The 144179-nt window shown below is 35.9% G+C and overlaps 1 protein-coding gene across 22 annotated transcripts; it reads left to right on the forward strand.

The window, feature by feature from the left end:
* Positions 1–1570: 1570 nt before the first annotated feature.
* Positions 1571–119125, forward strand: STK31 (serine/threonine kinase 31). Of its 22 annotated transcripts, none has more exons than XM_070264137.1 (26): positions 1692–1718; positions 2449–2580; positions 3397–3443; positions 3532–3584; positions 4090–4171; positions 7711–7809; positions 21887–21961; positions 23326–23484; positions 29001–29359; positions 30346–30520; positions 36028–36143; positions 45854–46013; positions 48725–48847; positions 53837–54016; positions 54609–54725; positions 55728–55847; positions 56927–57058; positions 58607–58708; positions 60087–60167; positions 61787–61912; positions 62534–62659; positions 62842–62928; positions 63635–63784; positions 66403–66525; positions 94199–94267; positions 118739–119125. In XM_070264137.1, the coding sequence occupies exons 6-26, from the start codon at positions 7735–7737 to the stop codon at positions 118964–118966; spliced, it is 2883 nt and encodes a 960-aa protein (XP_070120238.1). In that variant the 5' UTR covers positions 1692–1718; positions 2449–2580; positions 3397–3443; positions 3532–3584; positions 4090–4171; positions 7711–7734; the 3' UTR covers positions 118967–119125. The 22 variants fall into 22 exon arrangements, with proteins under 22 accessions (XP_023494484.1, XP_070120231.1, XP_070120234.1 ...); XM_070264135.1 differs by lacking the exon at positions 1692–1718 and adding an exon at positions 1719–1839 and having other exon boundaries at positions 3380–3443; XM_070264134.1 differs by lacking the exon at positions 1692–1718 and adding an exon at positions 1719–1839.
* The last annotated feature ends 25054 nt before the right edge of the window (positions 119126–144179 follow it).

The raw sequence follows: 144179 nt of genomic DNA on the forward strand, positions 1-144179 counted from the left end.
ATTTCATCCTTTTTTATGGCTGAGTAGTATCCCATTGTGTATATATACTATATCTTCTTTATCCATTTGTCCCTTGATGGGCACCTAGGTTGCTTCCAAGTCTTAGCTATCAGGAATAACGATGCAATGAACATAGGGGTGCACATATCTTCAGAGATTTCTTAAGTACAACACACGAGCATGATCCATAAGAGACAAAACTGGTAGAGCAGCCTTCATCAAAATTAAGAACTTCTGTTCGTTAAAATACCTTTTTTAGAGAATGAAAAAAACCAAAATATTTGCAAATCTGAAGGGGTTGTATCCACAGTATACAAAGAACTACAAAACCCTATAAGAAAAACAATTCAGTTGAAAAATGGGAAAAAGTTTGAACAGACACTTCACCTAAGAAGCTATATGGATGGAAAATAAACATGAAAAGATGCTCAACATTTTTAGTCAACAGAGAAATACAAATTAAAACCACAAGGAGATACCACTATACATAAATGTCTAAATTTAAAAACACTGACCATATAAAATGATAGTGGGGATATGGAGCAACTGGAACTCTTAACCACTGCTGGTGGGAAAATAAAGTAGTAAAACTGCTTTGTACAACAGTTTGGTAGGTTCTTAAAAGTTAAACACACACAACTATATGACCAAGCCATTCTACTCCTAGGTATTAACCCAAGAGAAATGAAAGTATATGTATACAAAGAATTTCACCTGACTGTTCACAGACTTTTATTTGAACAGTCCCAAACTGGAAACTCCAAATGTCTATCAAAAGTTAGATAAATTGTGTTATATTCATGCAACAGAATAGTACTCATCAATAAAGAGCAACAAGCTATTGATACAATGATAAAATGGACAAATCTCAAAATAATTGGTGAAAGAAACAAGACAAAATGTACATACTAATTTCATTAACATCAAATTCTAGAAAATGCAAACTAATAGAAAGCAGAATATGTCACTTGAGGTAGGTGGGGGGGCCAAGTATCATAAAGGGGCATGAAGAAACTTTTAGGGGGTGAGGAAATGAATGTTGATTGTGCAAATAATTTCAAGAGTGTATACATATGTTCACTCATCAAACTTGGCATTTTTTAAATACCTGTAGTTTATTGTGTTAATTATACTTCAATCAAGTTGTCAAAAACTAATGGAGATAATTTTCAACTGCTGTGCAAGGTTGCCACAAAGTGTGATATCAGCATATAACCTGACAGCTAAGGTATATTAATTTTTCCCCCCTAAGGTTGTCAAAAAGCTGCAACACAAGAGATCTGATACCAAAGTTGGCCTGAGAAATGCTTGTAAAGCTACCAATGTGAAAAACCACATTTTCATTTACCAAAGTCATTTTTCTCCTTTCCATCTTGTAAAAAAAGTTGAGATTCTTCTAATTTGGCTGTTTCAAAGTTTAAATGAGAGTGAAAAAATTAGGAAAGACCACGCAACCCACGCCGCTATCTCACGTCATTATTTGAAGCCATGCAAAAGGAGCCGGTTATTGGCCATTCCTCGCAAACGCAGGGGAACCCCGCCCTTCACGTCTCTGAACGCTGCTCTCCGTGTGCGTGGCCCCGCCCAGCGCGCCCCACCTCACGCCCCAGGCTCTGGCAGCCACGCGAGTGACGCGGCAGCTCCAGTCAAGACCAGATGCTGGCGCAGCGACGTGCGCGCAAGCGCAGTGTGGAGCCCGAGCGGCCGAGGCATGCGCGGTAAGTCTGCACGTGCGCGACGGCGGGCTAACGGTGAGCCGCGGTGGCGGTTAGAGGGCCGAGGGCCCAGCATGTGGGGCCAGGGACACTTTTCTAGAGCTTCTGAGGCGGAAAGTGTGAGGTCAGTAGTAGTCGTTTTGGTAGGTTCGATGGTGGCCGCTTGAAATACCGTATTTCCAACACTAGGTTTCCAAGGATGGAGTGAGGCCATTTCTCGGCCTTCCTTGGCCTTCGAGCCGGGCGTCTACTCCCGAGGGGGACGGGCCCCCAGGCTCTGAGTGAGGCCCCGGGGGGCGAAACCGGCCTGCGGAGAGCTCGGGCCTCAGTGTTCTCCGTGAAGACGGGGACAACACGCGGGCCTGTGGTGGCTGGAATTCTCTCTTCTCTCAAATTCTGTGCCACTTAAACGCCAAAGCCCCTTAGGAAGTAGGTGTCAAGCAGCCACCTAGACTCACTTAGTCCAAATTCTTGCGGTGAATCGGAGACTTGGAAGCGCCATTTGGTAATGCGGTTTTGCAGAAAGTCAGTGTAGCGTCAGTTCCTTCGTGGTCCTTCCGGGAAAAGTCTTTTGGGCTCCTTTTAGTATGAGATTTTAAAGCTATTCTAGAAATAACTTCTTAGAATGTGTTTTGGGATTCCTAAAGTAAACATTTTTATTTTTACTGAATTTAAGTCAATGTCTTCCAGAGAAATATAGTCTCCCTAAACAGATACCAACTTGGTTTTACAGTTTTTTGCTCAATTTAAAAGTTACTTTTGGACCAGTATTGGAGGAAGAAGTCTTGTTTTGAAGATGTTTTGATGCTTCTTAGTATGTGTGAAAAAAATTTCTTTAAGCAGTAACAAAAATCAGAAGAATAAAGTTAAGTATATTTTTAATGATCTTTTTTTCCTCCTGTGAGGCAGAGTTAACTATTCTCTTTTCATAATTGAGAGAGCATTTGAAACTTTAGTATAGTGATGTTTTTAGATAACTTTTAAAGCTCTTAAGAAAATTCTACATTTTCAGTTTCCTTCAATGAACTAATATTTATGTATGTGACGTGCAATATTCTAGAGTATTAAGTATAAAATTATGAACTAGACATTTATTTTGAAATATTTTGCATCTGGGAAAGTATATGTAATGAAAATTATTTTGCACTAATGGGCAAAATTTGATTTATTTCGCAGTCTTTAATTGCAGGTTATCTTCAAAAGCAGTAACCACTGTGCCTTTTAAATAGAATTGATTACCAGTCTGAAGTGTTTGTTCTATATATTATATCTGTAGTGTTTCTTTTTGTTTTAAATTATGGAAACCCTACTCTTGTTTTGAGAGGACATCAGTAACGTTAAAAGAATATGCACATTGTTCAGAAGTATTGATTTGTGTAGCTGATGAAAATGTACATGAATTATCCACTTCAGTGTCAGTTTGCAAAAGTTTGGCTAAAGAGATAATTTCAAAGGTAGAGATTGTATATGATGAAATTGCAAAGTGTAGTATACTCAAATAAGGAAATTAGTTATTGAAGAAGATATCTTTGAGGTTGTTTTTAATGTAGAGTTTGAATTTTGATAACTTTATTTAGGACAAGACATACTTGTAGGAATTTGGACATTCTGTGGTTTAATCTTTATTCACTGTTAATGAACAGATTGTTAGAACCTAATTCAAGGTATTGAATTGTTTTAGTTTTCCAGGAATTGTGCAAATGGATGAAGATACACATTACAATAAAGGTACTGACACTAAAAATTATTTTTGGATGTAAGAGCTAGATGATCTTGATTAATTTCTAATTTTCTTTGCATTGTGATTTGGTTTTAGTCGAAGATGTGGTTGGAAGTCATGTGGAAGATGCAGTAACATTTTGGGCCCAGGTAAATAGCAGCCTAGTTGATTTCCTCTGCTACTTCTTCCTTCACTAACCCAGGTCCTCTAACAAGAACAAAAATAAAAACCCTGGAATATGTGTATCATTGTCATTCTCAATGCTAATTTTTATTGAACGATATTTAACACAATGCATTATTGGAAGACAAATGGCTATAGCTGGGACTTTACGTGAGTAGTATGCTCATAATACACTGAGTTAAAGTAGAGGAAAAAGAGAACAGTATGATTGTAATCGTGGTTTCAGAATTACTCTCAGTTTAACACGAGTGGTCTAAGCTGCTTAAATTACTGAAGATTCTGAGAAACTGTTGTATTTGTGAGGTTATGGCTCCCTCTAGGGGTCTTTTATAAGATTGTTTCTTGAAAGATACTAAATTTTTGCATCTCAGTCATTTTTTCTAATGGCTTAATTTTAAATTTGAGATACAATATCTTTCTTATCATAAAATTGAAAGCACTAATGGAACATTTCTAATTTTCTGTTGGCAGGCTTCAAGTCAGATAAGTTTACTCAGTTTAAAATAAATACAAAGCAAAGCTCCAAAGTGCTTATGTTCCAGGATTTAAGAAGGTGAATCCCTCTAATGCACACAATTACAAATGTTTAATTTTGTGAACTACTTGTGATATGTGAGGGAAGAGAATGACATTTCTCTATAGTTCCTACAGTATGAGAACTTCTTTTTGTGGGAATGAATTGGCAATGTGGAAAATAGAATTTATGAGAAGAAAAGCTGTAGAAGAGTATGATTAGCCCAGGGTTCTTAATTCAATATAGAAAACATTGTAGAAAGGTGATATTCATACAAAACTTGTGACGAATTTGTGTCTCTGCTTATGCACATATCTTTAAAGGGTGCCCACATACTCTGGTTCTATGCCCATTATCTCTTATTAATTGCACCTGTGTCACTCTCAACAGTGTCCCAGGTTGGATGATATGTTTAAGCTCATTATATAGGAACAACATTTATTAGCTTAAATAAGATTTCTAGACCAGTGCTGTCCAGTAGAAATGTAATGTGAGTTACATAATCTAAAATTTAGCAGACACATAAAAAAGTAAAAAGAAACAGGTGAAATAAATTTTAATGAATGTATTTTATTCAGCTCAATATATCCAAAATATCATTTCAAAATGTAATCAGCACAAATATATTAGCAAGATATTTTATTTTTCTTTTTTCATATTAAGTTTTTGAAATTTGGTGTGTATTTTAGACTTAGAGCACATTTTAAATCCTACTAGCCACATTCAAGTGGATATTGGATATTGTATTGGTCAGTGCAGCTCTAAATTATGATTTTGATTGACCCTTCTGTGAAGTTGTTTGTTGAATGTGGAGCTGTGATTTTAAACTAGGAGTCAGCAAACTTTTTCTGTAAAAGATTAGATAGTAAATATTCTAAGGTTTGTGGGCCATATAGTTTTTTTCACGACCGTTGAACTCTATCAATTCTGCCATTGTAGTGCAAAGGCAGACGTAGACAGTACATAAACAAATAGATGTAACTGTGATCCTTTAAAACTTTATTTACCAAAACAGGTGGCAGAGCCATAATTTGCCAACCTCTGATTTGAACCATGAAGTTGAGGCTCCTGTAGAAATTGGAACACTTTTGAAACAGTTAGGAAACAAGTCTTGAATGAATGAAAAGATTGAGAGTTAAAACTACTAATGGCATCCATATGAATTGAATGATTATTTCACGAAGCAAATTGTAAAATTTGATTGGGTTTGGCATGGGATGTAGATGAAGAGTAAATAAAAATTTTGAAATGTGTGCAGGCAGGTCAAGATGTAGATCTACTCACGTATATTCTCTCTTTCTCCGCCACTATGGGTTTCTGCTATATAAGCCGCTTACATGAATACCGTTCAGAATTATTGGTAGGCCCAGTTGGATGAGTGGCAGCTGAAGGAATCTTAAGTATTTGACCTCTACCTTTATTTGAGAGAAAGAACTTTCATCTGTTTTAGTCCATATAGCAACAAAGCTAATTATGTAGAATATTTTGGTATATTCTGAAGTTAGTCTTAATTCCAGGGGTTTATTCACAAAGGCTGCTTCTAATATGTCTTGGGGTCAGTTTAAATTCAGCTCCCCTTTTTACTGCATAGTGATACTGATATTCATCATGGTGTTCTTGGAACTGCTCTTTCAGAGTTTCTTTTCAATCGTTAGAGATAATCATGTTCTTTCTAGCCTTACTGAATATTTTGTTGATGTATTTTTAAAGAACATATATATTTAACTGTTTGTTTTGAAATAACTTTAGACTTAAAGTTGTAAAATGAGTACAGAGACTTTCTTTATACCCTTCACCCAGCTTCCCTTAATGCTAACGTTTTACATAACTATAGTGCAGTTATCAAAGCCAGGAAATTAACAATGGTACAGTACTATTAACTGCAATCCTTATTGAAATTTCACCAGTTTTCTCATTGTCTTCTGTCTGTTCCAGGATCCAATTCAGGATCCCACATTGTATTTAGTTGTCATATAGACTTAGTCTCCTCCAGCCGTTGATAGTTGGTTTATTTATCCTTGTCTTTCATGACTTTGACATTTTAATGAGTACTGGTCAGTTATTTTTTAGAGTATCTGTCAGTTTGGATTTGTTTGGCGATTTCTCATAAATAGATTGACAGTAATACCACAGAAGTGATGTTGTGTCCTTTTCAGCACACCGTATTGGAGATTCATGATGTTGACATATCTCATTATTGATGATGTTAACCTTGATCCACTTGATTAAGGTGGTAACAGGTTTCTTCACTGTAAAGTTAGTTTTTCCTTTTGTAATTAATATATGTTTTAGAGGGAGATACATTGAGACTATGTAATCTTGTTTCTCTTCAACTCTTCACTCCAAAATTTTATTATTTATTACTGTGATGATGATTTTCTAGTCCCCTCATTCCTTACACATTTATTAATTGGATTCTTCTGTAAGGAAGAGCTGTCTCTTCTCCCACATTTATTTATTCAATTATTTGTATTAATATTGACTCATGGATGTTTATTCCATGGGTTATATCCAATACTATCATTATTTATTTTGTTTAAATTGTTCCAGCTTTGGACATTAGGAGATTGTTCACATTGGCTACTGTGTCCTTTATACATGTCCCCATTCTTTTTTTGAGCATTTCTTTATTTTCTGGCACCACCACATGTTCCAGGGTCATCTGTTATTTCCCTTTCCTAGCTCTGGAATCAATCACATCCCAAGGAACCCAAGTTCCTTTTATTGGAGAATGGTGTTTAGAAGTCAAGATCTGGGCACTAGGTGTGCTTATTGCTACTGGAGTGTTACTGCTTCTAGATCCTCTCAGCAGACAGAGCTAGAAAAAAAAAATATATATGTATAAAAAACCACACATCTGTATTTCTCTCTCTGTGTGTCTTTCATTTGCATATATACACACAAACTTGTGCATTTACACACTCAGGTGCAAGCACATACATGTACATACTATGGGTTCATACTGATAGCTTCCAATTCTAATCTAATACTGCAGGTGTATTCTAGCCTGCCTGCCTTATTTGTAATTTCTCTCTCACTGCTCTCATTAGCTACAATATATTTACTTATTTGTTCAATCCTAGTATATACCTAAAGGAGTTTTAAAGTGGTTAACCCATGCCCCGTGAGAAATGAATTTACTAACTAGATTACAGTATGTGTATGGAGGAACATATGCATTTTGAAATTGTTTTTACATCTGTTTCCTTTACACAGCAACAAATACATGAGAAGACCCATGTTGTTTGACTAAAATATGCTATCCATTTGAGCGATCAGAATTTGATCTAAAGTAAAATCCAGAGACAGTTGTTTAAAGTTACCTCTTCCAATGATTTAATAATATTTGGTATCTTAGTTTGAATTCCAAGTAATTTGAACTCATTAGAAAGTAAACATTTTCTATATCCTAGTTCCATTTCTTATAAAGAACTTAAATTATGAAAAAATAGTCACATAAGAATTGGATTTAATTTCTTATGCTTTAAAGTTTTTTTTAAGTGTTATGTTTTGTAGAACCCTCAATTGTGTAACTCTGTCAAATAGTATTTTACTGAATCTTATATGTGTTCTTCTAGAGTATCAGTAGAAATCAGGATATTATGAAGATTGGTTGCTCACTGTCTGAAGTTTGTCCCCATGCCAATTCAGTTTTTGGGAATCTTGATCCAAAGAAGGTGAGCCATATTCTTGGACATAATCATTCCATCTCTCCTCTTAGCTTTCTTATGTCTTAGATTTTATAGTTTTTGGACTATTTGCTGTATTTGAAAGGAAGAAGCAAATTTTTAGAATTTGTATAAACTAGTCATAATAAATGTATTCTTCCAAAAATACTTATGGACCATCTGGTATGTGCTAGGCACTGTGTTAAGCATTGAGTATTCAATGGTGAACAAAATAGAATCCTTGCCTTTGATACTGATTCAGAAAAAATCTTTATGTAGAACAGTTTGATCTTTTTTTTTCTTTTTTTTATTGAGGTATAACTTAAATACAGTAAAGTGTGTATCTCCTAAGTGTACAGCTTGATGAATTTTTACATATGTATGCGTCTATGTAATCACCACCCAAATCAAGATACAGTTCTGTCATCCCAGGAAATTCCCTCAGGCCCCTTCTCAGTTAACTCTTGGTTAGTAGTTCCTCTAATAGAGGTAATCATTATTCTGACTTCTATCACCATAGATTCATTTGCCTGTTCTTATATCATACAGTATGTACTCATTTATAATATCTGGCTGCTTTTGTTTAGTGTAATTTCTGAGATTCATCCATATTATTGTGTGTATTTCTGTATTTGTAGTTTGTTCTGTTTCAAGCTATGTGATATTTTATTGTATAAATATACCACAATTTCTCTGTTCCTCTTTGATGGGCATTTAGATTGTTTGTGGGTTTTGGCTGCTGTGAATGAAACTACTGTGAAATCTTTAAACAAGCCTTCTGCTGGATGTATTATTTCTTTTGAATATATACCTAGGAGTAGAATTGCTAAGTCACAGAGTAGGCACATTTCACTTTAGTAGATAGTGGCCAGTTTGGCAAAAGTGTTGAACCGGTTTGCGTCCTTACCAAGAATGTATGAAAGTTCAGTTCTTCCATGTCCGTAACCAACTCTTTGCGTTGTCAGTCTTTTTAATTTTAGCTGTTTTGGTGGGGGTGTAGTGTTATTTTGTGATTTTAATTTCATGTTCCTGATGAGTACTGAGCTTGAGCATGTTTTCATAGTTTTATTTGCCATTTGGATATCCTCTTTTATGAATTGCTTGTTCACATCTTTTCCTCATTTTCAAGGTTGTCTTGATTGATTTTTAGGAAGTTCTGTATTCTTTGTGTATTCTGGATATGAATCTTTGTCTTATATGTGTGTTGCTAATGTCGTCTTCTAGTCTATGGCTTCCCTACTTAAGGGAATGGATATCATTTGAAGTCTAATATATTAATTTTTTTTTCTTTTTTGGTATGTGCTTTCTGTTTCCTATTTAAGACCTTTTTACTCACCCCATCATCATGAATATATTCTCCTATGTTTCCCCCCCTAGAAGCTTTTGCCTTTTGCATTGAGGGCTACGGTTTGCCTTCAGTAAATTTTTCATTATGATGTGAAGTAGAGGTCAAATTTAATTTTTTTCCATGTAGGTATCCAATTATGCCAGCACCATTTATTGAAAGGATCATTCTTTCTTTATTGCATTGTATTGGAATCTTTGTTTTAAATCAGGTGACTGTATTTGAGTGTTAACCATCTTTTTCAAAATGATAAATGCCTATAATCTTGGATGCATCAATTTCTCAGGCCAGGAATTTACCCTTTGGACATTTTTATAAGTACACAAAGATGTTTGTAAAAAAATGTTCATTGCAGCATTTTCAGTCATGCGTTGCTCAATGATGAGAATATGTTCTGAGAAATGCGTTGTTAGGCAATTTCGTCGTCGTGCATACATCATAGAGTGTACTTACACAAACCTAGATAGTATAGCCTACTGCGCACCTAGGCTATATGGCACTAATTTTATGGGACCACCGTCATATATGCAGTCTGTCATTGACTGAAATGTTGTTAGGTGGTGCACGACTATTTGTAATAGGCACAAGTACGGGTTAACTAAATATCCTTCAATATATTACAGTAGTAATAGTAGTAGTAGTAATAATAATAATAATGATAGCTAGTGTTTATTGATTCTTAGCCTCTGTGAGGCAGTATTCTAAGCACTTTGCCTGTACTGACTCATTTAATCCTCATAGCAACCCTATGAGGCAGATGTTATTTCATACTTTTTTTTTTGAAATCAAGGCACATCTAGGATAACTATGAAAGTCAACAGCTAGTTAATGGTGGATCAAGTATTTGGAGTCATAGAGCCCAGCTCCTTAACTGTTACCTTCTACCCTATATTGGAATAATTACTGAATTGTGGAAGATTCTTATTTTAGAATACTAACTAATCATTTTCAGGGCTGATACTAGGGTAAGAGTAAGGTAAGTGCAAAATTTAAGGAGGCATTAATGCAAGTGCAGTGTTGGTGCCTCAGAGTGAGTGCCTCTCCAAATTTTGCGTCGTCAGTACCTTACTTGCCTCACCCAGCTCCAAGCCCTGATTAAGTGAGAGAGGTAGATCTCTGTATTTTGATATGAAATTAGGTACAAAATAGTGTATGTAAAATGAGCCCATTTGTGTAAATAAACCATAAGCATATATTCTAGTGTATATGTAAAATTAGTGTAAATGTAAAATTAAGGAGGTGCATGTTGAAGAGTGTTGGGAAGGAAGTCTGACTCGCAACCTTTTTTGATATACTTTGATTTTCTTTTAATAATGTGCCTCTATTAGTTTTATTTTAAAATAATTAAAACCCCAATGGCAAATAGAAAAATGTAAAAAGAAATTTAGAAACAAGGAAGGAATGTAGCTTGGAGCTAAGCATCAGAATGGATAAGGAATGCAATTTATAAAGTTTTTAGGGTTTTTTTTTTAAGCATCCTTGTAGTCTATGACTGTGTTTAATAGTGTTATAAATTAAGACATACCTGCTTTTCCTGTTTTAAATGCAAAATAAATTACTTGCTTTGCAAAAAATTCAAACTAGTTTCAATAATAGACTTCTCATTATAAATAATTACTCAGCCACCTCTGATTGTCCATGAATGGATATTTTGTAAATTTTCTTTAGTGATTGAGTGGTTCTCTCCCTCTAACAATGTAGGCAGGTCATGGGCTATGAATAGTGGAGTTGTGAGAGGAGAAGATTGGACCAGGCAGAGTGGGAGTGAATCCATAGTTCTGACTATGTTCCAAAGACAAATATATCTATTTGGGATAGACTTGTGTTTATGATGGTTGTTGTGATTATTCACACTAACAGAGTCAAGAACTTCAGATTCCTCAAGTTGGTTTGGTCCCAGCTCTATTCTTGGGTACAAGTATCACTACCCACTCCCTAGGCAGAGTTGCAGTCACGTGCCACTTCTGTCTCTTGCCTTATATTGAATTGTTAATGATATTGGTATAGTATTACAAAGTCTTAACTAAAGATAATGTGACCTTTTCCAGAGTTTGAAATTGGATAGGACTGTTGATTATCAGCTATTTTTGCTACTAAAGTGGTTTGCTTGCTGAAAAATTAAGTAAGATGGTTGGGAGAGGGTACCATGCCATTATGCTCTCTCTTGCCCTGCAGTTGTTGAATGCTAGCTAAGGGAACCAGAGTTAAGTGCTAATTGAACACAACTATCCTTTGTAGCATTTGCTTTGTCAGACATCCATCTGTGTATCTGAATTGATTTGTACTTTGAGGATTTTTACATTTCATGCTGTATATTCCTTTTTTTTAAAAGATTGGCACCTGAGCTAACAACTGTTGCCAATCTTCCTTTTTTTCCCCCTGCTTTTTCTTCCCAAGTCCTCCCAGTATATAGTTGTATATTTTAGTTGTGGGTCCTTCTAGTTGTGGTATGTGGGACGCCACCTGAGCATGGCCTGATGAGCGGTGCCATGTCTGCACCCAGGATCCGAACCAGTGAAACCCTGGGCTGCCACAGCGGAGCACGCGAACTTAACCACTCGGCCATGGGGGTGGCCCCAAGTATATTCCTTTTGCTTTAAAAAATCTGTGAATTTGTCCTAATTCATAGTAATACACTTAAAATTAATTTTATACTCTATCACTTGAAGCAGTGTTCCTCAACCTTTTTTTCATTATGCCCTTCGAAGGCATTTTTTTGTCTAATGGGTCTCCTCCTCCCAAAACATTTTAACACCACAGATATACTGTATATCTGTTTATGTTATCAAGTAGGGTTGAACTGTGGAGGGCTATGAACCATTATAATATCTAAGATTCCCCCCCACCCCTCAAGAACTAGTATTCACTCCCTCAGGGATAATATTTCCCCCATTGAGAATGTATGATTTTTTTGTTCCAATTTTAACTTACTTTCTCTATGTATGTGATAACAGATTTTTCATGTGAAACTGTCTAGAATTCCCCCGCCCTGAGTCCTAATGATCATACACAATTCAGGGAATTCCAGGGGTTTGCCAGCTGTAAGCCAGGAATCACTTTGACCAAAGGATATTCAAATGATGATTCATTTCATTGGATGTACTCTTGACAAAGTTCTTGGTGTCCTCCCTCAACTTCTTTATATATGGGTTCTTCATCAACTCTTCTTTGCTCTTTGATTCTGAGGGCTCCTCCAACTTGTAAACCTTTGGCCAAATTCATGGAGGCCAATGTTAATGAAGTCTTCCACATCACTGGCAACTGTGTAGTAATCTTCCTCCTCAAAGGCAAAAAAACAGCTCCATGTTCCCCAATCAAGAGGACCAGTTGTTTTTCAGGTGCCCGGCAAGGGAAATTAGGCACAGTACCAAGAACCTCCATCTTCTCAGGGTCTGGCAAGTACAAACTGCCAGAACTCCAGCATCTCCTTCTGGTCTGCATAAACGGTCTTTGCTAAATCACATATCTTTTTTTTGGTTTATTCATTTACTAGTTTCTTTGTTCTTTAACTGTATCATAAATGAATCAGTGATAACAACGTGATTGAGTAACAAGTATTAAAAGAAATATAATCTGTCCTATTTGGTTATTTTTAGAATACCTTAACTTTTTTGTGTGTATCATTACAGACCCATGACTTCTCAGCTTTACTCTGTGTCAGCCAGCTTCAGCCAGTATTCTCCTTGGATGTTCAAATTGTCTCAATTTTGGCTAGAAGGGGCCCCTTTTAGATTACTTCCCAAGTCTCATTGGCTCCATTAATCTTCAAACATCTCTTGCTTTCTAGCACAAAGAAGTGTTCTAGGCTCGTTTTGTACTGTTCTGTCCAAGATGTGGGATTGGCCTTTTCTCCAGAAAACCTTGGTTCCTTTTATTGGAAAAATGGTATTGTAGACCAGAATCTTGGCACTAGGGTGCATTATGGGGACCCTCTGTCCCTTTCAGTGGACAAAGCTAGAAAAGATGCATTTTTAAAATAATTTTTCATTTAAAGATACAAGTTCATGTTGCTATTTCCAGTCCAGTTCTAACAGGACAGTGTTCCTTCTGAAATCCTAGATTCTCTGCTTGTATCTCCTTTTCTCTTATAGTAAACATCTTGATTCCTAAACACGTAAATACAATTACTTACTTGCTTTGTCTGGCAATATGAGAAAACAAATTCAAAATAAAAATTCAATGTTAATATAAACCATTACAATTACTTAATCCAATTAAAAATGTTTCTAGTAGGATCTGTGGTCTGTTTGCTTTGTCCCACACTTTACTCTTCATGTCTCACTCTGGTGTCCATTGAAATGTCTCCAATAGACAGTTTGGATCAAGTATTGAGCTTGTGTTCGCTTTGGGGATTTTTGGCATCCCAACAGCTGACAGTTCTAAGGTCATAGGACAGGATGGCTTTTGGCTACTAGAAGACAGAGGGCCCTACTCCACCTTGAGATGATGGAAAGAACTTCAGTAACTCAGTGTCCAGCATTCTGTAAGTGGATTTGTTTAGCTGCCATCCAAGTTATGCATCTGCAGTAACATAATGGAGAGCAGTACAAGATTCATAGAAATAATTGCTAGCTGAATAGCTGCCTCCTAGTTTTAAATTTCTAGTAATGGCAGACCTCAAGTATTTCACATATTCAGAAAAATTTTAAATATCCTAATTCTTTTTAAAATTGTTTTTACTGAGTTCATAGTAGTTTACATCATTGTGAAATTTCATTTGTACATTATTTCTTGTCTGTCACCACATAAGTGCTCCACTTCACCCCCTGTGCTCACGCCCTTCCCCCCCTTCCCCTGGTAACCACTGAACTGTTTTCTTTATCCATGTGTTTGTGTATATTCCACATATGAGTGAAATCATGTGGTGTTTGTCTTTCTCAGTCTGGCTTATTTCGTTTAGCGTAATACCCTCCAGGTCCATCCATGTTGTTGCAAATGGGATGATTTTGTCTTTTTTTATGACTGAGTAGGATTCCGTTGTATATATATATACCACATCATCTTTATCCAATTATTGGTCAGAGGGCACTTAGGTTGCTTCCATGTCTTGGCTGTTGTGAACAATGCTGCAATGAACATAGGGGTACATGTATCACTTTGGATTGTTTATGTCAAGTTGTTTGGCTAGATACCCAGTAGTGGGATAGTTGGGTCATATGGTATTTCTACTTTTAGTTTTTTGAGGAATCTCCATACTGTTTTGCATAGTGGCTGCACCAGTTTGCATTCCCACTCGCAGTATATGAGGGTTCCCTTTTCTCCACACCCTCTCCAACATTTGTCAGTTTTAGTCTTAGTGATTATAGCCATTTTAATGGGTGTAAGGTGGTATCTTAGTGTAGTTTTGATTTGCATTTCCCTGATGATTAGTGATGTTGAACATCTTTTCATGTGCTTATTGGCCATCTGCATATCTTCTTTGGAAAAATGTCTGTTCATCTCCTCTACCCATTTTTTGATTGGGCTGTTTGTTTTTTGTTGTTCAGTTATGTCAGTTCCTTATATGTTATGGAGATTAACCTCTTGTTGGATATATGATTTGCAAATATTTTCTCCCAATTGGTGGGTTGTCTCTTTGTTTTGATCCTAGCTTCTTTAGCCTTGCAGAAACTTTTTAGTCTGATGAAGTCCTACTTGTTTATTTTTTCTTTTGTTTCCCATGTCTGAGAAGACATGGTATTTGAAAAGATCCTTTTAAGTTTGATGTCAAAGAGTGTACTACCTATATCATCTTCCAGGAGTTTTATGGTTTCAGGACATATCTTCAAGTCTTTGATCCATTTTGAGTTTATTTTTGTGTATGGCATGAGAGAATGGTGTACTTTCATTCTTTTGCAAGTGATTGTCCAGATTTCCCAACGCTGTTTATTGATGAGACTGTCTTTTCTCCACTGTATGTTCTTGGCACGTTTGTCAAAGATTAGCTGTCTGTAGATGTGTGGTTTTATTTCTGGGCTTTCAGTTCTGTTCCATGGATCTGTGTGCCTGTTTTTATACCAGTACCATGCTGTTTTGATTACTATGGCTTTGTAGTACATTTTGAAGTCAGGGATTGTGATGCCTCCAGATTTGTTCTTTTTTCTCAGGATTGCTTTAGCAATTTGGGGTCTTTGCTTGCCCCATATGAATTTTAGAATTCTTTCTTCTGTTTCCGTGAAGAATGTCATTGGAATTCTGATTGGGATTGCATTGAATTTGTAGATTGCTTTGAGTAGTATGGACATTTTAACTATCTTTATTCTTCCAATCAATGTGCATGGAATTTCTTTCCATCTCTTTATGTCATTATCTATTTCTTTCAATAATGTCTTATAGTTTTCCTTGTATAAGTCCTTCACCTCCTTGGTTAAATTTATTCCTAGATATTTTATTCTTTCTGTTGCAATTGTAAATGGAGTTGTATTCTTGAGTTCTCTTTCTGTAAGTTCCTTATTAGAGTATAGAAATGCAACTGATTTTTGTAAGTTGATTTTGTACCCTGCAATTTTACTGTAGTTAATTATTTCTAATAGTTTTCTGATGGATTCTTTAGTGTTTTCTGTATATAAGATCATGTTGGCTGTAAACAGTGAGAGTTTCACTTCTTCACTCCCTATTTGAATTCCTTTTATTCTTTCTCTTGCCTAACTGCTCTGGCCAAAATCTCCAATACTGTGTTGAATAAGAGTGGTGATAGTGGGCATCCTTGTATTATTCCTGTTCTCAGAGGGATGGCATTCAGTTTTTCCCCGTTGAATATGATGTTGGCTGTGGGTTTGTCGTATATGGCCTTTATTATGTTAAGGGACTTTCTTTCTATACCCATTTTGTTAAGAGTTTTCATCATAAATGACTGTTGGATCTTGTCAAATGCTTTCTCTTTATCTGTTGAGGTGATCATGTGGTTTTTATTGCTCATTTTGTTAATGTGGTGTATCACATTGATTGACTTGTGGATGTTGAGCCATCCCTGTGTCCCTGGTATGAATCCCACTTGATGATGATATATGATCTTTTTGCTGTATTGTTGTATTCGGGTTGCCAGTATTTTTTTGAAGATTTTTGCATTGGTGTTCATCAGTGATATTGGCCTGTAGTTTTCCTTTTTTGTGTTGTCCTTGTCAGTCTTTGGTATCAGAGTGATGTTGGCCTTGTAGAATGTGTTAAGAAGTGTTCCATCTTCATTAATCTTTTGGAATAGCTTGAAAAGGATAGGTATTAAATCCTCTCTGAAAGTTTGGTGGAATTCTTCAGGGAAGCGCTCTGGTCCTGGGCTTTATTGTTTTGGGGTGCTTTTGATTATTGTTTCAATACTTGTGATTGGTCTATTCAGATTATCTATTTCTTCTTGATTCAGCTTTGGGAGGTTGTAAGCATCTACGAATTTATCCATTTCTTCTAGATTGTCCATTTTGTTGGCATATAGCTTTTTGTAGTATTCTCTTACAATCCTTTGTATTTCTGTAGTATCCATTGTTATTTCTCCTCTTTCATTTCTAATTTTGTTTATCTGAGCTTTCTCTCGTTTTCTTTGTAAGTCTGGCTAGGAGTTTGTCAATTTTGTTTATCTTCTCAAAGAACCAGCTCTTTGTTTCGTTGATCCTTTCTACTGCCTTTTGTGTTTCAGTTGCATTTATTTCTGCTCTGGGGTTTATTATTTCTCTCCTTTTCCTGACTTTGGGCTTTGTTTTTCTAATTCAGTTAGGTGTAGTTTGAGATTGCTTATTTGGGATTTTTCTTGTTTGTTAAGGTATGCTTGCATTACAATGAATTTCCCTTTTAGTACCTCTTTTGCTGCATCTCATATGAGTTGATATGATAACGTTTTCATTTTCATTTGTCTCCAGATATTTTTTGATTTCTCCTTTAATTTCTTCAGTGATCCATTGGTTGTTCAATAGCATGTTGTTTAGTCTCCACATATTTGTCCCTTTCTCAGCTTTTTTCTTGTAATTAATTTCTAGCTTCATACCATTGGAATCAGAAAAGATACTTGTTATCATTTCAATCTTCTTAAATTTATTGAGGATTGCCTTGTTTACCAACATATGTTCCCCAACAACATATGGTCTATCCTTAAGAATGTTCTCTGTGTGCTTGAGAAGAATGTGTATTCTGCTGTTTTTGTATGGAGTGTTCTATATATGTCTATCAAGTCCAACTGGTCTAGCTTTTCATTTAATTCTGCTGTTTCCTTGTTGATTTTCTGTCTGGATGATCTATCCATTGATGTGTGTGGAATGTTGAGGTCCCCTGCTATTACTGTGTTGTTATTAATATCTCCTTTTAGGTTTGTTAATAGTTGCTTTATGTACTTTGGTGCTCCTTTGTGGGATGCGTAGGTATGTGTGTTATGTCTTCTTGGTGGAGTGTCCATGTGATCATTATATACTGCCCCTCTTTGCCTCTTTTTACGTGTCTTATCTTGAAGTCTACTTTGTCTGATATAAGTATTGCGAGACCTGCTTTCTTTTGTTTGCCATTAGCTTGGAGTATTGTCTTCCATCCCTTCATTCTGAGCCTGTGTTTATAATTGGAGCTGAGATGCATTTCCTGGAGGCAGCATATTGTTGGGTCTTGTTCTTTAACCCATCTCGCCACTCTGTGTCCTTTTATTGGAGAATTCAATCCATTTACTTTTAGAGTGGTTATCGATATGTGAGGCCTTCCTGCTGCCATTTTATCACTTGTTTACTGGTTCTCCTGTATTTCCTGTTTCTCATCCCGTGTATTTCGGTCCACCAATTGAGTTATGTAGTTTTTTTATTTTGGGCTTCTTTGTTTTCTCCTTATTTATTATTTGTGTGTCTGTTCTGCTTTATTGTTTAGTGGTTACCATGGGGTTTGTATGCCAAATCTTGTAGATAAGATAATCCATTTTCTGATGGCCTCTTATTTCCTTAGACGAAACTCATTCATTCTCCTTCCTTTCCCCTCCTAAGTTGTTTTTGTCACATCTTATTTCATCTTGTGAATTTGTGGTTAAAATGACAAGATTAGGGGCTGACCCAGTGGCACAGCAGTTAAGTTTGCATGTTCCACTTCTCGGTGGCCCAGGATTCACCAGTTTGGATCCCGGGTGTGGACATGGCACCGCTTGGCACGCCATGCTGTGATAGGCATCCCACATATGAAGTAGAGGAAGATGGGCACGGATGTTAGCTCAAGGCCAGGCTTCCTCAGCAAAAGGAGGAGGACTGGCAGTAGTTAGCTCAGGGCTAATCTTCCTAAAAAAAAAATGACAAGATTATTTTTGTTTTTGGTGTTTTCGTTCCCTTTATCTTTACTGTTTTACTTGACTATTTGCTAACTTGTTCTGATGTATAGCTACAATTTTCTGATTTGTCTACCTGTTTGTCTCCTTACTCTGTGTTTCATAATCCCTTTCTCTCATTGTTTTTTTTAGGTATGAGGGCCTTCTTGAGGATTTCTCATTGGGGGGCTAGGTCTTATGGCTACAAACTCCCTTAGCTTTTGTTTATCTGGCAAAGTTTTTATTTCTCCATCATATCTGAAGGATATTTTTGAGGGATGGAGTATTCTTGGCTGAAAGTTTTTGTCCTTCAAAGATTTGAATGTGTCATTCCTGTCTCTCCTAGCCTGTAAAGTTTCTGCAGAGAAATCTGCTGAACGCCTGATAGGGATTCCTTTGTAGGTTATTTTCTTCTGCCTTGCTGCCCTTAGCAGTTTTTTCTTTGTCATTCACTTTTGCAAGTTTCATTACTATATGCCTTGCAGTAAGTCTTTTTACATTGGCATATTTAGGAGATCTGGTAGTCTCTTTCACATGGATTTCCATCTCCTTCCCCAGGTTGGGGAAGTTCTGTGCTATTATTTCCTTGAACAAGCTTTCTGCTCCATTCTCCTTCCTTTCTGCCTCTTGAATACCTATAATTCTTATGTTGCATTTCCTAGTTGAGTCAGATATTTCTCAGAGACTTTCTTCATTTCTTTTTAGTCTTAGTTCTCTCTCCTCCTTTATCTGGAGCATTTCAATATGTCTATCCTCAGTTATGCTGATTTTCTCCTCTATGATGTCTGCTTGAGTATTCAGAGAATCCATATGTTTTGTCTCATCGATTGTGTCTTTCATCTCCATATTTCTGATTGGTTCTTCTTTATAGTTTCAGTCTCTTTTGTGAAGTAGCTCTTGAACTCATTGAATTGTTTTTCTAAATTCCCTTTTAACTCGTTGAGTTTTTTGATGATAGCTATTTTGAATTCTCTGTCATTTAGATTACATATTTCTGTGTCTTCAGGACTGATTTCTGGTACTTGTCATCTCCTCTCTGGTCTGGAGATTTAATACAGTTTTTGATACTGCTAGAGGTCATGACACTGTTTTTTTGCATCCTGGTATTATTATTTTTATTTTTTTTGAGGAAGATTAGCCCTGAGCTAACATCTGCTGCCAATCCTCCTCTTTTTGCTGAAGAAGGCTGGCCCTGAGCTAACATCTGTGCCCATCTTCCTCCACTTTATATGTGAGACGCCTGCCGCAGCATGGCTTGCCAAGTGGTGCCATGCCCACACCCGGGATCCGAACCAGCGAACCCTGGGCCACTGAAGCATAATGTGCCAACTTAACTGCTCTGCTACCAGACCTGCCCCAATCCTGGTATTGCTGATCGCCATTACTACCTATTACCACTGGGTGGAGGTCAAGAGCTGTGTATTCTGAGGCCGCTTGTTGTGCTGGGATCCCAGGCGCTGGAGCTGGCGCTGGGCAGTTGCGGGGAGGGGTACTTTCCTCTGTGCGCTCTCATGGGCTTACTCGCTCTCCCCTTGCTGTCTGCTCTCCTAAGGTGTTGCCTTGATGAAGTCACCCCTGTGATACCTTTCACCTCAGTAGGGGTCTTTCCCCTAGCTTGTGAGGGACCTCGGGGATGTTTGATGTTCCCACTCACAGGCCCTCCCACCCACTTCCTTCCCTCTCAGAGGCCACGTGCAGTTCCACATTGCAGTCCTTTGGGGAAGGAGTGAAGTTTTCTCTTACCTGGTTCCACCTCCTCCAAGGGGGACTCCAGCCTCTCCTCCCTCCGATGTATGGCTGCGTGGTTCTCTCAGATGTCTTTTGTGTTGTGTGGATGTCCTCTGTTGGACTATGAATGTCTTTTTCATTGTATCATGTAGGGGAGAGATCACTGGTAGAGCTCTCTCGCCATGATGCTCCTAAATCACATATCTTTAAACAGACATTTCCAGTAAATGCCAGGCATATCTTGGAGTCCTTTTTCACATACTCAGACAACGTTTCCAGGGATGCAGCTGCTTTCAGTAGCTCTTCAGTCATGGTGTTTTGCTCGTCAAACTCCGGCCCAGGCTCTGTCTTTGAGGGGTGACAGTGGCCTGGGCTTAATCTCTGAGGGATGACCCTGGAGTATCAGTTTATTATAAAGGGATATAATTCAGGAACAGCCAGATTGAAGAGATGCATAGGGAAAGGTATATGGGAAAGGATTCAGAGCTTTCATGCCCTCTCCAGGTGCACCACTGTCCCCATATCTCCATGTGTTTACCAACCCGGAAGCTCTGAGAATGTATGATTTAAAGTGGTTAAATTAGGGGCCAGCCCAGTGGCGCAGCAGTTAAGTGCACACGATCAGCTTTGGCAGCCCAGGATTCACCGGTTCGGACCCTGGGTGTGGACATCGCACCACTTAGCAAGCCATGCTGTGGCAGGCACCCCACATATAAAGTAGAGGAAGATGGGCACGCATGTTAGCTCAGGGCCAGTCTTCCTCAGCAAAAAGAAGAGGATTGGCAGCAGATGTTAGCTCAGGGCTAATCTTCCTCTAAATAAATAAATAAAGTGGTTAAATTAAAGTGGTATGATTAAAGTGGGATGATATTGTACCCTCCACTCCCACTCCCAGGAGACATTTGGCAATGTCTGAAGACATTTTTGGTTTCACAACTGGAGGGGTTACTACTGGCATCTTGTAGATAGAGACCAGGGAGAATGCTGCTGAACATCCTGCAAGGCACAGGACAGAGGACAGCTCCCTCCTCCAAGAGTAAATGTCAGTAGTGCTGATGTTGAGAAGTTGACTTAAAGTATGTAAATTTTCCTCTTTGTTCTTTGATTAAACATAATTAAATTGAAATGTAAATTTAAAATAAATGAAAGTTCAGTATTAAGGATGTTATCTAATATAACTTTATTCACTAATGCACTAAAGTCCTTATATATAAAATAAAATATACAAAAGTCTTTTTTGTGTGGTAGGACATATGGATTCCCCCCCAGAGTTGAAAACTAGACTTAAATGGCATGTACTTGGCATGTTTATGTTTTAAGAACAATTGTGACTTCAATAAAATAAATTAAAAGAAAAACAAATAAAAAATAAAAGGCAAAAAAGAGAACATTTAATTGTGCCAGATATGTTTTCAGACATTAAAATAGCATGATTTCTCAAGTCTTTGATGCTTGTACCTTTTTTTTGAATTTTCTTTTGTCTCTGTCTTTCCTCTTCCCTTTATTTTTTTTGGAGAGGCAGAATAGCATAATGGACTCCAGAGTCAGATTGCCTGAGTTTGAATCCTGGTTCTGCTGCTTACTAGCTTATGAGTTTGGGTATACAATGGTGAAAACAAAGTACCTGTCTCGTAGGGTTGTTGTGAGAATAAAATAAATTATTAAATATATGTACTTATTAACTTACAGTAAGTGCTTAATAAATACTAAGCATTATTCTGCTTTGTATGCTTTGATTTATTAAAATGCCAAACAGTTTTACTTTCTTTTTCTCTTTGTAGATTTATGGTGGATTATTTTCTGAAGATAAATGCTGGTACAGATGCAAAGTACTGAAAATCATCAGTGATGAAAAGGTAGGAACAAGTGTTCAGTTTTTTTGCCTTGATGAATATTCTGGTTTCAAAATTGGATGCTTATTTAGTCCTTCATTGCTTATTCAAAGTAATAAAATCTAGTTCAATGAATTGATTAATTGGTTTAAATGTGTTTTTTTCCCAGGTGAACAAAAAAGAAATGAATTCTTTAGGAAATCTAGATCAAATTCAGGGGAATATTGTTCTGAATTTAAGTTGTCATATAGTCTCCCTAGGTTCTTCAGATTACATAATTTGTGGATTATTTTTGGTGACGAGTTGCTTCTTTGTACCTCAGTTCTTAATAATTACGTTTGGCTCTTGCTGAGTAACTTTTAAAAGTTCCTTCTATTAAGATTGAGTAGGAAAAGAATATTTGATTGATCATGAAGTTCTGTATCTTTTACTTAGTTGATGTGCATATTGTTAATAATGAAGTTTGGCCTGCCACTTTCTCATGCCTAATTGTGATGAATTTTCTTTGTAAATATCTAAAGATATTTTATTTTTTTGCATTGTGAACTTATGGGAGATTTTTAAGGGGATATGGAGAGATGAGATTCTGAATAGCTGTTTGGTGGCACTTGCACTTTTCAGGCTGTGTGAAAGCATCTCTGTAGGCTTTCTTTTATTGTTTTCTTCTATATCTGCTTCTGTGAACTTAAAATATTTTATAATCTATATATTTTGTAAACACTTTCCCTGGTATAATGAGGAGATGATAAGATGAAATAATTTGAGTAATGGGTCCAAATAACTCTTTTTTTTTTTTTTAATCTCATGATTTATTACTGTCATAGGTAATGGTTTATCTTGGTGAAATAGATCTTTCTAATAGACCTTTTCCCCACAATTTGACAACTGGTGATGATATTTTGCATTTGCTTTTGGTTTGGCTTTAACTTTTTAAATTAAGGAACAAGATGGCTTTTGACCTTGTGATAAACTATTTCTCTTTCTTACTTTTAAGCAGATATAGAGCTGGAGGTAAGGGTGAATTTGAATCATTTCCAAGGTCTAATAGCTGGAGTGGGTTTCATTTTATCAAAGGAAGATTGATAAGCGTAATTGATTTATGTTTATTTAAATACCAATAGTTTAAAAAAAATCCAAAATGAGAAACGGTACTGTTGGAAATAGTACTGTTTGGTATTAAACTAGTACTAAATATGGAAATCACTGGGATCTCAGTGATTTTCTTTATTTTGAGGATATTGCTGGAGCTCTTGTTTCTGAATGCATATTGTCCATTTGAGGTAAAATGCTATCTTGATTTATAGGTAATTAAGAGAAAGCAAATTGGTGGTGTCTTTGGAGATGTTTAATCTAAGTTCAGTATTAGTATTTGTTTCATTTTTTCCTAGTGTCTAGTGAGATACATTGACTATGGAAATACTGAAATTCTAAATCGATCTGATATAGTTGAGATTCCTTTGGATCTGCAATTTTCTAGTGTTGCCAAAAAGTATAGACTTTGGGGACTACAGATTCCTTCTGGCCAAGAAGTTACCCAGTTTGATCAGGCAAGTCACAGATTTTAAGTATTTTTGTTAATGGAAGTAAAATTATATGCTTGAAACAAAACATAAATGTAGTTAAATCCCACTAATTTTCTTTAATATAAAAGCCTGTGTAAATTAAAAGTATGAATTATAGAATAATTCAAAAGCAATTATATAATAATATATTTGTGCTCATCTTTGCTAAACATTCTTGATCAGATAGGAGTAATACATATATATGTGTGTATATATTTATATAACAAATGTAAATAGTTTCTTCTTAGGTGAAAGTTCAAGAAGATAGTCTCTTGTGTGATGAGACAATGGTGAATATAAGTATTCTGTTCTCTTTTGCTCTTGAGAAAGTATTTATTAAATAAAAGTGATCTTTAACCTAGCCCTGGCCATTAAATATCACAGATTTGAAATTAGCGGAGTTATAAGTTAATTAGATTTTATTGTTTTGGCAGAGGCTCTTACTGTTTGATATAATAATTGGTGGTCATGTTCTACTAATGTAGATTCTAGTTTGAATTCATTTCCATTAAATTTTGGGTTGGTAACCTAATTCTGGAAGACATCTGGTAATTTCAGGGGTAGTCTTACAGGAATTGTGCCTTTTAAATCTGCTGTGCAGTAATGGTGTTCTTTTGGTGAGTGTTAGTGTTGAGGGGATATTACATTGCACAGTAATCAGAATTGTTTTATTTAGCAGTTCAAATGATGTATGTGAAAAAATGATTTAATTAGTACTATAAGGAGCAGTAAAATTTGGAACACTTCTGTTTCCCTCTTTTGTTTCCTGAATCTTGTAGGTTGTTGGGTGTAGTTTTGTTTGCACTATAGTTATTTATAAGAAACATTTCTGTACTTAGGACTCAGACTTTTATAAATATAGGGTAAAGCATAGGTATTATTGTAAAATTACATCTTGAAGTTTTGGTTTAAGGTCTAAAATTTATTACTTTCTTCTTTAATATAAATGTTTTGACCAAGGTAGAGGCTCATTTTGAATTTCTTGCATGCCTAGAGCCCTACAATCTTAAATTTACAGACCTTAGAATTCATCTGCTCTCACCTTATTATTTTGCAAATAAATTGGGTCTAGAACAATTACATGACTTATTTAAAGTCATAAAGCTAATTGGGGCTGAGCTAGGGCTAGAACCCCAATCCATTGCTGTTCTTATAGTAAGGTGATATAAAATTAGATTGAAACAAACATGAATCAAGAAAATAATGTAATTTTTAAAAGTTAGTTTTGGAACTGAAGAAGTATATTTCAGTTATTGAGAATGTTTTGTATGCTTCATAGATTCTTAATAAGTGATACTATTTGTATTTGCATGCTTAAGTTCAGTAAGACGACTACTGATTGGAGTTAAACTAATTAGCAAACAATGTTTTCTGGAAAAATAGTTCTTTTTGAATGTATCTGCTTAGAAAGCCCATGTTTAGCCATTAATACTCAGCACAGGACTCAAATGTAATTTGATTCCCTTGCTGCTGTTTTAGTCACTCAGTGTATAAGGCATGTAAAGTTGTAATTCTTTCCTCCTTCACAAGATAGTGAGCTTAGTAGAGACAAGACCGTCTTGGTAGAGACAAGTATTTTATTCCTTTTTTCTATGCCTAATCTCCCTGCTTCTGCCTGTTAAGTGTGAGGTGAGCATCCAATTTATCTAGCATTTGAAAGAGTGAATGAATAGTAGGGATTCAGTTTTAAAAAAATGAGGTGCTTCCAGAGGGTGTCCTGGGCACTGAAATACCTTCAGTACATTTTTAAACCAACACTCTCACACCTATGCTATAGCACAGTTGAAATTAATACTCAAGAATGGTGGTTACAAATTGCTTAAGATGAAATGAAGATTAAATTATGTCCTAAATGCTTTTTTCACTTCAAAAAATTTATGTGGAATAAGGGAATGAGCTAGAGATTGGAATTTGGGTTTGACAGTTTAAAGGCCTTTTACCCTGTTTTCTAATGTATCCAGACAAGGTTAGGTAGACTACATAGTGACCTGGGTAGGGGGCAGGGGATGGCTGGCAGGCATGGCAGCTGCCTCTCTCTGCCCTGAGCACAGCCTGATCCCTCTGGCCCCTGTAAATATTGGATCGATGAATGAATAAAACTCTCCTAAAAAATGAAAAAAAAAATTGCGTAGACTAAAGTATAGAAAGCAAGTGATGCTTACTTGTTTCTGAATTAAGCTTACCAGTTTGGAAAACACAATGAATATCTTTAGAAAAATGACATCTTTTTTTAGTGATTGAAAGCTGTGTATTCTAAACCAATGACCAGATTTATTTAAAAGGTAAATTTTATACTTTTTTGATACCTAACTGTGTCTAAAAAATCCATATATGTATGTCTCTCGAGTATATAAGATTTACTTGGAAATATGTTTCTCACTGTAAAAATTAAACATTTGACATTTTGAAAAGAATATGTAGAATATGTATTTATTATAAAGTAATAAAGTATAATATTAAAGTACCCAGATATCATCTACTCTGTCATTCTTTTTTTTTTTTTAAAGATTGGCACCTGGGCTAACAGCGGTTGCCAATCTTTTTTTTTTCTGCTTTATCTCCCCAAACGCCCCCGTACACAGTTGTATATCTTAGTTGCAGGTCCTTCTAGTTGTGGGATGTGGGATGCCGCCTCAATGTGGCCTGATGAGTGGTGCCATGTCCGCGCCCAGGATCCGAATCCTGGGCCGCCACAGTGGAGCGCGTGAACTTAACCACTCGGCCACAGAGCCAGCCCTACTCTGTCATTCTTTTTGATAGTTAGAACTGAGGAGAATTCAGGTTTTATTCCAAGTTCAGGGTTCTGTCTTTGTGGTTATATATGACTCAGGGAGAATCTGGTTGAACAGTGTTGTATTGGTTGTGATTGGTGACCATAAGTAAAAGGAATTTGATTTCAGAGAAAAGTCTAAACATCAAATTTCTACATAAAAACTTCTAAGTGAGGAGTAGTATAACTTTAGAACGTTCAGCTTTAAGTCATTGGAATTTTTGTATAAAATAGATTATTTCTATTTAAATTTATATGTTGCCCAAAGACAGAGTTTCTTGAACTATTATGAATTCCACATATTGCAGCAATAATTTTCAGACACTCGCTTAGGGATGGAAGTTGTACTTGAATTTTAGATGGACATTCAACATAAAGGGTTGAAACCAAGGATTTTCGTATGAAAGAGGTTAATCAAAAACTACATTCTGATTAATTGAAATCTTAATCTGATATATTTCAGTGAGACTTACATTTTGAATTTGTTAGCTTTGCCTGCTTGATTTAATTTGTTGGTGATGCCTTCTGGACCATCTTTGCTATCTTTATTGGTATTCTTGGTGAATTCGAGCCTCTCAATATGTGTGTATTTTTAAATTTTATGATTTGAAAAATTTATAAGACCTGTATTTTGTTAGCTTAAAATACCATGTCATTTTGGTTTGTGAATTAAAAAAGTTATGTTTTTCATTTTTTAGTGCGGGATGGGTGGTTAGTGGTAGTTGATAATCCTTGAGCATATGTAGTTTGAATCTCCTTCTCTGACTCTTCTAGGCCCAAGGGTTCTTAACTTGGGGTTAAAATGTATCACAGTGGAATAATTTACTATGTAATTCTAAGTATTTTATGCATTTAAAAATATTTTTCTGAGAAGGATTCCAAAGAATTCATCAGACTGATAAAGGAGCCCTTGACACATAAAAGGTTGAGAACTCCTATGTAGATCTCACTTCTACTCTCTATAAAAGTGAAAATAGTTACTCCATACTAATATTACTTAGTTTCTTGGGCTCCAAAAAACTTTTTCTTTCTTCCTTTTCCTTCTCTTCTCTCTCCCTTTTTTAAAATTGTAACCAGCTTATATTTTCTCGTTTTCAGTTTGATCTTTACACTCGTTACCTGGATTATTGTTGGTATGATTTCCTATTTGGTTTGCTTTATTTGCATAAACTGTCTTGTTTTTCACATTTATCTAGTGGCAATATACCTAAAAATAAAGTTCCTCCCTGTAAGAGAGAGATGGTTCATCAGGTTAATCACATCAGGTCCCTATTCCAAGGAACATATGAACCAGTAAATTTGACCAGTGCCTATATATTTTTTGCTGAGGAAGATTCACCCTGAGCTAACATCCATGCCAGTCTGCCTCTATTTTAATATACGGGCCACCAGCACGACATGGCCACTGAAAGAACCGTGTAGGTCTGTGCCTGGGAACCAAACCTGAGCCTTGAAAGCGGAGTGTGCTGTACTTAACCACTAGGCCACTGGGGCTGACCTGAGCTGTATCTGTTTTGTTTCAAATTTATGCCTTATGTATTCTGAGAAATGATTCATTTCCTCTATAGTACATGGTAAAAATTAGGTAAGGAATTTAGAGAAATTTGGGAAGAGAAGAATAATTGTCAAATATGATCATATCAAAGTAATTTTAGGAATTTCAGTTTTCTGGAGATGTAAGCAAGTTGTTATTAAAATTAAATCTCAGGATATCTTCTAATCCCAAATATGTTTTATGTTTATCTGTGCTTAGTACTCTGGATGGATAATCAGTAATTAAAGTTAGTAAATACCTAATTACTCATATGACTTCTCATATGCCAGTTGTGCAAGTGTTACTCCTTTAAACAAAATTCTGTTTAAGGGAGTTTTGAATTTAGGAATTTCTAGCATCTGATATTTGATAATTTTTGTTGGTTTTTAAAAAAATTATTGATGTCTTGTGCTTTGAGTTTCTGTTTTGGGTTCCTGCTTGTCTTAATTTAAAACCACAGTACCCGATTCTGCCTTTAGAGCTATTGTTAGGGGCCAACCCTGTGGCTGAGTGGTTAAGTTCATGCACTCTTCTTCAGCGGCCCATGGTTCACCAGTTCAGATTCTGGCCGTGGACCTACACACCACTCATCAAGTCCTGCTGTGGCGGCATCCCACATAGAAGAACTAGAATGACCTACAAGTAGGATATACAACTATGTGCTGGGGTTTTGGGGAGGAAAAAAAAAGAGGAAGATTGGCAACAGGTTCACCAAATCTTCCTCACCAAAAAAAAATAAATAAAAAAAAACCTAAACAAAACAACTATTGTTAAAATTTTGTTGAATTTGAACACTTTTTCTAGATACCAAAATTCATTTTTATGTGCTGTATCTCCTCAGGACAGCATTATATTTAGTTGGGGCCAGAATACTCAACACAATCTTCTTGGTTTAAAAAACTATTCTTAAAAAAGTATTTAATTGGTACACATTTTAAAATATATAAACATGGCTGCCTATACAGGTATTAGCTCTACTTCTGAAATGGAAGATTTTAGCAAGTGTGTAATTGGAATATATTCATACACATGCGCAAGTGTATTTGCATATAGCCAGCAACAAGGTAAGACCGCTTTTATAGAGATTTCAGAGTGAAGAAATAAGATCATTGGAAAAACTGGCCGGAAACAAAATAAGTGAAGAAAAACAGGTTGGTGTAGCTGTTTTATGTCTTCTTTTTTTCCTATCTTTCTCAGGGCAGAACCTTTTTGGGGAGCTTGATTTTTGAAAAGGAAATAAAAATGAGAATTAAAGCAACCTATCAAGATGGAACAGTTATTGCTCAGGCTGAGTATGGCAGTGTGGATATAGGGGAAGAGGTGGCTAAGAAAGGATTTGCAGAAAAATGCAAACTCACTTCCAGCACTAACATCTCTGAGGAAAAAAAATCAGATCCGGGTCAGCTTGTCCTCAGGAACCTCAAAAGCCCTATTCCCTTGTGGGGGCATAGATCAAGCCAGTCAGCCTTCAGCAGGCCAAAGGGGCGCTTGAGTGGGAGGCCGATTCTTGACTTGAAGAATGAAAATGATGCTGGAAATCATGTGACATTTCCAAAGTAAGACTGTGGTGGGGTTTTTAGTCTTACTAAATTTCTAATTCATGGTAGAAGCCCTTCTCTCTCATAGTAGAATAGATGTCAAGGCTTATGCTTTTGGAGTCTTTAACTATGTCAGTGATTTTGAGGGATGATACTGATTATTTCTGTTTTTCTCTAACATGTATTCATCTCTGCTTTAGCAGAAATATTTTCATTAAAAGCCATTTTGAAAGAAAAATTCCTAAATTGTTTAAACTTCACATACCAACTCTTCATGCCAGCTCTTTGGAATACATTTATCAAAAATAAAAATGTACACCTAAATCTGAATTGTTCAGGCAGAGCTAGAATTTCAAATAAGCTTAGAAGTTTTTCCTATGGGTTTAAGAATATTTTAATGAGTTTCTGAGAATTGCCTTTCCTTTTTAACAAAAGAAAGTCTTTGTTCTTCCTGTAAAAACTTACTGTGATGGATTTGATTACAAAAAGAGTTCACTTTTTAGATAATGTTAAAATACAAACTTGAAGCAGAAAGCCAGATTTGATGTTTATAAGTACCAAACCATTCATATATTTCTGTATAATGATGCAAGCCATGATGCCATGTCTTGGGTAATGTAGCTGTTTTTTTGGATCTTACCAGTGTTTTAGGAACTAAACTGTCAAATGGTGTGGGGGTGATGGGGAGAGAAGGGACTGGAAGAAACTGACATAGAAATGCTTTTCACTGTATTTGCTGGAGTTAATAGTGCTATGAGGAAGTTGGAATATGTTTTCTTTGAGATGGAGGCATTGTTTCTGGAGTATGACTTCAGTTATAAAATCTAGTTTGCATTAAAATATTTTTTTAATGTTGAACTAGGTAAAGGTTTTAGATAAGTTTCCAAAATTAACTTTAAGATATATTTTGGTATAAAAAGCCCAAGATAAGTTAGTTTAGATTTCTGATTTCTGTCAGCCTTATAGAATTTGGTTTTTAAAATGAGTGAATTTGTTTTTAATAGGGAAAGTTTGGCTGTTGGTGACTTTAATTTAGGGTCTAATGTCAGCCTGGCAAAAATTAAGCAGGACCAGAAACTGATTGAAGAAAATGAAAAGCTTAAAACAGAGAAAGAGGTTCTCCTTGAAAGTTATAAGGCATTAGAATCAAAAGTAGAACAGACTGCCCAGGAGCTGCAGGTATGGTATGTTCAATGGCTTAAGGTAAAGAATGGCCAACTGGGAAATCTGTATGCTCATCTGCTCTTAATTTGTTTGCTTTTCTGTCACTTTACCTTTCCTTCCTTTTTCCTCCACCCACTCCCCTGCATTCTTTCCTCCTTTATATTTGTTTATAGATGAAATTTTTTCTTATACTCCGAACTACTTCTTTGGATTTCATTGGATGTTTGAAAGATTAATAATTTCTTATTTACATTTCCTTTTATGTTATTTAAAAAACTTTTAACTATGGAAATTTTCAAATATTCCAAAAGGAGAGAGAATTGAATAATTAATCCTATGTACCCATCACCCAGTTTTTATAATTATTAAACACTTGGGCAATCTTTTGTAAATCTGTACCTCATGAGTTATTTTAAAACAAATCCCATTCACAATATTTTACTGTATATGCTTTTGTATGTATCTCTAATAGAAAACAACTTCAGAAAAGACAACCATAATCTTATTCATACTTAGAAGTTAACAACAATTCTTTAATATAATTTAATATTCAGTCAGTGTTCAGATTTCCCATATTGTTCGATGAATGTCCTTTTGTGGTGGTTTTCTTCTAGTCAGGATCCCAGTTAAGCCCATACATTTCATTTTGGTTGATATATCCCTTAAATTGCTTAATGTGCATCCTTGTGTTGTTTAACAGACTTCTTTATCTCCATGTATTTCTTTTTATGGTAGTTAGATCTCAAGGTTTCCTCAGATTCAGGGCAGTCCCCCGCTCCCCCCCCAAGAATACTGTGTCGTTTTCAAGTGTGTAGTGTTTTTAGATCTCAAGGTTTCCTCAGATTCAGGGCAGTCCCCCGCTCCCCCCCCAAGAATACTATGTCGTTTTCAAGTGTGTAGTGTTTTTTCTGACACCAAATATGTTATTCCAGCATTGGTTCTCCAGTTCTCTAACACCAGCTGGGTGTCCTGCAATTCATTTTTGACACTAAATACCAGGAATTAGCTCAGACCACACACACAGTTAAGGACTGAGTTCCACAAGACTTCCCCCACTTCAGACATTAGCCACAAATGAGGTCCCCTGGCTACCCACACTTCTGCCTGGTTGACTATAAATTCGAGAGTTCCCGTGATCCCACCTGCCCCTAGGTTCAGTAATTCACTAAAACAACTTATAGAACTCAGGAAAGGGCTTATGCTTAAAACTGCATAAAACTTATGATTATAGTTTTATTATAAAGGATATAATTCAGGAACAGCCAAATAAAAGGAAGAAATGCATGGGGCAAGTTATGGTGAGGGCTGGAGGTGGGGTAGTGGAGTCTCTTGGTCTGTCAGTCTCCCAGCACATGGATTTGTTCATCAGTCTGGAACCTCATTACTCTGAGGGTTTTTTTAAATCGAGGTTTCATTACATAAGCCTGATTGGTTAAATCGCTGACCATTGGTAATTGAACTCAATCTTCAGCCCTTAAATCCATATGTGACATTCTCCAGGGAGCTCTGCCTCATAAATCCATAAATCTTGGATTCTGTCCGCTATAATGAGTCCCTTCACCAGGATGTCTTGCTCGGGCATTTCAGAGATAAGGTCTTTTCCTCTTAGAAAATAGTCTGTTTTCATTATCGGTCTAGTTAACAAGAAGATTAGACTTAGTCACCTGCCTTTTATTCTTTGCTCTGGGCGTGTTCCCAGTCCGACTTCTATAAAGAGAGTAAATGGATTGCAGGCCATCTGCTTTCCCTACTATAGATGTAAAACATTTCCTTCAAGCCCAGAAAGTTCCTTGGTGCCTCTTTCATCCCAGCCAGGGCAGACACTATTCTGATTTCTATCACCATAGTTTAATTTTCCTGGTCATGTACTTCATATAAATTTCACCCTCTGATATATGTTCTGTTGGGTCTGGCTTCATTCACTTAACATAATGTCTCTGAGATTTATCTGTGTTGTGTATGTCAGTAGTTTGTTCATTTTTATTCCCGATTAGTATTCCATTGTATCACTATATCACAGTTTGTTTACCCATTCTCTTGTTGATGGGCATTTAGGTTGTTTCCAGTTTTGGTCAATTATGAATAAAGCCATTGTGAATATTCTTGTGTAAGTCTTTTTTTAGATGTACAAACTCATATATCTTGGATTATAGAGATTCTTTCCTCACCATGTGCAGTCTACTAAGCCCATCAAAAGCATTGTTTTATTTCTGCCGTAGTGTTTTTGATCTCTAGCATTTCTTTTTGTTTCTTTCTAAGAATAACCATCTTTCTGCTTACATTGCCTATCTGTTCTTGCATGCTGTCTACTTTATCTATTAGAGTCCTTTGCATATTAATCATATCATGTTTTAAATTCCTAGTTTGATAATTCCAGCATCCCTGCCATATCTGAGTCTGATTCTGATACTTACTTTGTCTCTTCCAACTGTACTTTTTGTCTTTTAGTATGTCTCGTAATTTTTTCTTGATAGCAAGGCATGATGTACTGGATAAAAGGAACTACTTTAAATATGCCTTTAGTAATATGGTGATAAGGTATAGGGTGAGGAGAAACATTTTATAGTCCTAAAACACTGAGTCTTTTAGTGAGCATGTGCCTTTAGACTATGAACTTCACACATGCTTCTCAGTGCCCCCCACAGCCCCTCTTAAGTAGGACAGGATGGCTAGAGTGGGCTGGAGTTGGGTATTATCCTCCCCCTGGGCTAGTTAGGCTCTGGTAAAACCCCAGCAGGTTAGGCTTTATGTACGTTGTTTCTCCTGAGGGCAGATCTTGTTAAGAAGAATAGAATGCTATGGCATATTTCAAAATGGTTCCTTTTCCCCTCCTGCTGCTGAAAGCTTGAGGAGATTTTTCTTTGATATTTACTTTGAGAACCTGGTAGAGATCCAGGAGGTAAAATTCACAGTAAGGTGGGCCATTCTGTTGACTGGGTCCCTGGAGTTTTAACTCTCAGAGTTGTTCCTAGTGAGCCTCCAGCAATTCATCAATTACAGTTGAGGTTTCCCTACTCTAGACTGGTTCCCTCAGAGATTACTGCTCCAGTAAGTTGTATTTACCTTTCTGTCTCTCCCAGTTGTCCTGTGACCTCACCTGTCTTAGTGATCTAAGAAAAGTTGTTGATTTTTCAGTTAGTTCAGCTTTTTGCTTGTTGTTAGGATGGAGTGGCACCTTCTGAACTTCTTACTTGCTGGCCCAGAAACTGGAAGTCCTTAATGTTTTCGAAGAACTAATTTTTGCCTTTGTTGATTTTTTCTTTATTGTATCTTTTCTACTTGATTTCCTTACTTTATGATTTTCTTCCTTCTACTTTGTTTAATTTGCTCTTCTAGCTTTTTTAGATGGAAATTGATATCGTTGTTTTTAATCCCTTGTTCTTTTATAGCATTTAAGCATTGGTTTATTTATAACCCACCAATTTTGATATGTTGTGTTTTTATTATTTAATTAAACATATTTTAAAAATTCCCCTGTGATTTTTTTTTGAATCATGAGCTATTTAGAAGTGTCTTGCTTTATTTCCACATATTTGGAGATTTTCACCCAGTATATTTTTGTTCTGGATTTTTTATTTTCTTGCTGTCAGAGAGCATACTCTGTGGTTTCAGTCCTTTTAAATTTATTGAGATTTCTTTTATTACCCAGCTTATGGTGTGTCTTTGGAAATGTTCCATGTGCTTTTAAAAATTGTATATTCTGTAGATGTTGGGTGGAATGTTTTATAAATGTTAGGTAGAATTGGTTGATTGTGTTGTTCAAGTCTTTTTTATCTGACTGATTTTTTGTTTACTTGCTCTGTCAGTTACTGAGAGAGGAGTGTTGAAATCTCCAGATATTGTTGTGGTTTTGTCTGTTTCTTCTTGGTTTTGGTGAGGAAGATTGGCCCTAAGCTAACATCTCTGCCAACCCTCCTCTATTCTGTATATGGGACGCCGCCACAGCATGGCTTGATGAGTGGTCTGTAGGTCCACACCTGGCATCTGAACCCATGAACCCCAGGCTGCCAAAGCAGAGTGTATAAACTCAACCATTACACTACCAGGCTAACCCCTTGTTTCTTCGTTTTATTCTGTCAGATTTTACTTTGTGGTTCTGAAGCTTTCTTACTAGGTGTAGACACATTTAGAATTGTTATGTCTTCTTGATGAATTGACTCATTTATCTTTATGAAATATATATATATGAAATATATAAATATCCCTATATATCACTGGGAGTGCTCCCTATACTGGAGTCCACATTGCCTGATATTAATATGGCCATGTTTACATTGTATATCTTTTCCATTCTTCAATTTTTAATCTCTCTATATCTACCAAGTGTTTCCTATAACCAGCATATAGTAGAGTCTAAGCTTTTTCATCCAGATTGATAATCTTATATCTTTTAATTGCACTGTTTAGCTAATTTTCATTTAATGTAATTATTGATGTGGTTTGGGTTTAAATTTGCTGTCTTTTCTGTTTGTCTTATTCTTTGTCTTAAAAACCATGCTCATTATTTGTCGTCTGATTTCCTTTTTTTTAACAAGTGAATTAATAAGTTCAAGACATTTGAGAAACTATCTAAGTTGGTGTTTCTTTCAGATTTAAATGATTCTTTTCCTCATCCACATGGAATTCATTAGCAATTTGTATGAAAGATTTGCTTTAATGGAGTCTTTGAAAAAGCATTAAACACATTTTCAAAGATTCAACAACTTTTTGTTTTCTCCTATTTCTTAGATTTATGTAATTTTTGGAGTAATTATCATCACTATTATAGTTGATATAAACTAACTTAAGAACAAAGAAAACTGATTTTTCGTGGTCATCCTGCTCAACAAATGGGAGCAGAAGGGCATGAGCATACTTGAGTGTAGCCTAGTATTAATAAGCATCCAGTATACACTGGTTCTCTCTCTTTACTTAACTGAGGGATTGGAGAGAATATGAGGACTGGAGAACATGTTGTTTAAATATTGACTAAAAGTTCCAAGTTTAACTCTGTAGTATCTGGGTTTTAGTATAATTGGAATAAAATTGTCAGATATTTATCCATCTTACTGCTGCATGCATTATTTTGGGTAATCATAGTAGACATATTTGAGATATCACTTAAAATCAGGGAGTTTAATCTGCCTTGGGTCAACAAAATGATGTTTTGGGTTCTTGTGTAATGCAGAATGACATAAGAAGTCATCAGAAAACAAATCATCATTGATAATCATTTGGTTTCCCTGGGGATCTTTTATTTATCCTTTAAAAATCTAAGTGTTAAGACACATGTGAAATTTTGTTTCTACTTGGCTTCTTATTAGGATGAAATATAAGAGTTTGTAACCTGTGTAAAGGCAGAAGAGTGGAATAGATTATCTTTTCGACATCTCAACCCCTAGGGAAACCAGTGGTTGTTATCCTGTGGCCTAACAGTTTTTAACCTTTAAAGTTTTAATTGTGACTAAAAATCACTTAAATAACAGTAGGAATAGACTTTCCTATTTGAGTCTTGACTAGGATGTGATTGTTCTTTGTTTCAGCAAGAGAAAGCAACTACCATGGATTTGACTAAACATTTAGAAAGCACTCTGAAGACTTGTGTAGGTACCAGAATGAAAAATCTGGCAGCTAAGGTTGAAATATTGAAAGAAATTAGGTAAGTAAAAGTATTTTTTTGAGATGGATAATTTAAAATAATTGCTAATTAGTTTGTGCTTTGTTTAAATTATATGCCCACCGTTTTTGGTTTGAAACTTAATCTTTGTATTTTTATGACTTTAAAGAGAGAAGCTTAAAGTGCTCGTGAGATGAATTTTGCAGTGTTTTTGTCAGTGTTCTGTTGTCACTATATGGAATTACAGTGTTGTAAAGTCATCTATGAGAATGAAATTAAAAAATCAACACAACTTCTAAATAGTAGTTTGATGGGAAACTACTATGTCCCGTTGTTTTCTTGGGGTTATTTTCAGGCCTATACCAAAGCTAAAGATTTTAGTTAATTTAAATTACTTACTTATACTCTATCTAAAGGAAGCAAAAAGTGGTCCTCATAGAGTCAGAAGAAAAGTGGTCTTCATGGAGTCAGAACAAAGGAGAAGAAATTGGTTAGCAACTCTTGTGCAAAGTTTATTCAGTGTTTCTCAGGCTCGGTATATGAATTATGTAGATATTTTAATAGAGTGTTACTTTATTGTTGGTTAGGGATAATTTGTCATCTTTTTCTGAAATGTGGAAAAAATAGTTCTCAAAACAATCTGGTTCCTTTTTCATGCAACACATAGAACTTAAACCAGTAATTCATTTTTTCATGTACTTTGAAATGCTAAGATATTATTGACCTGAATTAATACTGCATGTTGATCTTTTGTCCAGTGGCAATTTGTATTCTTCAGTATAAATCCATCAATTGGCTTCTGGTTTATAAATCTAAATAGTGTGAATAATTTGGTCCCTCTAGAGCCTAATCAACTTTTGTTTTTCTTGTTTTTTTTGGTTTGTGAGGATGAATTCTTTATTCTCTTTAGATGGGCTGAAAGTTTACATGTGAAGACAAAAAACTTTAACCAAAGTAGCATAAATATGAGACACTTTTACCTTTCAATATCTTCTTCATATGACTTCATATAACTTCTTAGTACTTATTTGAACCCACCTGGGCTATAAGAAGTACGTTTTTTTCTTTTCAGTTATTTTTATGCCTGGCTAATAGCCGTGTAAAACCCATTTGAAAATGTGAATAAATAATGCCTCTTTTCATTCGTTGTCATTGAATCGTATTATCAACTGAGATGTGAAATGAACGACTGAATGTGTTTGGCTGTAAACCCTATGGATGTAAATATGTTCCTGACAAAGCATTGCACGAAATTTGCAGTCTCTGCGTTCTATCAACCTAGGTGCAATATAGTCTTAACAATATAATGTGCAAAGTGTCTGAAAAATTTTTTTGAAGTATTGAAAGGGTGAGAATATATGGGAATTTTCTGCTCTTTTAGAAAAAATCTGTAAACCTAAAATTTTTTTTTTATTGTGGTAACATTGGTTTATAAGATTATATAAATTTTGGATATATATCATGTTTCGATTTCTGTGTAGATTACATCATGTTCACCACCCAAAGACTAATTATAATCCATCACCATACACATATGCCTATTCACCCCTTTCACTCTACTCCCTCCCTGCTTCCTTTCGGATAACCACCAGTCCAATCTCTGTCTCTCTGTGTTTGTTTGTTGTTTTTATCTTCTGTTTATGAGTGAGATGGTATGGTATTTGACTTTCTCCCTCTGACTTCTTTTGCTTACCATGATACCCTCAAGGTCCATCCGTGTTGTCACAAATGTCCAAATTTCATCCTTTTTTATGGCTGAGGAGTATCTCATTGTGTATATATACCACATCATGTTGATCCATCCATCCCTTGATGGGCACCTAGGTTGCTTTGGGGTCTGGTGTATTGTGAATAATGCAATGAACATAGGGGTGCATACATCTTTATGCATTCATATTTTTGTGTTCTTTGGATAAATACTCAGCAGTATAATAGCTAGATCTCATGGTAGTTCTATTCTTAATTTTTTGAGGACTCTCCATACTGTTTTCCATAGTGGCTGCACCAGTTTGCACTCCCACCAGCAGTGAATGACAGTTCCCTTCTCCACATCCTCTCTAGCACTTGTTATTTCCTGTCTTGTTAATAATAGCCATTTGGACAGGCATGAGGTTATATCTCATTATAGTTTTGATTTGCATTTCCCTGATAATTAGTGATGTTGAACATCTTTTCATGTGCCTGTTGGCCATCTGTATATCTTCTTTGGATAAATGTCTGTTCAGATCTTTTGTCCATTTTTTAATTGGTTTGTTAGTTTTTTTGTTGCTAAGGTGTATGAGTTCTTTATATATTTTGGATATTAACCCCTTATCAGATATATGGTTTGCAAATATATTCTCCCAATTGTTAGGTTGTCTTTTCATTTTGTTGATGGTTTCCTTTGCTGTGTAGAAGCTTTTTAGTTTGATGTAGTCCCATTATTTATGTTTTCTCTTGTTTCCCTTGCCCAGTCAGACATAGTCCTTGAAAATATGCTGCTAAGACTGATGTCCAAGAGCATACTGCCTATGTTTTCTTCTAGAAGTTTCATGGTTTCAGGTCTTAGATTCAAGTCTTTAATCCACTTGAGTTAGTTTTTGTATATGGTGTAAGATGATGGTCTACTTTCATTCTTTTGCATGTGGCTGTCCAGTTTTCCCAACACCATTTGTTGAAGAGACTTTACTTTCTCCATTGTATGTTCTTGGCTCCCTTGTCGAAAATTAGCTGTCTGTAGATGTGTGCATTTGTTTCTGAGCTCTTGATTCCACTTCTGTTGATCTGTGTGTCTGTTTTGGTGCCACTACCATGCTATTTTAGTTACTATTACTTTGTAGTATGTTTTGAAGTCAAAGATTGTGATACTTCGAACTTTGTTCTTTTTTTCTCAGGGTTCCTTTGGTTCTTTGGGGGTCTTTTGTTGTTCCATATAAATTTTAGAATTCTTTGTTCTATTTCTGTGAAAAGTATTGTTGAAACTTTGATAAGGATTGCCTTGAATCTATAGATTGCTTTAGGAAGTATGGGGGTTTTAACTATGTTGATTCTTCCATTCCAAGACCATGGAATGTCTTTCCATTTCTTGTGTCGTCTTCAGTTACATTCAACAGTGTTTTATAGTTTTCAGTGTACAGGTCTTTCACCTCTTTGGTTAAGTTTATTCCTAGGTATTTTATTCTTTTTGTTGCAGTTTTAAATGGGATTGTATTCTTAATTTCTCTGTCTGCTACTTCGTTGTTAGTGTATAGAAACACAACTGATTTTTGTCTGTTGATTTTGTATCCAGCAACTTTACTGTTGCATTTATTATTTCTAGAAATTTTTTAGTGGATTCTTTAGGGTTTTCAAATATAAAATCATGTCCTCTGTAAATAGTGACAGTTTCACTTCTTTCTCAACAATTTGGATCCCTTTTCTTTCTTTTTCTTGCCTGATTGCTCTGGCTAAGATTTCCAATACTGTGTTAAATAAGAGTGGTGAAAGTGGGCATCCAAGTCTGATTCCTTTTCTTGGAGGGATAGCTTTCAGTTTTTCTCCATTGAGAATGATATTAGCTGTAGGTTTGTCTTATATGGCTTTTATTATGTTGACATACTTTCCTTCTATACTCATTTATTTGGAGTTTATCATAAATGGATGTTGAATCTTGTCAAATGCTTTCTCTACATCCATTGAGATGATGATGAGATTTTTATTCTTTGTTTTGTTTACATGGTGTATCACGTTGATTGATTTGTGGATGTTGAACCATCCCTGCATCCCTGGAATAAATCTCCCTGGATCATGGTGTATGATCTTTTTAATGTATTGTTGTATTTGATTTGCTAGTATTTTGTTGAGTATTTTTGCATCAATGTTCATCAATGATATTGGCCTGTAATTTTCTTTTTCTTGTGCCGTCCTTGTTTGGTTTTGGTATCAGAGTGATGTTGGGTTTATAGAATGAGTTAGGAAGGTTCCTCTCCTCTTCAATTTTTTAAAGAGTTTGAGAAGGGTAGGTGTTAAGTCTTCTTTGAAAGTTGGTAGAATTCATCAGGGAAGCCGTCTGTTCCTGGACTTTTATTTTTGGGGAAGTTTTTGATTACTGTTTTAATCTCCTTACCAGTGGTTGGTCTATTCAAATACTCTTATTTTTTCTTGGTTCAGTTTTGGAAGGTTGTATGATTCTAAGAATTTACCATTTCTTCTACATTATCCAATTTGTTGCTGTATAGCTTTTTGTAGTAGTCTCTTATAACCTTTAGTATTTCTAAGGTGTCTGTTGTAACTTCTCCTTTTGATTTCCGATTTTTATTTGAGCCTTCTCTCTTTTTTCTTTGTGAGTCTAGCTAAGGGTTTGTCAATTTTGTTTATCTTTTCAAAGAACCAGCTTTTAGTGTCATTGATTTTTTTCGATTGTTTTTCTAGTCTCTATTTCACTTATTTCTGCTCTGATTTTTATCATTTCCTTCCTTCTACTGATTTTGGGGTTTGTTCTTCTTTTTCCACTTCCTTTAAGTGCACTGTTAGATTTTTTATTTTGAAATTTTTGTTTGTTGAGGTAGGCCTGTATTGCTAGAAAGTTATGTCTCAGAATGCTTTTGCTGTATCCCATAAATTTTGGCATGTCACATTTTCATTTATCTCCCCGTATTTTTTGATTTCTTCTTTGATTTCTTCATTGACCCCCAGTTGTTGTTCAGTAACGTTTTGTTTAATCTCCACATATTTGTGGCTTTTCCAATGTTCTTCCTGCAGTTGATTTCTAGTTTTATACTGTTGTGGTCAGGAAAGATGCTTGCCATTATTTTAATTTTCTTAAATTTATTTAGACTTGTTTTGTGGCCTAATATGTGATCTCTCCTGGAGAATGTTCCATGTGCATTTGAAAAGACTGTGTATTCTGTGGTTTTTGGATGGAATGTTCTGTATATATCTACTGAGTCCCTCTGGTCTAATGTGTCATTAAGGCCAGTGTTTCCTTATTGATCTTCTGTTTGGATGATGTGTCCATTGGTGTAAGTCGAGTGTTAAAATCCCCTACTGTTATTGTGTTGGTATTTCTCCCTTTATGTCTGTTAAAAATTGCTTTATATATTTAGATACTCCTATGTTGACTGTATAGATATTTACAATTGTTATATCCTCTTGTTGGGTTGTTCCTTTATCATTATGTAGTGCCCTTCTTTGTCTCTTGTTACAGTTTTTGTTTGAAAGTCTTTTTTGTCTGTTATAGGTATTGCTACCCCAGCTTTCTTTTCATTGCCATTTGTAAGGAGTATCTTTTTCCATCCCTTCACTTTCAGTTTCTGAGTATCTTTAGGTGTGAAGTGTGTTTCTTGTATGCAGCATATATATATATATGGGTCTTGTTTTTTAATCCAATTGGCCACCTATGACTTTTGATTGCAGCATTTAGTCCATTGATATTTAAAGTGGCTATTGATAAGAATGTACTTATTGCCATTTTGTTACTTTTTTTCTGGGTGTTTTAGTAGTTCTTCTCTGTTCCTTTCTTCTCTTGCTCTATCCTCTTGTGGTTTGATGGCCTTTTTAGTATTATGTTTGGGTTTCTCTCTCTTAATTTTTTGTGTATTTGTTATAGGTTTCTGGTTTGTGATTACCATGAGGTTCATATATAATAACCTACATATATAGCAATCTGTATTAAGTTGATGGTCTCTTTAGTTTGACCTCTTGCTAAAAGCTCTACTCTTTTACTCCCTTCCTCCCACATTTTATGTTTTTGATATCATATCTAACTTTTTTTGGTATGTGTATCCATTATCATGGAAATACATAATATTAGTACTTTTGTCTTTTGACCTTCATAGGTGGTTGATCTGCTACTTCTACTGTATATTTGCCTTTATCAATGATTTTACTGGTTTTTTTTTCGGATAATTTTCTTATTCCTATTTGTGGTCTTCTCTTTTCCACTTAAGTAAGTCCCTTTAGCATTTCTTGGAAGGCTGATTTCTTGGTGATAAACTCCTTTAGTTTTTGCTTATCTGGCAAGATCTTTCTCTCTCCTTCCATTTTGAATGATAACATTACCATGTAGCAAATTCTTGGCTGTAGGTTTTTTCCTTTCAGCACTTCAAACATATTGTGCTACTCCTTTCTAAGCTGTAAGGTTCTGCTGAGAAGTCAGCTAATAGGCTTATGGGGTTTCTTTTGTGTGTAACTTGTTGCCTTTCTCTTGCAGCTTTTAGGATTCTGTCTTTATCTTTAATTCTTGACGTTTTAATTATAATGTGTCCTGATGTGGGGCTCTTTGGGTTCATCGTACTTAGTACTCTCTGTGTTTCCTGTACCTGGATGTCTGTCTTCTTCCTATGTTAGGAAAGTTTTATGCTATTATTTTTTCAAATAGGCTGTCTGCCCCTTTGTCTCCCTCTTCTTCTTCTGAGACACCTATGATACGGATGTGAGTGTGCTTGATATTGTCCTAGAGGTCCCTTAGACTCTTCTTGTTCTTTTAAATTCTTTTTTGTTTTATCTGTTCAGCTTGGGTGATTTCCTCTAGTCTTTTGTCCAGCTCACTTATCTGTTCTTCTGTATCGTGTACTTTGCCATTGAGTCCTTCTAGTGAACTTTTCATTTCCAGTATTGTATTGTTCATTTCTGATTGATTCTTTTTTATATTTTCCAGTTCTTTGTTGAGTTCTCACTGAGTTCATGCATTCTTCTCCAAAGATAAGTAAGCATCCTTATGATTCCTAGTTTGTACTCTTTGTCAGGTAGATTGTTTATCTCTATTTCATTTAGTTTTTTTTCTGGGATTTTGTCCTGTTCCCTTACTTAGAACGCTTTCCTTTGTCTCCTCATTTTGTGTCTTTCTCTGTGCTTATATCTATGTATTAGGTGGGTCAGTTATGTCTCCCAGCCTTGGAGAGGTGGCCTTATGTAAGAGATCCCTTATGAGGCCCAACAGTGTGCTTCTCTCTTGTCACCAGTTCCAACTGTTCCAAGAGTGTCCCTTGTGTGGGCTGTGTCTGTCCTTCTGTTGGGGCATGGTTGCTCTTGCTACAGGTGACCAGGGAAGCTAGGCTATCCCCTTGGCCAGCTGATTATAATGCTCAGCTGTGTGTGGCTGCTGTGGTCCCTTCAGTCAGTTTACTGAGCATGGGCAGCCCCAGCACAGTTGGCTGCAAGGTCTAATAGCACATTCCTGTTGCAGTTTTTCTGTTAAATTAGTAGGCTTAGGACCTTACAATTGCTGTAGCCCTCCGGCCTGTGATGCTGTTGTCAACTCTCTCAGGAGTGTAGCTGAGTGGGGCTGGCCCCAGGCATGGGAGCACTCAGTCGTTTTAGGCTTTGGGAGGTAGGGCCGATCCCCTACTTGGCTGTTTGAGAAGCACAAGTCTGCTGCAGATGACAAGCCGCACCCTGCAGGGCCACACACCCTGTCAACACAGTCCTGTTCTGGGTACATGCCCAGACCCACTGAAGTGGACCTAGTTGCCCTGCTCCATACACTGGATCCATGCAGCCCCATCCCTTGCACATGTCCCGCCCTGCAGAGGCAGACCCACTTGCCACCCTGCAGAGTTCCTAGGCACCCCCCCTGTGCGGGCCCACAAGTGGCTTGAGGGCTTGCTGTTGGGTGGGGCCAATCCCTAGGGTGGGCTTCCTGCCCTGACTGAGCTGGATTAAATCTGTGCTCTAGTAGGTGGGGCAGACCCCTACACTAACAGTCCAGGGAAAGAACTTCAATGGCGTCTGCCAGCGTCTGTGTCAACACGCCTGTACTAGGTCACATAATGGCTGCTGCCAATGTTTCAGTCCCTGGGGAGGTGCTCCCAGCCTGGGAAGGTCTCACCTCTCACGCAGATGCACCCAGAACCTATCAGGGTGAGTCTCTTTTCACCAAAGGACTGTGCATCTTTCTTTCTGGTGATTTTAGGTTGCTTTCCAAAATGGGTGAATTTGTGTGTGGGCCCTTTAAGAGCAGGCTTTTTTCTCCTTATGTCTGATAGCTTCTCTGGGGGTATTCCCTGTTGTAGTTAATAGCCAGCAAAGCCAGACATTATGACACTTGTCTCAGTTGTTCTGAGTCTAAAAGCCACTTAGTGTGGTAATGCTCCCTCGCTCAGATCCCCCCTCTCCTCCAGGGAAGGCTTTGTACCTTAAGATTACCCCTGGTTGGCTGTGAAGCCCTGCGCATGGAAGGTGGCTTTTTTCTCTCTGTGGAGGTTCTGGAGGAATTTCTGTCTCTTCCACCTCAGTCAGCACTGTCCCTTGTTGTGGGGGTTCTTTTTATCAAGTTTTCAGTTCTCTCCGAGGGCCCATTGTTCCAAGAGTAATTGTAAATTTGTTGTGTCCATGGGAGGAGGTGAGTTCTGAGTCCGCCTACACCACCGACTTGGCAGCATCCTTGAGTCTAATCAGCTTTTGATGCACTGCTGAAAATCAAGTGCCTACACTGACAAAGCTGTGAGACAGACTTTGGACCAAACAATCCAATATATTTTAATCCACATTTGAGGCAATAATGTGCTTTTAGAATGTGGCAGTCTAGTTGGAAGCTGGAAAAATGAATATGGATGGACCTTGTTGATTTTGCTAGTTGGCCTGCTTCTCTCTTTGCATTTATAATTTTTGGATTTATTTTTTAAACTCTGCAAATGCTAGTCTACTGTTAGGGTGCAAGGACTATGTACCTATAGTCTTTTTTATTTTTATTTTTTTAAAGATTTTATTTTTTCTTTTTCTCCGCAAAGCCCCCCAGTACATAGTTGTGTATTTTTAGTTGTGAGTCCTTCTAGTTGTGGCATGTGGGATGCTGCCTCAGCATGGCTTGATGAGTGGTGCCATGTCCGTGCCCAGGATCCAAACTGGTGAAACCCTGGTCCACTGAAGCAGAGGCACACGAATTTAACCACTCGGCCATGGGGCCGGTCCTCTATTTTTTATTTTTTTATTTTGTTTTTTTGAGGAAGATTAGCCCTGAGCTAACATCTGCTGCCAGTCCTCTTTTTTGCTGAGGAAGACTGGCCCTGAGATAACATCTGTGCCCACCTTCCTCTACTTTATATATGGGACACCTGCCACAGCATGGCTTGAGAAGCGTTACATAGGTCCACACCCATGATCCGAACCGGTGAACCCTAGGCTGCCAAAGTAGAACCTGTAAACTTAACTGCTGCACCACAGTGCTGGCCCCTGTGTGCCTATAATCTTGGTAAACAAGATTGGCTAAGTCTAAAATTTTAAAAGGAGTGTTTGCAAATCTAATTGTTGACTAGAATTGAAGTTCCGTTTGACATCATTTTAAATTCTGCAGACTTTTTTTGTGTCTTTTCTTTTTATGAAGATTAGCCCTGGGCTAATACCTGCTGCCAGTCCTCCTCTTTTTGCTAAGGAAGACTGGCCTTGAGCTAATACTCATGCCCATCTTCCTCTGCTTTACATGTGGGACACCTACCACAGCGTGACTTGCCAAGTGGTGCCATGTCTGCAGCCAGAATCTGAACCAGTGAACCCCGGGCTGCCAAAGCGAAATGTGTGCAGTTAATCTTTGTGCCACCAGGCTGGCCCTTCTGCAGACTTTTATGTTGTCCTTTTATATAAAGTTTTAAAAAAAATACTTAATTTTTTCTCAGATACATTTTTTAATTAAAGTTTGTATCAGTTATTTATGATTTTATGTAAAGTTTTAAAAAGAACCTCTTCGTAGCACATGTTGTAAATAGTAACTTTAGCCCATTACTATTTAAGTGTAACTTATTCGCACACCAACTTACGTATTTCTTGGTCTTTTCCTTTTTGCTATTGTTTTTAAATAGACGTGTCAACATCAATGTTCGTTTTGGAAATGACCTTTCAGATGCTATACAGATGTTGGATGAAGAGTGCTTTACTACTCCAACTTCTTTGAATGAATTAGAGATAATTTGGGCAGAATACAAGCTGGCTCAGGAGAAGATTCAAACTTGTCAAAATGTGGTGGGTCAAGGATTTTTATCTGTTATGGTTTTTATCTATTGAACAAAAGGAGATACTATCTTTCAAGAAAGCAGAGGGACTCCAGATATTGTAAGAATACTTTGCATGAAATCTTTAACTTTTACAGTATCTTCATATTGATAATTTGGTTTCTTTTATTGTGTTGTAAGAAAGGTAGGATAGGTAAATACTGATTGTGGATAAATCTTATCCCATTTTATATGAGAATTTGTCAAAATGACATTTCAGCCATGTTATTAGGCAACATTGTTTAGGTAAATAAAACATTAATTGGTAAATTGTATCTGGACTGGGAGGAACTATAAACTACAAATACTTAGTGGGGACTCTTGTAAACCCGGGTGGCTCGCACACCTGTTCGTGTGGATCTTGTCTTCTAGTCTGAGTGGTGTGTTTTATGCTGCACTATTGAACTCTGTCTTACTATTAAATGCTATCTATCTAAGCCACTCATTGTTGAGAGGTAGTTATTTGTGAGTAGGGGAGGTGTATGAAGAATGGAATATTTCATATGAATTATTTATTAGCATAGGTACAAGCATATTTATTTCCTCTTGCAGTTTTCTTTAGTTTATTATATTGAACTTAACAGAAGTCCTTGTTTTCATATATAGATTTCACAACACTCATAGCTTTCCATAGTACCTGTGAGCTCTATATTTGTGTTTGGAGTTATTTCATCTTATGTATTGGTGGTTTCTGCCTCTGGGGATTGTCTGAAAGTCTTATTGCCTATTCATACCTAGGTTGGCCAGTTGACGGCTAAACTGGCTCTGAATGAGAAAAATGAACAGGATAACTTGGCCTTTGGAAATGCCAGGAATGTTTAATTTGGGGAGGGTTTAGATTTGTGTTATTTTACATATTAGACCCTAACTGATCACTTCTGATTATAGAAGAAAGAAAGTAACAGGAGTAATAATTTTTGAATCTCTTTGAAACACAGGCAATGTTATAGGTACTTAAACTTTTTTACACTAATTTTGAAAATGGGCATTTTTGCTTCCATTTTATAAATGAGGAAACAGGCCCACAGAGTTTAAGGAAAATGCTCAAGATTACATAGGTCAAAATGTTAATATGGAATTTGAACCCAGGTCTGACTGCAAAGTGTATTCTATTTCCACTTAAACTGTACTGCCAGCATTAAAATACATCGTAATATATTTTTCATGTAATAAGATAAAAAAGAACTGCTTTTTGATTTTTGTTTTGTTTTTGTGGTTTGAGCATAGGAAAGTGATTCAGGACAGAGAGGGAGAGGACTTAATGTAGCTCTAGGACTTGGTATTCTAGTAGAACAAGTGTGATTTTTTTTAAAGCAAATGTTTGTTTCTACTACTGCTGATGTGTCAGAACTTATATTTAGGCTTCGTTGCCCTAACGTTCATTTGACAGACTGAAGAGTAGGTTATTGGATAAATTCAGTCATAACTGTCACTCAAGTAAAGGGGCCATTTTACTTCCCTTATTGTACTTAATTCAGGTCTTGTTATGGTTATTTTCGTTTATGTATTTTACACAGTTCCTTAGTTGGTTGCTATGTATATTTTTGGTGAAAGAGATTCTTTTCTTTTGTCTTTATAGTTATAAAATGGGCTGGTTGAGTTTACTCAAAAAAAGAATATTCTAAAATTGAATCTGCTAAGTGTATGTGCCAAGCACTATTATAGGTAGTGGAGATACAAATTTGTTTAAGAGATGATCCTGTGTCTCTATTTTTCTTGGGTATAGGACAGATATATAAATAGATAGTTTCAATATAGTTTGGTAAGTACTATAATAGAGATAATGCATAAGATTTTTGGATATCTCTCACATACCTACAGTAGTTCCCCGTTATCCGTGGGGGTTACGTTCCAAGATCTCCAGTGGATGCCTGAAACCACGGATGGTACTGAACCCTATATATACTGTGTTTTTTCCTATACATGTGTACGTATGATAAAATTTAATTTATAAATTAGGCATAGTGAGAGATTTAACAGCAATAACTAATAGTAAGATAGAACACTTATAACAATATACTGTAATAAAAGTTACGTGAATGTAGTCTCTCTCTCAAAATATCTTATTGTACTATACTCACCTTTCTTGAGATGATAAAATGCCTATGTGATGAGATGACTTGAGATGAGTGATCTAAGCATTGTGACGTAGTGTTAGGCTACTGTTGACCTTCTGACAATAAGTAAGAAAGAGGATCATTTGCTTCCAGACTGTGGTTGATCCCTGGTAACTGAAACTGCAGAAAGCGAAACCACAGTTGGGGGGGACTACTAAATTTCCAAACATAGCCTCTTGGGTGAGTTGATGGTGTTATCCTGGTGGAGTTTAACTGAATATTGAAAGATCAGTAGATGAAGGAATTGAGAGTGGGATGGGAGTAGGAGGGAGGCAATATGTAATTAACAATAGGAACTTGTATAATTTTCTTAAGCACAAATTTTATTGTTGCAGAAATAATGGGAAAAAAATAAAAATTAAACGTCTTATTTCTAATGAAGGGAAAGAAAGCTCTTCGTCAGTTTGGTAATCTAAGGAGAGAGATGTTTCTCCTAAATGCTACTATGTTTGGAGAATGTAATGTTAGATTTTACTAATTTAAGAGATCAGTCTTTTTCGTATTGGTCAATGTGTTAAAACACCTGATGTATTAATGATGGTTATTGATTTTTTATTTCCTCCAGAATGAAGGGAATATTTTGATTGCCAAAAGAAATGAAGTGCAACAGAAGCTGTGCATGGCAATAGAAGTTTTTATTCTGGAAGTAGATGAGTTACCTCTTAATAAACGCTTGAAAACATTGCAGGTTGGAAATTAAAAAGATATTAAATATCCATGAAAATATGTTTATCATTTGAGAGGTGAAATTAGCATTTACCTTAAGACTTCAGATAGTTCTGAAGGCTGTAAAAGTTTTTCTTCTCTTTGAAGAATTTGGAATTAAAATTTTATATTAATCTGTTTAATACGTTTATGTATATATATGTATTTATCCTGTAAACAAGATCGGACACATGATCAGACACATCAGGCTTGCTAGAGCAGCATTCATTGGGAAAATTCATGGAGACAGGAGCAGTAGCAGGCTTGTGAGTCCCTGTTGCCCATTGCATTCTAGTAGAAAATCTAGTAGGGCCACATGTCAGAGTTAGGGAGACTCTGATCCTTGAGTTATGGGGCTTTTAAAATTCCTGATCAGGGGCTAGAGTACAATAGCTGTATGGTGTTGTAGAACCATGTCTTCAGTCCTATCCTGCCATCTCAACAATGACTTTAATTTGGAATAATGAGCATGACAGTGTTGTCATTCCACCCATTAACATAGTATTTCTCTCCACTTACTCAGTTTTTTTTTTTAATGTCCATTGATGATGTTTAAAATTTTTCTTTAAAAGGCCTTATGCATTTTCTTCCTTTAATTCTAAGATATTTATGCTTTCGGTTGCTTTTGTGAATATTTTCCATTTCCTAGTTACTTTTGATGGTGTAGAGGAAAACTATTGATTTTTATGTGTTGATGTCTGTCTGGCAACTCTGTTGAACTCTCTTTTAGTTCTCATTTGTCTTTTGATACTCTTTGAGCTTTCTCTGTGATCCTGTCATTTGAAAACAATAACCCTCTTCTGCTCTTTCTACCTTTGATGTACCTTTGAATTTTTACTGCTTTAGTCAGTATCTCTAGTACTAAGTTGAATAGTAGCTCTGTTAGCTGGCTGGGATCCTTGTTTTGGACTGCAGGGAATGAGCTTGCTAGAGAGCTGGAGAAAAGGATATTCAGACGTCTGGGCACTGACTTTTTCTGAAGATGTAGTTTTGATGGTGCTGTCTATGGTTCAGGAACCATTGGGAGTCCTGGTTTGAAACATTTTCTTAAATGGAATTGCATAAATAGTACAAGTTCTTAGAGAATGATGAAGCAAGCCTTGCATGCAGTGGCAGTGGTGAAGTAAGAATTTACCTGTCTAGGGGCCGTCTCGTTGGCGCAGCGGTTAAGTGTGCACGTTCCATTTCGGTGGCCCGGGGTTCCCCGTTTGGGATCCTGGGTGCGGACATGGCATCGCTTGTCAAGCCATGCTTTGGTAGGCATCCCAAATATAAAGTAGAGGAAGATGGGCATTGATGTTAGCTCAGGGCCAGTTTTCCTCAGCAAAGAGAGGACGATTGGCGGCAGATGTTAGCTCAGGGCTAACCTTCCTCAAAAAAAAAAAAAAAAGAATTTACCTGTCTACAATACAACTTCTACTTTATCCTCTAACGGTTTATTTCTTCTCATTAACTATTAGTAAATCAAGGTTAAGTGTCTGCAACCAAAATCGTCTTTAAAATTCTTTTTAAAGTTTAATCTAAAAAGACTTTTTGCCGTATCTGGTTTGTCTCCCTTCCTACTGTTCCCCTAGGTCACCAGAATAGTCTTTAAACTTCTCCTTATTTGCTGAGAAATAGTTTGACTTTTATTTATATTCTTTAAGTACTTTAGAAATATAACTTACACTTCAATAATGAAGGTCAAAGAGATAAAAGTTCATGATTCTGATTTCTTCAGCATTTATTGAGACTTCTTTTGTGACTTACAATATGTGGTTGATTTTTCATGACTGTTCCTTATAAGTTCAAAAAGAAAGTATATTCTAGGTTTTCTTGGTGTGCACTTCCTGACACATAGCTTTAAACTTTAATCTTCTGTATCTTTGGTTCGTTTTTGGTCTGATCAGTTTATCAGTTTCGAGATATTTTTGTTATATATTATAGTTCTTTAAATTGTTCAGAATATTTCAGTGCTGTATTGTTGGGTGTTAATGTATGCATGATTGTTGTGTATTTTAAACTGTGGGTTTTTTTAACCACTGTGTAACCTTATTTTTCCCTTAAGGTGTTTTGGGATAAAATTTTATTTTTTCTTTTAAAATTCCTATCCTGCCTGTCTTTTTGGTTAATATTTGCTTTGTATATCTTATTTTTCACCCTCCCTTTATTTTAAATGTCTTAGACAAAACACTAATGGATCATTTTAAAAAAGAATCCAACCTATAAATCTGTCTTTTGATGAGTAACATAATTGATTTATATATTTATAATTACTGTTTTATTAGAACTTATTTCTTTGATTATTTTATGTTTCTGTTTGTCATGGGGTTTCCTTTCCCTCCTTTTCTGCCTTCTACCCCTAATCTTAGAACATTCTCACTTGCCTTTGGGGTTTCTTCCTTCTTTGTTTCTATCTGCCTCCCAAAAACCAGCTAACCAAATAACCAAAATTGTTGTCTAGGATTTTAGTCACATATTGTTATGGATATTGTAATGTGATAACTCAAATAACAAACTTTATAGAGTTATTTTTTCATTATTATTTCATAAGTTGTTAGTTATCCTTTGGTTTTCTCTATGTATTGAACTATTTTCTCTATGAGTCCTTTCAAAGAGGTCTTTGTGTGGTTGACTTTGTGAAGTATTAAATGTCTCAGCCTATCTTATTTAAACAGTTGCTTACATTTAAACACTTTAAACAGTTGTTTAGTTGGCTGTAAAATACTAGGTCTAAAGCACATTTTTCCTTCAGATCTTTGACAATAATAATCCACTGTCATCTTATTTCCATGGTTGTTGATATCAGTCTGATTTTTGTTCTTCTGTGACTTCCTTTCCCCCTGGAAGCTTTAACATTTTCTCTTTACTTTGTTCCTAAATTGCACTAAAACATGTTTAAGTTTAGATTTAGTCTGAGTCTATTCAGTTGGAGGTTTTCTTTCTTTAACTCTAGGAAATATTTGGTAATTATTTCTTAAGATGCAGTTCCCCTATTCCCACCCCATTTCCATTTTCTCATTCTGGGACTTCTTTTAGATGGGTATTTAAACAACTTCTATTGTCTGCATATTTTAATTGTTCAACCATTGTTTTTCTATCTTTTTATCCCTTTCTTTGTCTTTTTGGAGGGATCCTTGACGTAACCATCTAGCTCACTAGTTGGTTCTCTAGCTCTATCCCTTCTACCATTTAGCCAATCCATTGTGTTCTTTATTTCAAAGATGATTTCTTCCCTACTTCATAACTTCAGTTATTTTTTATAACGACTTGGTTTTGCTTTGTGTTTCCAGTATTTTCTTTTTGTTGAGAATATTCGTTATGCTTATTTTGAGTTCTTACTGTTATCTGGGCCACTGATTTTGCTTCCTTTTTATAGTGGCCTGGTTTGTTATATTTCTTTCAGAATGCTTGTATTATTCACCCGTTTCATCCTCCCCAATACCTCTTGTCAAGATTTCATATAAGCTGTCTTAGTCTGTGCTGTTGTGTAGGTGTGGGATAGTGCGGTAGAGGGGCTGAGGGAGGGGTGAAAGCCTGGGCCATAACTTCAAAAATTTCAGGTGAGTTTAGGGAGTAGAGTGGGGTTACTTCTCCATGCTTCTAGGCCTGCACTCTGGGCTCAACTTCTCCCTGTTGGCTTCTCTTCTAGATGATCTTACTCTTTAGAGGATCTCCCAGTCCCTCTACCTCAGCCAGCGCTCTTTTCCAGGGGCTGCCACCCTTGAGTAGAAATGCTACCATGTATTCAGGGGAAAAGGGAAGAAAAGAGCATGGTTAGGGGCTATCCAGCTCTTCTGTACTGGAGATGAGTCTTTGCCTCATCTAGGTTCCTATACTGTACTTGTATAAACCCATTGCCTCTTACTTGTGTTGCTACTTTCCTGCCCAATATGAGGGGGAGAGAAGGGCATATGAAGAAAGTTCTCTTTTCCCAAGGTTGTTCTCTGCTGTGGTACTGACCTTCTCCTAACTGCAGTGACTGTATTCCTTCAGTAAGATGCACCAGCCATCCTCTGTCTTTCCAAGGGTTTCTCAGAGTTTTATGATAAAAATTTCTGAGATCTATTAAGTTTTCCTCTTGTCTCTTTGACATTTCTAGGGTTTGATTTCTGGAGAGAGCCAGCAGACTCTCGTCTATTGTGTTTTCCAGTCCTTTTAAAAATGCTTTTAAATTCATATATAGGTTAAGTGTTTTTCCTTAATTGGAATTATTTGTGTATTTTGGTATGTAGTTTATTTTTATTTAGCAGTAGGTCTTGGAAACTTCCATGTCAGGGCAAAACAGTAGTGATGCTTATTTAAAGTCAGAGAAAGAAGATTAATTTCTACTTAATTAAAAACCTAGGGGCCGGCCTTGTGGCATAGTGGTTAAGTTCATGAGCTCCACTTCGGTGGTCTGAGGTTCACATGTTTGGATCCTGGGCGTGGATCTATGTACTGCTTATCAGGCCATGCTTTTGCAGGCATCCCTTATGTAAAATTGAGGAAGATGGGCGCAGATGTTAGCTGAGGGACAGTCTGCCTCACAAAAACCAAAAATGGGGCCGACCCCGTGGCCAATTTGTTAAGTCTGCACACTCCACTTTGGCAGCCTGGAGTTCACTGGTTCAGATCCTGGGGATGGACCTAGCACCACTCATCAAGCCGTGCTGTGGCAGCATCCCACATAGAACTAGAATGACTTACAACTAGAATATACAACTACGTACTGGGGCTTTGGGGAGGAAAAAGAAAACCAAAACCTAAGAATATAAAGCTTTCTATTTGTAACCTTAATTAACTTAATATACTTTTACTCGTATAGTCCAAATAAATCATCTTCTGGGTAGTTTTATGCTTTCATGTCTGTCTAATTATTCTATGTTTTACTTATAAAATCTCATGAATATGGGTTCAGCATACTACTTTTCTCTCTCTCAGATTCTAATACAGTGCTCGAATCCTAATATGAATTTAATAAACTTTAATAAACAGAACTATGTCTCTGCAGGATTTGTCAGCCTCTTTAGGAGCAGTATATGGACAGGCCAAAGAAGGGACAAACTCTGAAGAAATACTTAAGAAATTTTTTGAATGGAAGTGTGATAAAAGTGAGGAGTTCACCAGTGTTAGAAGTGAAACAGAGGTTTCTCTGCAACGTCTTGTAGCATGGTTCCAGAGCACCTTAAAGGTAATAAGAGCTCTTGCCCAGTGGTGTCTGTAGCATAAACCAGGGAGTGTTTTTTAAAATAAGTTTTCAAAAGTAATTTACTTCTTGTTTTCCTAATGTGATGGAGACCATCTGGGTTTAACTTGTAATCTCCAGATTCCTGAATACTTGTAGGTCATCAGTAAGTACCAGGTGTAATCATATCCTTTCCTTGTTCAAGAGCTGCCATTGTCTGCCTAATACCTAACAGGTATAAACTTGCCAACTGGGCACTCAAGGTTCTTTACTGCTTTTAGTCAGACTGCCTCTTTTACTATTCCCAAAAAACATCTTGGTCTTGTCCCTGTTTTTTTCTCTTACTTTTCCTCCGTATTGTCCTCTTACCTCTCTTAACCAGTAATTACTTTTAAAAAAAAATCTGTGTTTTCTTTAGGTGTGTACCTTTTCTTTTCTGGTGCATAAGTTTTATGAGGGTTGTGCTTTATCTTTCTTGTACATCCTTATTTCCCCCACATTGTCTAATGCGTAGGCTAATGCTCTGTTCCAGATATAGGGACACAATACTAATTGAAATAATTAAATGAGAACTTCATGTTTTTATTTTTCAAATGAGGCTTTTGATCTGTCTGCGGAAGAAGCACTGACTTCTGAAGACACAGTTGGTAATATTGATGAAATCCTAGAGAAGACTGAGTCAAGTGTCTGCAAAGAACTAGAGATATCTCTTATTGTGAGTATTGATATTCTTTATTTTTGCTTCCTTTGAAGCAATATGGTTTTTCTTGCTAGTTAGGAAGTATTAAGACTGGTCTTAACTTTCCTCTTATAGGCCTATTTGAAATAGTAACATTGTCAAGTTCTGATCCAAACACAATACAGAGTTTTATTCTTCCACAGAGTGGTATTTTCATTTTAATAGGACATTTTGCATTAAAAAAAAAATCTAATGTTTAATTCTAGGAAAGCCCTCTTAATCTGAGTGTATCAGCTTTCTATATCATTTGAATCTTGAGTCTATCGTACCCAATCAGAAAAGCCTCTCTAGAGTTTGTAGAAACTTGAAATAAAAGCTTGGAGAGCTCTGGAAGTGGAATCACAAGATTGATTAGTAGTTCCCTTTCTCTATTATGTATGCTCTCTATTGCTGTGTCAAGTTAAAAATTAGTATAGCTCCTTGAAAGAGTATTTTGTATGTTAGTATTGCTCACTGGGATTCTTTCCTAGTTTTTCAGGCTGCTTACTAAAGTCTTAGTGATTACGTTCCTCATTTTACTTCTTTCTTTTTACCTTTTGTGATTTTACTAAGATTGTCATTAAAAAAATACATATATGCATTACTGTATTTCCCTATTGTCAAATAGTCTTTATTTAGATGGTTTTGTCAGACTTGATTTTAGAAGTAGTTGTAAATAGATGATTTCTAAAAGTAAAATGTTGAAGTTTTATTTGTTCTTTAGTTCTTAGGTTTAGCATAGTAGTATCCCTGATTTCATTTAACGCTGTACTCCAGAGAGCTTTAGGAATGATAGTGTAATGGGAGTAAAATTTCCCACACAAACATCTTTGACATCAATCTCTCTTCTGTCTAGAATAAGATTTGTGTTTAAGAAATATTTTGGAATGGATATAGAAATTTATTAAAGTCATTTTAAAATGTATCCATTGTTATTGAAGGCTTTAACTATTTTGGATGCTTCTTTGTATATAATTACACATGTGTGATTTCATTTAGGAGCAAGGTGATGCAGACAAGGAGATCATTTTAAATACGTATAGTCAAGTACTACAAAAAATCCATTCAGAGGAAAGGCTCATTGCCACAGTACAATCCAAGTACGAGGAGAGTATTGAGGTTGGATTATACTTTATTTTATTGGTCTCATATATTGATGCTTTGAATTTTTTAATGCTTAAACTTTTCTGAAGTAATTTAATACCCAGTGTGGAGGTAAATTACTTATTTTTGCTAGAAAAACACTGTAGCCATGGTTAGCTGGTATATAATTTAAGTTCACCCTACAGTGGAAATGGCGATTTTGTTGATATAAATTATTGAGTTTTTTGATTATCTTAAATCTTTGGCTTTCTTATGTTCCTTAAAACAGAAACTTTATCATCATTTTCTTTCTGCCTGTACAAATTACAGTAGAAAATTTGCTGTATACAGAAAGATAAGAAGAAATAAAAACATTGATTCTAATCCCCTCAGCCTGAAATACTGCTAGTTTGAGTATTTCTTTTTGAACTTATATGTATGTTTGTATATTATGTTCATTGCATAGTTTTCTAAGCTATTTTGAAAATGTTTTCTTCATTTAATGGTGTATTATGAACGTTTTCCTACATGATTAATGATTCTTCTATACTGTCATTTTGAATGATGAAACAATCATCTCTTGTATAGATGTACATCACTGTTTAACCTTCATCTGTGTTAGACGTTAAGGTTACTTCCATTTTTGTTTTTACCATAAATAACACTATACATAATTTTTGTGTATAATTTTGTATGTGTATTTCCTCAGATAAATTCCTAAAAATCATTAATTACTAAGTTAAGAGGAATGAACTTTCTTAAATCTTGATACATATTGTCAAACTACTTTTGGGAAAGGTAATTTCAGTTTACATCCTCACTAAAAATTCTAGTTTGCATCCTCTCTAGCAAAGTGTCTCACTCTACCTCTCAGCTTGAAATATTTCTTTTACCTTTTCTACTTTGTTTGCCAGAACTGATAGTCTTCTAAATAGAAATGTGGATAGTTAAGAAATCAGTTGGTAGAATTGTCTTGTTGAAAATTGTGGAATTTCTTTTTTCACACTGAACTCAGTAAATACTAGTTGAATCTTAGTAAGGAAATAATAAATGGTCAATAAGTGTTCAATAAATGTTTATGTTTTGAAAATATAATAACTCTTTCTCTCGCTTAGTTTAAGAAGCAGATTATTGAATGTTTAAATAAGAGCCCCAGTGTGGATCACTTGCTCTTCATTAAAAAGACACTGAAAAGCTTAAAAGCTCGACTGAGATGGAAATTGGTTGAGAAGAATAATTTGGAAGAAGTAAGGAAACAGTTCTTACTGAACTCTACGTGTACCTTATTTTACTTGGGCTTTGCTTCATAAAAGTAATGCATAAATACACTCTTTAAATATAGGTGAACCATTATTCACATCTTCTCTGTATATGTAAATACAATTATTACATTAATAATGTGAACATTTTCCCATGTCATTAAATGTTCTTTAAAAACATTTTACATGGGGGGCTGGCCCCGTGGCTGAGTGGTTAAGTTCACGCGCTCCGCTGCAGGCGGCCCAGTGTTTCATTGGTTCGAATCCTGGGCGCGGACATGGCACTGCTCATCAAACCACGCTGAGGCAGCGTCCCACATGCCACAACTAGAAGGACCCACAACGAAGAATATACAACTATGTACTGGGGAGCTTTGGAGAGAAAAAGGAAAAAAAATAAAATCTTTAAAAAACAAAAAGCAACAACAACAAAAACATTTTACATGGGTGCTTTGGTTTTTACAGTAAACGTTTTAAAATAATTTTAAAAACTTTTGGTTTGGACTGTTATAGTGTTTATCACAATACAAGCCTGCTACATACAAGGTGATGGGATGCTCCCTCCAATGTAGAATTTTGTCATAAAGTATTTTTAAGATCATGATGTCTTTCTCAACTCTCTTGAATGGCTGGATGTACTATTTCTTGCAAATATTTTAAGTTGTTTTCATATAATAATAGAACTGGAAGAATTATGACGCTCTTACCTGAACTAACCTTCTTCTTTAGGCTTAAAACTGAATAAGCTGGTAATTCTTTGTGTTCTCTTAAGGATTTGATTTATTTACAAAAGGAATCTGCATTATGTTTTAATCCAACTTGAATTAGCTCTCTTCCTCTTTGGAGCACTTTAGCTGAACATAGAGTGGAACTAATTTAATAGTTTAAGATTTTTCCAGTTTTATCCTATTCTAGGCTGTAGGGAATGGGGTCTTTTTTAATTTAATTTTTTTAACTTTGGGAAAATATATGTTTCTAATTTTAGAAATATGTTTTCTAAACTCTAATATGTTTTCTAAATATGTTTTCTAACTTTGAAAACATATTTACCTTTAATGGTGACTTATTCATTATCATTGGAGTTTTATGGAGTCTTTGTGAGTCCTCCATTATCTTTCCTCTAATAGACACACTACACATTTACTAATTTTGTTTTTAACCAAATCTCATGTAGAAAACAATTCCGGGGAGTTTAATTGTATTTTGGTTCCTATTCTTGAAGTTTACTTTATGATGGCAGTTGGTCATCGTTATCTTAGAGAAAATCTACAGCAAATTAAGAGACAAGAAAAGAATCTATGTAATTAATTGTCTTATTTTGTAATTCCTTTTTGTAGGTTTTGGAAAAGTCAGTGTTAGAATAAACTAATATTAATTCAACAAGTGTTATAAGGGTCCATTATGTGCTAGGTACAGAAGGATGCATAGAACTCAGACAGAGTGATTTGCTATAGAAGCGTTAATTCTTGCTAAGAAGACTTGTTTTCTCTTGACTTTAATAAGCCTGTAAGGTCACTTTTTCCTTTCTGATTAAAGTCTGATGACCATGATGGATCTGAAATTGAGAAAATGAAACAAGAAATAACTCAATTGCGCAATAGTGTTTTTCAGGAAATTTATCATGAGCAGGAGGAATATGTAAGTATTTGATTCTTTGAAGTTTTGAATTAGTTTTTACTCCAGAAATTGCATTCAAATATCCATTTTATGAAGTGGACTATAATCGCTAAACTAGAGATTGTATTGGCAGTAGTTATTTTGGCATAGTAGTGTTTATGTGAATTTAGAAATTGATTTCTGATGACGAAAATAATTTATAACCATTGTACTGAATGTGGAAATTACAGAAAATTATAAAGAAGGAAAACATCTGTAACTTTCCCACTCAGTGGTAACAATAGTAATCACTGTTAACTTTTGACTTAACTTCCTTTTAGTCTTCTTTCTGCTTATTTTTACAAGAATTGAGATTATAGCACAAATACACTTTTGCATACTGCTTGTTTTCTTTTTAACATAAAGCCTAAAGATTTTTTCCTTTGTTAAAATGTATATGAACATCATTTTAGTATAATGCTGCAAAGAAAACATTAATGGGGCAGCATAATTTAGTCGAAGAATATAAGTGTAAAACTACCTGGTTTTCGGGGAAAGATGTGTCTTTAAGTCTCCATTCTGCCACTAATTTTGTGGCTTTGGGAGAATAAGCATATTTTCTTTTTAAAATGAGAGGAATATTGTATTTTATGTTTCAGGAATGTTGTGGGGAAGAAGTAGGATAAGAAAAAATGCTTTGAAAAATAACAATGCTATGAAAATAATAGACATTTTAAGTGTTAAGCTTTATTTAGCAAACTCATTTGATTGCACTTCATTATTCATCTTATGAGTCTTGGGTAAAATAGATATCTTCTAGTGAGTGACTTGACAAGTGTCTAGAAATTTTACTTAATAAACATGTGATAAGTGACTTTTGTAAGAATCCTCAGTTTTCACATTTGCTTCAAAGTGCCTTTTGTAGAGCTACATATTTAGTTTTTCTTTCAAGACTTTTATGATTTTTTTCCTCCTAAATGAAATAACCATAATTTTAAAATGTCACTGTGTTCTTAATATTTTGAGAAATAATGTCAATTTTGTGATTCAAATTGGAGTATCATCACATTTTTTCATTTTAGCTTGGAAGTGAGTGTGGACTTTGACCTTAGGCAAAATTTTATGCTTGTATGTGTATACCAAACTTAAAATTGGTAATTAAATTCTCTTTTTGTTAGTAAGTTGGTAATTCAGATCCAAGATGACTCTTGGTTTTCATTTGGTATTTCTTGTAGTAGAAGGCAAAATCAGTGATTATATATCTTATTAGATTATATATCTCATTAGATTATATATCTCATTAGATTATATATCTCGTTAGATTATATATCTTGTTAGATATGTTATTTTTTTCTGAAGTCCATCATGTCACAATTGAACATCTATTGACCTGGAATAAAAATATATTTTTAAAATTTAGGAGAAGCTGAATAACTTGGTACAGAAATGGTTCCCTGAGCTGCCTCTGCTTCATCCTGAAATAGGATTACTTCAGTACATGGTAAGCTTTGTTTCCCCTGAGAAGTACTGCTCTGCCGAGTATTGGAAAGTGATGATGTTAAAATTGTGTGTTAGTGTTAAATTTGTAATATCTTTACTATTAAAATGTTCCTGATGAATACTTTCTGAGTATTATTATAATGTTTTCTCAAGACTGTCTTTAATACTGGCATAGTGTACTTTAATTTTTGTTTTAATTTGCATATTTTTCTCTGTGTTCTCTTTTCCTCATACCCATTCAATATATTGCATAGCATTTATTTGAATTACAGGTATTTATTTTTTGAAATGATAGAGCAATTTTAGCTGCTATTCCAAGAATTAGAACAAAAGCAATGCATTGGTCGTCATGAGGAATTTAAGTAGAATGTATCTTTTAAGTTAAAGCAGGCTGGAAAAAAATTCTGGAGAAGTTGATTAAAGTAGAGATGTTGACATGGGTAGTTTTCTAGGCAGGCAGGATTCAAGTTTGGGAGATCAGTGTATTAGACAGAAGGGCAGTATGGAGCAGGATTGGTAAATTCTGGCTCTCTGAGCAGAATCTGTTAGCTATGTGTTTTATGTTGCCTGCTAGGGGTGAGGGACTAGATGAGATATTTATCTTTAAGATTGTCATTAAGTCCCTGATAGTAGCTTAAATATAGTACAGAAAGAGATGTTCACATAGACTTATGAACTCATAAATATGTAAGATTAAAGTCTCTTAAATTGTTAAAGCAATTACTGTAAAATTTTTCCAGACTACTTTACGATAATAATGTGGGGTTTTGCTTGCAGTTATTTAACTCTAGCTTAGAGACTCTTTGATGTAGGATGGGTGAGTGAATTTGTGGTACCATATTGGACTTGAAATTAATTTTTAAAAAATGCCAATCTGTTTTATTGTAAAAGATGATAAAAGGTTTGAATTATGGCTTATGGACACCTTTAATGATATTAAGATGTTTCACTGTGATGTATGCTTAGGAAACCCCTTTATGTTGATTTTATATTGTGGATTACTTAAATATACTGACAACACTTAAAAAAAAGAACCAGAAAACAACTTCACAGCCCTCTTACTAAAACCACACCACAATAAAACTTAGCTTGATCTAAAATGTTGATAGGTTTTAGTGCAAAAAATTATTTCTTTTAAAAAGCAGAAATGTGTCATAGCAGTGAAATATTTGAAAACCATTTTCAATTTTGAGGATTCTGCTTCCAATAGAAGTGAGGTGTAAGAATTGCTTCATAGTAGTCGTAATTTTTAGACTTCTCATTCCCATTCTACAGCCTCCTTTTTATTTGTTGTCATTTTAATATTTTTGGGAAACATAAACTTTTCCAAGTAAACATCAGGGTTCCTTGGAGGCATGTCTGGTAAATCCCAGTCATCTTCAGAATTTGTTCTATAATTGTAGCAGTGATTAAATGTCTGGTGATTACACTTCAGGTGGGAGGAGTTCAAGAGCCAGAAACTAGAAAAAATGTCAAACTTTAAATATTTTAATTTTATTGATTTTTCCAGTAGGGGTGATGATGTCCAATTCATCTAATAGCATGTAACTGATTATATTGATGATTTAAAAGTGCTGGGATTGTTTGGATTCTTCAACTGTAACAAAAACTTGTGCCTAGAACTCTGATGGTCTTCTTACTATGAGCTTGGAGCGGGATATTCTTGATGCTGAGCCCATGAAGGAACTTAGCAGCAAGCGTCCTTTGGTATGTTCTGAGGTTAATGGGCAGATAATTCTTTTAAAGGTAAGTTTAAGTTCTTCAGACTTATAGTTGATCCAGAAATATAAAGCGGAGTGGTGGTGTTACTTTTAAGGAAAGTTAAAAACGCACTCTTTTCTAAATTATATGAGTTGACTAGCATGATGCTTATGTTTCCAGTTTGTTGCCAGAACTAATTTTGAATTTAAAGTTCCCCTCATTTCCCTAAATAATATTTGTCTTTAATAGGATATACTTGGCTTTCCTTTTTCAGGTGAACTTATCTTACTACATTCTATCCAATAACTTTTTAAAATTCTTATTCTTACATTTCTGTTTGAAATCTCAACTGTTTTGCCAACACAGTCTTCTATTCTTTTCTTTCTTCTCTTCATTAATCTGGGAAACTGTTAATCATGATAATAGGATAATTATTTTGGCCTTAGTGGCTACACGTTGTAGAATGTATATTAAACTATAAGTAGAATTGTTCTTTCTTTTCTAAGTTATAGCATTCAAAGTAGATGAAAAGGTACTTATACAATTGAAAAATAAAATTAGATGTAATTTAAGTTACATAAAAGTCATTTTGTTTAAATTGGAGTGATGTATAATCAGAGTGGGATTTTTAATCTTGGAAGTTCAGTGCCTCTTCTTTTGGTGCAGGGCTATTCTGTGGATGTTGACACAGAAGCCAGGGTGATTCAGAGAGCAGCCGCCTATCACAGAGCTTGGAGAGAAGCTAAAGAAGAGTCTGGGTTACTACCATTGATGTTCCTATTTTTGTGTAAGGTAAAGTTCCTATGCTAATCTCTTACAGAAAACATTTTATTTAAAATAAGTTTTAGCTCCAAGTCTTAGAGAAGTAACTTACTCCTTTTAACATAAAGAAAAAATTATTCTGTACAATCAGCATATACTAAAAATGTATTGAAGAATTTTTCACTTTGAGTCTCATTCTCTCTTTTTCTTAGTCTGATCCTCTGGCTTATCTGATGGTCCCATACTATCCTAGGGCAAACCTGAGTGCTATTCAAGTCAGTATGCCTTTAACTTCAGAAGTAAGTAAAAACACTATTTCTGTGGATATATTAAATGAGAAAATAACACCTGATATTTATTGAGGGCATACTACATGGTTTATACTATGTAAAATTTTGACTCATACTATTCTATTTAGTTGTCACATCGACCCTGTGATATGTTGTCCTCTTAACATACAGAGAAGAAAAATGAGGCTCACAGAGATAAGTCACTTGCACGGGGTTTCTTAGCCAGAGGCAGAGTTGGGACTTGAAATTAGATCTTTTTGGTACCAAAGCCCATGCTTATAACTATTTAGCTATGGTGTATGTGGACTGCATTGTCAAGCACTTGGTATTATAAGTGCCTAAGTGATAGCTTTAATTTCTTTTGTAACTTTGAATTAGTAATAACAATAAAGGATGCTCTGATTCTTCCTACCAATAACACTATTTCAGTCTCTTTAGGTGCTTTATATAGTCATTATTTGTAGTCTAAGTCTTAGAGACTGCTGTATCTTAAGTTTATATATATATATATATATATATATATATATATGATGTTACCAGTTAATGTAATCAGGGCTTCTGGCCTTTAATTCTTTCTCTATGCTCTATTCTTATTAAAGGTTCATTTGGAGGAAGCTTTACTCACTCCTGGATAAGTCTTTTAATTAGAGAAAAGGTTCAGGTATTAAAATGATTTGCCTACTTCCTGATTTCTTTTGTGTGTACTTATCTTTAGGAAGCTTTAAAGGTCATGAAAGGTGTTGCCCAGGGCCTGCATACATTGCACAAGGCTGAGATAATTCATGGATCACTTCATCAGAACAATGTATTTGCTTTAAACCGTGAACAAGGGATTGTCGGAGATTTTGACTTCACCAAATCTGTGGTAAAATACTGTGGTTTTACAAATAGGTTCTAGATTTCATTTAATATTATTAGGCAGTAGTTCAGCACTTTTCCATGATATGGTAATTGATCATAAAATCTTTGCCTTCATAACGATGTGATGTAGTGTAAGCAGTTATCTGTTATCATCAGGTGCTGGAACAAGAGTTCCTAAATTTGTGCATTATATTTTTTAACCGTAAATTTTAGGAACCACCTGACATCACAGTCAATAGCATTGATAGCATTAATCATTAATTAATTAATCATTATCAAGAAACATTAATTACTAGGAAATACATAAGGAAAGCTGGGTGGCCATCTCTCATCTCCCCCTCTGCTAGTGTCCTCCCCACTAGTACATTAAATTTAGATATATGTACTTTACTGTTTTTTGATTAATAATCTTTTCAGAACCCTAGAACTTGGACTTTTCCATTTTGTTTAAGCACTAGTTCAACTACATGGGCTGTTAATTTGGTGCGTATTACCTCAGAACAGGCAGTTTATAGAGATAGCAAACATCAGGCAGTTTAAGAGCAAATTGTGATGTTTTTTTTTCCTTTTTGGTAGAATAGGCTGTCTCAAAAGATACATGCTCACAAGGGAGCCATTCTTTTTTTTAAAGTAACAGCTTTATTGATATGTAATTCACATATCATAATGTTATAATTGAGTAGTAGTTTTTAATATATTCACAAAGTTGTACATGGATCACCACTATTTAATTCCAGAACATTTTTATCACCCCTAGGAAAAAACCCCATACTGATTTGCTCCCCATTTCCTCCTCTGCTCACCCTCTTGGAAACCACTGATTTACTGAGTGTCTCTATGGATTTGTGTAATCTGGGCATTTTCTATAAATGGAATCATACAATATGTGGTCTTTTGTGATTGGCTTACTTCAGTTAGCATAATTTTCAAGGTTGATCCACGTTGTAGGATGCATCTGAACATCATTCCTTTTTAAAACTGCCCAAATATTTCATTGTTATGGATGTACCATATTTTGTTTTTATATTCATCAGTTGATGGACATTTGGGTTGTTTCCACTTTTTGATTATTATGTATAATGCTGCTGTGAACATTAATGTACAAGTTTTTGTGTGGACATATGTTTTCATTTCTCTTGGGAGTGGAATTGTTGGGTTATATGGTAACTCTGTGTTTCACTTTTTGAGGACCCAAACTATTTTTCAGAGTGGCTGCTGTTTTATATTCTCGTCAGCAATGTATGAGGATTCTAATTTTTCTACATTCTTGCCAACATTTTATTGTCTGAGTAGTTCCCTTGTGACTAGTAGAAGTCATAATGCTTTATACTTTGGTCATCTACAAGTCATAGGGTGATGCCACATGTGTATATATAGTCTCAGTGGTAGCTCAAAAAGATGAGAAAATTAAAATGTAAAATTATAGTGAAATGCTGGATTATGAAGGATTTATACAAAGTAGATTTGCTTAGAGATTTATTTGATCATATTAATTTATCTGAAAATTAAGATAATGTCCTTAAGAAAAACAACTGAATTATGAGTTTTTTAAAAAGTTCTCAATTGTTAGGAATCCTGGTTAGTTTACCTTTTGAGCATACCATTTGCACAACTAATGTTACCATGACTACTCCAAGAATTATTCTTCCTCTTTTATTCTAATTTTCAGCTATTATCCCCCAAAATGTTGTTTTAATCTTCATTTAAAATTATTCACTCTGAAATATTGATTAAACTTACCTTTTCCTCCATTTTTCACACGACTTTCAGATTGAAGTATTAACCAGGAAGACAAATCTGAAAAGTAGTCCATAGATCATTGCTTCTCAGACTTTACAGTGCATATGAATCACCTGGGAATCTTGTTAAAATGCAATTTTTTATTCAGCATCTCTGGGATGGAGATTCTGCATTTCAAACAAGCTCCCAGGTAATGCTGTAGCTACTGGTCTTTGGACCACACTCTGAGAAGCAAGGATAAAGATAGGAGGAAGAGAAGAGATAATGAACATTTAGTGATATATTCTAATTACCTTTATCTTTACAATAACTCTTTAAGGTAGATATTATTTCCATTTTACAAATTAATTAATTTAGGCTCAAAGAGGTTAAAACCCAAGGTCACACAGCAGATAAGTGGGAGAGTGGAAATTGCAGCCAAGCTCTGACTGAATCCAGGATTCATGTTCTCGTCACTGGTCATCCTTTGACACATTAGAAATGATATGCTTAGTTAGAATATGGTCAGTAAGGAAGGAAAGTACTTTGTAGGCTTTCAGTTTTTAAAAAAGCTTAGAATTTTGAGAATTGGAAAATAGCACTGCCTCTTGCCGTTATGAATTTTATTTAAAGAAAAATAGTACCAAATGTTTCAAGAATCAGTGGTTGTTAGTTTTGAATCCACTTGAGTCTACAGTGTGAAATGTAACCAAAGTCTCACTGTTAATTTTATTTTGATTTTAAGAGCAATTTATAACAACAGAAACAAGGTAAAATTATTTGGAAGCATGAGAGAATGAAATATTTCAAATAAATTTGTTGTCCTTATTAAATGCAGAGTACTTCACAGAAGGCCACTTCGACTGTGTTGCTGCTAAAATATTTAACCTATTGTTTTTGTAGAGTCAGCGAGCCTCAGTGAACATGATGGTTGGTGACTTGAGTTTGGTATCACCTGAATTGAAAATGGGAAAACCTGCTTCTCCAAGTTCTGACTTGTATGCTTATGGCTGCCTTTTATTGTGGGTATGTTATTTTTTTATTGAAATAGATTTTATATATATATATATATATATATAGTCATTTATATATTCATTTCAGTATATAAGTGATGATTTTCTAGTGGTTTTCCTTAACGTATTACTCTGGATGAAAAGCAGTGGTAGAATTTTAGTAGAAAATTATTTTTTTCCCCTCTTTTTAAAGTTTTATCATAAACTGTTGATACACTTGTCACCTATTGCATACTTTCTACAAATTGGCTTGATATATATTTTACATACTATGTTGTTCTTTTAGTTTTGTTAAAGTCAAGATTAACAGTGAAGATGATTTTGTCCTATGTTAATCTGGAAGCATTTCATGCATATGTGGAAAATAAATGTTAAATGAGCCTTGAGTAAATGTTCCTGCTTTCAGTGTAAACCAAACAGCTATTTCTTATCCATAGTTTGAACCCATTCTTCCTGTGAATTATGAGGGGTTAAGTATGAACAAGGGAACGATGTCTGTTCTCACTTCTGCTTAACATTGTACTGCAAGTTCCAGCCCAGGGGTCAGCAAAATTCTGTATAAAGGGCCAGATGGTAAATATTGTAGGCTTTGTGGGCCATATGGTCTCTGCTGCTGTAGTGTGAAAGCAGCCATAAACAGCAGGAAAATGAATGGTGTGTCTCTGTTCCAATAAAATTTTATTTATGGACATTGACGTTTGAATTGCATGTAATTTTCGTGTATGAAAGAAATAATATTCTTTGATACAAAATAGTTTTGTTTTGAACATTTAAAAATATGAAGACCATTCTTGGCTTGGAGGCCATACAAAAATAAGCAGTGGGATGGATTTGGTGGGCAGGCCAGTTCTAGCCAGTGTAATAAGGCACAAAAAGAAATAAAAGGCATACAATTTGAAAATAAAGAAGTAAAGCTGCCTTTCTTCGCAGATGACATTAATTATGTAGAAAATCTTTAGGAATGTGCATAGAGCTAGAACTAACAAGTAAGTTTAGCAAGATTGCAGGATACAAAATCAGTATAATTGTGTTTCTATATAGTAGCAACAAACAATAGGAAATTGAAATAAAACTTATAAAAGTATCAAAAATCTGGAATCTTTAGGGATAAATTTAACAAAAGATGTGCAAGACTTATACACTGATAACTACAGAGTATTGTTGAGAGAAATTAAAGAGAGACACAAGTAAATGGAGAGATGCACTATGTTTATGGCCTGGAAGACTCAATGTTGTATGGATGTGAGTTCTTCTTTAGTTGATCTATAGATTGAATACAATTTCAACAAAAATGCTCTGGCTTTTTTTTTTTTTTTGCAGTAATTGATAATCAGATTTTGTAATTTATGTGAAAATACGTAGGATCTGGGATAGCTAAAATAATTTTGAAAAAGAATAAAATTGGAGAATTTAAGCTACCTAATTTTAAATCTGAATAAAATTACAGTAAATCAAGACAGTGTGATGTTGGTGTAAGGTTAGACAATACAGATCAACGGAACAGAATAGAGACGGTAGAAGTAGACCTAGTAATATATGGTCAACTGCTTTTTGAAAAAGGTGCCAAGGCAATTCTGTGAGGGAAAAGAGAGTCTTCAGCAAATGGTACTGTAGCAGTTGGATGCTTATATATAAAAATAAACTTTGATTCATTCCTTGTACAATATATAAGAATTAACTCTAAATGTATATTAGACCTCAACGTAAAACCTCAGTTTCTAAAACTCTGGAATTTATTCACTTTGAGTTTGGCAAAGATTTCTTGCAATAGGACACAAAAAGCATCAAGTATAAAAGAAAAACTCAATAATATAGATTTCATCAAAATTTAAAACTTTGCTCTTCAAAAGACAATGTTATGAAAGTAAAAGGCAAGTCACCCACAGTTTGGGAGAAAATATTTGTAAAACATATACCTGACAAAAGACATATCCAGATCTCCAAGAACTCTTACAACTCAATAAGACGACAACAACCCAATTAAAAAACGGGTGAATGTTTAAATAGGCCTTTACCAAATGAGATGGCTGGATGGCAGATAAGCATGTGAAAAGATGCTCTCAACATCAGTAGTCATTAGGGAAATGCAAATTAAAACCAAAATGAGATACTACTTTGCACCCACTATAATGTCTAAAATATAAAGACTGACCATACCAAGTGTTGGCTAAGATATGTAGCAACTAGAACTCTCATGTATTGCTGAGGGGAGTGTAAATGGAGCAACCACTTTGGAAAACAATTTGGCAGTTCGTTAAAAGTTTAAACATACACCTACCATATGAGTGAGCCATTTTGCTCCTGGGTATTTAACCAAGAGAAATGAAAGTGTCTGTTCACACAAAGACTTATACACAAATATTCAAAGATATTTTATTTGTAATAGCCAAAAAATAGGAACAACCCATATGTCCATCAGTGGGTGAATGGATGAACAGCCTGCTGTATATCCATTGGAATACTACTTAGCAATAAAAAGGAATGAACTATTAGTACATCTGATAATATGAAGGAATCTGAAAATAATTCTGCCAAGTGAAAGAAGCCAGAGGAAAGAAAGAGTACATACTTTATGTTCTATTTATATGAAATTCTTTAAAAAAAAAGCAGACTTATCTATAGTGACAGAAAGGAGATCATCAATGCTCTGGGGTTTGAGGGTAGAGCTGAATGGAGGGATGGATTATAAAGGGGCACGAGGGAGTTTTTTGGCATGATCACTATATTCATTAGTTTGATTGTAGTGATGATTTTGTAGGTGTATATGTATATCAAAACTAATCACACTAGGGGCTTCCTGGTGGTGTAGCAGTTAAGTTCAGGCGCTCCGCTTCGGCGGCCCAGCGTTTGCTGGTTCAGATCCCAGGCGCGGACCTCTGCACTGCTCATTAAGCCACGCTGTGTCAGGCATCCCACATATAAAATAGAGGAAGATGGGCATGGATGTTAGCTCAGGGCCAATCTTCCCCTTAGCAAAAAGTGGAGGATTGGTGGCAGATGTTAGCTCAGGGCTGATCTTCCTCAAAAAAAATAAATAAATAAAAATTAAAAAGCAAACGAATCATACTATATATTTTTGGTATATGTAGTTTATTGTACATCAGTTATACCTCAGTAAAGCTGCCCCGGTAGTAATCAGTGGGAACCCCACTCCCTAATGAACTATTCACAAGTGTTAGCTTTCTGCTGGCATGTGTATTTAAAGTTGTCTGGTTTTATTGAACCATCGTAACCATAGAAATTATTAAACTGGCATCATTTTCATTATTGCATAAGTTATCTATTCTTTATCAGAGGGATGAAAGTAAATGTCCCAAATATTATGTTCCTGGGAGCTATCATAAAATATCATTTAAGTATGGTAATAGTCTTATTCCACCTATTTCCTTTCTTCATCAAATCGTAGTGAAGAGCTCTGTGAGTAAATACACTATTGTGCTGAATTCCTGCTCTTCTTTAATGTTGATAAGAGTTTTTTAAAATTTAATTTTTAAATTAACGTGTAGTGCAGTTTACTATTTTTTGGTATACAGTCCTATGAATTTTAACATATATGTAGATTAGTATAACCCTTACCATAATTAAAATACGGAATAGTTCTATGACTTAAAACAAAAATCCTGCGTGCTTTTGCTTTGTAGACACATCTTCCCCCTAATCCTTAACCCTTGGCAACTGCTGATCTTTTCTCTATCACTGTAGTTTTGTCTTTTAAAGAATATCATGTAATGGTATACATATGTAACCTTTGAAACCATTTTCTTCAGTCAACACGATGCCTTTGAGATTCATTCAGTCATTTAATGTATTAGTAGTTCATTCCTTTTTTGTTGCTGGGTAGTATTCTGTATGGGTGTACCAAATTTATTTATCTGTTCACCTGTTGAAGGAAATTGGGGTTGTTTCCAGATTTTGTCTATTACAAAAAAAGCTGCCATGAACGTTTGTATATAGATTTTTGTGTGAATATATGTTTTTATGTCTCTAGAATAAATACCCAGGAGGGAGATTGTTGGGTGGATTGTAAGTGTATACTGTAACTTTATAAGGACCTGTCAAACTGTTTTTCATAGTGGCTGTTCCCACCAGCAATATATGAGAGTTTTAGATGCTCTGCATCATTAACACCTCATATTGCCATTCTCATAGGTCTGTAATAGTGTCTCATTGTGATTTTAATTTAAATTTCTCTAATGGGTAATAATGTTAAACATCTTTTTATTTGCTTATTACTTGCCTTCCATGTATCCTCTTTGGTGAAGTGTCTGTTCAAATCTTTTGCCCATTTTTAAATTTTATTTCTTACTATAGAGTTGTGAGCACTTAAAAATATATTCTAGATACAAATCCCTTGTCTGATGGCATTTACAAATATTTTTCCTAGTCTGTAGCTTGTCTTTACAGTCTCCTAAAAGTGTCTTTTGCAGAGAAAAAAGTTTTAATTTTGGTGAAGTTCAATTTATTGTTGTTTTTTAAATGGATCATGCTTTTGGTATTGTATCTAAGAAGTTTTAGCCTAACCCTAGGTTATGAAGATTTTCTCTTATATTTTCTTCTGAAAGCTTTATAGTCATGTGCTTTACATTCTGATCTAGGATTCATTTTGATGTAATTTTTGTGTAAGGAGGGAGGTTTATGTCAAGGTCCATGTTTTTTGCATATGAATGGCCAGTTGTTCCAACACCGTTTGTTAAAAAGACTGTTCTTCTCTACTGAATTTCCTTTGCACCTTTGTGAAAAATAAACTGGTCATATTTGTGTGAGTCTATTTCTGGACTCTTTATTCTGTTCCATTGATCTGTGGATCTCTGTCAATTTACCAATATCACGCTGTCTTGATTACTGTATCTTTATAGTAGTTCTTAAAATTGGGTAGTATGATTAGTATGGTTCTTCTTTTTCAAATTGTTTTAGCTATTTGGACTTCTTTGCTTTTCCATGTACATTTTAGAAATAGCTTGTCTGTATATATAAAAAACCCTACTGTGATTTTGATTGGAACTGCATTAATATGTAGATCAATTTGTGGAGAATTGACACTTTTACTATGTTGAGTCTTTTTAATCCATGAACTTTTATTTAGATCTTCTTTGATTTCTTTTATTAGCGTTTTGTTATTTTGAACTTATAGATACTATATATGTGTTGTTAGATTTATACCTAAGTATTTCATTGTTTTTGAGCTTTTGTGATGTTTTAAAAAAAAGCTGTTTTCTAGTTCAAACTCTCTTTTTAAAAAAATTATTTTATTGATAGGAAAGTTAGTTTAGTACAGAAGATTATGGATACTTTGATCTTTCTCCTCAAAGAATTAGGCAAGTTACAACAAAAACATAGTGTAAAATATATAAAAAGGCAAAAGTCAAGACCCCAAGGGCTTTGCTTGAAAAGGCAATATTCAGGGTTAAACTGGAACCGTTATCAAACGATCCTATTTCCGGGGTTATAATGGGATTTCTGTCACTTTACGGCTTTTAAAAGTTTTAGAATTATCAGAAATAAAAATAACAGCTTGTTTGGTATTAAAACTCTAGAATACTGACTAGATGTTTTGGGAATGTCATATTTTGATTTTGAATCTTTTTTTGTTATGAGACCTAGATTAAATGATGGAAATATTCTGAAGACTGCCTTCAACTACAGAAAACTCTGGTGTTTAGGTGTTGGCAACCCTTCCACCGTCAGCAATAAACCATATCTTTTTTTTTTTTTAATTTTTATTGAGTTAATGATAGGTTACAATCTTGTGAAATTTCAGTTGTACATTATTGTTTGTCAGTTGAGTTGTAGGTGCACCCCTTCACCCTTTGTGCCTTCCCCCCACCCCACCTTTCCACTAGTAGCCACTAATCTGTTCTCTTTGTCTACATTCTTAAATTCCTCATATGAGTGGAGTCATACAGAGATTGTCTTTGTCTACCTGGCTTATTTCACTTAACATAGTTCCCTCAAGGTCCATCCATGTTGTTGCAAATGGGACGATTTTGTTCTTTTTTATGGCTGAGTAGTATTCCATTGTATATATATACCACATCTTCTTTATCCAGTCACCTGTTGATGGGCACTTAGGTTGCTTCCACATCTTGGCTGTTGTAAATAATGCTGCAGTGAACATTGGGATGCATGGGACTTTTGGAATTGCTGACTTCACGCTCTTTGGATAGATACCCAGTAGTGGGATAGCTGGATCATATGGTAGTTCTATTTTTAATTTTTTGAGGAATCTCCATACTGTTTTCCATAGTGGCTGTACCAGTTTGCATTCCTACCAGCAGTGTATGAGGGTTCCTTTTTCTCCACAACCTCTCCAACATTTGTTACTATTTGTTTTAGTTATTTTTGTCACTCTAATGGGTGTAAGGTGATATCTTAGTGTAGTTTTGATTTGCATTTCCCTGATGATCAGTGATGATGAACATCTTTTCATGTGCCTATTGGCCATCCATCTATCTTCTTTGGAGAAATGTCTGTTCCTGTCTTCTGCCCATTTTTTAATTAGGTTGTTTGACTTTTTGTTGTTGAGTTGTGTGAGTTCTTTATATATTATGGATATTAAGCCTTTGTCGGATGTATGACTTGCAAATATTTTTTTCCCAGTTAGTGGGTTGTTTTTTTGTTTCAATCCTGTTTTCCTTTGCCTTGAAGAAGCTCTTTAGTCTGGTGAAGTCCCATTTGTTTATTCTTTATATTGTTTCCCTTCTCTGAGAAGACATGGTGTCCGAAAAGATCCTTTTAATACTGATGTCAGAGTGTACTGCCTACATTTTATTCTAGAAGCCTTATGGTTTCAGGTCTCACCTTTAGGTCTTTGATCCATTTTGAGTTTATTTTGGTGAATGGTGAAAAAGAGTGGTCAATTTTCATTCTTTTACATGTGGCTTTCCAGTCTTCCCAGCACCATTTGTTGAAAAGACTTTCTTTTCTCCATTGTATGCCCTCAGCTCCCTTGTCGAAGATTAGCTGTCAATAGATGTGTGGTTTTATTTCTGGGCTTTCAATTCTGTTCCATTGATCTGTGCACCTGTTTTTGTACCAGTAGCATGCTGTTTTGATGTATGTTTTGAAGTCAGGGATTGTGATGCCTCCAGCTTTGTTCTTTTTTCTCAGGAGTGCTTTAGCAATTCAGGGTCTTTTGTTGCCCCATATGAATTTTAGGATTCTTTGTTCTATTTCTGTAAAGACTGTCATTGGGATTCTGATTGGGATGGTGTTGAATCTGTAGATTGCTTAGGTAGAATGGACAATTTAACTGTGTTTATTCTTCCAGTCCATGTACATGGAATGTCTTTCCATCTCTTTATGTCGTCATCCATTTCTTTCAGAAAAACCTTGTAATTTTCATTGCATAGGTCTTTCACTTCCTTAGTTAAATTCACCCCAAGGTATTTTATTTTTTTTTGTTGCGATTGTGAATGGTATTGTGTTCCTGAGTTCTTTTTCTGTTAGTTCGTTATTAGAATATAAAATGCTACTGATTTATGTAAATTGATTTTATACCCTGCAACTTTGCTGTAGTTGTTGATTACATCTAAAACTTTTCCAATGGATTCTTTGGGGTTTTCTATATATAAGATCATGTCGTCTGCAAACAGCGAGAGTTTCACTTCTTCACTCCCTATTTGGATTCCTTTTCTTACTTTTTCTGCGTAGTTTCTGCGTAATTGCTCTGGCCAAAACCTCCAGTACTATGTTAAATAAGAGTGGTGATAGAGGGCATCCTTGTCTTGTTCCTGTTTTCAAGAGGATGGCGCTCAGTTTTTGCCCATTGAGTATGATGTTGGCTGTGGGTTTGTAATATATGGCCTTTATAATGTTGAGGTAGTTCCCTTCTATCCCCATTTTGTTCAGAGTTTTTATCATAAATGGCTGTTGGATCTTGTCAAATGCTTTCTCTGCCTCTATTGAGATGATCATGTGGTTTTTATTCCTCAGTTTGTTGACATGGTGTATCATGTTGATTGATTTGCGGATGTTGAACCATCCTTGTGTCCCTGGTATGAATCCCACTTGATCATGATGTATATGATCCTTTTGATGAATTGCTGAATTTGGGTTGCCAAAATTTTGTTGAGAATTTTTGCATCTATGTTCATCAGCAATATTGGCCTGTAGTTCTCCTTTTTCATGCTGTCCTTGTCAGGCTTTGGTATTAGCATGATGTTGGCCTCATAGAATATGTTAGGAAGTGTTCCATCCTCCCTAATTTTTTGGAATAGCTTGAAAAGGATAGGTATTAAATCCTCTCTGAAAGTTTGGTAGAATTCCCCAGGAAAGCCATCTGGTCCTGGGGTTTTATTCTTTGGGATGCTTTTGATGGCTGTTTCCATCTCTTTCCTTGTGATTGGTCTGTTCAAATTGTCTGCTGCTTCTTGACTAAGCTTTGGGAGATTGTAGGAGTCCAAGAATTTATCCATTTCCTCTATGTTATCCATTTTGTTGGCATATAGTTTTTCGTAATATTCTCTTATAATCTATTGTATTTCTGTGGAGTCTGTTGTTATTTCTCCTCTTTCATTTCTGATTTTGTTTATTTGAGCTTTCTCTCTTTCTTTCTTTGTAAGTCTGGCTAGGGGTTTGTCAGTTTTATTTATCTTCTCGAATCAGCTCTTTGTTTCACTGATCCTTTCTACTGCCTTTTTTATTTCAATAGTATTTATTTCTGCTCTGATTTTTATTATTTCTCTCCTTCTGCTGACTTTGGGCTTTGTTTGTTCTTCTTTCTCTAATTCAGTTAGGTGTAGTTTAAGATTGCTTATTTGGGATTTTTCTTGTTTGTTAAGCTGTGTCTGTATTGCGATGAATTTTCCTCTTAATGCAGCTTTTGCTGTATCCCATATGAGTTGGTATGGTATGTTATCATTTTCATTTGTCTCCAGGTATTTTTTGATTTTTTCTTTAATTTCTTCAATGATCCATTGCTTGTTCAAGCATATTGTTTAGTCTCCACATCCTTGTGCCTTTCTCAACTTTTTTCTTGTAATTAATTTCTAGCTTTATAGCATTATGATCAGAGAAGATGCTTGTTAGTATTTCAATTTTTTAAAATTTGTAGAGGCTTGCCTTGTTTCCCAACATGTGGTCTATCCTTGAGAATGTTCCATGCACGCTTGAGAAGAATGTGTATTGTGCTGTTTTTGGATGAAGTGTTCTATATATGTCTATTAAGTCCAACTGTTTTAGCTTTTCGTTTAGCTCCACTGTTTCCTAGTTGATTTTCTGTCTGAATGATCTGTCCCGTGATGTGAGTGGGGTGTTGATGTCCCCTACTATTCTTGTGTTATTTTTAATATCTTCTTTTAGGTTTGTTAATAGTTGCTTTATGAACTTTGGTGCTCCTGTGTTGGGTGTACAGATATTTATAAGCGTTATTTCTTCTTGATGGAGTGTCCCTTTGATCATTATATATTGGCCCTCTATGTCTCTCTTCATCTGCCTTATTTTGAAATCTGTTTTGTCTGATAAAAGTATTGCGACACCTGCTTTCTTGTGTTTGCTATTAGCTTGGAGTATTGTCTTCCACCCCTTCACTCTGAGCCTGTGTTTGTCCTCAGAGCTGACGTGTGTTTCCTGGAGGCAGCAAATTGTTGGATCTTGTTCTTTAATCCGTTTTGCCACTCTTTTTATTGGAGTGTTCAGTCCGTTTACATTGAGGGTGATTATTGATGCATGAGGGCTTAATGCTGTCATTCTGTCACTTGTTTTCCAGTTTTCCTGTGTTTCCTTTGTTTCTCATCCTGTGTGTTTTACCCTACCCGTTCACTTCTGCAGTTTCTTATGCTGGGTTTTGTAGATTTTTCCTTATTTATGTTTTGTGTCTCTGTTCTGTTTTGCAGTTTAGTGGCTACCCTGAAGTTTGTATTCAGATTCTCATGTATAACATAGTCCATTTTCTGGTGGTGTCTTACTTTCTTAGCCTAGACTGATTCAGTACCTTCCCCCTGCCTCCTAAATTATTATTTTCATCTCTTATTCCAACTTGTGTTGTGAGTTTGTGGTTAGAGTGATAAGATTGTCTTTGTTTTGGTGATTTCCTTCCTTTTATCCTAATGCTATAGTTGAATGTTTGCTATCCTATTCTGATTCTATCTGTCTCCCTACTCTGTGTTTTGTGACCCCTTTCTCCCTTTTTTTCAGGTATGAGAGCCTTCTTGAGGATTTCTTGTAGTAGAGGTCTTGTGGCTATGCAGTCCCTTAGCTTTTGTTTGTTTGGAAAAGATTTAATTTCTCTCTCATATCTGAAGGATATTTTTGCTGGATAGAGTATTCTTGGCTGAAGATTTTTATCCTTTAAAGTTTTGAATATGTCATTCCAATCTCTCCTAGCTTGTAAGGTTTCTGTAGAAAAATCCACTGAAAGTCTGATAAGGGTTCCTTTGTAGGTTATTTTCCTCTGCCTTGCTGCCCTGAGTATTCTTTCTTTGTCATTCATTTTTGTCATTTTTACTACTATATGCCTTGCAGTAGGTCTTTTTACATTGACAAATCTAGGAGATCTGAAAGCTTCCTCCACACACATTTCTCTCTCAATCCGTAGATTTGGGAAGTTCCTGTCTGTTATTTCCTTGAGCACACTTTCTGCTCCATTTTCCTTTTCCACGCCCTCAGGAATTCTGATTATTCTTAAGTTGCATTTTCTCATTGAGTCGGCTGTTTCTCGGAGATTTTCTTCAGTTTTTTTTAATTCTTAGTTCTCTTTCTTCCTCTGTCTGGAGCCATTCAGCCTGTCTATCTTCGATTATGCTAATTTGCTCCTCTGTGGTGTCTACACGGGCCTTCAGGGAGTCTGTATTCTGTTTTACCTGATCCATTGTATTTTTCAGCTCTAGTATTTCTGATTGATTCTTTATAATTTCAATCTCTTTTGTGAAGTAACTCTGGAACATGTTGACTTGTTTCACTGTATTTCCCTTTACCTCGTTTAGTTTTTTGATGATAGGTACTCTGAATTAATTGTCACTTAGCTTACCTATTTCCAAGTCCTCAGGTCATCATTCTGTTTTTTCATTGTTTTTCTTTTGGTCTGGACCTTTTATAAATTGCTGCATGGTAGAGTAGCGGTTTTTGCGCATGATACTATTATTCGGTTGCAGTTACAGCCTGTCGCCACTAGATGGTGGTCGAGAGCCATGTGTTCTGAGCCCTCCGCCTACAGCTGTGATGGTGGTGCATAGCGTGGGTTGGGGGAGGAGGGGCATTTTCTCTTGAGCACAGACCTGGATTCTGATCAGCTCTTGCTCTCTGGTTTCCTGGGGCCCTGGCTTGATGGGGTCCCCCCACACGAAAGCTTTCCCCCATTAGAGGGTTTCTGCTGCATGGGTCTGTGGGAGTCCTGGACAATCCCACGGATGTGCGTCCTCTCCCCTGCTCCTTCCCTCACCCACAGCAGCAATCCCAGTCTTTAGGGGAGGGAGCGAAGATCTCTCTTACCCTGTTCCAGCTCCTCCGAGGGTGGCTCCAGCCTCTCCGCCTTCCGTCATTTGGCTGCTGTGGGTCTCTGATGACCTCTGTGTTATTAGCATTTTTTGGTTGGAATTCAGTTGCTCCTTTTGGTTGTAGTTTGGAGGGGAGAGAGTCCTGGGTGAGCTCACTCTGCCATGTCACTGACGTCACTCCTCTAAACCATATCTTTTAACTGGTACATTTGGAAGGTAGTTTTACCTTAAAGTCATTTGTATTAAGATTCTTCAGTATTTTTTAGGGTAGAATGAAATTCTTAAAGCCTTTTCTAGAAGCCACTTTTTAAAAATTAGAGGAGTTCTGATGTTACATTGAAAAAAATTGTGTTTGTGTGTGGGTGCTGTTGTGAGGAAGCTGAATAATTTTAAGATAAAGAGAAGTAAATAGCTCCTTTATTTCATTAAAATGACCCCTTTTCAGCATGGCCTTGTCTAAAATGTAACTTTTTTCCCTACTTGAGTTTTCTCTTACCCTACTATACATTTCTTTTATTTATCTTTATTATTGTCTGCTTCTACCAATAGAATGTAAGCTCATTGGGGCCAGTTTGTCTGCCTTATTTGCTACTATATCCTAAATGCCTAGAACTGAGCCTGGAGCAGAGTAGGCACTCAAATATTGATTGAGTGAATGCATACCTTTATGGTATCAGAATGAACATTTAAATTTTAGCCGCAATTACTTGCTGACGTATTAGGCTTTTTTTTTTTTTTTATACGTATAGTGCCATATTTCCCTGGTGAGTTCATCTACTGATTTCTCATTTAGGGCCTCTTGTACATTTCTCTGGAATCTTGCTTAAAGATTTTCTTTTTATTCCAGCTCCTAATATATTTCTAGGAGTTGTTAGTGGTCATGTTGATCACCCATTGAACAACCTAACCTTGCATTTTCTGGACCTCTTTAACAACTTGAGACCTATACCTTCATGCAGTTTCACTTACCTTCTAAAACCAGGATTTTGTGATTCCCTATAATTTTTCTTTGACAAAAGTGATAGAATCCAATCCAGTGTATTTTTATCTGTAAAGGACTTCCTGTTTTCTCATTTTACTATAACTACTCTTAACTCTCCAATATATTTTGTCCACTGTTTCCCTTTTTTCCCCAGTCTATCAGCAACCTACTAGCTTCTCTTTCTTCCTTACTCAGTCTTGTAACCCACCATAGAAGATCCTGTAGTCCCTTTTACTCCTATTCTTCTTTTTAGCCTCTTTAGAGAAACCTCAATTCTAAGTATGTTTTATGGCCTGCTATATATGCTTCTGAAAAATTTTTTCCCCTGTTTTCTGTTTCTTAAGGTTTTATTTCTGTGTGTGAGTAACTTTTATAAGTGACATATATATTTTATTTTTCTCCAAAGTATGACCAAACTTTGTATTTATTAACTTTTTTTTTTAAATTGGCACCTGAGCTAACAACTGTTGCCAATCTTCTCTTTTTTCTTCTGCTTTTTCTCCCCAAACCCCCCCCCAGTACATAGTTGTATATCTTAGTTGTGGATCCTTCTAGTTGTGGTATGTGGGATGCCCCCTCAACATGGCCTAACGAGCAGTGCCATGTCCGCACCCAGCATCTGAACTGGCAAAACCTTGGGCCGCTGAAGCGGAGCATGCAGACTTACCCACTTGGCCATGGGGCTGGCCCTGTACTTATTAATTTAAGGAGATTATTATATCTATTTATAACATGGTAATAATATCTCTACTGCCCTCCTCTACTGCAGGAAATTCTTGTATTTCTGGACCTGCTTTGAGACCCAATTAAGAACCTCAGACTCATCATTCCTTTCTTATTGGATCCAAGTGCAGAGAGCTTGGAGGAGTTCACCTCTCAAAGTGTGTTGTTTTTGAGGATAGTTGATTATATTTACCCATATTTTTACTCTTTTCATTGTTCTTTTTTCATGTCTGATGTTTCACTATCTTTTTATCATTTCCTTTATGTCTTAAGAACTTTCATCAGCCATTCCTTTAAGGTAAGTCTGCTAGTGACCACTTCTTAGTTTTCCTTCATCGAGAGCATCTTGATTTCACCTTCATTTTTGAAGGATCTGTTTTGCAGGGTATAGAATTCTTGGTTTACAGTTATTTTCTTTCAGTTTTCATGGTTTCTGATGAGAAATCCACTGTCATTTGAATCATTACAGTGGTCCCCCCTTATCTGGAGGAATACTTTCCAAGACCACCAGTGGATACCTGAAACCACAGATGGTACCAAACACTATATATACTATGTTTTTTCCTCTACATGCATACTTAGGATAAAGTTTAGTTGATAAATTAGACACAGTAAGAGATTAACAAAAATAACTAATAATAGAACAATTATAACAATATACTTTAATTAAAAGTTATGTGAATGTGGTCTCTTCCTCTCAAAATATCTTATCTTACTGTACTCATCCTCCTCCTTGTGATGATGTGAGATGATAAAATGCCTACATGATGAGATGAAGTGAGGTGAATGATGTAGGCATTGTGATGTACTGTTAGGCTGCTGTTGAACTTCTGATGGTATGTCAGAAGTAGGATCATCTCCTTCTGGACCACAGCTGACTGTGGGTGACTAAAACCGTGGAAAGTAAAACCCTGGCTAAGAGGGGCTGCTGCGTTCCTCTGTAGGTAATGTGATGTTTCTCTTTAGCTATTTTCAAGATTTTTCTTTGTCTAGTTTTCTGAAGTATGATTATGATATTGGCATGCATTGCTTTCTTGGGTTACTTTCTTTGGGGTTTGCTCAGCTTCTTAATTTGTAGGTATATGTTCTTCACCAAATTTGTGAAATTTGGTTCAGCAATTATTTCTTTAAATATTTTGTCAGCCCTACGCTCTTTCTCCTTTTTTTCTGGGACTCTGATAATGCAAATTTTGGCTCTTTTGTTATTGTCCTGCAGGTTCCTGAGGATCTGTTCATTCTCTTTTCATTGTTCAAATTGAAGGTTTTCTATTCGTCTATCTTCAGTTTCATTGGTGCTTTCCTATGTCATGTTCATTCTGCCATTGAGCCAATACAATGAGTTTTAAAAATATCTCTTGTTATTTTTCAGTTCTAAAATTCCTGCTGATTTTCTCTGTACCTTCTGTCTTCTTTTTCTTTACTGAGGCTTTCTGTTTTTTGTTTGTTTGTTTCATGTGTGTTTATAATTGATCTGTAAGCATTGTTGTGATGGCTCCTTTAAAATCCTTGAGAGATAATCCCTGCATCTGGGTCATCTGATTGTTTTTTTCTCATTCCAGTTGAGATTTTTCTTGGAGCATAGTTTGACATGTGACTTTTTATTGTACCCTGAACATTTTGGGTATTATGTTCTGAGACTTTGCATCCAATTTAATCTTCATTTTTTTGTGCACAGTCACCATGTTTAGATTTAGTGTAAAGTTTCAGATGGAATTAGATGTTCAGCTCACTACTGGGCTTTGCTGACATCACCCCAGCAAAAGCAGATTGCTGACTTGTACTGTCTTGCCTCTTAGTGCTGATGGGTAAGGGTGGAAATTCATCTCTCCAGTGAGTACTCTTGACACTGGGGAGCAGCAGGAGCAAAGTGTTAAACTATTACTGCTTTACCATCCCCATATTCTACCTCCTTGTGCCTTGTTGCTGCCTTGTAAGGGCAGAAGTTCCATTCCCCACTGGGTCCTCCTCACACTTTGGGAGTGGAGAAGGAGAAATGGAATGCTGATGAGTACTGCCTCATGCTATGTTTCACTTTGTTCCTACTGGGTTGAAGTAGAAGTTAGCTCCCCCCTAGGTCCCACTGGCAGTACCCCATTGGATAGAGTATCAACTAGTGCTACCTCGCACTTCTTTGTTTTGCCTTTTTGTTGATGGCTGGAGTAGAAGTCCAGCTCTGCACTGAACCCCACTGACACTATGGGTGGAATGGGTGTAATTTTTCCTTTGGTATTTGGCCAAATAGGGGCTATTACCAAATGTTTTTCTGTTCTGCTAGACCACCATATTCCCAGTCATTTGGCTAGAGGGACCAGAATTTTCTTGGGGCTTTTTTTGGTCTGTGGCTTTTGATGTTTTTGGGTTGCAGGCTTCTCTGGCACCCCATCTGGGATATAGGAGAGTCAAAAAGAAAACCCAGGGAATTCACCATTGTGTCATTTCTCAAGTCTCAAGGTCCCTAGCCACTTCACCTTCTTCCTTCTAATTTTCAGAGTCTTAGGTTTATATTTTTCTTGTATTATGTCCAGATTTTTTGTGTGTGAGAAGGAAGACTGGTGCGGAATGGGATTGATTACTTCATTTTGGCTGGGACCCCTTGAAAGCTTTTTATACCTTGGGAGCTGAGCTTTTGCAGAGTGTCACCACCATATCAATCTCACTTCTGTTGGGTCCTTAGTGCTTTATTTTAGTCCTTTTACCTACCCATGGTCAACTCATTCTCATATTCCTGTCATCAATACTTTAAACCTTTTACTGTTCTCCTCAAGCCCATACCTTATCCTATCCCCATTCTTTTCAGTAGATCTTTCCTCTTATTTTCTTGAGAAAACTGAGATCATGATATGTGCTTTCCATCAAATTTCAGTGCTTCTGTTTACAAACTAGTCATCTCTTTACTCAGTCTTCTGTCTTCTACTCCTATCCCAGAGAATTAAAGTGCTCCTTCCTTCTCCAGTGCAAGCCATCTACATGTGGCCTTGACCCCATTCTTTCTTCTCTTCTAGTGTCTCACTTTTACAAAACATTCTTCTATCTTATTGTATTTTCAGTGTATTCGTTTTTATTCTGTACTTTTTCTTCAGCCTAAAAATATAGTTAAGTCCGGCATATCAAGAAACAGAAAATCCACAGTAGTTCCTTTACCCATTGTTTTATATGACATGACAACTCCTAAGTTCTTTTACCTTTGTGATTGGGCATTTCTTTCAATCTTACTGTATATCTGTTAAATGTTAGTGTACCCACGGATTTTTCCCACATCCTACTAAAGTTTTCACTGTACAGCCTTTTCTTTGGTGTTCTTATTTACTCTCATAGTTTCTAGTACCACCTGTTTGTTGGTGGCTCCCACATTTATGGCAGTAACCCAGTCCTCTTGCCAGAGTTTCAGCCTTGTGTATACATACCTTCCTGCTGGCTAATTTTACCTTAATTTATTAGATACTTTATCTTGTTCCAGAAGGGATATAAGGCAATTCATATGGATACTTTAAAACAGAACAAGACATGATAAATTGAAAGTATATGAAAAGAAAGAAAAGACAGGGACATAAAGTAGAACCATGAATGAGAGTACTATAACATGCATGCCACAAAAATCTGTTTAGAACTGCTAACACATTATTCATGTGTTACTGTTCCTTCTTATAGTTGACACTGCAAAATGATCATGGTCATGTTTATTGAGCTCAGATGTGACCTCAAAACAGCACCCACTGAAAATACTACTGATTGATCAGAGTTGGTTTGTAAAACCAAGCCTGTTTCCCATCTCTGATGAATATATTTCCTATGAATGAGCCACCAGGATAGCTCTAATATTTATTCCAGCCGTTATAAGAAAGTAAATCTAGTTTGTTATACAAACCGTTATCCCTAAGATCAAAGCAGGCCAATTAAGACAAGCACAGTTATTGCCTTAATTATTGTGGTTCTTGTGGAGATTTTTACACAAAAACAAAAAAAGAATAAATTATAAAATTCCCTATACTCTTCAACCACTTCAACTATTGTCAGAATTTAATTACAGCTATTCTCGGTAATAAGATGAGGGGCCCTCATAAAGACAGCATTCACAGGAGTGTTTGGAAGATGGTGGCATAGGAGGATCCTGAACTCGCCTCCTCCCACAGAAACAACAAACCTGCACCTACCTTTGGAACAGTTTCCTGTAAGAGAGATCTGGAAACTGGATAAAAAGAACCTTTACAACAAGGGACAACACAGAGAGGGGAGGAAGAGGCAGAGATACAGCCCTGCTGTCGAAAAAACCACACCCTACCCATGGTGCTTCAGGATTGGGGGCAATCTCAAAGATACAGAGCTTTTCCTGGCGGAGGAGGGGAATTTGAGCTCCACATTAGGCACCCCAGCCCTTAGATCCAGCACAAGAGAGAAGAGATCCCATAATATCTGGCTTTGAAAACCAACAGGGAATATGCCTGGGAAAGCTATAGAACCTCAGGGAAAGGACAACCTACTTTTAAAGGGCCCACACACATAGACTCATTTAGCCTGGAAACCAGCACAAAAACACCAGATAGGAAAGTGCATAGTCCATTGGTAAAAGAGACTTCATTCACTAAGCTTGGAGCACATCTTGTAGAGGCAGGAGGTGGATGGGCCCACCCCCCAGGGACTGAGACACTGGTGGCAGCCATTATTGTGACCTAGTTCAGCTGAGCTGACAGAGATGCAGGCAGGAGCCGTTGGAATCCTTCCTCTAGTTTGTTAGTACAGGGGTCTGCCCTCACCCACTGGAGCACCTGAAGCAATTGAGCCAGGCAACAGGCAGCCTGCTTCAGGGACAAGCCCCGCCCACCAGTGAGCCACAGCAGACTTGTGCCACTGGGCCTTGAAACCAGCCATATGGGATATGCCTTTCCTACCAATGCTTGAAATGATTGGCATGCCCGGGGCCTGCCTGGCCCATCAGTGCTCCTGAGGCAGCTGTGCACCTCAGGGCTGCATAGCCAGTTCTTTCCTGAGGCCTGCCCTGCCCAAAAGCAAGATGGCAGTAGTCATACACCATGCAACCAGCCTCACAGGAAGCCTGCTCTGCCCACCAATGCATCTGAGGCAGCCAGCACTGTGGGGCTGTGCAGCCAGCCACAGTGAGAGCCTGCAACAGTTGTGTGCCTCCAGACATAGCAACCAGCCACATTGGGGGCTTGACTCACTTACCAGCAAAACTGCAGTAGTCGTGCAGCATCAGACCTTGCAGTCAGCCATACTGAGGGCTTGCACTACCCAATAACATGCGCATACCAGCTGCACGTGACTGGGTCTCGCAACCAGCTGGCCTGGGGGCCAGCCCAGCCCACCTGCACACCTGTAGTAGTAGCAACTTCACCACAACAGAAGGGCACATGCAGGCCACACAGCGGATACCCCTGCAACATTTGACATGGGTGATGAGAGCACGCTGCTGGGCCCCATAAGACGTCTACATAAGGCCATGTTTCCAAGATTGGGAGATGTAGGTGATCTACCTAATACATAGGAGTAAGCACAGAGAAGTAGGCAAAAATGAGGAGACAAAGGAATATTTTCCAAATAACAAAATAGGACAAATCCTCAGAAAAAGAACTAAGTGAAACCTGATAAAGAGTACAAACTAGTCATAAGGATGCTCACCGAACTGGAGAGAAGAATAGAGGAATACAGTGAGAACTTCAGAAAAGAATTAGAAAGTATCAAAAAGAACCAATAAGAGCTGAAGAATATAATAATGGAAATGAAAAATTCACTAGAGGGAATCAGCAGCAGGTTAGATGACACAGAAGAATGGATTAACAATCTGGATGAAAGAGTAGAGGAAATCACCCAAGCTGAACAGATAAAAGAATTAGAAAGAAGACAGTCTAAGGGACTTCTGGGACAACATCAGGTGTACTAACATTCACATTATAGGTGTCTTGGAAGGCAGAGAGAGAAAGGGGCATAGAACTTATTTGAAGAAATAATAGCTGAAAACTTCCCTGACCTGTGGAAGGAAACAGACATCCAGGATAGGAGGCACAGAGTACACTAACCAAGATGCATCCAAAGAGGCCCATAGCGAGACACATTATGATTAAAAGTCAAGAATTAAAGAGAGAATCCTAAAAGCAGCAAGAGAAAAACAACTTACATACAAAGGAAATCCCATAAGCTATCTTCTGACTTTTCAGCAGAAACCTTACAGCTAGAGAGAGTGGCACAATATAGTCAGAGTGCTGAAAGGAAAAACCTTACAACCTACTCAGCAAGTTTATCATTCAGAATGGAAGGAGAGAGAAAGAGTTTTCCAGACAAACAAAAACTAAAGGAGTTCATCCCCACTGAATTGGCCTTACAAGAAGTGTTAAAGGGACTTATTAAAATGGAAAAGAAAAGGCCACAAATAGGAATAAGAAAATTATTGAAGAAAAAATATCACTGGTAAAGCCAAGTATATAGTAAAGGTAGTGTATCAACTGTCTATAAAGCTGGTATGAAGATCAAAAGACAAAAGTACTAATCCTCTGTATGATAAGAGGTTATGGGATACACAGAAATAAAACAGGTAAAGTATGATGTCATAAACATAAAGCTAGGTGGGGGAGTAAAAGTGTAAGGCTTTTAGTAAGAGGTCAAACTTGAGAGACCATGACTTAATATAGATTGCAAACCGAAAGCCTGTAATAATTACACACAAAAAAAGAGAAAGGAATCCAAACATAGCGCTAATCACAAGGATTCAAATCACAAGGAAAGAGAGCAAGAGAAGAAGAAAGGGACAGAAAAGAATTACAAAAACATCCGGAAAAAAGGTAACAAAATGGCAATAAGTACATTCTTATCAATAGTTACTGTAAATGTAAATGGACTAAATGCTTCAACCAGAAGATGTAGTTTGGCTGAATGGATAAAAACGCAAGACCCATATATATGCTGCATACAAGAGAAACATTCAGACTTAAATACACAAACTGAAAGTGAAGAGATGGAAAAAGATATTCCATGCAAATGGAAAGAAAACTGGAATAGCAATACTTGTATCAGACAAAATATTAAGACAAAAATTGTAACAAGAGAAAAAGGCATTAAGTAATGATAGAGGCAATAGTCCAACAAGAGGATACAACATCTCTAAATATCTCTGTGCCCAACATAGGAGCATCTAAATACATAAAACATATATTAACAGACATAAAAGGAGAAATTCCAGTAACACAATAATAGGGAATTTTAACATTCCACTTAGATCAGTGGAGAGATCATCCAGATGGAAGATCAATAAGGAAACATTGGCCTTAAATGACACCTTATACCAGATGGACTTAATAGCCGTATACAAGACATTCCATCCCAGAACTGCAGAATACACATTCTTTTTGTATGCATAGGGAATATTGTCCAAGTAGATCATGTATTAGGCCACAAACAAGTCTCGGTATATTTAAGAAGATTGAAATAATTTGAAGCATCTTTTCTGACCACAACAGTATGAAACTGGAAATCAACCACAAGAAGAAAACTGGAAAAGTCACAAACATATGGAGATTAAACAACATGCTACTGAATAACTGTTGGATCAATGGAGGAGAAAAATTATCTAGAGACAAATGAAAATACAACATACCCAAATATATGGGATACAGCAAAAGTGGTACTAAGAGGACAGTTTATAGCAATACAGGCCTAGCTCAAGAAACAAAAATCTCAAATAATCTAATATTAGACATAGAGGTACTAGAAAAAGAAGAACAAAGGAAGCCCCAAATAAGTAGAAGGAAGGAAATAATAAAAATGAGTGGAAGTAAATGAAATAAAGACAACAGGATCAATGAAACTGAGAGCTGTTTCTTTGAAAAAATAAAATTGGCAAAGCTTTAGCTGGACTAACCAAGAGAAAAAGAAAACACAAATAAAATCGGAAACGAAAGAGGAGAAATTACAATGGATACCACAGAAATACAAAAGATTATAAAAGAATAGTATGGAAAGCTATATGCCAACAAACTGGGATAATATAGAAGAAATGGATAGATTCTTAAAATTATACAACCTCCAAAACTGAATCAAGAAGAAATAGAGAATCTGAGTAGGCAGATCAGTAGTAAATACATTGAAACAATAATCAGAAACTTCCAAAAAAACAAAGGTCCAGGGCGTAATGACTTCCCCAGTGATTTCTACCAAACATTCCAGGAAGATTTAATACCTGTCTTTCTCAAACTCTTCCAAAAAATTGAAGAGGAGGGGGGATTCTTTCTAACTCATTCTACAAGGCCAACACCCTGATACCAAAACCAGACAAGAACAATACAGAAAAGAGAATTACAGGCCAATATCACTGATGAACATAGATGCAAAAATCCTCAATGAGATACTAGCAAATTGAATACAGCAATATGTTGAGGATCATATACCATAAACAAATGAGATTTGTTCTAGGAGTCCAAGATGATTCAAGATCTGCAAATCAATCAGTGTGATACACCACATTAACAAAGTGAAGAATAGAAATCACATGATCATCTCAATAAGATGCAGAGAAAGCATTCAACAACATACAGCATCCATTTATGATAAAACCTCTCAATAGGTATATAAGGAAAGTACTTCGACATAAGAAAGGCCGTGTATGACAAATAGTAACACCATATTGAATGGTGAAAAAGTGAAAGCTGTCACTCTTAAGAATAGGAACAAGACAAGGATGCCTACTTTTACCACTGTTATTTAACATAGTATTGGAAGTCCTAGCCACAGTAATTAGGCAAGAAAAGTAAATAAAAGGGATCCAAATTGGAAAGGAAGAAGTAAAACTGTTACTATTTGCAGATGATATGATTTTAAATATAGAAAACCATGAGTCCACCAAGAAACTATTAGAAATAATAAATACGGTAAAGTTGCAGTGTAGAAAATCAACATAGAAAAATCAGTTGAGTTTCTATCCACTAGCAACGAAGTAGCAGAAAGAGAAATCAAAAAGATAATCCCGTTTGCAATCATAACAAAAAGGATAGAATATCTAGAATAAATTTAACCAAGGAGATGAAAGATCTGTGTACTGAAAACCATAAAACATTGTTGAAAGAATTCCAAGAAAACACAAAGAAATGGAAAGATATTCCATGGTCATGGACTGGAAGAATTAACATAGTTAATATGTCCATACATCCTAAACCAATCTACAGATTCAGTGCAATCTCTGACATCAAAGTTGCAGCAACGTTTTTCACAGAAATAGAACAAAGAATCCTAAAATTTATATAGAAAAACAAAAGACCCCAAATAACCAAAAGAATCCTGAGAAAAAAGAACAAAGCTGGAGGTATCACACTCCCTGATTTCAAAATATACTACAAAATGATAATAACTAAAACAGCATGGTATTGGCAGAAAAACAGACACACAAATCAGTGAAATAGAATTGAGAGCCCAGAAATAAACCCAAAGATTTATAGATAGCTAATTTTTGACAGAAGAGCCAAGAACATACAATGAAGCAAAGAAAGTTTCTTCACTAAATGGTATTGGGAAAACTGGACAGCCACATGTAAAAGAATGAAAGTAGATCATCTTACTGCAAATACACAAAAATTAACTCAAAATGGATTAAAGGATTAAAGACTCGAATGTAAGACCTGAAGCCATAAAACTCCTAGAAGAAAATGTACGCAGTATGTTCTTTGACACTGTTCTCAGCAGTGTCTTTTTGAATATCATGTCTCCTCAGGCAAGGGAAACAAAAAAATGGGACTACATCAAACTAAAAAACTTCTGCATAAGAAAGGAAACCATCAACAAAATGAAAGGACAATCTAACAATTGGGAGAAAATATTTGCAAATCATATATATAATGGGTTAATTTCCAAAATATATAAAGAACTCATACAACTCAAAACAAAAAAAAAAACTATCAAAAAATAGAGGCTATGGATGGATATTTTTCTAAAGAAGATATACAGAGGGCCAACAGGCACATGAAAGATGTTCAAGGTCAGTAATTATTAGAGAAATGCAAATCAAAACCTCAGTGAGATATCACCTCACACCTGTCAGAATGGCTATTATTAAAAAGAAATAACGGGGCTGGCACTGTGACCGAGTGGTTAAGTTCATGTGCTCCACTTCAGCAGCCCATGGTTCACGAATTTGAATCTTGGGTGCAGACCTAGATGCTGCTCTTCAAGTCATGCTGTGGTGGCATCCCACATAGAAGAACTAGAGTGACCTACGACTAGGATATACAAACTATGTACTGGTGCTTTGGGGAGAATAAAAAAAAAGAAGCAGCTTGGCAACAGATGTTAGCTCAGGGCCAATCTTCCTCACCAAAAAGCATACTTTAAAAAAGACAAGAAATAACAGGAGTTGGAGAGCATGTGGAGAAAAGGGAACTCTTATATACTGCTAGTGGGAGTGCAAACTGGTGCAGCCACCATGGAAAACAATGTGGAGATTCCTCAAAAAATTAAAAATAGAACTAGCATATGATCCAGGTATTCCACTTCTGGATTTATCCACAGAACATGGAAACACTGATTCAAAAAGATATATGCACCCCTATGGTCATTGTAGCATTATTCATAATAGCCAAGACTTGGAAACAACCTAAGTGCCTATTGGTAGATGAATGGATAAAGTAGGTGTGGTATATATACGCAATGAAATACTACTCAGCTGTTAAAAAAGATGAAATCTTGCCATTTGTGACAACATGGATGGCTCTTGAGGGTATTATGCTAAGCAAAATAAGTCAGACAGAGAAAGCCAAATACTGTATGATTTCATTCATGGGGAAGGTAAAACAACAACAACAAACAGACACAGATTGGTGGTTGCCAGACAGGGAGGGGAGACGAGAGAGGGTGAAAAGAGTAAAAGGGCACATTTATACAGTGATGGATGACAAATAGCTTTGAGTGGTGAGCACCATGTAGTATATACAGAAGTTGAAATATGTATACCTGAAATTTATAGAATGCTATGAACCAATGTTACCTCAACAAAAACTTTTTAAAAAAGACAGCATTCACATTGCTAACTCTCTCCAAGTTACCTGAAATTTAAAAAACAAAAATAGATAAGTTACTGAATTCTTACTCTGTCAGTTACTTTGCAAACATTTAACCAATTCAATTCTTACAGTATGTTTATAGGTGAGAAAACTTAGGCAAAGAAATATGGTGGTGTTTGTTCAGGATCCCATGGCTGTAGGAGGTGGAACCAGGGTTCAAACCCAGCCAGTCTGCCTCCAGAGTGCTCACTCTTTACCACTATACTATTTCTCCTAATCTTCTCCACCTGAGTCAACAACCGTGTAGTCTTTGACTCTTCCATCTCTCTTCTCCCCTCCTAGTTAATCACCAGTCTTGCTGTTTTTACTATTTTAGCAATTCTCAATTTTCTCTTCTCTCTCTTCAACTATTGTGCTAGGTCAGTATCTTCTCTCTTACTGGCTTGTCAGTAAGAACCTTATTAGAAGATAAGCTTGGAAGATAAGGCTTATTAGAAAATAAAGTGTTCTAACTTATTTTACAATCTCCAGTTTTCTTTCTTTTGGTGCAGGATGGGACATGATTTTGAGGACCCCGTTGGTCAGGGTTCAATCAGGAAAATGGAAGCCACACTCTATATATTGAAATTGTAAATGGTTTTAATACAGAAATTTAAAGCTTTCACATACATTGGAAGGTCTGGGGTAACAAAGATTAGGGAAACAGTCATCTATTTCAGCCTCCAATGCTTGAAACAGATGGTTCTTAAGAGTTTATCTGGAGGCTGCTGAGAATCTGTAAGAACCTCTTACCTACCATTTCATTCTGGTTTTTGTATGTTTCAATTGTCTTTGAGACTTTCTCCTTGACCCATGAATTATTTAGACCTGTGATGTTTAATTTTCGTGTGTTTGGAGATTTTTGTGTATTTCTGTATTGATTTCTAGTTTGATTTAATTATGACCAGAGAGCATGTTCTGTATGATATCCTCCTTGTACATTTGTTGACATTTGTTTTATTGCTAGGCTGTAGTCTGTGTTGGTGAATGTTCCATGGGATCTTGAAAAAAATGTTTATTCTGATGTTGTTGGGTGGAGTTTTCTATATATATAAATTAGATCCTCTTGGTTAATTGTGTTCTTCATATCTTCTTTATCCTTACAGGTTTTCTTTCGGTAGTTTTATCAGTTGCTAAGAGGGCTGTTGAAGTTCTCAACTATAATTGTGAATTTGTCTGTTTCTCCTTTCAGCTCTATTATTTTTTGCTTCTTGTATCTTAAGGCCTTATTGTTTGGTTTGTACATTTTGTCTTCCTGGTGTATTGACCCTTTTATCACTTTATCTGATATTAATACAACCATGCCTATGTTTTTAAAAATAATTTGTGTTTTTTTTAAAGGTTTTCTTATTTTTCCTTTTTCTCCCTAAAGCCCCCCAGTACATAGTTGTGCATTTTTAGTTGTGGGTCCTTCCAGTTGTGGCACGTGGGATGCCACCCCAGCATGGTCTGATAAGTGGTGCCATGTCTGCATCCAGGATTCAAACCGGCGAAACCCAGGGCCACCGAAGCGGAGCATGCGGACTTAACTACTCGGCCACGGTGCCAGCCCCCTGTGTTTTGGTTTTTTTTTTCCCATCCATTTACTTAAAGCTATCTATGTTGCTGAATTTAAAGTCTGTTGCTTGTAAATGGCATATGATTTCATTGTGTTTTTTCTTAACTCTGCTAATCTTCACTTCTTAATTGGGACATTTAGACCATTTACACTTAAGGTGATTATTGATGTGTTAGGGTTAAGTCTACCATTTTATTATTTGTTTTGTTTTTTCCTGTTCATTTATTTCTCTTTTCTTGCCTTCCTTTGGGTTACTTGAACATTTTTTGAGTCCGTGTTGATTTATTTATGGTCTTTTTGAGTGTATTGCTTTCTATAGTTTTCTTAGTGGTTGGTCTGAGTATTACAATATACACGTGTGTTATCATATTCTGCTTGTATCTGTGTTTTAACACTTTGAGTGACATGTAGAAGCCTTCTGTTTAGGTTCCTTTACCCTCCCATTTTTAAATGTCATTGTCTTGAGCATCAGTGTTACAACTTGTGTTTCAATCATCACATATGATTTAGGAAACTCAGGATGAGAAGGATAGTTTTTGATATTTACTTACATTTCTGTTCTTTCCATTGTTATTTCTTTCTTCTTAACACTCCAAAACCCCTTTTTTTATTCATTTCCTTTTTGTTTGAAGTACTTCCTTTAGCCATTCTGTAAGAGTATATCTTCTGCTGACAAACTCTCTTAGTTTTCCTTCATCTGAGAGCATCCTGATTTCACCTTCATTCTGATGGATATTTCACTGGATATACAATTTGTGGTTGAAAGTTCTTTTCTTTCATCAGTTGAAAAATATTTTGCCCCTTCCTTCTGGTTTCCATGGTTTCACATGAGAAATCCTCTTATTCTAATGGATATTCCTTTGTAGGGAATGTTTTGTTTGTCTTTGGTTGCTTTCAAGATTTTTTCTTTGTTTTTAGCTTTCAGAAATTTTATTAATTTCTTTGATGTTATTCTATTTGGATCACTTTCTTTTTTGGATTGGGGGGTGGTCATAAGATACCCTGTCACTGTGTTGTTGTTCTAGTCCTGTGGTCTCTACCCAGTTTGTCACTGTGTTGTTCCTCTAGCCCTACGGTCTCTACCCAGTTTGCCTTCCTGTTTGGCCTTTCAGAGATTGTCTTTGGTTGTCTTTTATGTTATTTCCAAACTTTATAGTGTACTTAGTGGTGAGGAGCAGGAAGAGACCAGAAGTCTTTTTGCTCATGTTTTAATTACGGTGTATGGAACTTATTTGGATCTGGATTTAAATAAACTGTATAACAGTAAAATAATTTATGATATTTATGAGATGTTGGAAAATTTGAAAGCTGGATATCTTATTTAAAGAGTTATTAAATTTTTAGTGTGATATTGTGATAGTCTCAAAATAAAAGACTATCTTTTAGAAATTTACATTTACAGGTGAAATTATGAGATGTATAGGATTTGCCTCAAAAGTAATACATATGGGTTTGTGCATAGGGCAAGGGTGGTCATTGGTTGATGGTTGTTGGGGCAGGAATACGTGGGATTCAGAATATCTTTGTGTATGTAAGAAATTCTCCATATTTAATAGTTTTTAGAAGTTTAAGATGTATTTCTTGAACACAGGTTAGGTATTAAGGATGAAGCCAATTTACCTAGTTTATTTTCTTTGTACTTAACATATGAGCTTTGGGGGAAGCAACATGATGTCAGTTATTAAGTTTTGAATATATTTGCTTATAAGGTGAAGAAGTATTAAAAGTGCTTATAGTGTGTGTGTCAACTGTGATTGATACTTTAGAAGTCCCAGGAACTGTGTTGGTTGCTTGTAAACAAGTAGTTATTATTATAAAAGTGTTTTTATCCTACAAGAGCTAATGTGCTTTTTTTGAGTAAATGCTCACCAGAATCTGAAGAGTTCCAGATTTGACTCTGCTGTAGGATTGGTGTTTTGGTACATTGGGAGTTTATTCATTCTCATTTTCTTTAACAGCTCTCTGTTAAAAATCAGGAATTTGAGACAAATGAAGATGGAATCCCCAAAGTGGATCAGTTTCATTTGGTATGTGACATTTTTGTCATCTGCTGATGGAAATGTGATATATGTGTGTAGCAGTAATGTAAAACTTAAATATTTGACTGGAAACGTCCTCTAGTTTTTGTAAGAATGCAAAATGGCATTCACAATAAAGAAGTATTGAAAAAAATTCAAGTACCCTACTTATATCACTGCTGGAGAATTACTGATAGAGGATACTGCTGGATTGTATGTTTGTCTCACAATTATATTAATAATCTATGTAATAATTAAGGAAAAATAGTCTTTGCTGTATCTTCCAAGATCATATTATATTAAAATGAATGTTTTACTATTTGTTTTTAAAGATTTTATTTTTCCTTTTTCTCTCCAAAGCCCCCTGGTACATAGTTGTGTATTTTCAGTTGCGGGTCCTTCTAGTTGTGGCATGTGGGATGCTGACTCAGCATGGTTTGATGAATGGTGCCATGTCCATGCCCAGGATTCGAACTTGCGAAACCCTGGGCTGCCAAAGCAGAGCACACAAACTTAACCACTCGGCCGCAGGGCCGGCCTCTGTTTTACTATTTTTTATAAGTACCTAGCTATATCTTTTCTTTTTCATACATCTATGTCAATCATATTGCTTTGCCATTCATATATGTATTCAGCCAATGTATTTTGAGTACCTATTCTATACCAGGAATTGAAATAGGTGCTGGTTAGTAGGATTGCAACATTGAAGAAATTAATAATTTAGAAACGTGAACAAGTAAACAACCAAGATCTATGAATAGAATATTAAGAAAATATTTTGGAAGAAGCTAATTTTTAATTCTGCAAAGAAAGGGGGAGGGAAGAGGTAGGTCAAAAATGCCACCAAGTAGTTATTTGAGGTGAATCTTCAAGATTGAATTAGGAGCTTTACGAGAGGTAGAATGAGGTGATGGGCATTTCAGGTAAAGACAATAGCCTGCACTAAGACATGAAAATATTAAATTCTTTTGAAATGGAATAGTCCAGTATGACTAGATATTATGAGGTTAAATGTGGCAGTAAATGAGTCTATAAAAGCATAATAATCAGACTCTGAAAGTTCTCATTATTTATTTATTTATCTTTGGTGAGGAAGATTGGCCCTGATTAACATCTGTTTCCAATCTTCCTCTTTTTTTGCTTGAGGAAGATTGTTGCTGAGCTAACATCTGTGCCAATCTCCCTCTATTTTATGTGGGATGCTGCCACAGTGTGGCTTGATGAGCGGTGCTAGGTCCACATCTGGAGTCTGAACCTGTAAACCCTGGGCTGCCCAAGCAGAGTGCACGAACTTAACCGCTACACTGCCAGGCCAACCGCTAAAAGTTCTCATCTTTTAAAAAAAAAAAATACTTGTTTTATATTTTACAACTGTTTTTTTAACTTTATTTTTCTTAGAGCAGTTTTAGGTTCACAGCAAAATTGAGAGGAAGATACAGAGATTTCCCACATACTCCATCCCCACATATGCATAGTCTATCTATATCATAGTTGTCAACATCCCCTACCAGAGTGGTACATTTGTTACAATTGATGAACCTACATTGACCATCATTATCACCTAAAGTCAATAGTTTACTTTAGGGTTCTCTCTTGGTGCTATACATTCTTATAAGTTTGGACAAAAGTATCATGACATGTATCTACCGTTAGAGTATTTTCACTGCCCTAAAAGTCTTCTGTGCTCTGCCTATTCATCTCTGTCTTCCCCAAACTGCTGATAACCACTGATCTGTTTATTGTCTCCATAGTTTTGCCTTTTCCAGAATGTCATATATTTGGAATCATACAGTATGTAACATTTTCTGATTGGCTTTTTTCCCACTTAGTAAAATGCATCTAAGATTCCTGCATGTCTTTTCATGTCTTGATAGCTCTTTTTTTTTTTAGTGCTGAATAATATTCCATTATTTGCTTGTACCACAGTTTATTTATCCGTTCATCTGCTGAAGGACATCTTGGTTGCTTCCAGGTTTTGGCAATTATGAATAAAGCTCCAATAAACATCCATGTTCAGGTTTTTGTGTGAACATAAGTTTTAATTTCTTTGGATCAATACCAAGGAGTGCAACTGATGGATAGTATGTTTAGTTTTATAAGAAACTGCTGAACTGTCTTTCAAAGTGTCTGTACCATTTTGTATTGCCACCAACAGTGAATGAGAATTCGTGCTACTCAGCATCCTTGCCAGCATTTGGTATTGTTTGTGTTCTGAATTTTGGCCATTCTAATAGATGTGTAGTGATATCTCCTTGTTATTTTAATTTACATTTTCCTCATGTCGTGATGGAGCATCTTTTCATATGCTTATTTGCCATCTGTATACCTTCTTTTGTGATGTGTCTTGCAAGGTCTTTGGCCCATTTTTTAATCATATTGTTTTCTTATTGTTGAGCTTTAAGTGTTCTTTGCATATTTTGAATAGCAGTCCTTTATCAGATATATTTTTTGCAAATGTTTTCTCACAATACATTGCTTGTCTTTTTATTTTCTTGACAGGGTCTTTTGGAGAGCAGAAATTTTTAATTTTCATGAAATCCATTATCAGTTCTTTCTTTCATGAATTGTGCCTTTGGTGTCATATCTAGAAAGTCATCGCCAAACCCAGGATCATCTATATTTTCTCCTATTTTATCTTCTAGGAGTTTTAAGTTTTGCATTTTACATTTAGGTCTGGATTTAGATCAAACTCCATTTTGAATTAATTTTTGTGAAGGGTGTAGGGTCTACATCTAGATTCATTATTTTGCACATGGATGTCCAGTTGTTCCAGCACCATTTGTTGAAAAGACTGTCTTCTCTATTGTTATTTCCTTTTCCCCTTTGTCAAGAATCAGTTGACTATATTTATGTGGGTCTGTTTTGTTCCATTGACCTGTTTCTTTATTAACAATACCACACAGTCTTGATTACTGTACCTTTATAGTGAGTCTTGAAGTTGAGTAGTGTTAGTCCTCCAACTTTATTCTTCTACTTCAATATTGTGTTGGCTATTCTGAGTCTTTTGCCTCTCTATAAACTTTAGAATCAGTTTGTTGATATCCACAAAGTAACTTGCTGGGATTTTGATTGGGATTGCATTGAATCTGTAGATCAAGATGGGAAGAATTGATATCTTGATAGTTTTGAGTCATCTTATCCATTAACATGGAATATCTCTCCATTTATTTAGTTCTTTAGTTTCTTTCATCACAGTTTTATAGTTTTCCTCATATAGATCTTGTACATATTTTGTTAGATTTATACCTTAGTATTTCATTTTTTGTGGGCTAATGTAAGTGGTATTGTGTTTTTAAATTCAGATTCCATTTGTTCGTTGCTAGTTTATAGGAAAGTGGTTGACTTTTGTATATTAATCTTATGTCCTGCAACCTTGCTATAATCATTTATTAGTTCCAGGAGTGTTTTCCCCCAGTGCTTTCAGATTTTCTACAGAGATATTCATGTAATCCATGAACAAAGACAGTTTTTATTTCTTCCTTTCACTTGACTCAATCTCATGCCATTTTGATAGCTTGGACTTCAGTGAAGGAACACACCTGGTTTTAACTCTGTAGTTGCTTAACTTACTTGACCACAGAAATATTTATTTTATAGTATCTACTAATATCCCTTAAAATTAGTTTGTAAGAAACACACGTTAGAAATGAATATTAAGCAGCTTTGCTGCACTTCAGTAGTAGTAAAAAACATTGGAGACAACTTTGGGAGATTATGAAACTGTTCATTACACTTACTGGTTATCTCTGTAGAATGAGATAACAAAGAAGGTTGATAATGTTTTTCACTTGAAAAGCCTATGATACAAGTTTCTTGCCATTAGAAAAATGCCTGTACTGCTACGTTAGAGGTTACACCTTTACCCAAAGTGAACACCTGAAACCCTACTCTTTCAAGTTTGATAGAAAAATTATCCTGTGATAAATTATCTTGAAATTTAGTGACTTAACGCGTTTATTTTACATTTTGTGACTCAGGAATCTGGGCACAGCTTATTTGGGTCCTCTGCTTTAGTGTCTTTCACAGGCTGCAGTCAAGTTTTCAGCTGGGCTGTAGTCATCTTAAAGCTCGACTAAGGATTTGCTTCCAAGCTCACATAATTGTTGGCAGAATTCACTTCCTCTCTAGTTGTTTCCCAGAGGTTGCCCTCAATTCTTTGCCATATTTCCATCTTGGCAACTTGTGCCATCTAAGTCTGTAAACACAGAAGGCAATAGAAAGTCTGTTAGCTAGACAGAAGTCACGGTTTTTCATGATCAACTCATGGAAGTGACATCCCATCACTTTTTATCTTTGTTAGAAGCCTTTCACTAGGTCAAGCCCACACTCAAGATGAAGGGATTACATAGGACAAGAATACCAGGAAGTAGGGATCCCTGGGGGACATGTTAGAAGTCTGCTTGTCACAGGTTGTAATCTGTCAGCTGTGTGCTAGGCACTGTGCTTGGTGTGTGTATAAGGAAGGTGGATAACTACAAGAAGAGCCTGTTTAATGTAGGTAGCTACTTGCAGACATCAAATTAGAAGAATACTTGGCTTGTGTAGTAGTAGCTTCTATGATCTGAGGCAGCCATTAGGGATAGGAATGGGGTTGTCTTTACCTACATTTTGTGATCACATGTATTTATCAAATAAATGAGGAAACTATAGACTGGACATTTAGGAGGGCCATAACGTAAGTGGAGAGGAATCCTCGAATCATGCAAATAAAAGAGATGTTAGAGAATAATTAATTCACTGGTCTCTAACCCCTAGAAGAATTTCTTCAGTAACGTCTCTGACAGATGGCCTTCAGCCTCTGCTTAAGTACTTTTAAGTTCAGAGCAACTCATTTCACTATTGTACAACTCTTACGTTTGTTTGAAGATTAGTTCCTATAAATAGATGCTCCTTCATGTAAAATGTGTATGATGCAAAATTCAGAAGTTACAGAAGAAAGCACATACTGTGAAAAGTAATCTTTTTAGCAGTGTATCTCTCAGCTACCCAAGTTTCTTCCCCCAAAACACTATGTTATTGCTAGTTTCTTATAAATCTTTCCAGAAAAGTCTACATATCTATCCTCTTAAAAATAGATTGTTTCGGGGGCCAGCCCTGTGGCCAAGTGGTAAAGTTCTCGCGTTCCGCGTCGGTGGCCCAGGGTCTCCTGGGTTTGGATCCTGGGCGTGGACATGGCACCGCTGATTAGGTCATGCTGAGGTGGTGTCCCACATAGCACAACTAGAAGGACCCACAACTGAAAATACAACTATGTACCGGGGGACTTTTGGGAAAAAAAGGAAAAATAAAATCTTTAAAAAAAAAAAAAAGATTGTTTTGCTCTTTTTTTAAAAAAAATTATATTTGGTCTGTAAGCTCAATAAGGGCAGGGACTTTGTGTTATGCATCATTGTATTCCCAGTGTCCGTGGCAGTGCTTGACACATAGTAGGAGCTTGATAAATATTTTTTGAATGAATGAATGAATTTTGCTTTATTGTATTTTTTCTGGTAAGTGTTCCTCATCTGCCATTTTTTAGACCTGCCTTTTTCTCCCATTTTCCCCCTATATTTTTAATTCCTCTGGAATCTGTTTTTGTGTATGATATGGAGTAAGGATCTAATTTTATCTTTTTTATTTTTATTTTTTGGTGAGGAAGACTGGCCCTGAGCTAACATCTGTTGCCAGTCTTCCTCTTTTTTGCTTGAGGAAGATTGTTGCTGAGCTAACATCTATGGCGGTCTTCCTCTATTTTTCATATGTGGGATGCTGCCACAGCATGGCTTGATGAGCAGTATGTAGGTCCATTCTCAGGATCAGAACATGCAAACCCTAGGCTGCTAAGACGGAGCGCACAAACTTAACCATTTGGCCATGGGGCTGACCCCTGTTGAGAACTTTGAAGATCTGTTGTCTTAACAGCTCTCAAATATGAAGTAAAGTATTATTATTTTTAACAATGTAATATCTCTGAAATTGGCATGTTTCTCACAATTGAGGTATTTTTATCATTGTTCGTAGTTTTATTGGCAGTATTTCAATTCCTTAGTGTTTTAATGTGTCTTACATTAAAAGAAATATGGCATGTCTTTCATTAAAGTTTTATAATCTTTTTTAAACAGCTTTATTGAGAAATAAGTTAAATATCTTACAATTCACCCAAAGTGTACAACTCAGTGGCTTTCAGTATATTCACAGATATGTGTAACCATCACCACAGTTTTAGAACATTTTTATCACCTCAAAATGAAACTCTGTACTTTTTGGCTATCACCTCTCTATGTCCCTATACCCCCACCTGAGTTGTAAACAACCACTAATCTACTTTCTGTCTCTTGAGATTTCCTTATTCTGGATGTTCAATTTAATGGAATCATATAGTATGTAAACATTTGTGTCTGGCTTTTTCACTTAGCATAATGTTTTCAAGGTTCATCCAAGTTGTAGCGTGTATCAGTACCTCATTCCTTTTTATGGTCAAATAATATTCCATTATGTGGACTTACCGCGTTTTACCTACCCTTTTTGCCTGTTTCTACCTTTTAGCTATTATGAATAATGCTGCTATGAATGTTTGTATATGAGTATTTGTGTGGACTTATATTTCGTTTCTCTTGGGTATGTACCTAGGAGTGGAATTACTGGATGAAATGGTAACTCTGTTGAGCTGAGGAACTGCCAGAATGTTTCCCAACATGACTGCACCATTTTACATTTCTACCAGGGGTGTGTCAGGGTTCCAAGTTCTTTTTATCTTCTCCAACACTGGTTGTTATCTGTCTCTCTGATTCTAGCCATCCTACTGGGTGTGAAGTGGTATCTCATTGTAGTTTTGATTTGCATTTCTTTGATGACTAATGATGTTGAACATCTTTTCATTTGTTACTTGGCCATTTGTGTATTTTCCTTCAAGAAATGTCTATTCATAACTTTTTGCTCATTTTTAAATTGGGTTATTTGTCTTTATATTATTGAGTTGTAAGATTTCCTTATAGTCTAGATACAAGTCCTTTATTAGATATATGATAAATATTTTCTCCCATTCTGTGGGTTGCATTTTCACCTTCTTGATGGTGTCCTTTGAAGCACAAAACTTTTTAATTTTCATGAAGTCCACTTTATCTATTTTTTCATTAGTTCCTTAGTTTCTGTTTTATTTCTAAGAGTTCTTTGCTAAATTCAAGGTCATGAAGATTTACTCCTATATTTTCTTCCAAGAGAAGAAATTTTATAGTTATAGCTCTTACATTTAGTCCTTTGGAGTTAAATTTTGCATATTGTGTGAGGTAAAATTTCAACTTCATTCCTTTGCATGTGCTTATCCAGTTATCCCAGTACCATTTGTTGAAAAGCCTGTTCTTTCTGTTGAGTGGTCTTGGCACCTTTTTGAAATCAGATGGCTAATTCCATGGGTTTATTTCTGGATTCTTAATTCTATTCCATTGATATATATGTCTGTCCTTGTTCTGGTACCACAGTCTTGATTACTGTTGCTTCGTATTAAGGTTTGAAATTGGGAAATGTGAGTTCTCCTAATTTGTTCTTTTTTTTCAGGATTATTTGGCCTATTCTCGGTCCCTTGCAATTCTATATGAATTTTTCCCCTCTTGTCTTATTTTTATTTGTGTATGTATGTGATAAACACACTTAACATAGGGACTAGCAGATATTTGGTTCTGTCCAAAATGTCCATAAGACATTGAGTCCGTGACAAAAGGTCCTTGATACTTGGTCCTGTCTAAAGTGTTTATCAGACGTTGGTCAGTAAGACATTTGGTCTGTGGCAAATAGTCCTTAACATTTGGTCTTATCTAAAATGTCCATGAGCATATTTGGTCCATGCCCAGTGTTTTTGGACAGGAATAAATATCAAGGACCTTTGAGCATGGACCCCGGTGTTTCCATGGACATTTTGGATAGGACCAATATAACCAGATATCACGGATGTTTTGGCATGACCCAAAAGTCTGATGAACGTTTTGGACAGGACCAAATGTCCTACATGGAACATAAGATCTGGCCTCTTAGTAATATTTTAAATATAGTCATGAGCCATGTAGTGATGTTTCAGTCAACAATGGACCGCATATATGACAGTGGTCTCATAAGATTAGTACTATATAGCCTAGGTGTATACTAGGCTGTCAGATCTAGGTTTGTATAAGGACACTCTATGATGTTTTCACAATGAGGAAATCACCTAATGATGCATTCCTCAGAATGTAAACTCGTCGTTAAGTGACATGTGACTGTAAACAATAAAGTATCGTTAACTGTAGGCAGTATGCTGTACAGTAGATCTGTAGGACTTATTCATTTTGCATAACTGAAATTTTGTTCCCTTATACCACTACTTCCTCTTTTCCCTCTACCCCCAGCCCTTGGTAACCAGTATTCTACTCTCTGCTTCTATGAGTTTGATTATTTTAGATTCCTCATAAAGTAGGATCATGCAGTATTTGTTCTTCTGTGTCTGGCTTATTTCGCTTAGCATGGGGTACTACAGGTTCATCCATGTTGTTGCGCATGGCAGAATTTCCTCCTTTTTTAAGACTGAATAATGGTCTACTGTGTGTAAGTATCATATTTTATCAGTTTATGTGTTGATGGAAATTTTGGATGCTTCCATGTCTTGGCTTTTGTAAATAGTGCTGCAGTGAACACAGGAATGCAAATATCTCTTTGGGATCCTGATTTCAGTGCCTTTGGATATATACTCAGAAGTGGAATTGCTGGATCATATGGTAGTTCTATTTTTCGTTTTTTGAGGAATCTGCATACTGTTTTCCATAGTGGCTGCAACAGTTTACATTCCCACCAACAGTGTACAAGGGTTCCCTTTTCTCTACATCCTTTCCAATACATAACCTTTCATTGTTTTTGCTGGTAGCCATCCTAACAGGTGTAGAGTGATAGCTTACTGAAGTTTTGGTTTGCATTTCCCTCATTATTAGTGACTGAGCACCTTTTGGATATACTTCTTGGCCATTTGGCCATTTGTACATCTTCCTCGCAGAAATGTCTTTTCAGGGCCTTAGCTCTTTTTTTAAATTGACTTATTTGGAGATTTTTTGGTATTAGGTTGTGGCAGTTCCTTATATATTTTGGATATTAACCTTTATCAGATATATGGTTCGCAAATATTTTCTCCCATTCTGTAGATTGCCTTTTTACTTTGTTGATTGCTTCCTTTGCTGTGGAGAAGCATTTAGTTTCATGTAATACCGTTTGTGTATTTTTGCTTTTGTTCCCTGTGCATTTGATGTCAGATCCGAAAAATCATTACCAAGACTTACATAAGAAGCTTTTCCCCTGTTGTCTGGTAGGAGTTTTACAGTTTCAGGTCTTACATTTAAGTCTTTAATCCATTTCAGTTTGATTTTTGTGTATGGTGTATGATAATGGTTCAGTTTCATTCTTTTGTGTGTGTATATCCAGTTTTCCTAACACTGTTTTATTGGAGAAACTAGTCTTTGACCATTTTGTATTGTTGACACATTTGTCAAAGATCAGTTGACCATGTATGTTTATTTCTAGGTTCTCTATTTTGTTCCAGTAATCTGTGTGTCTGTTTTTGTGCCAGTACTATACTGTGTTGGTTATGATAGCGTTAATGATACAGTTTGAAATCAGGAAGTGTGATACTTCCAGCTTTGTTCTTCTTTTCAAGATTACTTTGGCTAGTAAGGATCTTTTGTGATTCCATATGAATTTTAGGATTGTTCTTTGTGTTTCTGTGAAAGAATTCCTTTGGAGTTTTGGTAGAGATTGCATTGAACCTTTAGATCACTTTGGGTAATATGGACATTTTAATAATATTAATTCTTCTAATCGGTGAGCATGGAGTAGCTTTCCATTTATTTGTGTGTTCTTCAATTTCTTACAGCTTTCAGTGTGTAGATATTTCACTGCCTTGGCTAAATTTATTATTAGGTATTTTATTGTTTTGATGCTATTGTAAATGGGATTGTTTTATTTCTTTTTCACGTTTTGTTGTTAGTGTATAGAAATGGAACTGAATTTTGTATGTTTTGTAACATGAAGATTTATTGAATTCATTGATTAGTTTTAACAGTTTTTTGGTGGAGTCTTTAGGATTTTCTGTATATACGATTATGTCATCTGCAAACAGAGACAATCCCTTTCTGATTGGGATACTTTTATTTTTTTTCTTGCCTAATTACTCTGGCTAGGAGGTCCATTACTCTGTTCAATAAGAGTGGTGAGAGTGGGCACTCTTATCTTAGATGGAAAGCTTTCAGACTTTCACCATTGAGTATGTGTTAGCGGTGGGCTTTATTATGTTCCTTCTCTACCCAGTTTGTTGAGAGTTTTTATCGCGTGTGGATGTTGAATTTTGTCAGATGATTTTTCTGCATCTATCAAGATCATGTGATTTTTATGTTTCATTCTGTTAATGTGATGTATCACGTTTATTGATTTGTATATGTTGAACCATCTTTGCATACCAGGATGAATCCCACTTTATCATGGTGTGATCTTTTTAATGTGCTATTGAACTTGGTTTGCTAGTATTTTGTTGAAAATTTTTGCATGTATGTTCATCAGGGTTATTGGCCTGTGTTTCTTTTCTTGTAGTGTCCTTATCTGATTTTGCTATCAAGGTAATGTTGGCCTCATAAAATGAGTTTGGGGTTGTTCCCATCTCTTCAGTTGTTTGGAAGAGGTTGCCGAGCATTGACATTCTCTTTTAAATGTTTGGTAGAATTCTTCAGTGAAATAAGCTGGCCCTGGGATTTTCATTATTGGGAGGTTTTTGACTTCTGATTCAATTTCTTTCTTTATTATTGGTATGTTCAAGCTTTCTGTTTCTTTGTGATCAGTGTTGGTAGGTTGTATGTTTCTAGGAATTTATCTATTTTTTCTGAGCTGTCAGTTTTTTGGCTATAATTGTTCATAGTTGTCCCTTATGATCTTTTTTTATTTCTGTGGCATTAGTTGTAATGTCTCCTCTTTTGTTTCTAATTTTATTTATTTTAGTCTTCTTTTTTTCTTAGCCTAGCTAAGAGTTTGTTGATTTTGTTTATGTTTTCAAAAAACCAACTCTTAGTTTCATCAAAATTCTTTTCTATTTTTTGTTTCCTTTATTTCTGCTATAATCTTTATTATTTTCTTCCTTTTACTAACTTTTGGCTTAGTTTGTTCTTCATTTTCTAGTTCCTTGATCTTTAAAGTTAGATTATTTTAGATCTTTCTTTTGTTAAATGTAAGCATTTATTGCTACAAACTTTTCTTTTAGTACTGCTTTTGCTTCATCCTGTGAGTTTTGGTATTTTGTGTTTTCATTTGTCTTGATGTTTTCTGATTTTCCTTTTTATTTCTTCTTTGACCAATGGTTGTTCAAGAGTATGTTAATTTCTACATCTTTGTGAATTTTCCTGATGTTGTTGGTTTCTAGTTTCATTTCATTCTGGTAGGAAAAGATACTTGGGACGATACCAGTCTTATTAAATTTGTTGACTTGTGTTGTGATCTATAATGTGATCTCTCCTACAGAATATTCCATGTATGCTTGAGGAAAATGTGTGTTCTGCTGTTTTTGGGTAGAATGTTCTGTATATGTCTGTTAGATCTGTTTTGTCTGTAGTATTGTCCAAGTCTTACCTTTCTTTATTGATTTCCTGCCTGGATGTTCTATCCATTATTGAAAGTCAGATATTCAAGTCTATTATTGTATTGTTTTTTCTTCCTTCAGATCTGTCCGTATTTGCTTCATATATTTAAGTTGTCTGATTTTGGGGGTGTGTGTATATATATGTGTGTGTGTGTGTGTGTGTGTGTGTGTATATAATTGTTATATCTTTCTGTTGAATTGACTCTTTTATCATTATGTAATGACCTTCTTTATCTCTTGTGAGCGTTTTTGACTTAGAGTCTATTTTGTGTGATGTAAGTAGGGTCACCTCAGCTCTCTTTTGGTTACTTTTTGCATGGAATATCTTTTTCCATCCCTTGTTTTTTCAGCCTGTCTGTGTCCTTAAATGTAAAGTGAGTTTCTTGTAGGCAGCATATAGTTGGGGTTTTTCTGGTCTTGGTGAGTTAGCCACTATATTTATTTTTATTGGGGGGGAGTTTAATCCATTTATATTTAATGTAATTATTGATAGGTAAGGACTTACTATTCCATTTTGTTAATTGGTTTATGTCTGTTTTGTAGGTTTTCTGTTCCTCTCTTCCTGTCTTCCTTTGGGACTTGATGATTTTTAGGTTGATATGCTTTGATTTCTTTCTCTCTTTTGTATGTATATCATCTTTAGGTATCTTATTTTTGGTTAACCTGAGGCTTACATAAAACATCTTAACCAGTCTAGTTTAAGCTGATAACAAGTTAACTTTAATATCATTCAAACATTACACTTTGGTTTTCCTAACACTTTATGATATTGATGTTGTAATTTACATCCTTTATGTTGTGTATCGATTAAGATTTTTGTAGTTATATTTTATTTTATTTTTTGTTGTTTTATTGAGGTCACATTGATTTATAACATTATGTAAATCTCAGGTGCACATGATTATATTTTGGCTTCTGTGTAGACTGCCTTGTGTTCACCACCAAAAGTCTAGTTTCCATCTGTTACTATACATGTGTGCACCTTTACTGCTTTTGCCCTGCCCTGACCTCCTTCCCCTCCGGTAATCATTGATCTGTTCTCCTTGTTTATGTGTTGGTTTGTTGACATTCCACGTATGAGTGAAATCATATGGTATTTGTCTTTCTCTGTCTGACTTAATTCACTTAGCATAATACCCTCAAGGTCCATCCATGTAGTCACAAATGGCAAGATTTCATCTTTTTATGGCTGACTAGTGTTCTGTTGTATATATATAATGCATCTTCTTTATTCATTCATCTGTTGATGGACACTTGGGTTGCTTCCGTGTCTTGGCGATTGTGAATAATGCTGTGATGAACATAGGAGTGTCTAAGTCTCTTTGAATTGTTGATTTCATGTTCTTTGGATAAATACCCATTAGTGGAATAGCTGATCATATGATGTTTCTATTTTTGATTTTTTGAAGAATCTCCTACTGTTTTCTGTAGTGGCTGCACCAGTTTACATTCCCAACAGCAGTGTATGAGGGTTCCCTTTTCTCCATATCCTCTCCAGCACTTGTTATTTCTCATCTTTTTAATAATAGCCATTCTGACAGGTGTGAAGTGATACCGCATTGTAATTTGGATTTGTGTTTCCCTGATAATTAGTGGTGTTGGACATCTTTTCATGTGCCTGTTGGCCATTTATAGACCTTCTTTGCAAAAGTTCCTGTTCATATCCTCTGCCCATTGTTTGATTGAGTTGTTCACTTTTTTATTGTTGAGTTGGATGAGTTCTTTATGTAGTTTGGAAGTTAACCCCTTATTGGATATAGGATTTGCAAATACTTTCTCCCAGTTGATGGACTGTCTTTTTGTCTTGTTGATTGTTTCCTTTGTTGTGCAAAAGCTTTTTTAGTTTTATATAGACCCATTTGTTTGTTTATTCTTTTGTTTCCCTTGCCTGAGGAGTAATAGTTTTCAAAAAGATGCTGCTAGACTTATGTCAAAGAGTGTACTGCCTGTGTTTTCTTCTAGGAATTTTATGGTTTCAGTTCTTATGTTCAAGTCTTTAATCATTTTGAGTTAAGTTTTGTGTATTATGGGGTAAGATAATAGTCTGCTTTCATTGTTTTGCATGTGGCTGTCCAGTTTTCACAACACCATTTATTGAAGAGTCTTTCGTTTCTGCATTGTATGTTCTTGGCTCCTTTGTTGTAAATTAGTCCATAGTGTGGGTTTATTTCTGGGCTCTCAATTCTGTTCCGTTGATCTGTGTGTCTCTTTTTCTGCCAGTACCATGGTGTTTTAATTACTATAGCTTTGTACTATATCTTGAATTCTAGGAGTTTGATACCTCCAGCTTTGTTCTTTTTTCTCAGGATTGCTTTGGCCATTTGGGGTTCTTTTGTTGTTCCATATAAATTTTAGGATTCTTTATTTAATTTCCATGAAAAATGTTGTTGGAACTTTGATAGGTGTTGCATTGAATCTGTAGATTGCTTTAGGAAGTATGGACTTTTAAAAGCAACTGTGTTAATTCTTCTAGTCCATGAGCATGGAATATCTTTCCATTTCTTTGTATCATCTTCGATTTCTTTCAACAATGTTTTATGATTTTCATTGCACAGGTCCTTCATCTCCTTAGTTAAATTTATTCTAGGTATTCTATTCTTTTTGTTATGATTGTAAATGAGGTTGTATTCTTGATTTCTCTTTCTCCTAGTTCATTGCTAGTGTATAGAAACACAACTGATTTTTGTATGTTGACTTTGTATCCTGCAACTTTACTGTGTTTATTATTTCAGATAGTTTTTTGGTGGATTCTATGTTTTTCTGTATTTAAAATCATATCTGTCGGTGTCGCAATCCAATGTACACATCAGGATAGATGCGGAGAGGGCTGATGGCCACTCTGAGTTTATTATAACCAGCGTTTCAATATATACATAGCTTACATCTGTTAAACATACACAGGTGTTCTGGATGAAGTAATTAGCGAATGCCAAGAACTCTTAGTGATTTCTCAAGGAGCCCTCCCTTGGCCTCTGTTTTGATATTATCATGTTATTGCTGTGCTCCTGATATCAATATTGTTTCTCCATCTGTGCCCCCCGGGTGGCCGCCACCTGTCTTAGGTTGCCCCCCCCAGGGGGTCTTACCTGTCATTGGCTAACTGGCCTTCTCACCTCCGGCTCACAGTTTGTTGGCAAGCTTTTTCCAGTGATTATTAACCCTTCCTGTGTCAGGGACGGCTACAATATCATTTGTAAATAGTGACAGTTTTACTTCTTCCTTTCCAATTTGGATCTATTTTATGTTTTTTTCTTGCTCTGGTTAGGACTTCCAATACTATGTCGAATACTGTGAGAGTGGGCATCCGTGTCTTGTTCCTGTTCTCAGAGGGATAGCTTTCAGTTTTTCACTGTTGAGCATGATGTTAGCTGTGGGTTTGTCATATGTTGCCTTTATTATGTCGAGGTACTTTCCTTCTATACCCATTTTATTGAGATTTTTTATCATAAATGGATGTTGAATCTTATTAAATGCTTTCTATACATCTATTGAGATAACCGTGTGATTTTTATTCTTCATTTTGTTAATGTGATGTATCACATTGATTGATTTGTGGATTTGAACTGTCCCTGCTTCCCTGGAATAAATCCCATTTGATTGTGGTGAATGATCCTTTTAGTGTTTGTATTCACTTTGCTAATATGTTGTTGAGGATTTTTGCATCTATGTTCATTGGTAATATTGGCCTTTAATTTTCTTTTTTAGTGTCATCCTTGTCTGGTTTTGGTATCAGGGTGATATTGGCCTTGTAAAATGAGTTAGGAAGCATCCTATCCTCTTCAATTTTTTGGAAGAATTTGAGAAGGACAAGTATTAAATCTTCTTTGAATGTTGGGTAGAATTTACCAGAGAAGTCATCTGTTCCTGGACTTTCATTTTTGGGGAAGTTTTTGGTTACTGTTTCAATCTCTTTACTTGTGATTGGTCTGTTCAGATTCTCTGTTTCTTCTTGATTCAGTTTTGGGAGATTATATGATTCTAAGAATTTATCCATTTCTTCTAGGTTATCCAATTTGTTGGTGTATAGCTTTTCATAGTATTCTCTTACAGTCCTTTCTATTTCTGTGGTATCTGTTGTAACTTCACCTCTTTCATTTCTGATTTATTTGAGTTGTCTCTCTTTGGTTCTTAGTCTGACTAAGAGTTTGTCAGTTTTGTCTTTTCAAAGAAGCAGTTCTTAGTTTCAGTGATCCTTTCTATTTTTTTTTTTTAGTCTCTGTTTCATTTATTTATGCTCAGATTTTTACTGTTTCCTTCCTTCTACTGATTTTGGACTTTGTTCTTTTTCTATAGTATTAGTTTATTTGAGGTTTTTCTTGTTTGTTGCGGTAGGCCTGTATTGCTGTAAACTTCCCTCTTAGTACCGCTTTTGCTGCATCCCGTAAGTTTTGGTATGTTTTCATTTTAATTTGTCTCCAGGTGTTTTTGATTTCTCCATTGATCCAATAGTTGTTCAGTAGCATGTTGTTTAGTCTCTGCTTATTTGTGACTTTTTCCAGCTTTCTTCTTGTAGTTGATTTCTAGTTCCATTGTGGTCAGAAAGGCTGCTTGAATTATTTCAGTCTTCTTAAATTTATTGATGCTTGTTTTGTTTCCAAACATGTGGTCTGTCTTTGAGAATGTTCCATGTGCATGTAAGGAGAATGTGTATTCTCCTTTTGGATGGAACGTTCTATGTATATGTATTAAGTCCATCTGGCCTAGTGTTTCTTTTAATGCCCCTGCTTCCTTGTTGACTCACTGTCTAGGTGATCTATCCGTTGATCTAAGTGGGTTGTTAAAGTTCCCTGTTATTATTGTGTTACTGTCAGTTTTTCTCTTTAGGTCTGTTAATAGCTGCTTTATATACTTTGGGCTCCTCTGTTAGGTACGTATGTATTAATAAATGTTATGTCTTATTGGTGGAATGTTCCTTTTATCATTATATAATATACATCTTTGTTTCTTGTTTGTCGTTTTTGGCTTGCAGTCTGTTTTATGTGATATAAGTATGGCTACACCTGCTTTCTTTTGGTTGCCATTTGGAGTATCATCTTCCATTCCTTCACTCTGAGCCTATGTGTGTCTTTAGAGCTGAGAAGAGTCTCCTGGAGGCAGCATATTGTTGGGTCTTATTTTTTAATCCATCCAGCCACTCTGTGTTTTTTGATTGGAGAATTCAGTCCATTTACATTTAGATGACACTGACGTATGAGGGCTTAATACTGCCATTTTATTTTTTGCTTTCTGGTTGTTCTATGTTTCCATTGTTTCTTTTTCCTTGTATTCCTGTCTGCCATTTCAGTTTGGTGGGTTTCTGTTTTTCTCAGTTTCCTCTTATTTTCATGTTTTTTGGCTCTGTTCTGATTTGTGGTTACCATGAGGTTTGTATAAAAGATCTCATAGATGAGAGAGTCATTTTTCTGCAGATAGCATCTTATCTCCATTAATCTATGCAGGTTCCATCCTTTTCCTCTTCCCCTTCTCTGTTTTTTTTTTTTGTCACAAATTATCCTTTTTTGTATTGTGAGTTTGTTACCAAATTGAAGTGATTATAGTTATTTTTGATGCTTTGTTTTGCTTTAGCCCTATGTTAAATGTTTACTAACCTATTCTGATACAGAGTTTCAATTTTCTGATTCTTTCTGCTAATTTATCACTTGCTTATAGCTTTGTATACCTTTGCCTTTTGTTTCAGGTTGGAGGGCTCCTTTCAACATTTCTTGTAAGGCGGGTCTAGTGGTGGTGAACTCCTTCAGCTTTTGTTTGTGTTTGTGTCTGAGAAAGCCTTTATTTCTCCTTCATATCTGAAGGATAACTTTTCTGGGTAGAATATTCTTGGCTGATAGTTTTTGTCTTTCAATATTTTGAGTATATCATTCCACTCTCTCCTAGCCTGTAGAGTTTCTTCTGAGAAATCCGCTGATAGCTTGATGGTGGTTCCTTTGTAAGTTATTTTCTTCTCTCTGGCTGCCCTTAATATTCTTTCCTTGTCGTCGACTTTTGACAGTTTTAATATACTGCCTTGGAGAAGGTTTTTTGGTGTTGAGGTAATTAGGAGTTTTATTAGCTTCATCCAGTTCTTTCCCCAGGTTTGGGAAGTTCTCAGCTATTATTTCTTTGAATAAGCTCTTTGCTGTGGTCCCTGACACCTCAGGTTGTAGGTGTCTCCTGCTACTGCTTGGTGGGGGGCAGGGGATAAGCCACAAGTGTTGTTGCTGGTTCTGCAGCCTCTGGTTGCTGATGTGTGATGATGTACTTACTGAAATCTCAGGTCAGGGTACCCCCTCCCTGCTGGGGAAATCTGTGTTTTGGATGCTGTCCCCACCGCTGGAAAGAGTGGCACCACTGGCAGGGGAGGAGGAGGGGGCTGAGTCACCAGCTCTGCTCTATGTTCTGAATGCTCAGGATGTGTGTGCCCCCGGCCTCCATGGTGGGGAGCAGGGGCTAAGCCATGAGTGCTGTCTTCCTGTGCAGCCTCTGATTGCTGGCATGTGTGCCAGTGTGAGGATCCATGTTTTGGATTGCTGCTGCTGTGCAATGGTGTGAGGATCTATTTTGGATCGCTGCCACCACGGGAAGAAGAGAACGCTGCTCCCCTAGTTCCACTGTCTCCAGTCCACCCACTTTCACATGTAGATGCATGGATCTCTCACTAGTGTTCTCTTGTGCTTTGTAGGGAGTCCTTTGTTGGTCAATGGATGTCCAATTGGTTGTAACTTACAGGGGTGAGACAAAGGGAACAGCTCACTCTGCCATGATGATGATGTCACTCCTATAGTTGCTTTTAATACTGTTGTCTTTTGACTTTTTTTTTTTTTTTTTTGAGGAAGATTGGCCCTGAGCTAACTGCTGCTGATCCTCCTCTTTTTGCTGAGGAAGACTGGCCCTGAGCTAACATCCATGCCTATCCTCCTCCACTTTATATGTGGACACCTGCCACAGCATGGTGTGCCAAGTGGTGCCATGTCCGCACCCAGGATCCGAACCATCGAACCCTGGGCTACCAAAGGGCAACGTGTGAACTTAACCACTGTGCCACCAGGCTGGCCCCAAAACTTTTCTAGTAAGGTTAAAAGTGATTTATGCAACACCTTTACGTTATTACATTACTCTGTATTTAAGGTCTATATATTTACCTTTTCCAGTGAGGTTTATACTTCATATGCCTTTGTGTTTTTGTTTAGTTTCATTTCAACTTGAAGAAGGCTCATTAGTACTTCTTGTAGGGCAGGTCTAGTGGTAATGAACTCCCTCAGTTTTTATTTGGGTGAATGTTTATCTCTCCTTCATTTTTAACGGGCATTTTGTCAAATATACTATTTTTGGGTGGAAGTTTTTTTCTTTGAGCACTTTGAATGTATTATCCCACTCTCTCATGACCTGCAAAGTTTCTGGTAAGAAATCTCTTGACAGTCTTATGGGGGTTCCCTTGTATTTGATGAGTTGCTTTTCTCTTGGTGCTTTTGAAAGTCTCTGTTTGTCCTTAACTTTTGACAATTTGATTATAATGTATCTTGGTATAGTCCTTTTTCAGTTCAGCTTATTTGGGGTCTTTTGAGCTTTCATGAACCTGGATTTACATTCCTCTCTCCAGATTTGGGAATTTTTAGTCATTATTTCTATAAATAAGCTTTGTGCTTCTTTTCACTTTCTCTGCTCCTTCTGGGATTCCCATAATGTGTATATTGTTTTTTTATGGTGTCCCCTAAGTCCTGTTGACTTTCTTCATTCTTTTTGTTCCTCTGTGTAATTTCAGGTGATCTATCTTGATGTTCACAATTCTTCTGCTAAATTGAGTTTGTTGTTCAAGCTCTGTGTTGAATTTTTTATTTTGGTCATTGTATTCTTCAGTTTCAGAGTTTGTCATTTTGTTTTGTTCTTTTTTATGGTTTCTCTCTGTTGAATTTGTCATTTTGTTGATGCATTGGTTTCCTGATTTATTTATTTGTCTTGTAGCTCACTTAGCTTCTTTAAGATGATTATTTTGATTTGTTGGTCAATTCATATATCTCTGTTTCTTTAGGGCCTGTTACTGGAGCTTTATTTTATTCCTTTGGTGTTTTCTTATTTCTCTGATTCTTCCTGTTTCTTGTAGCTTTTTGTTAGTATCTGTGCATTTAAAGAAGCAGTCATATTTTCCATTGCTCTTGGACTGGCTTTGGTAAGGAAGGATCTTCACCAGGCAGCCTGGCTAGAGATTTGGGGGGGTGGGGGGGGGGTCTCTCAGTTCTTTTCTATGGCGTGCCTGCTCAGTCCTTATACTTGCTCCTGAAATAGAAGTCTTAGCGTTGTGTGCTTTCTCTTGATCCCACAGAGCCGTGTCAGGTGCTGAGATCTGCCTGCTCCTTTTTCCTGGGGCAGTGTCCTGAAATGCCCAGGGTATTGGGTGCAAGCACCATGTCTCTCCCTCCCTCCTGAAGGAGATTTCTGTGTGTGTACCTTCTCCCTACCCAGAAGAGCCATGCCAAATATTGAGAGTTGCCTGCTTCTTTTCCCTAAGCCAGTGTACCAGTGTGTCAGGGTGATAGGTGTAAGCCCCACTACTCTCCCTCCCTCCTGATAGAGTCATCTCAGGGTTGCCTTCTCCCAATTCTGCAGAGTTGAGCTGGCTGCTGCGATCTGTGCTGTCTGTGAGGACATACAGGGTACCATCAGTAGGGACACACATAGGCCAGCTTCCTGGGTTCACAGTTGGGTCAGCTGCCAGGGCTGTGATCAGGCCAACTGGGTGGCTGATAGGGTCCATGAGTGGTCTAGCTGGCTGGCAGGGTTTGTGCATGTGTTGGCCAGCTGGCAGGGTCTGTGTGTGGGCCAGCTTGGCTGGTGGGGTCTGTAGGGTGGGCCAGCTGGCAGGGTCCTTGGGCTGGTTGTTGAGATCCATGCACCATTTGCTTGAGAGGCCCTGCCCCTTTTCTTTGTCCTTAGCTACCCTAGATGATCCAGGCATGCTGATTCCCTCAGCTTTCTGGGTGAGGCAAGACAGAAGAGGGCCTCTTGGGCAGTACCCTGAAAGGCTGGGGAGTCTGGATACTTACTTCACACTCTCGAGAGAAATCATGGACTGAGGAGGACTCTCTTTGCTCTGAGCTGTGCCACCTTGGGGAAGAGATGACCAGTAAAGTAGAACTGTTCTTAGCATTTTCCATGCTGCTGTTCTCAGATTTTTTGCTCTACCAGGTGCTTTAACCTCTGAGCTGAACTTTTGAGCTCTTGTAAAGAAGGTATTTTCATCTGTGAATAGTTGGTTAAATCAATGTTTTTGTGGGTGGATAAGGGCTAGGACCTCCTATTCTGCCATATTACTGATGTCACTTTCCTTCATATGAATTTTAGTATTAGCTAGTGAATTTCTACAAAGAATTCATCTCGGATTCTGATAAGGATTGCATTCAATCTGTAGCTCCATTTGGGGAGTATTTATTGCCATTTTAGCAATGTTAAGTCTTCTGACTTTTTTAGTGGATTCCTTAGTTTTCTATATGTAAGATGGTAGTTCTATTTTTAATTTTTTGCAGAAACTCCATATTGTTTTCCATCGTGCCTGCACCAATTTACATTCCCAAGAATTTTTTTAATGTCATATTTAAGTTTCCTAATCTTCTCAAGTATATTTTTATATATACTTTTTCAAGTCAAGATTTCAAGAGATCTACAAATATTGGAATAATATATCTCCTAAATCTCTTTTGATCTATAAAGTTCTCCCACACCTACCTCCTTTTCTACATGCTGTTTATGTGATGAAGAAACTGTTCCATTTTCCACATTTTGGAGTTGGCTGATTGTATCTTTATGGTATTATTTCATGTTTCTCTTGTCTCTAATTAAAAAAAATCTGGTAGATATGGAGACTTGATTAATTTCAGATTCAGGTTGTACGGCAAGTATATTTTATAGGTGGTGCTTTGCACATCTGGTTGTGTCATGTGAGGAGTGTTATTTGGTATTCACTTATCACAGTAAGATTCATCAGTGGGTTCAGGTGTTGTCAGCCTAATCCATCTGTTATTTAATTTTTCCATTCACTGCCTGACAGTTTTACTATCAGTGAATGTTGATAGTCTAGATACTTTGTTTTATTGAAGATTGTCCAGTTCTGTTATTGCATCTGTGTTTATTAATTGGAATTCTTCTCTAAAGGTAAACTTTGCATCAACAGCTATTGGGTTACCCTTAATTTTAGTCCTTTCAGGGAAAGCAGTTTTAAGAATAATGAGTTGGTGTCTTAGCAACCTCTAGAAGGTAGCAATCAGATTTACAAATTTTTATTTTAAATAGCATCATTATAATCTCATGAATTTAAGCATATGTCAGTGTGTCTCAGTTCATTTAAGTCATTAAAAAAGGTCAATCTTTTTGCTCAGATCGTTCCATCTTTTTGAAAACTCTATTCAAGATGAATCCTGTGACCTTTGTCACAAATCTAGTTATCTCTTCTAACTTGCTTTTTGCATAAGGTGTCCCTGATTATCTTGTACATTCCTTGCCCAATAAATGAAATTTTTCCAAGGAACCCTGGATCCCAATTAGTAGGAAATTTACACTTAAAAATATGGATGCAAAGATTCCTCATTGTTATTGGGTCTTTTCAATGGGAAGTGCATTTTTTAAAGAAATGAATACAGACATTGTATAGGTATTTCCAAATCAAATTCAGAATTATAGGGGCCAGCCCCATGGCCCAGTGGTTAAGTTCATGCACTCTGCTTCAAAAAAAAATTTTTTTTTTTAAATTTTATTTTTCCTTTTTCTCCCCAAAGCCCCCCAGTACATAGTTGTGTATTTTTAGTTGTCAGTCCTTCTGGTTGTGGCAAGTGGGATGCTGCCTCAGCATGGGCTGACAAGCAGTGCCATGTCTACACCTGGGATCCGAACCAGCAAACCCTGGGCTGCTGAAGCAGAATGTGCGCACTTAACCGCTGTGACACTGGGCTGGCCCCTATAGGCTTTTTACTTAATTTTAAATTCAAATCTTCTCTTCCTTTTACTCTAACAGTCTTAGTTTTTATCATATTAACAATTGCACAATTGCTTTAACCTACAATAAATGTAATTTTGAAATAAATGTAAGTTTGAAAGTAACAATGATATTATTAGGTTATCGAATGCAGTTTAACATTTCTTTGACGGTATTTCTTTTTGACGTTGGGATCTCTCTCACTAGATCTTTATCACACTAAGATTGTACAATCAGAAATACTTATTTTAAATCACTTGAAATAATTATATTCTATGTGATTATGTCACCTCATATATGGTTAAGTTCATTAGTTTTGGTTTTGACTTTCAGAGGTTACTTTTTTATTTGTTTCTTGACTGTGTTTTATGATTTTGTAAAATTTTATAATCTACAAGAGGGAAAAGCTTAAGGAAAAATTTTTTTGTCTATAGTTACTTTTGGGAATTGAATAAACTGTTTTTTTCCTAGTACTTAGTTAATTTGTTTTTTACATCTATATTTTTGATGCATTTGAAATTATCCTGGTGTTTGGTGTGAGGAATAGATCTGATCTTATCTTTTTCCACTGGGTATCCATTTGTCCCAATACCTCTTATTAAAAATTTACCCCTCCCTCCATCAGAAATGCCACCAATTCATATACTAAAATTTCATTTGTGCTGGAGTATATTTTTGGTTTTTCTGTTTTGTTCCATTGGTTTATCTATTCATATTCCAGTGCCATATTCTTTTAATTAACAGGCTTTATAGAATCTTCTAATATTTGGAAGGACTCGTTCCTTTCTCATTGCTGTGTTGTTTTGTTTAATCAGCTTTCACGTCTCTTCTTGCTTATTCTTCTAAAAGATCTTTACAATTAACATATCTACTCCAAGGGGGAAAAAAGTGATTGTATTTTATAGGAATATTGAACAATTTTTGTATTAACTTAGGGAAAATTGACACATTTGTTAGGTGAGTTTTTTTGTCCAAGAACATATGATTTTCTATTTGTTCTAAATCCACTTTTGTGGTTTTCAGAAACATGTGCTACTTTTTTCTTATTTAGATTTTGCGTTTTTTAGTTAAGTTTACACCTACTGAAGGTACTGTCTTTAAATGTTTAAAAACATATTCTGTAGAGTGCAGTATGGGCATTGGCATTTATTCACGTAGCAAATATTTACTGAATATCTGCTGTATCCTTCACACTATGCTAGTTTTGGAAGATGAAGTGATAAACTAAAATTTTTGACCTTAAGGATCTTATAGTCTAATGAGGATACTAGTAATAAACAGGTGAAATTTATTAAATGTTAACTGTTTTCTGATTGGAGTCATCATAGGGGGCAAAAAAAAAGGCATACCCAGTTGGTTTGGGAGGTGGAAATAATGGAAGAGCAACATCATAGTGTTGTTTAAACATGATAATACAAATAACATTCGTTGAAATAGTGGCACATAATAAATAGTGGATCCTATAATGATAGTGATAATGGTAGAGGAGATTATTTCAAAACTGAAACCAGAAATGGTTGACCAGGTGCAGGAGGTTACCTTTCCAGACAGGAGGTTCAGTGTAAAATTTTCATAGTGTCACATGCTGACTAGTGCCCTAAAGAAGAGGGAAAAGAAGTCATAAAATGTCCTTTTTTTGAATTTCACTTGTAGTTTTTAAGATAGTTCAGTTGTTATTCTCTTTTGTCCCTTTACATATTTTCCCCATAATTCAGTTCCACTTTTTTTTATTAACTGGAATAATTCCTTTTTAACAAAAACTAGTTGAATTTTGTAAAAATCTTTAAAAATCTAAATATGAAAAATTGATTTAACTCTGTATCGATTAAAAGTGTTTTTGAATTGGGTCCTCCTTGCTTGTTACAGGTTTGTCCTTTGTTTGTTTTGATTTTGTTTTTGTTTTGTAATATCTTTTTTTTCCTTGTAGGATGATAATGTCAAATCCCTCCTCTGTAGCTTGATCTGTTGTAGAAATTCAATGACTGCTGAGCAAGTTTTGAATGCTGAATGTTTCTTGCTACCAAAAGGGAAATCAAATCCAAACCCAGAAAAACATACTGAATATACTCAATATAAAGAGGAAGAAGAATTAAAGATGAAGAACTTGGATAAATATAAGGAAAAGACCATAAATGGTGAAACCAACTTCGATTGACAGATTAATATTATTTTGTTGTTGCAGATTTTGCTTTTCAAAACTTTGTTTTGTTTAGTTAAATAAACAGAAAAAAAATCTGGAAGTTTTCTGGAGCTAGTTGGGTTGTCTTTGGTATTCTAGTTGTGAAAAATAAAAGATGTTTGGCTATGCAAAAAATTGTGTACTTTGACATTTCATTTAACTGGAGTTGTTAAGGAAGAATTTTCTGTCTGTAGTTACTTTTTGAAATTGTATCATTAGGCTATGATATTTGTAATAGAAAAGGTTATTAGATTTTTGGACAGATCCTATACAGATTTTCACTATGTTGGCCAGCTGATGATGAGGGTCATACTTATTGGTGAACAAATGATAGTTGGCATCTGCTTTGTACCCAGTTATGGGGATCTAAAGATAAATAAAACATAGTCCTTAACGTGTACAAAGCGCATAGTCTATTGAGAAAGAGATGTAAACAGGTCTTCATAATGTCATATAGAATACCTATTGATAGCTCTGGACAGAGCTTTATGGGATTACACAGGAGGGATACTCATCCTATAGAAGAAGAGTGTCAGGGAAAGGTTTCTGGAGGAGGTGCTACCTTAATTAAATCTTAAAAGATAAGTGGTAAAGGTGAAGGAGGGGCAGGAGTATCTTAATTAGCAGAGAAAGCATGGTGAAAGTGCCGAAGGGAGAAACTCTTGTGTTTAATATGAGGCAGGGAATAGTCATATAGGTACATGAGGGCTTTGTACGAAATAATAAAATGCTCATACCTAAACGTTTTATAGGAAATGTGGAGTCATTGAAGAATTTTAAAAAGCTTTAGCTCCCTCAAAATGTATCTTCTGCCTACCACGAAGATAGGAGGAAGGGAGACTGGTTAGAAATGATGAAAACAAGATCTAAGGAAGTAGAAATAATGATGAAACATATGGGAAAAATTTATGAACTAATTAGACAAATCAGTTGGACTTCGGTGATTGAAGTATATGTAGACTAAAGTAGTATGGTAGAGTTTCTAGTTGCCTATTCAAAATCCAGTATTCCTTTCTTCCTTAGTAATAGATTCCAGTTCTATTTGAGTGGCAGTGTACTTGGCTAAAAGACTACATTTGCCATTTTCTCCCTTAGTTGAAGCCTTTTGACTAAGCTCTTGCAAGTAAGCTCCTTAGAAGGAGCTGACTTAGCTGGGAGATGGGCCCTTTTGCCTTTATCCCTTTTCTATTGCCTGGAAGCTAACATGATGGTTAGAAATTGAGCAGCCTCCTTGAATCATGAGGTGATTTTGAGGATGAAACCCATGAACTAGGATGATGGAGTAACAAATTAGAAGGAGCTGGTGTCCCTAATCATTCTGGAGCCTCTGTACTAGCCTCAAGATTTCATGTTATTTGAGAGAATAAACCCTCACTTCATAGTGTGGTCTCTGTACCAACACCCTCAGCATCACCTGGGAACTTAGTAGAAATGCAAATTCTTGGCTCCACACCAGACTTACTAAATAGGAATCTCTGAGGATGGAGCCTGGCAATCTGAGTTTTAACAAGTGCTTTAAATCATTCTAATGCATACTAAAGAGAACCATTGCCACACATTCAAACCATTGCTACTTTTTAGGTTTCCTGTTTTATAGTAGAACTTAATTTTAGCTGATTCAGTAATGAAGACACAGCAGTTAGGTTTAAAGAAAATTTGAGTAATTAAAGGGAATAAAGGATAGACCACTTTATTTATATTCACTATTTTAAATAAAGCATTAGACCAGCATTTTACGAATGTGTTCTGCTGAACACTTGTCGCTTGGGATGTTCAGCACAAAAATAATTCTATGATTATTTGTTTGGAAAATAAGGCTAAATTGGAGATTGATCATGCATTTTTAGATGGTGAAGGTTTTAAAAAGTTCTCTAGAAAAGAAGCCTGTTTAGTTTTATTTAGCCTAGTATTTGCCAATATTGGTAATGAGACCCCACTTTTCACATAATACCAGCAACTTCTCTGTTGTGAAACTAGGGTGAGAATCAGATTTTGTAGCATACTAAATTAGATAGTATTTATTTTTATTTATTGTTTTAGAATGGCAAATATTAATGTGTAGTGAAAAGAGACAAATTCCTAAGTACCTTAACGTCATAAATGTTTCTTGAAATATGTGTACATGTAAGGGCAATGCAAAGGCAAACAAATGTGTTCACTGCCCTAGGGACAGTCGGAGAATGATGAAGTATGTAATAAACTATAAGAAAAGCAGTAATGTATGTCACCGCAAAGAAGAGAAAGGGAAGAGAGGAATGATGAAGTTGAGGAATAGACATTGGGCCCATTTTAAAGGAACAGTAGAGTTGCACTTGTTTGGAACTGAAAGACATTCCAGGCCAAGGAAAGTAAGAGAGCTCAAAGGGTATGTTTGGGAAAGGGCTGTAATTTGGCTGGTGTATAGGATATTCATGGGGGAGCTGAGAAAAAAGCTTGGAAAAGTATTTTGGGGACAGATCATAGAGGATCATGAGGTTGCTTTATAAGAGAGAGAACTCTATTATGATCTTAAGAGCAGCTGAATCACACAGTCCTGTTTGTTTTAGAATAAAATAGCTAACCAGAGAGGATGATTTGGGCAGGGAAATAATGGAGGTAAGGAAAAAGTCAAGGATGGCACATTTCACTAAAATAATTGAGGCAAAGAAAATGTCCTGTTTTAGTTCAAGGGTATTGGAAAGGAAAGAATTAAGAATATAAACTGTTTCTTAAATGGAATTTATGGGAAGCCTCTAGTCCATTTCATAGTATCGGTGCTGAGTCATTTCAGTGTGTATTTAAATGTCAACATTTATTAAGTTTCTCTTAGCATCCCTCTTTTAACTCAGAAGATGACATGCTTTATCATTTCTTAGTTGTTGGTATAACCATATCTTTTGCCATTAAAACTACGTTTGGAAGCAGTTCTGGAATGGCAAAGTAAGGACTTCTGAAAACCTACTCCACCATAAAGCAACAAGAACATTGGCAAAAATTGTCAAAATCAGCTTTTTCAGAACTCTAGGGAATTAACCAATGACTTGCAGCAATTTGAAGAGCATTTATTCAAGAAAAACAGCTGTATCTTGGTAAGAATTGCAAGCTTTCTAGTGTTTTTATCTTGCTCCCATCTTCTGTCCCCAGCTCTGCAGTAGCCTTTTAAACCAGCAGCCTCACAGTCATGTTAGCTGTGAAAACCAGTAGCCTAACCACCAGTGGAAGTGGCAGAATTTAAGCTCCTCAAAAAGCCCCATTGCCAGAGAATTGTCACTATTTGACCTGTCTGGCAGTTCCCTGGAAAAGCCATTCATGGTGCTTGCCTTTATTTGATATGATTCAGAGCTTGCTCAGTGGGAAAACTTTCCCCAGGGCATTTATTTTAAAAAAATCATGGCAGTTGTTGAACATCATAGCTGCCTGAGGTGGTGATACCCGTTGGGGAAACAGTTGACTAGGAAAATCTGGGAATGATCTTCATAGGGTGCATGATGTTCAAAGCACTTATAGAAGGGCATGTTGCACAGTGTTGTACTATTGCCTCTAGCCAGGGCAATTAGACAAGAAAAAGAAAGAAAAGGCATCCAGGTTGGAAAGGAAGATGTAAAACTGTCTTTTCGCATATGACATGACCTTGTATATAGAAAACCTTAAGAAATCTATTAAAAAACTTTCAGAACCAATGAGTTCAGTGTGATTGCAGGTAAAAGATCATTACACAAAAATAAATTGCATTTATATGCCCTAGAAATTTATATAACTAAAAATGAAATTGAGAAAACAATTCCATTTACAATAGCATTGAAAATAATTAGGAATAACTTTAACAAAAAAAGTGTAGGACTTGTACACTAAGACTACAAAACATTGGTGAAAGTAAGTAAGGAAGACCTAAATAAATTCAAAGAAATGTTAATGATTGGAAGATTTAATTATTAGTAATATTCTCCAATCATTTAGAGATTCAACACAATCTCTATCAAAACCTCTACTTCTGTTTATACAGAAATTGACAAGCTGGTCCTAAACTTCATGTGGAAATGGAGTGAACCCAGAATAGCCAAAACAGTATTGAAAGAGAAGCAAGTAGGAGGAATCACACTGCTAATTCCAAAACTTACTATAAAGCAATGATAATCAAGACAGAATGGGTGCTGGCATAAGGATAGAAATATAGATCCATGGAATAGGATTGAGATTTTCTATTTTTATTTACATATATGTAAATAAACCCTTTCATATATAGTCAGTTGATTTTTGACAAAGGTACCAGGACAATTCAATAAGGAAGTCTTTTCAACAAATGATACTGGGACAACTGGATATTCACATGTAAAAGAATGAAGTTGGACAACCCTATCTTGCACTATATGCAAATATTAACTCAAAGTGGTTCATAGACCTAAATATAAAGCTACTACTATAAAAACTCAGAAGAAAACAGGCATAAATCTCTGTGACCTTGGGTTAGGAAAAATTTTCTTAGATATGATGCCAAAAGCACAAGGAAGAGAAAAATTAGAATTTATTAAATTTCAAATTTTTGCACTTCAGAGAACACTATCAAAGTAACAAGACAATCCAGAGAATGGGAGAAATATTTTCAAATCATATATATGCTAAAGGACTTGTATTTAGTATAAAGAACTGTTACATCTGAGTAATAAAAAAGCCAATTTAAAAATGAGCAAAGGCTCTGAATAGATATTTCTCCAAAGAAGACACACAAATGGCCAATAAATACGTGAGAAAATGCTCAACATCATTAGTCGTTAGGGAAATTCAAATTAAAACTACAGTGAGGGGCCGGCCCCGTGGCCGAGTGGTTAAGTTCACGTGCTCTGCTTTGGTGGCCCAGGGTTTCGCTGGTTTGGATCCTGGTCATAAACATGGCACTGCTCGTCAGTCTGCATTGAGGTGGCGTCCCATGTGCCACAACTAGAAGGACCCGCAACTAAAATATGCAGCTGTGTGCTGGGGGGATTTGGGGAGAAAAAGCAGAAAAAAAAAAAAAAACTACAGTGAAATACCACTTCACACCCACTAGGATAGCTAGAATTAAAAAGATAATGACAAATGTTGGGGAGAATGAGGAGAAATTGTAACTCCTGGTGGAAGTGTATAATGGTGCAGCTGATCTAGGAAACAGTGTGGCAATTCCTCAAAATGTTAAACATGGAGTTACCATATGACCTGGCGATTTAACTCCTAGCTAATTACCCAATAGTCATGAAAACTTAGGTTCATGCAAAAACCATATACATGAACATTCATAGCAGCATATTCATAGTAGGCAAAAAGTGGCAACAATCCAAATGTCCATCTACTGATGAATGGATAAACATAACGTGGTATACCAATACAATGGAATGTTACTTGGCAATAAAAAGGAATGAAATACTAATACATGCTACAACATGAGTCAACCTTGAAAACATTATATATACCAAGTGAAAAGTCAGTCACAAAAGACTGCATACTGTATGATTTCATTTATCTGAACATTTCATATCTAGGCGTTATGAAATGTCTAGAATAGGTAAATCTATAGAGATAGAAAATAGATTAGTGATTGCCTGGGGATGGGGTGGGTGGGGAGTGGAGGGCATGACTGCTAATTGATGTGGGATTTCTTTTTGGTGTGATGGAAATGTTCTCTACTTAGTGGTGATGGTTTCACAACTCAATATACTAAAACCACTGAATTATTCACTTTTTTAAAGGGTGAATTTTATAGTGTAAATTATATCTCAAAAAGCTATTATGTAAGAAAAAAAATACATGTTATGTGTTCATTCAGAAAACGTTTGACAGACTCCTGTCAGGCATCTTATGTTGCTCTCTTGTCTTCTACTAATTCCACTGTATGTCACTCACCTAACCTGGTTTGCTATTTCAAGGCTAGATCTGCCTAATCGTGGTTATCTTTTTAAAAATGCAAGTTTCCCAGTGTCCATACTGAGAAATTCTCCCTCAGCACATCAGAGATGGGACTTGGGAATCTACATTTGCAGCAAGTAGCCTTAAGTGTCTCTGATGAGGCTGCTGTGGGAGGACCACGTTTAGAAACAGTGCTCTGGGAGAATGAAGGCTGAGTTTGACCAGTCACATGTGTGTTTGTTTATTTCCCTTTTCTTAAAGGGAGCTTTACTCTATGAATTGAATATGTATAGATTAAAACAGAACTTTTTTTAGAATATTTGTCATTTTTGTGGAGAAATAGTATATTTCTTGCTTCTGAATGGATTGAAGAAATCACAAAAGATGAGACTGACATTAGAATATATAAAAATCAACACAATGAAAATAACTGAAGGATATAGCTGACCAGAAAAATTTGCATGAGTTTAGGAGACAGTGGGTTAATAGTTATAACATATAAAGTGATTATTCAAATTTACAAGAAAATTATTAAGATCCCAGTAGACAAAGCAAATATAAATACGTAAAGTTTTTTCAAAATTTAAAGAAGTACAAATTACCTCTGAATAGTATTTTCATGCTTGTAAAGCAGCAAAATTTTTAAATGGCTGGGTCCTATGATATTGGTTAAATTGGTGCAGATTTTCATATATGAAAGCAGTGTGAAGTTGGTAGAAAGTAGTTTGATCATACGTCTCAAAAACTATAAAAATGATTATCTTGTTTGATCCCAAGGGTATCAGTCTTAAAAATTTGTCTTAGGAACGTGATTTAACTTAACAGAAACAAAAATACATATATGTAAATGCTCAACTGGAAATTGAATAAATGTGGAACAAGTGGGTTGTTACATAATTCATTGTACGTCGATATAGTAGACTGTTACACAAGCATGAATTATGAAGACACACATGCTCATACATAATGGAAATAATCTCTAAAAAGGTATTTGTGGTAAAAATATGGGTGATGAAACATTTTTTAAAATCCTTAATTTTTCAATATTTTATTATGAACATTTCCCAACATACAGCAAAGTTAAAAGAATTTTACAGTGAATATCCATATATCATCACTTAAATTCTGCGATTAACATGTTGTTATACATTATCATGTAACTATCTACCTTAGTCTTTTTATATTTTGCTTTTCATTAAAAGCTTAAAATTCCCTCAGCTATCAGGTAATAAAGTGCCATTTCTTGAGAGATGCTTATTTTTGATTAACAGAGGAGTAACTTAAATTTCCATTAAAAGGTTTAGAACAGTTTCTTGTAAGTTTGTGTATGGCCACCAGGTGTAGCTCTGGACCCATAGCATCCTGGGATAAGCATGGGCAAGGCAGGTTTCAGTAAAGATAACTTCTAAATGCAATCAGACTTGTTTTGTTTATTTGGGTGAGGGTATAGTAAATTTCTCCATCAAGATCTAAAGTAATTTAGGTTATATATTTATTTTATTGTCAAAAAATTTTTGCCACAATTTCTCTTACTTGTAACTTGACTTTCTTACTCCACAGCCTCAAAAGTTCAGGGTCAAAAGTCTGGGGTCAAAAGTTTGGGGTTATGCAGCAAATTTGTTTATGTTACCAGCTGTTTGAAATGATAATTTTAAGAAGGTTTAAATTAGTTGTGGAAATGGAAATGTTCAGACTTGTACAATGAGAACTCATCACAACTATATTTTTTCTTTAGTGAGATTATAGAATTAATGTCTGTATCTCTCTCTTTTTTTTTGCTGAGGAAAGACTCACCCTGAGGTAACATCTGTTACCAGTCTTCCTCTTTTCGTATGTGAGCTGCTGTGACAGCATGGCTACTGACAGGTGGGTGTTGTAGGTCAATGCCCAGGAGCTGAATGAGCCTGGCCGCTGAAGTGGCACACACCATGCTTAACCATGAAGCCACCAGGGCTGGCCCTGATGTCTGTATCTCTTTAAACATAAACCCCATAAGATTTGGGTAGCACAATAACAGACATTTAGTAAATATTTGTTGAATGAATAAATGTAAAGAATGGTTTGAAACTTTTACTGAAGGCTATTTTGTAGGAATTGGTAAATCTACTCTTTAAGAAGTGTGCTTCCTCCGTTTTTATTTTCTTTTAATGATAAAAGGGTCAACTTTAAATGCCTTGCAGTTTTAAAATTACTCCTAGATGAAAATATTTTTCTGTTTTTGGTTGCAAAAAAGAATATAGTCACTTTTAAAGGAAAATAGAGCTTAATTATGTTGAAATCACTTTTAACCAAAAAACTTTCTCCTCTTCTTCCCCTGAGAGGAATCCTCGGTTTCTTCCTACATTAGATGTCATCAACTATCAATTTGTTTCTACATACCAGAGAGTAAAATCGTGGAGGCAAGAATTTGGTAGTATGGTCAAGTAAATTAAACCATCTACTGGAATAACCAGAGGGGAGGATTTTCCCATTTAAAGTCTTTATTTTTTAAAGGAGAAACTATTTAATAAGCTGTATTTGAAACAATTTTTTTCATAAAATGGAGCTATTCGGAGTAAAAGTTCTTGGGAGAATTTTAGTATAGGTAAAGGTATAGTATAGTATAGTATAAAGTGTGGTGTAAATTCTCAAAGTGTCATGCTTTTGGATTTCTGATAGGATAGTGGAAAGATTCATCAAGGGAGAAGACAAGAACAAACCTTAGAGTTGTTTTTAGAACTCTTATTTTACAGAAAGAGGAAATTCCAGAGAAACAAGACCACAAAATTACTTAGCTCAAGAATTAAAATTGTTGACAAACTTTTTGTTTTATCACTGTATTCTGTTTTACATGTATGTATTCTTTCAATTGTACTTATAAGGAAGAGCCGTTATATATATAGCCCAAAGGGCTGGGACTTTGAAGGTCTTTACTGTCCTTCATTTCCTTGAAAAGTAAGTAATGTCTATATTGCATATGTGTCTTGCATACCTTCTTCCTCCTGCTTTCTCTCTTCTCTCCTCTTTCCCCCCTTTTGTCCTCCTTGTTCCCCTCCCCGCCTTTTTAACTATTGCTAGTTCATTTAGAGAAAGATTAGTTACTGCTGAAAGAATTAAATTGCTATTTACAACAGATATTCTGGGGACATAAAATATTTCTTGAACAACTTTTGCTAAGGTACACACTTAGTTATTACCATCATGTTTTTATAACTGCCAAAAATATGCAGATTAATTTTTTAACATTTATTTACTTTTCCTTGAACGTCATGATTTTTTATTTGATATCAGCCCTATTTGTGGTAATCAGCTGGTAACTGCAAATTACACTTGGTAAAGCAAACTGTATATGAAGAATGCACACATAATTTTGTTCATGATTATTGTACTTGCCTGAGTCATGGCTTGCATCATCTTCTGCAATCCGATTTATGATTCACAAAATTCTATTTCCACTATATCCTTTTCAACCCCCACATAAGTATCAGCCATAGCAGATAAATATCTGATGACAATTTGCTTTAGTGGGAAAACCTGGATGATTTCTTTTGGGCTGCTATAAGAATTTTCAGCTTTTTCTTTAAAGGAAGCAATAAACTTTATGCCTCACTAAATGATCAAACGATCTTTTCTTTTTTTTCTGTTTCATAGAGTTTGTCATGCTTTGAGATTGTTTTAAATTTGATTCTTTACTACTTAATGAGCTTGACAAAATTATTTCATTGTATTTTTGCAAGTTGGGAGGGGATGTGCTTTGTTCTAACGTGATGGTAGCACATTCAAGTAAAAATCTGAGCCAGTGTAGCCATAGTGACTTTAATGTAATTAAATAAACCCTCAGACCCTGATACAACATCTTAAAATGTACTTTGGTCATTTATCTACTGCTTTCAATTTGCACTTCCTTTTGTGTTAAAAATTTCTGAAGTCCGCAAATGTTATTTTGTTTCATAATTAAAGGTTATGTAGAATCAGTTGCTGCAACGGACAGGATAGAGTGGGTGCTAGGCATTTCATCTATATTATCTCACTTAATCTTCACAACAACCCTGTAAAGGGCAAGTGTTATTCCTCTTTTATAGAGGAGGAAGAAAAGTGAGGCATGAGAGATTAGGTTTTTGGCAAGGATCACTTTTATCATCATTGAAATTAAGTGTGGGACATCAGGATAGATACTGAAGACACTAAGAGATATGAGTTTTTGTTCTAGAAAGTCTTTAGTATAGTTGTTGAGACCAGGCGTATCTGTGAAAAAAATGAGACAAAAATCACTTGCTAAGTGCCATTAATCCTAAAGTGATGTCTCCCAGCAAAAGTGAATCAATCTTGGGGTCAGCAAACCTACTAAGACTCTATGCTAGTAGAGGCGTCCAAAATGAAGCACACCTCCATTATTTTTGCATGAGTCTGTTTACTGCCCTTACATTCTTGAGAGAGTTAAAATGTACTTCTGATTATTTTCTTGAAGTGGCATGGAAGAATAGCTTTTGTATAGGAAATAAAATCTTCTTATTCTTGGTATCAAACCATAAATTATTTGACTACTTTGGTAAATTAGAAGCTTGTTATTTTCAAGTGTAAAGATCATTTTCTTGAATGACTGGCAGAAAGATTCACTATACATGTATAGAAATACATTTTGATTTCTGTGTATGTTTAATTTTTTTTTTACATCAACATCCTCTACTCTAGGAGATATGATCACTTTAATGGAAACAGTTTGTAATTGAAGCTCATTTTTCAAGCAAAACCATTGCCAGGGACCATCTATGTAGAGCAAATAAATAACTGTGATATGGAATACAAAATTGCAGTTCTGGTTTGAATAAGAGACTGAAGTGTGTTTAACTCTCATACCGGTTTGAAAGAAATTCTGTCAAAATTTGAGAGAAAACAGACACAGTAGATATACTAAATAGTTTTTGCTTTCGTTTTTGATTATCCAGTTTGAGAGAAAGGGAACAGAGGCATTGCCTGTGGAGAGATTAGGAAGAAGTGTTACCCACCTCAGTGTTCCCAAACTTGTGTTTGTTACACATTTTTGAAGAGTAGAAATTTTGGCAGATCATTTGAGGGATGTAGAAGATGGATGTCTTTTTTTTTCTTAAAAAAGTTTTGGGAAATAGAAAATGCATTTCACAATTATTGTCTTCTTCACTGTTACTGTTTGAGACTGTTGACAGTTTTGTCTACGTTCTCCTGTATACTCTGAGGCATTCAGTTCTTACATGTTCTAGCAAATCATGTAGGTTTTTCCAGCACTGGCTAGAAGCTCCGTCATGTCTCTTATAACTAATTTACTGCAAGTTGTATTTTCTCTGTGCTAATCTCTCACATAACCCATAAGGCTAATATAGATTATTGTAATGTATATATTCTTATAGCAAAAATAAATTTTGTGTGTGTGGTGGCTCACCTGTGAAGGGTTTGTGGTACACTAATGAGCTGTGTTATATATTAAGATTATATTGTCTACACAGCAAGGGGTAAAGAGATCAATTGGGGCTGAGACAAAAAGACAACTGGCCTCCAGGAATTAAGAGACTTGGGACCTTTGAAGACCATGGCAACCTGGAAGTTGAGAATCAACTTCTGGGTAGAACTTTTGACAACGTTAGGATTTTGTCTGAATTGACAAAGGAAAATTTAATTATTTATTACTTTTTAAAAATGAATAAATGAGAGGTATTAAATTATACCTTAGACTTTTTCCTTGCTTCTTAAAGTTCTATTTTTTCATAATGTTTATTTTTTATTAATATGTACACACATTGGAAAACCCAGAAAAATAGAAATAAGAGGAAATACCACCTTTCAACCACTTAAAAAAATAATTTTTCACATTTTAGTGTTTTCCATTCTTTTTCTCCATGCACAGACTTAAAAAAATCTATCATAATGTGTATACAATTATTTTTGTCTGGTTAAAATTATACCATAGCTACTTGTATACTATGTGTAACAATATACATATTGTTATAAAGTCTGCACAAACCTTTTTAAAAAATGACTTTAAAATATTCTTTTAAATATACCATAGGTCACTTAAGTTCATGAATATTGTTTGCTTAGTTCACTCTGGAAGGTAGGAAGAGATAACAGGGTTAAGTTGGTTGGGTGGACTGGACTTAGCAGGTGGAACAGAAGTCTGGATTCTGAACTTTTAAGTTAATGATTAAAGTCACCCAAGTTAAAAGCAACTTAACGATCAAGGTCCAGGACAAGATTAGCAAAACTATGGTGCTACCCTCCTGCTCCATGGCAAATCCTTTAGTATATCATGGCATTCTTTCTCAGGAGCCCTGGTACTTTTGCCATCACAGGCTAGAGATTTAAGATATTCAGTTTCTAGGTGAAAACCAGGAATCTGAAATTAGAAATTACAACAACCAAATCTAATTTGTCCAAGAGAAGATACAGAGATCTAGAACTCAGGAGCAGAGAGAGCCAGATAGCATGAGTAATCAGAACATAGGAATTTGAACTGAGGATAAAGATGATTTTCTTACTGACTCTCTTCTACTTATTTGCTAAATGTATTTTCTCTTAAGTGTATTCAAGAAGTCTCTCTCTCGTGATACAATGTTAAAGGGAAAATGATAAGATTGTATTCCGATAATGATTTTAATTGTAATTTTTTCTTTTAAGTTTCTGAATTTTCTGTAGTATGATTATATTTACTGTTATAATTAAAGCAACTTTAAAAGTATTCAAATAATTTAAAGAATATCAATTATCAAAACCAAAATCTAAACCAAAAATTTGTGGTAGATAAGTGTTTCAGATGCATATATCTGAATTAGCACTGAACTTGGGGTCATAAGAGTTGGGTTTTAGGCCAAACTACTCCATTACTGTGTATGATTCTGATTCCAATTTCAATGTGTGTTCCCCCCCCCCACACCCCACCAAGCAATTCTCTGACACCAACTTGGTGTCCTGCAATTCAACTCAATTCTGACACTATTTACCCAGAGATAGCATCAGATTCCACAGGTTAATGGTTCAGTCCCACAAGACTGCCTCTACTTTAGTTGCCAGTCACAAGTCCAGGTTGTTATCTGTGCTTCTAACCAACTGGCTATAAATCAGAGATTCCCATGACTCCTTCCTTGGGTTTGATTAGTTTGCTAGAGCAGCTCACAGAACTCAGGAAATCAGTTTACTTACTAGATTATCAGTTTATCATAAAAGGATATAATGCAGCAACAGTCAAATGGAAGAGATGCATAGGCAAAGGTATGTGGGAAGTAGTCACAGAGCTTGCATGCTCTCTCCAAGTGCACCACTCTCCCCAAATCCCCACATGCTCATCAACCTGGCAGCTCTCTGAATCCAGTCCTTTTGGGTTTTTATGGAGGCTTCATTACAGAGGCATGATTGATTAAATCTTTGGCCATTGACCATCAATTCAACCTCTAGCCCCTTTCCTCCCCTGGGAGGTCAGGGAGGTTAGATAGAAAGTTCCAACCCTCCAGTCTCATCGTTGGTTCTCCTGACTTTCTAAAGTTACCTCATTAACATAAACTCAGATGTGGTTAAAAGAGGTTTGTTATGATATCAAATCACCTTTATACCTCTTATTACTTAGGAAATTCCAAGGGTTTTAGGAGCTCTGTGCCAGAAATAGAACAAAGACCAAATAGATACATTTCTCATTATAGATGACAATTTATAAGTCACTTTTTCTATTTGGGTTTCCCCTTCCCTTACCTGTACAACTGAGATAAAATATTTACGTTTCAGGCCTATTGAAGGGATTATGATAATGTCTTTGAAAGTACTTGGTAATATGCTACACAAATGTAAGCTATTATGGAAATTTTGGAATGATATAAAGCAAAAGCAAATTCTTTCAAGTTTTGAAAAGTATTTAAAAATACAAAGTGAACGTTAAATAAATGTTATAATCAAGGAAGATGGCTTTCTCCTAAATACTGTGTCTTCCTAAAAGAAGTATCTAGATGTATAAGGTATAAGACATAAATAGTTGAAATAACATAATAACACAATAAAGATAAGTAATAAAGGAGATACAGCTGAAGAATAAATTAGGAAGATGAAAATGATAGTGTCAATAATAGGAATTTCAGAAACAGAAATAAAAATGGATAGGAGGAAACAGGTGAGGAATTAGTGAAAATATATTTCTCAGAATTAAAGAAGAACAAACAAACCTGAATTACCTCAGATCAAAAAGGCCCATAGAGTTCCAATCAGGAGAAGGAAAAGCCCATATGTAGATTTAAGAAATTCAAGGTTAGAAATTTTTTTTAAGTTTTCAGAGAAAAGGAAGCAACTTATCTAGACATTAATAAAAATCAAATTGACTTCAGATGTCTTAACACTGAAGGCAAGGAGGCAATGGAGTAATATTTTTAAAGTACTGAAGTAAAAGAATTTGAACCTAGAATATTACTTCCATGCAAATTATTCATATATAGAATATTTGCCACATGAAGAACCACACTGAAAACACTTTTGATGGAAGTACTCAAGGAGAGAAGAGGATTCAGGAGATGCTGCAGAAGAGATGGGAAGTAGTTCTACCTTATAAAGTTCATCTTAAAAATAAAAGAGTAAAGGGGCTGGCCCCGTGGCCGAGGGGTTAAGTTCGCGCGCTCCACTGCAGGCAGTCCAGTGTTTCGTTGGTTCAAATCATGGGTGCGGACATGGCACTGCTCATCAAACCACGCTGAGGCAGCGTCCCACATGCCACAACTAGAAGGACCCACAACAAAGACTATACAACTATGTACTGGGGGGCTTTGGGGAGAAAAAGGAAAAAATAAAATCTTTAAAAATAAAATAAAAGAGTAAAAAGGTAAGATTGAGGGGAAGGAGGGATGGAGGGAGTTAGAAGGAAGAGAGTGTGAAAACAGCCACATACAATATGTGAGTGAATGGGCATGACTGTGTTTCCATAAAATTTTAGTTACAAAAGTAGATGGTAGGGCAGATAATAAGCCAATAGTGGAGATAAAATGGATCATAAAAAAAAATTCCAAAAAAGGACAGAAAAATAGTAAAAAAAAAAAAAAAAGGGGGGGGAGACAAAGAGCAGATGGAACAAATTAAAAAAAGATTTTAGACAAATAACAAGATGGTTGGTTTAAATATACCATACTGATATTATAATATGCCCCTTTTTAAACATTAAATGTAAGCCATGTAAACATGCCCATTAAAAGGCAGAAATTATCAGAATGATGAAACCCAACTATGTGCTGTTTACAGGAAATGCACTTTAAATATGAAGACATAGATTAAAAGTAAAATGATGGAAAAAGACATATCATACAGTCCTAATCAAAAGAAATCTAGATTGGCTATTTTAATATAAGACAAAGTAGATTTCAGAATGAGGACTATTACAAGGGATAAAAAGGAACATTGCATAATGATAAAGGAGTTGATTCACCAAGAAGGGATATGTCCTAAATATGTATGTACCTAATAACAGATTCAAAAAACACAAAGCAGAAGCAAATCAAACTGAAAGAAATAGGTAAATCCATCCACAGTGGTATGAAACTACAAATCGGTTACAAGAAGAAAACTGGAAAATTCACAAATACATGGAGATTAAAACATGCTACTGAACAACCAATGGGTCAAAGAAGAAATCAAAATAGAAATTAGAAAATATCTTGAGACAAATAAAAATGGAAGTACAACATACCAAAGTTATGGCATGCAGCAATAGCAGTCTTAAGAAGGAAGTTCATAGCAATAAATGCCTATATTAAGAGATGAGAAAGATGTCAAACAACCTAAGTTTACATCTCAAGGAACTAGAAAAAGAAGAACAAAGCCCAAAGTTGGTAAAGGAAAGAAATAACAAAGATCAGAGTGAAAATAAATGCAATAGAGACTAAAAGGGCAACAGAAGAAATCAATGAAACCAAGAGCTGTTTTTTGAAAAGATAAACAATTTTAAAAAAATTTAAAAATTGAAATTATGGTCATACAGAATATATTTTGTGCTCATGATGAAATTGAATTAGGAATAAAAAATATACACCTGGAAAATACATCTGTAATATATACATGTGGAAAATCCCCTTAATATTGAGAAATTAATACAATTCAAATAATCTACGCATCAAGGAAGAAGTCCCAAGGGAAATTAGAAAGTATTTTGAACTGAATGAAAACATAATATCAAAATTTGCAGAATGTAGCTAAAGCAGTGTTCACAGGGAAATTTAAAGCTTTAAAGGCCTATATTAGAAAAGAAGGAGGGTCTAAAATCAGTGATCTAAGCTTCCACTTTAAGAAACTAGGAAGGGGCTGGCCCCATGGCCAAGTGGTTAAGTTTGCATGCTTGGTGGCCCAGGGTTTCACTGGTTTGGATCCTGGGCACCGACATGGCACCACTTAGGCCATGCTGAGGTGGCATCCCACATGTCACAACTAGAAGGATCCACTACTAAAATATACAACTATGTACTGGGGGGATTTGGGGAGAAAAAGCAGAAAAAAAAAAGAAACTAGGGAAAGATGGACAAACAACCCCAAAGGAAGTAGAAGGAAGGATATAATAAAGAAGGAGATCAATGAAATAGAATCAATGAAAACTACATATCAATAACCCTCAGGACATAGATAGAAAAATCTTTAAGAAAATATTAGCAAATCAAATCTAGGAATATATAAAAAGGATAATATATCATGACCAAGTGGGGATTATCACAGGAACTTTAGGTTGGTTTAACATTTGAAAATCTATCAATATAATTAGCCATATTAACTGTCTCAAAAGGGAAAAACATATGATCATCAGTAGATGCAGAAAAAAAAATTCCTTTACCCAATTCAACATCCATTCATAATAACTCACAGCATACTAGGATTAGAAATGGACTTCTTCAATCAGGACATTAGAAAAACATTCTTAGTGATGGATATTTTGCTTCTGTGATTGGGAACAAAGCAAGGATGTCTACTCTCACCACTTCTATTGATTGACTGATTGATTGATTAATTGATTGCTGAGGAAGATTAGCCCTGAGCTAACATCTGTTGCCAGTCTTCCTCTCTTTTTGCTTGAGGAAGATTAGCCCTGGGCTAACATCTGTGGCAGTCTTCCTCCATTTTACATGTGGGTTGCCACCACAGCATGGCTAATGAGTGGCGTAGGTCTATGCCTGGAATCTGAATCCATGAACCTGGGCTGCCAAAGCGGAGCATGCCAAACTTAACCACTACACCATGGGGCCAGCCCCTCACCACTTCTATTTTACATTACACTGGAAATTCTGTCCAGTGCAATAAGACAAGAAAAATATATAGAAGCCTTACACATTGTAAAAGAAGAAGTAAAATTATCTTAGAGACTATGTGATTGTCTATGTAGAAAATGTGATGGCATCTACAAAAAAAGCTACTAGAGGGGCCGGCCCCATGGCACAGTGGTTAAGTTTGGCATGCTCTGCTTTGGCAACCTGGGTTTGTAGATTCAGATCTGGGGCATGGACCTATACCACTCATCAGCCATGCTGTGGCGGCAACCCACACACACACACACAAAAGTACTGAAACTAGTAAATGAGGTTACTGAGGTTTCATGATCCAAGGTCAACATGCAAAAATTAATGATATTTCTATATACTATCAACAATGGGAAATTCAAGTTAAAAAATACTACTTATAGTAGCATAAAAAACAATAAATTTAGCAAAGGATGTGCAGAATGTGTACACTGAAAACTGTACAGCACTGATTAGAAAAATTTTAAAATACATAAATAATGGAGAGATATGCTATGGTTGTGGATCTGAAGAGTCAACATTGTTAAGATGTCCATTATTTCCAAATTGATTTTAATTGTATTCAAAATAACTATAAGCATTTTTTCAGAAATTGACAAGCTGAGTCTAAAGTTTACATGGAAAAGCAAAGGACCAAGAATAGCCAAGATAACTTTGAAGGAGAAGATGAAAGTTGGAGGACTTATCTGATTTCAAGACTTGCTATAAACCTACAGTAATCCAAAGTGTGTGGTATTAGCATTAGGACAGACGTATATATCAGCAGAACAAAATGAGTCTAGAAATAGACTCACATATTTTGGTCAATTATCTTTTGATAAAAGTGCCAGTGTATCTCGATCAGGGAAGGCAGTCTTTTCAGAAAATGGTGGTGGGACAGTTGAATATCATTTGGGAAAAAAATGAACCTTAACCATTATCTCATGCCATACACCAGAATTAACTCAAAAGGGATCATAGACGAATGTAAAAGTGAAAGCTTTTTTCTGGTGAAAGCATAGATAATCTTTCTTTTTATGACCTTGGGTCAGGCATAAATTTCTTGTGTACAACATGAAAAGCATGAACTATTAAAAATATTGATAAAATGGACTTCATCACATTAAAAAACATCTGCTCCTCAAAAGATACCATTAAGAAAACTAAAAGGCAAACCACAGACTAGAAGAAAATATTCACAACTACCTGACAAATGACTTGTATCCAAAATATACAAAGAACAATTACAACCCAATATTAAGATGATAAACAACCCAGACATTTTTAAAAAGGGACAAAACAGTTATAAAGAAATTTCACGGAAGAAAATAGACAAATGGGAGGCTGGCCCCAGCGCCGAGTGGTTAAGTCCGTGCACTCTGCGGCAGCGGCCCAGGGTTTCACCAGTTCGGATCCTGGCGTGGACTTGGCACTGCTCATCAGGCTACGGTGAGGTGGCATCCCACATGCCACAACTAGAAGGACCTGCAACTAAGATATACAACTATGTACCGGGGGGATAGGGCAGGAAAAAAAAAAAAAGATTGGCAACAGTTGTTAGCTCAGGTACCAATCTTAAAAAAAAAAAAAAGAAAATAGACAAATGGGATCTATGCACAAGAAAGATGCTTAGTGTCATTAGTCATCAGGGAAATGCAAATTAAAACCAAAATGAGATGCTATTATACCTCAATTAGAAAGGATTCTTATTGAATTCAAAATACTGATAATACTACATACTGGCAAGGACATGGAACTGCTGGGAATGTACGATATCGCAGCCACTTTGAAAAATAGGGTGGTGGTTTCTTATAAAATTACACATCTACTTACCGTACAAACCATGAACTCCTAGATATTTACTCAAGAGAAATGGGAAAAAAATACCTAGGCAAGAGTTTCACAAAAATGTTCCTAACTGCTTTATTTATAATAGCCAAATATTGGAAACAACAAAATGTCCTTCAACAGGTAAATGGATATACGCTTTGTGGTATATCCATACAATGGAATACAACTCAGCAATAATAATAATTTTTGAAAAATGAAAGAACTACTGTAACACACAACAACATAGATTAATCTAAAAAATTATGCTGATTGAAAGAAGCCAGACACAACAGAATAAATACTATATGATTCCATTTGTTTGAAACTCTAGAAATCACAAATTTAATTTATACGATTGAAAGCATATCACTAGTTGGCTAGAGTGGGTGGGGTGGGGATTGGTTGGCAAGGGGCACAAGAGAATTTTTGATGATAGATAGTCTCTATATCTTGAATGTGTTGGTGGTACAATATGTTCTGTATACATTTGTCAAAACTCAAAAATATATAAAACTATAAACTTGTCAAAATTCATTAAACTGTAAACTTAAAATGGATTCATTTATTGAGGAAAATTAGAAAAAGGAAACATAAATGTCAATTGCATTTTTCTACACTATCAACAAATAGTAAAAAATATTTACAATAGAACATAAGAATAAATGAAACAAAAGATGAGGGAGAAGTGTTTGAGAAAAAACATTAAAAATTTGCTGAAGGATGTTGAAGACCTAAATTAATGGAGAGATATTCACTATTGATATATAGGAAGATTTACTATTTTAAAGATACCAATTCTCCCCAAATAGAGTTATAGGGGAGATTTGCTTTAACGCCAGTTAAAATTAGAATAGATAATTTTGTGTGTGTGTAATTTCACAAACTAATTTTGAAATTCATGTTGAAGAATGAAGGGCCACGAGTAGCTAATGAACGTCTCACAAAAAATTAAGATGAGAATCTTGTCCTCCCAGATGCCAGGACTTACTATTAATTCAGTGGATATCAGTACCTGGGTAGAGATATTGGCCAATGGAAGAAAGCAGAGCTCAGAAAAAGACCCATGCAAATATGGAACTTTGATAAAAGAAAGATGGTGTTTAAGATCAGTGGATAAAGCAGGGACTTTTTAATAAGAAGAGCTGGAAAAACTATTTTACCATAAGGAAAAAAATGAAATTTCATCTCTACTTCACATCACACACAAAACTGAACTTCAGATGTAGTGAGAAATAAAAAATAAAACTTTAAAACTCTTTGTAGAAAATATAGGTGAATATCTTTCAGAACCGGGGTATGAAACGATTTATTAAACAAGGTACAAAAAGTGCTAGTCATTAAGGATTAGATTGATGGATGTGACTACATGAAAAAAAGTCAAACCTCTGTTTATCAAAAACTACCTTGTAGAAAATAAAATGGAAAGTTATGACAGGATATTTGTGATTTCTATAACTGGCAAAGGATTAGAATTAAGAATATATAGAGAGAATGCCTAAAATCATAAGAAAAGGAAAACAACCCAACAGAAAGATGGGCAAAAGCCATTTCATAGAAGAGGGAATACATATGGTCTGTATTTCTGTTCAACGTCATGAGTAATCAAGGAAATATAAATTGAGACGTAATGAGAAACCATTTTAAACCAATCGACTGGCAAAATGTTAAGAAGTCTGATAACGTTAAATGTTGGAGACATGCTCAAAAATATTTATATCAGCACTAGAAAAAACCTAAATGCCTATTGGCAGGCAAATGGACAAATACATTGTGGTAGAGTCACACGATGGTATACAATAAAGCAATAAAAATTAGTGAACTTCAGCCACATGCAAAGATATGATTGAACCTAGTTACATGACTCTGAATTTAAAAAATAAGTGCCAGAAGACTATTTTGGCATGATACTGGTTTTTTGTTTGTTTGTTTGTTTAAGATTGGCACCTGAGCTAAACTGTTGCCGATCTTTGTTTTTTTTCCTTTCTCTCCCCAAGTTCCCCCAGTACATAGTTGTATATTTCAGTTGTGAGTCCTTCTAGTTGTGGCATGTGGGATGCTGCCTCAGTATGGCCTGAGGAGTGGTGTCATGTCCGCGCTGAGGATCCGAACCAGTGAAACCCTAGGCCGTCAAAGCAGAGAGTGTGAACTTAACCACTCAGTGACAGGGCTGGCCCCTGGTTTTTTTTTTTTTAAACAAAGTTTAAAAACAGAACAATTGAACACAAACAATATATTATTCAGGCCTGCATATGTGTTAGATAAAACTTTTAAAATAGCAAGGAAATGATAAACACAAATTCAAGATAGTCATTTTCTCTGGGAAGGAGTCAAAGGGTTGGAATGGGGAGGAACACATAGGTAGATGTAATTTATTGCTAATGTTCTGGTTCTTTGGTTGAATGGTGGCTTCACAGGTGCTCATCGTATTACTAAAAAACAAAATTAAAGAGAGCCATTTTTAGATCAATGATGACAGTGTATCATGACCCAAAGATTATGATGAAGCTAATTCTGTGTTCTTGAGGTCCCATAAATTAAAAGAAGAAAAGTAGATGGAGCAGTGGTGACATCTAGCAGAGAAATAAAGCCACAGCCTGAAGTGCTCCATGTGAAGATACGATAAGAAGGGAGCTTCTTTGCCACACAGAACCCTGAATGGTGGCAGAACTAGGAGGTGTTGGGGGGCAGAGGTGAACAGGGCTGCAGGGAGGTTGGAGGACTGGTTTGAAGTCAGTGTGTAGAATTGTTGACTTACTACCTCTGAGCAGAAAACTCTGCTCTAGAGGAATCTTTGCCCCAGGCAAGAAACCAGAATTTTTTCTCTGAAGACAAAAAAACCTCTTGTTTTTGTGTCATTTTATGCTTATGCAGGTATATCTGTACAGGATAAATTCCTAGAAGTGGGATTTCTGTGTCATAGGTTAAATACATCTATAATTTGGTTAGATATTGCCCAGTTCCATCCTTAAGAGTTGTTCTCATTTCCCTACAGCTTCACTACTAGTGTAGTCAATTTTTTAGATTTTTTATTCTGATATATGAGAACTGTTAGCTTTAATTTGCATTTCATTTGTCTTATTATAAGTGAGGCTGAGCTTTACACATACACACATATGTTTAAGGGCCATTTGCATTTCTTTTTCTATGAACAGTCTGTTCATGTCCTTTGCCTGTTTTTCCTGTTGGATGATCTTGGGTTTTTTTTCTCTTTGATTTTTAGGAGCTCTTTATATATTAGAGAAATTTTCCCTTTGTTTATGATAGGAATTGGAAATGTTTATTTAATAAACACAACAAAAAAGTTACTTTGTCCTCTCCAAGTTATTCCCACATCCCAGGACCTGAGTATCTCTGGCATTCTACAGAGCTCCTCTCCCTAACCAGGCTGCAAAAGTACTGGAGACAGTCCTTAGAAATGGTTGAGGTAAGACTTTGAGAAGCAGAGCAATTTAAACATTTGTACTATTTGTTTTTCTCTTATTTTAATGCAAATTTTTTGGGGTTTAGACAATCTTAGAACAGAGAGAACTCATATTTCACAATTTATGTAGCTGAGTTAGTATTCTTTTGACAGTTCTATTATGTTTTTCATAGTTACAAATTCTTCCCTTCACATGGGAAACTGGGGATCTCCACTTATGGCCATAACTAAAGATGTGTGTGACATGTTTCTGGATTATAGGTAGCATAGAGGTGAACATGAGGAATATATGTCAGAGAACTAAGGCCCTTCAGGGCAGATGGCCCAATTTTCCCACTTCCGTCAAAGAGGAGAGACATACTCTGGTATTTCCTGTGGGGTTTAAAGAAGGGGCATTGGAGCAGAAGTGGGTGAAAAAACTGAAGGTCATAAAAATAAAAATCCCTGATGTATATGGAGAGCCTTTTTAATACATTATCTCTATTAAACTCACACAATGACCCAGTGACATAATATAATCTTATTTTACAAATGAAGAAGTAAAATCAGGAAAGTCACCTTCTATGGCCACATAACTGATAAAGTAGTTTCACCACAAAAACTTAGAAATAAGAGAAAATATTGCCCTCTGAGGTTAAAGTTTAAGTTAAAAATATACTGGACTAGAGCAGAAATGAGTGCTGTCATCTGAGAGACAGAATGGCTCCTATGTCTGGAATGGTTGACTATAATTTGATTGACTGTTTTAATCTCTCTTAAGACCAGATATGTCAAACAGAAGGGGGCTTCGTCAGCCTGTATGGAGAGAATGCTGTCTGGTTAGCTGGGTTGTAAGACAGCTGGCCTCACAGGGGATACCCTACTCCCTGAGCATGCCTAGTGATCTTTTTTCCTTAATTTCTCCATTCTCCCTTGCACCATGCTGCTTCTCCCTGTATTTGTGGTCTTGTGTATTCAAATACATCCCAAAAGATTTATAAGGTATCAAACTACCATGTGCCCAGCAGTATGCACAGGTTCTTGCCCTCATTGGAAAGGACAGGCATTGTAGCAACGAGTAAGATTATTTCCTCGTTAGGGACATAAATGTATTGTGACCACAGTATTGTGCAAAACCAATGTCTTTTTTTCTTTTTTTCTTTGTCATTGACCACAGTATTGTGCAAAACCAATGTCTTTTTTTCTTTGTCATTGACTTTTGCCAGTTTTAATATTATATGCTTTACAGAAGCATTGATGTAATTAGAAGTTCTATTGCCTTTTTTTTTGAGGAAGATTAGCCCTGAGCTAACATCTGCTGCCAATCCTCCTCTTTTTGCTGAGGAAGACTGGCCCTGAGCTAATATCAGTGCCCATCTTCCTCTACTTTATATATGGGATACCTGCCACAGCATGGCTTGACAAGCAGAGTATAAGTCTGCACCTAGGATCTGAACTGGTGAACCTCTGGCCACCGAAGTGGAACGTGTGGAACGTGTGAACTTAACTGCTGCGCCGCTGGGCTGGCTCCTCTATTGTCTTCACGTATCTGTAAGTCCAGTTACTTCCCCAGGTTTGGGAAGTTCTTAGCTATTATTTCTTTGAACAAGCTCTCTGTTCCTTTCTTCCTCTCTTGTCCCTTTGGAATACCTAAAATCCTTATGTTGCTTTTCCTAATTGCGCTGGACATTTCTTGAAGAATTTCTTCATTAAAAAAATCTGAGTTCTCTCTCCTCCTCCACCTGAACATTTCTATATTTCTATCTTCTAATTCATTAATTCTGTCCTCTCTAAAGTCACCTGTTCTTTTTATGGTTTCTAGATTCTTTTTATCTCATTAATTGTGTTCTTTGTATTCAGAATTTCTGTATAGTTTTTTTGAAGGGCTTCAATCTCTTTGGTGAAGTATTCTTTCTGCCTGTTAATTTTATTCCTGGACTCACTGAACTGTTTTTCTGAGTTTTCTTGTAACTCATTGAGTTTCTTTATGACAACTATTTTGAATTCTCTGTCATTTAGATTGCAGACTTTTGTTGACTTCAGGATTGGTTTCTGTACACTTGTTATTTTCCTTCTGCTCTGAAGTGTTACTGTAGTTCTTCTTGGTGTTTGATAAATTGATCCTTTGCCAGCACATTTGTGGTGGTATCAGGTCATCAATTCTACCTGCCACCACTGGGGAGAGTCCCAGAGCTGTGTTTTCTGATCCCGCCCTGTCTGCTGGTAGTTGTGCTGGTAAGGCAACTCTGTGTTTCTGTGGGCTGGCTGCAGCCTCTCAGCAGGTTGCATTCACGTGGATGGCAGTTTCTGCACCCTGATGGGTCCCTCTTGTGCAGCAGGACTGCTGGACTTCACAGGGGACTGGCTGAGCTGCTGTGCTAGGTGGGAGGGGTGCTTTCTTTTGCACAAGCTGATGCTGTACTCATGGGCAGTTCAGTGGGCAGGGTGTCTTTGTGGGGGCTGAGCCACTACTACTCTATGGGGAGTGTTCTCATGAGCAGTGCTGCCACAGCACAGCACAGTGGGTGCTCCCACAGGTTGGGCTACCATTCTGAAAACGTTTGTGTGCAGCCTGGCTGCCCCTTCCTCCACTTATAGTCACGCTGGCTGCTGTGTGGTCCATGACCTGGATTACTGCTGCCAGGGAAGGGGAGGGGTCCACTCACCTAGTTCCACTGCTTCCTGGGGATCCAGTCCACCAAACTTCAGATGTATGGTTGTGTAGATCTCTCAGGTGTCCTGTTGTGCTGTGTAGGGAATTCTCTGTTGGTTAATGAATGTCTGTGTAGTTGTAACTTAGAGGGGAGAGACAAAGGGAACAACTCACTCTGCCATGATGCTGACGCCACTCCCCTGAGTAGATGTACTTTAG

Source organism: Equus caballus, chromosome 4, assembly GCF_041296265.1.
Source record: "Equus caballus isolate H_3958 breed thoroughbred chromosome 4, TB-T2T, whole genome shotgun sequence".
NCBI lineage: Eukaryota > Metazoa > Chordata > Mammalia > Perissodactyla > Equidae > Equus > Equus caballus.

What these genes read in the sequence shown, in the direction of transcription:
- STK31 (XM_023638716.2), top strand. Translation starts at nt 1,657, where the DNA reads ATGCTGGCGCAGCGACGTGCGCGCAAGCGCAGTGTGGAGCCCGAGCGG. An exon ending in CAGTAACATTTTGGGCCCAG is followed by an intron (nt 3,585 to 7,710) that starts GTAAATAGCAGC and finishes GTGTTCTTCTAG; the next exon opens with AGTATCAGTAGAAATCAGGA. An exon ending in AATCATGTGACATTTCCAAA is followed by an intron (nt 29,360 to 30,345) that starts GTAAGACTGTGG and finishes TGTTTTTAATAG; the next exon opens with GGAAAGTTTGGCTGTTGGTG.